This window comes from Peromyscus leucopus, chromosome 1 (assembly GCF_004664715.2).
Source record: "Peromyscus leucopus breed LL Stock chromosome 1, UCI_PerLeu_2.1, whole genome shotgun sequence".
In the NCBI taxonomy this organism is placed as follows: domain Eukaryota; kingdom Metazoa; phylum Chordata; class Mammalia; order Rodentia; family Cricetidae; genus Peromyscus; species Peromyscus leucopus.
This window is the reverse complement of record NC_051063.1, coordinates 81,356,605-81,458,110: the sequence shown is the minus strand read 5'-3', so window position 1 is coordinate 81,458,110 and position 101,506 is coordinate 81,356,605. Positions and strand designations below refer to the sequence as shown.

At 46.2% G+C, this 101,506-nt stretch overlaps 1 protein-coding gene across 9 annotated transcripts; it reads right to left on the bottom strand.

Annotated features, from left to right (window-relative positions):
* Window positions 1-3,411: 3,411 nt before the first annotated feature.
* Arhgap17 (Rho GTPase activating protein 17) lies at window positions 3,412-91,675 on the bottom strand. Of its 9 annotated transcripts, none has more exons than XM_037210855.1 (21): window positions 91,418-91,669; window positions 52,865-52,904; window positions 48,945-49,049; window positions 45,210-45,283; window positions 43,435-43,546; window positions 43,145-43,221; window positions 40,661-40,772; window positions 36,273-36,341; window positions 36,035-36,116; window positions 30,503-30,630; window positions 29,154-29,265; window positions 28,347-28,428; window positions 27,791-27,871; window positions 25,275-25,388; window positions 21,846-21,937; window positions 20,518-20,674; window positions 18,790-19,023; window positions 16,089-16,258; window positions 10,320-10,805; window positions 9,312-9,335; window positions 3,412-4,271 (listed from the first exon to the last, which is right to left on the bottom strand). In XM_037210855.1, exons 1-21 carry the CDS (start codon window positions 91,468-91,470, stop codon window positions 4,141-4,143), a joined length of 2,535 nt encoding a protein of 844 aa, XP_037066750.1. In that variant the 5' UTR covers window positions 91,471-91,669; the 3' UTR covers window positions 3,412-4,140. The 9 variants fall into 9 exon arrangements, with proteins under 9 accessions (XP_037066750.1, XP_028723714.1, XP_037066764.1 ...); XM_028867885.2 differs by lacking the exon at window positions 9,312-9,335 and adding an exon at window positions 7,680-7,728 and having other exon boundaries at window positions 4,184-4,271; window positions 91,418-91,675; XM_028867883.2 differs by having other exon boundaries at window positions 4,185-4,271; window positions 9,288-9,335; window positions 91,418-91,675.
* Between the last annotated feature and the right edge of the window lie 9,831 nt (window positions 91,676-101,506).

Below are 101,506 nucleotides of genomic sequence, written 5' to 3'. Positions count from 1 at the left end.
AAAACAAAACACACACACACACACAAACAAACAAACAAAAAACAAGTTAAGGAACTGTAGCTGCTTCCAGGAGCTGCCACCTCCAAATGAGGGCCAGAAGGAAGTCAGGGCCTCAGACCTGTGACCACAAACACAAAGAAATGAAGTCTGACAACCGGCCTGGGGTGGGTAAACTTCCTTCCCCAGTACCGCCTCCCGATGAAATCACAGCACTACCTGACGCTTCACTGCAGCCTTGTGAGACCCCGAGCAGAGGTCCCAGCTGAGCTTTGCCTAGCCCTGACCTCAGGAGCTGGGAGGTACGTGGTCATCTGTCAGAGAACCATCACTGACAGGTGTGAGGTGTGAAGGGGACGGGTGGAGCGATGGGGAGTGGAAGGAAGTGCAGGGGACTGATGGCTGTGTGGGGTGGACAGCCCACGGCCTGCAGATGGGAAGCCCTCAGTTTCTCCAGACTAATGAGTAGGAGGCATTTGGTTGGCTGGAACAAGAACCAACCCAGCAAACTTTATACAAAACACAAACAAAATAAATAAAGCTACGTACTGTGAGGACATAGCACAAAACAACCCCAAGGACGTGTGGAGACTCTTGGAATCCCCCTTCAGCTTTTCTACCTGCCTCCCAGTACAATTACAGATTCCTTCCTTCACAGGCCAGATTTCTCTGGCATGCATGGTAACTACTGAGTGTTACCTAGAGAGCCTAAGCACTGTGCCAGGAGAGATGGCCCTGCCTTCTGGATAAGGGGCTCGTGAATGTTCACAGCTGTGCACATCCACACTGGCCGGAGAGGTACACTCACTGGAGTGTGGGCAGTTGGTACTGTGTGGCTGCCCAGGGCCAGTGCCTGTGCCCTGCCAGCCCATTTCTCTTCCTTCCTAGCTCCACCACCGTTTCACAATGAAAGTGGAAGGCACTGGTCTAGACGCTAGTGAAGACTGGGAGCCTGAGAACCCATGTGGACTCTGATGTGATGGGATGAAGCAGCAGAATCTGGAACAGGGTGGAGGGAGGCTCTACAGTGTGGAGGGAAGGGCTGAAGGCAGACCACAGACAAGCAACCAGAGGAAGCCTTGTCTCAACACCTTCAAATGAGCTCACACTGCAGGGTGGAGCCCCAAGAAGAGGGATCCATTCCCACCAGGGAACCAGTTCTAGGGAGCAGATCACCTCTGACATTTGGTGGCCTTCACTGAGTGGGATCAAGAGCAGGCTCCTTCCAGAAGGCCGAGTGGGCATTGGAGAGTGGGAAGAGGAATGGATCCATGACCCTGGTGTTACGTGTGGCCATAGAGCATTCTGAGCACACAGGCCGAGCTCTTGAGAAACCGTGGAAAAGGGAGGGAAACCATCTGAAAGGCAGATTCCAGAAGCGTATTTCGGGAGACCATCGTTTTTCTGAACTGCCAGAGATGCTACCACGTATTAAGACAAGGCTTCTTCTGGACAGACAGGGGTAAGCACTCTGCTACGTGTAGTGCCATGAAAGGGCACAAGCAACTCCCTCTGCAGCTGCAGGAGGCATTGCAAGTCCTTATAGAGAAGGAAAGAGAGCCAGGTGCCATGCTTGGTTCCGCATCTGAAGAGCTTTGGGTGTGACTCAGAAGCCTGAGTGCTGAGCCGTTGGGTGCCATTGGGTGCCTGGCCCTCAGTGAGGATGGATAATAGCTTCAGGTTTTTTGTTTATTTGTTTGTTTGTTTGTTTTGACATACATGGAGTCAAACGTTCATACTTTTCTGAGGACTGGGCAGCCAAGACTTAAGACAGGGTACCATAAGCAAATGATGTGAGTGTGGTATGTTGTAGAACTGCGGACACCAGGCACGAGGCACAGGCAGGAAGAATGAGTATGACCTGTCCTTATCCTCAGCCCCCGCCTCTCCCCAGGGGGACAGCTGTGGCATCACAGTGGGGTTATCGTCAGGGCACTGCTGGCACTGCCCATGCAGAGCTCTCCACAGAAAAGGGTGCAATGCTAAGTACAAGCTGTAAAGAAAGCCTCCACAGGCTTGGCTGGTTCTGTAGTAAAGTCAAAAACAAGGGAAGAAGAGGGAGCCTTCAGCAGACAGACACTTTAAGACTTATCTTTTTACAAGATTTATCTTATGTGTGTTTTGTTTGTATTCATGTATGTACACCACATGGGTGCCTGGTATTCGTGGAGATCAGAAGAGGGCATTGGATCCCCTGGATCTGGAGTTACAGATGGTTGTGAACGCTCATGTGGGTGCTGGGAATCGAACCTGCATCCTCTGCAAGAGGAACAACTGCTCTTAACTGCTGAGCCATCTCTCCAGCCCCCAGACATAAATTTAAAAGGTGGAGAAAAACGTTTCATATCTTCAGTGTAATTAATAAATGAAGCACTTTAAAGTACTTTGGAAGTGGAGGGAACTTTGAGGGATGAGAAATATGATTGTTCTTGTTTAGATGTGTGTGTGTGTGTGTGTGTGTGTGTGTGTGTCTAGATAATGAGACTACATACACGTATGTATGTTTATTTTGTGGGGTGGTTACAGCTCAGACTGGCCTGAACTCATGATGCTCTTGCTTCATGAGTGCTAGAATTCGAAGCAGGCAGGTACTGTGCCCGGTCTGTGCCCGGTCACAGTGTCTTCTAAGCCAGAGGAGGTCACAGATTATCTCATTAATACGCAGTTCCAGGCATCTAACTCTGTCAGTGTCTGCCCTTCTCTGTTACCAAGAAAGCCACCCTATGTGGGCCACGGGGAGGGGTCACTGACAGTCTCACAGGTCCAATCCCCCATTCTGCTCTTCCCAGGAGTCTTACTCTTAGACCGGGCAGGAGAACGTTCAGGTTACTGGAAAAGAGAATTCCCGTGAAAGTCACAGTTCCTGATGCACACACATAGCCCTGAAAGTCACTGGGAGTAGCTTCTCTGAGTCCAAGTCTGTCTGGAATCAAAAAGAGACGTCGAGACTGTGGGAACCCAATGCAGTCTTAACCATGGAAGGTTGCTACGGGACAACCAGGCAGCTGGGTCTTGGCAGTCTATCCCACCAATGTGACTTTTGTCTCTATTCTTTCACCTTTTTGAGACAAGGTCTCATGTAGTGCATGTTGGCCTACAACTCATTTCTGTAGTTGAGGATGGATGACCTTGAACACCTGAGCCTTCTGTCTGTATCTCCCAAACGCTGGGATAACAGGCATGTACCACCATACCTGGTTCCCCACCCCCACCCCAGTCTTGCTGTGTAGCCCAGGCTGGCCTCAAACTTTTAACTCTCTCTTCCCTAGTGCTGAAACTATCATGGTAGTGTCTATTCTTTCAAATCCATACAGACGCACGGGAGCAACACACACACACACACACACACACACACACACACACACACGCGCGCGCGCGCGCGCGCGCCAAAGTTTGCCTCCAAGAATTAGCAAGTTTTCATATAAACCACAGAATATATTTAATTCAAATTAAACACGAAACTAGAATAACATTCAACTTTTATCAAGTAGCAATTACGTTGTTTTGTTTCGTTTTGTTTTTTTAAAAAAGAACAGTATATTTCTCTCCATAGTCTGGCAATCCACAAGGCACGACTCACATCCAGTTTGATGAGGCGACAGAGCCAGCAGTCGCCATCAATGCCCGAGGTTCTGGGGTTGGAGGAGACACAGGCTGTATGTAATACAAAAGGAGTCTGCAGCGAGTCTGAAGGAACAGAAGCTCCCTCTGGTGCGTGGTGACCAAAGTCCAAGTAGCAGGAAGTAGGTAACTTGCATAATTAATGTGTTTTATTAAATAGATAGGTAAGTCTCTTAGTCACTCCAAGTGGCTGTCTGTGTTAACAGCATGGGCAAAGGCCTCCCATATATATCTCAGCAGTAATAATACTCTTTCCGCTGTAGGTATGTCTTTGTTCTATCATTTTTGGCATGATTTTCGTCCATTTATAAAGCAAGCCAACTCCTTCACGACCCAGGTCATTCAGCTTTGAGTACTGGCCCTTCACCTTCTCCTTGGGCCGTGGGAGTCTAGTCCTGTGGAGTCAGACCTTCCTTCCCCCACTGAAAGCTTTTCACTGTTTGGTCTGCAGGGACAGAGGCTTGCCTGCCTGACCCAGTTCCGCTCACCGGGATGGAGGGCCAAAGGCTGGAGTGGCTCTTCTCACAATGCGGTACTTTCTGTGTCATTGTCTATGTCCAGCAGAATGTGGCCAGGCACTTCTTTGCTTGCCAAGTCTGAATGTATTTCAGGAAAGATGTTGCGAAGTGATTCTGAAACCCTAGAATTGGTGTCTGGACAAAAACATGAAGAAACATGGTATCAGTGAGGGTCAGGTCCAAGATGCCACCAAAGGCACGGAGAGAGGCTGGAGGGTCTGAGTCAGCCCATGAATAAAAGCAGCCCCTTTCGAGAGGCCTCGGCAGCCATGAGAAGTCAAGCCCTTGAGACCCTAGACACAGTTGCCTCCTCTAGCCGACTGGTACTCCTGACAGCCTGGGCAGCCCACATGCTTGCTCTGAGTAAAGGAAAATCCACTTTCACCTAGACCTCTAGTCACCAACTATGGGCTCCTAACAACATCTAAGTGGAGGGGAAGAGCGCCCTGGGAGAACTCACTTCTGAGGCTACAGGGGTTTCCTCCTGGAGATAAAACTGTGACCTCAGCCTCTACCTAGTCCAAGCTTGGACTGAGTCATTCTGAGATGCAGGACTATCCTGTGCACTGTAGGATGTTGAAAAGAATCCCTGGCTTTTGCCCACCAGAGGCCGGTGGCATACAGACTATTGACCCCCAGAGTGACAACCTGAAATGTCTCCAGGCACCATTAAGTGTCCCCCATGGGGCACACTCACCCCTCAATGACAACTTAAGTGGACCACCAAATCTTTAAATCTATTTCTTCTAATACTAATACACTGAAATCTCTTTTCACGTCGTCTTCTGCTGACCGAAAACTCCTTCAGTAAGATGGCAAATGTATGGTCCTTAAGCCACTGCCCTCCCAGTCCATGCTCACGAGACCCTTCATTCACCACAGCTCTCTTCCAGCTCACCACATGCCAGGTCCTGCTCTGCCTGCTGAGGATGTAACAGTGAATGAGACAGACAGAGGCCTGATGAAACCCATAGGCAAGCCAGGAGACTGGTTTCTGCCCCTTCCCTGAAAGTGCCTCCTAGCCTCTGTCTCTGTAGTTTTGAGCTATATTCCTTTTCTCTCAGTGACTCCTGGATCAAAAGACTCGTCCCTGCACCATAACTGGGGGATATTCCTAGATTATAGAGGTGCCAAGGAGTTAAAGGGTCCAGGCGCTCAGTGCCATTCTGGACAGTTCAGGTTTTATAGTAACTAGAAAACCAACTGAACGGGTCTGAATCTCATGATTCAGAGACACAGTCAAGAGCAGTCTGTGCACACAGAATTAAGGAGGTCTCAGACCTGTGGCTCACCCAGGGCAAGGGCATATGTCTTGTTCAGTGCTTTACAGCCATGACTGGCACAAAGCAGACACTATAAACCTTGTAGCTGAGCAGCAGATGGGCAGATCAATAGTGGGCTGGTGCAAACATCTTTCCAAACCTCCCTGTCACAGCCTCAGCCATGATTCAAAGGCAGCAGCAAACAAAATCATCGCAAATTCAGTCTCTTCCCCCATTCTCCTACCAAAGATGGCACCGCCAGTCCAGAGAGTTCACAAAGCCTAAGGAACAGACATGAGCTGGTGGGGTATGCAGAATGCAAAGACATCCTAACCAGATTCCTGCTTCTCAGCATCTCTACCTGTGTGCCAGCCACCAAGCCTTTCTAGAGGACAATCTGGCTCTCTTCTCATCCATCAGACAGAGGGAGGTGCACAGGGACACCACTCTATCAATGTGATAAGCCAGCATGAGTCAGGATGTCTGGGCTCTGTGGACATCAGACAGAGGAGGTGCACAGGGACACCGCTCTATCAATGTGACAAGCCAGCATGAGTCAGGATGTCTGGGCTCTGTGGACATTATGTTTCTCTATCTCCCCAAGGACTCTGTTACTCTTCCATGAGGGTCCTGAAGGAGAAGATTTTATCTGAGGAGACAATGGCTGAAGTCTTGAACACCCAGTTCATTGCAGCCAAGAAAAGGGTCACTTTAGAAGACACCCACAGTCTTCTTTCCCCCTCTTTTAATGCTTCTACACATGTCTAGGTATGAATTTATATATGCTATATAAGTTCATTGCTTGGCGTTAAGTTCATATTACAGATAATTTAAAAAATAACAAGAAATCCAGAAGAGAGCACCAGGTAACAGGCCTTGGCTCTAAGGCACAGTGAAGACAGAATGATGGACTTGGGGCCCCAACAAATGGAACCCATTCTTTGTTGAATCAGTGTCTTTATATGGGAGACAGACCCTCCAAGGGGCAGGACTGGCACTCTACAGTTTAGGGTATGGATCTAGAAGAATTTTCACTCCAATAAATTTGATTATGTGCTTTAGGCTGTAACCCTTTTCTTCAAAAATGCTATTTTGATAATGGCTTGTACAAATATCAGATCCAAACACCGTGGAAAGCAACACAATGCAAAGTGAAGCATCAAACACCGCTGCCACTGGTCAGTTTCTATCCTCAGCTCTGAGAGCCTGGATCCTATCCCTTAGCAAGCTCTGGTCTGCAAACAACAGTCAGCCTCTTACTGCTCCAGCCCAGTGGTTCTCAGCCTTCCTAGTACTGTGACCCTTTAATACCGTTTCCATGTTGTATGACCCGACCATAAAATTATTTTGTTGATACGTCATAACTGTAATTTTGCTACTGTTATGAGTCGCCATGTAAATCTCTGTGTTTTCCAATGGTTGTTTGGGGGTTGTGACTCACAGGTTGAGAAACACTGGTTCTAGTCAAAGGGGAGATACTCAATCTCCTGAATATCTGACTTCCCATGAATATGCCATCTGAGGATTAAAATGCAATTGGAAGTAGAAGCCCTGCAAATGTTCAGCTACAAGTAATAACAACACACGTAGTTGATGAAATAGTACTATGTTACTATGTGGGCAATGGCACGAGATGTAAAGGGCAATCATAATGCTGGGATGAAAGCCCTACAGGGCAAATGAGATCATGGACCACGCTGTCTTCAGAAAACAAAACGAGACATCCTTTAAAGGCAGGCTGTACGCAGACTTCCACAACTATAATAAAGACCTTAGCACCAGGTGGCACCCCTGACCTCTGGCTCTCTGAGTGTGCCTAGTCTGGCATGTGACATGGCAATAGATAACTATCATTCGCCCACCCACTGTCTATTATGGGCTATTTGAGCCTTTCTTATCCCATCTAGTTAAATTCCTTTACCACTTGTGCCCAACGCTGGCACTTAACACAACAACCAGGTTGCACCTTCCCAAGAATGACTCCGACGCTACAGCACATGCTCTGTCTACTACATCTCAAGCCTGCTGGACAGAGGAAGGAATGCAATGAAGGAGTGATGAGGCCAGCCCAGTGACCACCTGTTACAAGTCTGTGAACACATTTAGTACTTAGAACAACGGACAGCAAGCATGGATAAGGCCAGCCCTCCTTAGTGCATGCACTATTAGTAGGGATGCAGGCAGGCAGGGTTAGGGTGACTGGTTAGTGACAGCCATTAGTGCACAAATATGATCATAAAGTAGCAAAAATGCTTTGGCCAATCAGTTGCCTTTTCCTTACCATTAAACATTCCAATTTCAGTTCTTACTGAATATGGCAGGTCATACATCTAAATTATTTAATAAAATGTTTAAATTAGAATACTCTTTGCTAAAATCCTCCTGCTTTGCAGAGTTATAATGAGAGTTTGACCTTCAGAATGACTCAGAATCCTTCCCTTCCCCAGAGCTCAGATACTGAACTCTGGGGAGAGGAGTGGACTACAAGTCAGCTTGGCAGCGTGCTCTGCCCACAAGCACTCACCTTAATCCCTTAAACCTTACTCCAGCTCTTTCCAATTAAATAATCCAAATGGGTGAGATGTTTTCAGGAATCTTTCCAAAGTTCTCCAAGCTAAAGCATGTCATAGCAAAAGACTGTGCCGTTCTTTCCTTTCTCTTGAAAACCATCGGCTATATCCAGGAAGAGTCACTAACAGCGTGGTCAATGCTAAGGGATTCCTAGATTCCAAATGCTGGCCTTGTGTACACTTCCAAGGGTAGGCCAGGGGATGTTAAGATACTTTAGGTTAATGCTACAGTGATACAAAGGAAGTTACAGGGACCTTGTATTTCTTGTGCTAAGAAAATTTATAGCAAAGATTAAAAAAGATAGGTAACACTTTAGAACATTTTTAAATGTAAAATTTCACCCATCTAACTGACTGATAAATCAATTACAGCAATCTTGGCATATACCACCAAAGGTGACTATGGTATTACGAACAGGCATAATCCTGGTTTGCAATCTTCTTTCTAGTCTAGATAAAAAGGACAGGACTGAGTAGAATTTGGGTGTTGTAAGTATTAAAGTATTAAAAGGCTCAGCCTTAACTAAAGTTTAGTCACTCAACTACTGGATTAATCACCAGATCCTGAGGAAAGCAGATGGATGCTTATATCCTCCTCCATCATTTCAACTTGAACTAACCGTGAACACACACAGTATGTACCCTACAAAAGGCTGAGGGCTCTGATGAAAGCAACCCTACCACACAGGAGCCTTCTGCTGGCCCAGGACACGCCCAAAGGTATGTTCAGAGGAGCCTCATTGTTTTAAATGCCCGTACAGCTTAGGAAAGCAAATGTAAGCACGCTGGAACGCAAAGGGGCTTAAAGGGAGTTCAGGGGAGGATTATTTGGGGAGGTTTGGAGGGGGCTGAGAATTTTAGACATCAATTAAGAAGCTCCATGCAGTTACCTTGCACTTAAGATAGAAAATTAAAAATTCAAGCACAAAACACAGGGATGCACAACTGCCTGTGCTGATGGTACCCTGGTCCCTTGCTGGATGTTGATACGCCAGTGGCAGGGAAACGGTACTGAAAAGAGCACAACACCGGGAGAGGCTCACCCAGACAAAAATGGAGCAACAGAGCATCTCACTGAGGGCTTCAAACCGTGACCTCAGCCTGGTGAGAGCCACCTCTTAGATTTGGGGAAAGCCAAAGCTCAAGTGCTGTCGATGGGACCAAAGGCATGACTCTCTGCTACAGAATGGACGGCTGACTGATGGCCACGGCATGGACTCAAATGGCCACGCTGAGCACAAAGTCAAAAGCACACACACAGAACATGGCTAAGCGGGAGCGTTTGCAGCTGCAGCTGAAGCTGCTGAGGGGTTACAGACCTTAGTTCTGGAAACCTTCCCCACCTGTGAGGGCACTAGGAAGGGCATCTAGTGGGAGACAAACAGCAAACAAACCAATGTGGCTTTGTGCTAATCAAATAAACATCCTGCTGTCATAGGAACAGCTATTAACTACTGGTAACACGTGGGTTAAACTAAGCATTATGTTCCGGAGTCAGTTAACTCATTATTTTGGGTACAGTGTTGGGTCATCATCTGTTGAGAAGTCCACTTGTGAAGGCTGGAGAACCAGAGGTACAGTTCAGTGGCTTCTACTAGCATGCTTCCATACAGGACAACCCACAGCTAGGCTGCTGTAATTAAAAGCAAGCTGCGGTTAAGAAGTGATGCACAGCCCAAGTGACCATTACAAACACTAAAGAACCCATTCCTTTTCAAACTAAATAGCAAAGTCCAGTACCTGGTGTAGAAATATTCTTGATATAGTCAAATAAAATGATCATGTTTTATAGGATAGCTATAAAAACATCCCAAAGGTAGCACTACAGTCTGTATCATCAACCCAATGCCTAGGCATGATTCAAGGGGATGACAGCAAAATCTCTGTTTATCCCTGCCAAGCCATCTGAGGCTAGCACAGTGATGTGATCTGCTTGGGAGATCTGCTTTTCTGGAGCATTTGATTTAGCATATATAGTGCTTTCTATTATACCCGCTTCTGAAATTCTGCACTTAGTATGTGCCTTTTCTATTTTTAGAATAGTAAGTCTAGGATGGCCCGGGACTTGCTTTGTACATGAGGCTCCGGATCCTCTTGTCTCCAAGTATGGGCTACCGAGAAGGAATTCACTATGAACTCCATGCCAATGTTGTACGATACCTTCTACCTGGACTTAAATACATTAGACTTTCCAGTATGTGAACGAAGATAATCTTACACCCAGAAGAAAACTGCAAGCTTTATGATCTGTGCCACGGGTATTCATCTCTGCTGTCTTGGCATAAAAGCAGTGCAGGTGATGACTGCCCTCCAGAGAAGCCTGAGGGAACACTGGACCCCTTGCTACTCACCAGTGACGATTCTGGAGGCTGTAGGCGCTGTGGGCGCCGCCGCAGGCGTGAGGCTGCCATCCCCCGCGTGGGTGCCAGGCGGATGCGGGGGTGGCGGCACGCTTGGCCGGTTGCGAGGCTTGGGCACGGGTCGCGGCCTTGGGAGGGTTCCATGCAGCTGTGTAGTCTCACTGTGCGAGGAATTCTGCTTGGCCAAGGGCGGGGTGCTGGGTGGTGTGGGGGTCTGCGGTGGCGTGGGGCCCGGCTCTGGTCCCTGCTCGCCCAGCCGGGGCTGTGTGGGGGGCTGTGGTGGTGGGTGGCTGGGCGCCTGGATGGGAGGCAGACTGCTGGAGCAGCGGCGCATGCCCGGGGCCTGCTGCAGGGGCGGCGAAGGGCTGCGTGTGCTCGGCTTTGGGGATGTGCCTGTACCAGGAGAGCTCTGACCCCCGGGGTGGCCAGGAGGCGGGTTTCCTGGTTTGGGGGGTGCCGGGGCAGGCTTCTTCACAGCTGCACAGAAGAGTGAGATCAGGGTCAGTAAGGAGGGGTGCGGCTCAGCAGGACCGCATGCCCCCACCTGGAATGTGCCAAGAGGGGGCCTGCTGTGTGAGCGCCAAGCCCCAAAACCTCCCACCCCATGTACAACTAACAGCTACAGAAACACAAGTGAAAACCGAGCCCTTCCCAGCCCGGAGGACACTGGAGCCAGGAAGACCTTTGTGCCAAGGAAGTCTCTTGGGCGGGAACTGGAAAGGAAGATGGCCACTATGAACAAACAGAAAACCTGAACCTGGCGTGCAGTTAGTGACTACTGTCACTGGTCGCAGTTGTGACAAATGCAGTGTGACGTCAGACAGTAACAACGGGGATAACAGGGCCAAGTGTAAGTGGGAACAGAACGTCTCTGTAGACTTAAACTAGTCCAACACAAGGGATTCATGTAAAAAGCTAAGGGCATGATACACGTATAGACCTTTAGTGACCCGTCATTTTACAAGTTCAAAAGGAAGAAAACGGAAAACTTAGTTTTTAGGCTACACACCCATACAAAATAGCAAACTGTGGGCCCCTCGGAAGCCCTTTCTCCAGAGTCCCCTCAGACTTCAGTGTGGGAACCAACTCAGGAGGGAAGAACAGAGAGAGAGGCAGCCCACCGCACTCAGAACTCTGCCCACGGATCTTCTACAGGGGCCGGTGTGTGTGTGTGTGTGTGGGGGGGGGGGATGGCCACAGAGGACCGACCCCAGAGCCTTCGTGCTAAGCAATCATTCTAGCACTGGGCTACAGTCCTCAGTCCGTCTTTGGTTTTTACTCATGGAAATTCTGCCAATTCCAGACACTTTCTAGCCTTAATTATAAATAAAGCAGCAGCAGTTTCCCTAACACGAGCTGAATCAAATCCCTACTCTGAGGCCAGCTGAGATCTGAAGAGAATGTGGCGGTAAGAGGGGGGAGGGGCAGAGTGGAGAACCCTGAACACATTTCTACTTCTCCAGGGGTCACACTGGTAACACCAAGACAGGGAGGAGGAAGCAGAGGACAGAAGGGAGCAGGTGCCACTCCTGTACACACATACACACACACACACACACACACACACACACACACACACACCCCTCCTGTCATCTCACTAGCTCACTGTGGGGCTGGCCCACTCCTGTACACACACACACACACTCACACACACACACACACACACACACACACACACATCTCCTGTCATCTCACTAGCTCACTGTGGGGCTGGCCCACTGCTGTGCACACTAGGCCTTTCATGCACATCTCATGTGCATCCCAGTAGTTCACTGTGGGACTGGCCCAGAGTGGAAAAAGGAAGCCCAGAGCGGGCAGGTTATTTTCTAAGCAACCACGTACCTAGTAAGTGATGGAACAGAGTCAAACCTATGTCATGCGGCCTCCCTGGATTCTTTTTCCTCTTCTTTCCCACACTGCTTCTCTTCCTATTCACAGGGCCCAGAATCCAAGTGGTGTCTGCTCTGCTAAACTGGCCTAGAACTCTGAGCTTAGCCACTCAGGAAACCTTCCCCCACAGAAACCACCTGTCAGCCTACAAAGGAAAAGCTCTCTGGAGTATCAGCCATACTCTGGTTGATGTAAGCAATGAGAAAAAGAAGAAGAAAAAAAAAGGTCTGGTTTTCTGCTCTAAGCGGTACTCACTGTAAACTCACACCAAAGAACATGTCATGCCTGACATTTACAATGCAGGAGACGCAGGAGCAGAAGCCTGAGAACAGTGCACGGGGCAGTAGGGCCCAAGGCAGGGCTGGGAAAAAAGGGTCTTGTCTGGGACCATGTGGAGGTGCTGGTGCTGAGGTGTCCTGTGGGCAGGCAGGCCTGGTGCTGTGCAGCCAACTCTGAAAGCAGAGCTACAGCTGAGCTCAGGCAGGGAGGCCTATGGGCAGGACAGATGGAAAGGATGGCAGTACAGGACAGGGGGGCAGTCAGGATGAAGTGGGGGCCTGTAACCACACCCGTACTGAGCTTGCCTTCCTGCCCCAAAGATGCATTAATGTATATTAACATTTGTGGAGTGTACAGATAGATACACAATGTTACGGGGGAGGGAGGGAGGGCGGCACAAATCTGAAATCCCAGCACTCAGGAGGCCAAGGTTGGAGCACTTTGAGTGTGTGAGGCTAGCCTGGGCTACATAGCAAGACCCTGTCTCAAAAAACCAACAGTGAATTTAATACTTTTAACACTCCTCTACTTTTGATCCTCCTATATCTTGCCCCTCTCCATATTTTTATCTCCCCTATATATATGCAAGATCCATTAGGAAAGGTCGAGTTAGTATCCTGTAACCAGTGTGTACCTTTAGGCTAAAGCCAGAATACACTGGAGTCCAGGGCCTTTTCCCTCTTCTACAATGGCCTTGCATTAAAGGTGGCATCAAAGACACAGGCCAGACCTCCTGCATTCCTCTCCTGCGGCCACTGCCAGCTTCCATGGGTCACTGCAATGGTCTAGTCAGCTTTTCTGACGACACTGCCTGTGAACGGCCTGTCATCTCCTCATCTCACCCCAAGCAGCTCTACCGCTCAGCTGCCCTGCTTCAGAGTTCAACTGGCTTTGTGGTGGAAAACATTCCAACCCTTCCCAACCTGTTCCCCTTCTTACTAGTCTGGATGCCTCTCCCAAGCAGTCAGTCCTGTGCCTCTTGTGTTCTCCAGTACAGAATGGTGCCAGAGGCATGTGCTTACCCTTGCATGTGAGAATCTAATGGCAAGAGCATGGCCAGAAAGAAAGGGAGCAGAGCGAGAAGCAGAGTGGCCTGACTGCTGTTCCTGGAGCCCTTGCAACCCACATGCCGGAGTGTGAGCACCTTCCATGAGGAACACACACACTCGAGTCATCAACTGAAGAACTGAGATCTAGTAAGAGAAGAGGCTCTCACGTTGTCATGCATTGCTCTAGGGGCCTGATCCTGGACAAAGGGCTGCAACTTCTCTGGAAGTCCCATGAGCACATGTACAAGAAGTCTATGTGATATTATTCCAAGTCCAGTGCTATGACTTCAGACTCTGCTCCCAGTCTGTGTGTTGGTATCTCAACTTGCAGTAGCAATGGTGGGAGGCAAGGCCTAGTTGGGAGACCTGAGGAGGAGCCTCAAGAATGGGTTCTTGCCTTTCTGGAAGGAATAGGTGCACTAAGGTAGGAGTCTGGCTCCCTGGCTCTCTTCTGAAGTCCCCTTCTCTTCTGCTTTGCACACGGCCCTCACCATATGCTGAGCAGAGACTGGCACCACGTTATCCTTGGATTTCCAGCCTCCAGGACATAAACCCAAAGAAATATTTTCTCTTTATAAGTCAGACAGTCTTAGTCCTAACACCCAGCTATCCTGGTGGCCCTGAGGTGTGACTTCTCTGCTTTATCATGCCTATATCCTCCTCATCCTTCCTACCTGAAGGTTTTCCAATAGTAAAGGACTATCTTTCCCTAGTACTAATTTCAGAGAGATGTTAAAAAACAAACAAACAAAAACTCAGAAACATATGCTTCACACAGGTGCCCCTTGCTATGATAAATTCACTGTTTCTTGTAACCAGAATTACAGGATCCTGTGAGGTGAGGATCTTTCACACTCTAGTAAGTACTGCTAGGGAACAAAGGGCAACCTGGTCAACATGGAATTTAACTGGCTTGACCTGGAGTAAGAGGTGTGGCTTCCCTGGTACATCTTTGTTAGAACATGTCCCTCTCTAGTCTATGGTTTCTCCACTTTAATACCATAACAGATAGGTTGCAAATTAATTCAGAAGCTTGCACACTCTGGTTGCTCAGTAGCATCCCTGGCCTTTGCCCCCTAAATGGTTGTTGCCTCTCTCCTTTTGTGACAACCAAAACCAGCTCCAGACATCAACAAAGGTTCAGAGTCAGGGACTGTGGTGTTTTCAATGAGAAAGGTGCCCACAGGCTCTAAGTTCAAATGCTTAGTCACCAGTTAGTGGAACTGCTTGAAGAATTAGGGGGTGTGGCCTTGTTGGAGGAGGTTTGTCATTGGGGGTGGGTTTTGAGGTTTCAAAAGCCCACCTCAGGCCCAGTGTCTCTCCATGTGGCTGCTGCCTGTAGATCAGGATGTAAAGCTCTCAGCTACTGCTCCAGCACCAGGCCCGCCTGCTTCCTGCCATGATGATAACTTTGGACTAACCCTCTAAAACTGTAAGCAAGCCTTCAGTTAAATGCTTTCTTCTGTAAGAATTGCCTTGACCATGGTGTCTCCTCACAGCAACAGAACAATGACTAAGGTAGGGATAAAATCAGTCCCAGTTTTTCTAGACCTAGGAGGCACCCAGAGCCCAGACCACATGAGCTTACTGAGTGCCATCTCTGTGGCAGGCACACAAGGGGAAGATGCTGAGGGGCATGAGACAGCTAAGACCTGAGCTCGCTAAGCTCTTGAAGAGAGTGACAAACAAGATTTAGAAATCCAGGCTAAGACAAACGCTCAGTACCTAGGACAACACCTCAGGCAGGCAAAGCACTCACTCTGCAAGTGTGAGGACCAGAGTCCACGTAAAGCCAGGCAACAGTAGCGCACGCCTGTGATGCCGCGGCTCCAATGGAGGGACGGGAGATGGAGATGAGAGAATGCCCACACGTTCCCATGCAGCTGGCCCAGTGTACACAGCGGAAAAACAAGAGACCCTGTCTCAAACAGGAGGAGGGCAAGGACCAACACCCAAGGCTGTCTTCTGACCTCCACATGTGCCCTGTGGCACGGGGCTCAGAGAGAACTGAAGAAGAAAAATGCTCCAGCCGCCGCCGCCACCCCCCCCCCCCAAACAGTGGCATGAGAGAATGACTTGTGCCTGTGCAGAGATGGATCTGGTGGCATAGCTTCTTTGTGTTTGAAAGCAATGGCCTTGGCTGCTGGGTTGAGGCGGGCAAAGGAGACAGGTGGGAACTGGTGAGATGATGTTACTCCAGAACCAGAAAAACCTTAGCCCTGAAGCTCTGGCTCACAAGGGTTAGTAGCAGAGAGGCTGCGGTGGTTCCCAAACACAGCACAGCTTGGGACACCAAATCCCGAGAAATCCAGGAGTGACTCTGCAGAGTCTTCTTTCTGCTGCTAAGCTTTATAGTTCCTGCTTTCTTTCCTCTTTTTTTTTTTCAGTTTCTTCTGATGTTTTTTCCTTTTAATGCCTGATTTGCCTGCTTATTATTTGGTAACATGAAAAAGATTTCTCAGAGCTTTCATAACTGATTCTTTGGAGTACCTGTAGGAAGTTCTTACACCCTCCCCAAGTACAAGGAGTGCAGGCCACTTACCTCGACGCAGAGTGTGAGGGCTGGGACCAGCTGCACTGTGAGGTGTGCCCACTGAGAGCTGATGGGAGCTGCCACCTGCCTGGGCCTGGCTTGGGCCCGTGGTCACCTGGTTGTTGTTTCTTCCTGGTGCAGGGACAGCTGCAGACACAGTGTCTTTGGGTTTTGGAGGACTGAGAGGGGTAAAGGTGAAGTTAAGATTTCAGGCATTCCCTGGTATAAACGCTAAGCACTCAATAAAATACAGTTGTTCCTTGGTATGGGATTTGGGGGTGCGAAGTTCCAGGACTTATTATGGATACCAAAAGTCAAGGATGCTCAAGCCCTGTATGTAAGATGGCATTAGAACTAACTGTCAACACCCTTCAATAAGTCAACTCTCATAATAACCAATACAGTGGAGGAGCTATGGGAATGCTGGATACAGGTACAGTCTGGAGAATGGCAATCAAAAAGTGTGCAATACAGTGGTTTTTTTGTTTTGTTAAGAGGTGTGTGTGTGTGTGTGCGCAGGTACTCAGAGAAGCTAGAAGACTAGAGTTACAGGTGGTTGCAAGCCTGTGGGTGCTGGGATCTGAACTCTGTCTGGTCCTTTGGGAGAGCACCGAGTATTTTTAACCACTGAGCCATCTCTCCAGCCCTAAAGAAAGTTTTTAAAATTCTCTGGACTACAGTCAGCTGGACATGTGGATAACAGAACCCAGGGAGATGAGGGTTATTTGAAATTTTAAATAGTTTGCATTAGGTTAGTGAGCTGATATTTACTCAAACAAGACATTTTGAAGTCCCTGCAACAGACTCAGTTTCAGCTACTCTGCCACAGAAATGAAGGCCAGTCATTTCAGCGTATCCACAAGAAACCTCCAGTTCTTTTTTGCATGTACTTAAACTGGACATTATTTTAAGAAAACAAGGCTTGGAGATTTTTGCTAGCTATTATACAAAGCTAACATTGCAAAGTAACACTCTGATTAAGAAGGGCTTAACTAGCATCAGTTATCTGGATCAAGGGAAGAGAAATTCTGAGACCTGCTTGATGCCTCAGCCTAAAGCTGACGCCAGCAGGGGATGAGCCGACTCAGGCTTCCTACTTCCTACTTCCTGGCTCACAACTTTCTATACCAAATATTACAATCATTTTGTCAAGTTCACCAAAGGGCAGGTGTGAAGTGTGCACAAAAATATCTCAAGCATAAAAACAAAAGGGAGACTGATGGCTGACATTCCATTCCTCTTTCTTCAGTGAAGACTAACTACTTCCTTAAATATTTAGCTTTGGTTAAATAAACCGATTGTCATGAGGAAATGAAAATATGTGCATTTGCTTATACTCTTTCTCACATAAACAGAAAAATATTTACTGTAAAACCAAGCCATGTGTGGTAGAGTGGTCACTCACAGGCCAGCATGGCACCTAGAGCAATGCATACAGCCTGGCCAAGGGCAAAGCTTCAGATTTTTGACTGAAGATGAACTTCCCTAGTGTACGGGGATCAAGGAGGACTCATGAATGCACAAAAGCGTTGAGTCCAGCTACTAGAAGAGAAAAGAGTCCTGGCTTGTGCTTCTCTTTCTCTCTGGCATCTTCTGCCATACCATACGTCTTACTTCTGGTCAGTGCTCTGCCCTGAGTTACAGCCTCAGCCCCGAGTTTTAGTTTTTTACTTTGAGACAAGGTCTCACTGTTACCCAGACTGGCCCTGAACTTGTGAGCCTTCTGCTTCCCAAGTACCTTGGGATTATGGGCTGCACCACCAAGACCAGATAGAGTTCTATCTTATTAACAATTTCACTTCCCTCAACCAAAAAGATGCTATGAGAGTTCTCCAAGGACAATCCATCTGAGTATGGTAAACTATGCATGGGTAAATAGGTTTTGTTTTGTGCACATTAACTTGATCTCATATATGATCATATGGCACTGTGTGGCTGGCCAAAGAGGATTAAAACAATGACAATTAAAACTTAAGCACTCTCTGGCACAGCTCATCTTCTACAGCACCATGAGTTCTGAGCGAAAGAAAACTGTGGCCGCTGCCTGATCAGCACAGAGAACTGAACACTAACAAAATGAAAATCTCCAATCTGAGGGCATCTCCTCTTCAAGGTGACTCCCAGTGGCTTGTCAAAAGTTCAAGTGACGGAACAGGCCTTTTAAGAAAACACGCCACCTTATTTTCTTCCTTGAACCCATGTGTCAGCTCCCCATAAAACTGAAAGTCCTGAGTGGTGGAGGGACACTCAGTCACCCAGTGCGCTGGTGGCCTGGTGGTGCAACAGCAGCTACTGGGAAACTGCAACTGAGTGTAATTACTGAGTGAGCGAATGGATGACAAATGTCAAGAAACTGTGACTCGGCTAGCTCACTGCTTTCAAATGCTTCCTAGCTAGCACACGGATGACAAGAGGCAAGGGAGGTGGACACTGACAGTTACACACCGAAGAGGCTGAGCACACCGTTAGACACCGGTTAGTCTCTACTTCCAGCATCAAAGCACACACACACAAGTGTTGCTTCTTCTGAAAACAGAAAAGCAAACAAGCAATCTGCAGTCTTTTCTCCCACCTAACCAATGGTGTGAAAGCAAGCCTGACTCACTCTCTGCCACCACAATCTTTGGGCATGGCTACCATGCCAAAGGTTGCCACCTGGAAGAAGGTAGGGGCATCTAGCCTTGACTGCCAGCAGAAGTGGGCTCCTTACCTGCTGTCACCTGGGCTCAGCCCCTGCTCCAATATGCCCGCAGAAGAGGGGACAGGCCCACCCCCTGAGCTGCTGTCAGCCCTAGAGCTCTGAGAAGGGGGCTCTGGGCCTGCTGGAGCCAAGGCGTTGCCATCTGTGGGCGGGAGTGGCGGCTGGAAAGCAGGGGACGCGTGCTTTCTATTTAGAGTGCCACCCCGCCGGTGGGCCTGGAAGTCCATAAGCTTCACACCAAAGCTACACAGAGAGAAGAAACAGTCAACACACCACGCAAGCCAACTAAAGAGACGGAAGCCCTCTGGTCCTCAAAGGTTAAAGCCACCCACGTTGCCCAGCATGCAGTTAAGTGGCAAGGTTGTGTCAGTGGTCATCCCAGTTACCAAAGCGAGCGCTTGGATCCAGTTTTAAACCTTAGCAAAGCCAACACCTCACACTCATCAGGTTGGTGTGTGTAGCTGAAAGCAAACAGGCAGGCCTCATGTGGAGTGACACGATGTTCTGTGTCGATTTCCCTAGTACCTGATTCCCATCTCAAACCTGTGTGTGGGAAGGAGGTGGAAACCAAGCCCAGGAGCATACCAGTGCTGGCAAGATCACACCGCACTGCCTCTCAACTTGCATGGAATATAGAAACATTGGTGTGTGCATGAGGACACAGCTGAGAGTTACATACGGCTGGAAAAAAGAGTTGCTTTTGGGAGGGTGGCACCTGGAGGAAGGGGCGGAAGGCAGACACGCTTCATCAAGACCATTTCTGCATGGACTTACTTCAGAACCCTTTTTCTTTTTTAATTAAGTCTGGAACATTAAGATACTGGACTCCATTAATTTACTGGAGAATATACAGAAAAGACAGCCGAGAATTGTGTGTCATGGGCTAGTGAGACTTGTAATACCATATGTTGTAACTGAAATTCAAGGGACTACTCTTCTAACAGGCCACCAGGGAAGAATGGTAGGACCTGGATGATGCTCAGGTATCAGAACTCAATTATAAAGGGTGATGGTGTATTTCAGAGGGAGAGACTAGAGAGGTAAAGCTGAACAAGAGAAGCCCACTGTGAGACTGAGCCCGCCAACTCTGTCACGTGTATGAAGACAGCATGTTCCTTCACACGGCTCTTATGGGGAGCTACTGTAAGCTGCCTCACACAGGGATAGTTGCCCTCTAAAGGTAAGAATTATACACGACCTAAATTAGCACTGAACATCTCATAAATTGCCCATAGACAATAGGATGGAAACATGCTGCCTCTAAGTTTAAAACATACATTCCCCCCTCCAGAACCGTCAAATTCTAGGGCTTCTTCACCTAAATACTGGATTCAGCAGTTAGCAAATGTTGTAAGGCCAAGTAATGCCAAAAATATGTTTCTTCACAGCTCACTGGGAAATGTGGTTGTCCTTATATGATCCTCAGCCAAAATCCACATGTGTTAATTATGTGTCTTTTCTCTTGTTTCCTAACACTCAAATCATTTAGGTGAATTTAGTATGTGTGAGGCCATTCTACTGTGGGGCACATAAGCGTGTCAAGTAAAGCCTGATGCACAGGCATGGAGGCTAACAGACGCTTTATCTCACCCCCCCCCCCCCCACTTTGTGGTTAGAGACTGACAGGCTGGTTTCTGAATTATGTAGACTCTGTAAGGCAGGATTACACAGGGGCCATTAAGCCGGTACCAGATCCATGGTCTTCTACTTCTGTGGAAGTAACCATTCGACACATACCTCTCCTTCTTGACTAAGTCCCCCTCCATCACCGCCATGCTGGCAGGTCGCTTCCTCTCCAGAGTCCCCGAGTCAGAGTCATTTCCAGTGTGGGTTGAGTGATTAGAATTTGGGGTAGCAAGAGGAACAAATGCTTCTGATACATTGAATTCTATCTCTGTTATAAGAGAAAGAAACAGATGTGAGACTTGGCACACAAGGGGAGCTCTCCAACACTCCAGTGGAAAGACAGCCTCCACATTCCACAAGGGCAGCTCAAGCACTGTCATCTGAAGAACGGATCCTGTGACCCCAATGGGAAGCAAGCCAAAAAGGGCCAGATGAGTACACAGCTCTACTGCTCTTAAGAGAAATCCAAGACTTGAGAAAGGGTCAAGGAGCATGGAGAACTTACTGAATCATTTAAAAAGTGATGGAAATCAAAACTCTTGATATAAAACAGAGATGAAAAGCATCATCAAAGGCTCACTTCCTATAGCAATTTTTTTTCTTTTTTGCAAGAATCACTTTCTTGAAGGAAATCCCAGGCAGCACGTCAATCTTCGGTCTCCTACCCATCTTCTCTAAGCAGGACAGGAAGACAGAAGAGAACTGAGCCCAGCCTGGCAGCAGGAGCTCACGCTGCAGTGGACTGGGCAGCTGGGCTGCACTGAGAAAAGCAGGGCTGGGACATGTGGACTCAACACACATGCAGCCAGTTCCTGAAGAGGAAGCCATGAGAACCTCTGTGGATCCCAGGAGCGCAACAAGAGAAACTGGAAATTCCACCAGCTACAGAATGAAACCCTAATTCTCTGACTGCACAAAGCAGCTCCGACCAGCCCTCGCCTTGCCTGCTTTAGTTTGTGTCTTTGCACAAACCAAACAACCATGCAGATAGACAGGAAGAAACCCCCTGAGGAAAGGGCCTCTGTGCGGTCAGCGTCACGCCTGAACACAGATCCTGGCTCCCTCTTCTCAGCACCCAAGTTTGTCAAACCGTTCTCTCTCCAATATCCTAATTTGCTACGTTATAAGTTTATTTGATCCGTTTATGTGGCTGCCTTCTCAGGGAAGCCAAGTTCCTTCCGAGAACACAGTATACAATCATAGCAACTAGTGAGCATTCAATATATACTGTCTGAATATGTTTTAGTGAAACTAAGGGAAATGGAAAAGAATATAATTATCATTATATCAAAATATAAATACACATGAATGAAATCTAAAGGGAAGTATGAAAAAGTGAAACCAATTACATAATCATCAACATGTTTTCTTCTTTTTAAAAACGTGGTATACTACTGTCACACAGCTTCAGCAACCCATGAGACTGGCACCATGATTACCTCCAGGGAAGAACCAATCTGCATGCTGGATGATAGGTTCAATCACTGCGACCACGTGGACAGATGTGGCAGCTGCTATTTCAGCCAGTGTTCTGCAAGAAGTTCACACAATTAAAATGTTCCACCTTGACAGTCTCACATTTCTGCAAACTGTCAGGGATCTCAAAGATTGCTGGCCGATAAAATATTTACAAACAGATACACAATTTAAACCCATAGGCCCTATCCTATGAGTTTACCTGGAATGGCCCAAGAGGAAAATTTACCCAACTACTATCAATCCTTCCCCGGCAGACTGTGGTAACCATCATCATGTCTGACGCCTGGGCACCTGGGCACCAACACAAAGATGGGCTTCAAGTTGATTGGAATAGGGCTTGCATTTCCACACTGTATCAGCAGCACACTTGGTAGGTAGACCCAAGATCACCCCAAACTATTGCTGCCCATGATGTCACCAAGTGCATGGATTTTAAGTATCCTCAAAATCCCTGCCTTCCCACGGCAGGGCAACATACATATATGTGCTCTGGTTCCAAGGTGGCAGACAGTCCAGAAGCTGAAAGGGTTTGCTACCAGGACTTCAGAAAAAAAAAAAAAAAAAAAAAATCACTACCACTGCCATCAAACTCACCAGTGAGCCACCAAAGTAAGCAGCTTGCAATGTGCCTGATGGTTACTATGCACCCACAAAGCTTTAGGTTCTCAACAGACCTAAACTGATTTTCACATGTTAAGTTGTAGTTTAGACATGAAGTGTCCCCAAGTGTTTAAGGGCTGGTTCCCAAGTAGTGGATCCAATCTTAGAGAGGGACTGGAAAATAAGGGCTCTGATCTAATCAATGGATTCATAATTTGATGGTATCATCAAATTATACATCCCTTAGGAGTTGGGGCATGGAGGAAGTTGGTCACTGGGGTGTATGCGTCATGAGTTACTATCTTCTGAGCCAAGCAACATCTTGAGGAGTTCAGCTGCTCCCCCACCTCCACCCTGGCAAAAGATCTACCTAACTGGGTGTGTTGATGATGTCTCCCCCTGCACAGAGGGGTGGATCAAGGCATGAGACACTCACCTGAGTAACCCACTGCTCTTGACCCACCTGGGTCTACCTGAAGTGGCCTGGAGTGGGGGTGGGGGATGGAGTATATATAGGCTGAAGATTAGCATTGGCGCTCCAACTATGCGGCTGTGGCAGGAGCCCTCATTTCTGAAGGGTAAGGCTTTCCAGGTGCAGCAGAGTGGGGGGAAGTGCCCACACCCCTACAAGTAACCCCCACTGTAGCATGAATCTTAAAGAGTCTTATTAATAAACTCAAACCTGAGAGCCAGGTATTAGGGTGAATGCTGGAAGATCAGAGAAGCAGAATAGGCCATAGCCACCTCACCTCACCAATTCCTCAGCTGATCCTGTTTCCTCAGACTGGAAGCCTCTGAGTCCTCATCCAGAATGGGTCTCAGCTGAACTGATGCTCAAAAGCCTAAAAGCTTAATCAGCTAGTTCCTGGTTTTCACACCTTATATACCTTTCTGCTTTCTGCCATCACTTCTGGGATTAAAGGTGTGAGTCACCATGCCTGGTTGTTTCCAATGTGGCTTTAAACTCACAGAGATCCGGATGGATCTCTGCCTCCCAAGTGATAGGATTAAAGGCATGTGTGCCACCATTTTTTGGCCTCTATATCTAGTGGCTGTTCTGTTCTCTGATCCCAGATAAGTTTATTAGGGTGCACAATATTTTGGGGAACACAATATCACCACACCCCCACCTAGACTCTGTAAGGAAGCCAATAACTCATTGGTTCCCCAGAGTGAACTGTGGCAGAGTCACACTGCTTTACACCTCTGGAAAGGAATTTTACCAACAGTGCCTTTAAAGATTTCTGGCCCTTCCCTCTCTGGTTTGAGCTCTGCTTCCTGGCCAGCACGAAGTGGGCACACTTTCTGCCATACACTCCTGCTGCCATGAGGGGCTGCCTTATTAGATGCTCACAGCCATGGAGCCGGCTGATACCTCTGAGACCGGGAGCCTAAACAAATCCTTCCTACTGGATTCCTAGGAACCTTGATTCTCAGGTCTGACTGCCTCAAACCAACCTCTCCTGTCTTAATGTCATTTTGACCTTAGTCCCCATCAGACATTATTATGTATTTTCTAACCAAGCAAAACACACAGATCCTTATGAATCCCAGCATAATGCAAGCTCTGCTGGCAAATTACCCTTCTACCCTTCCTCATGTGAGGATTCCAATCAGACTTCATGCCCAAGTGCCACACCGGACTGGGGGAACTGTCTATGTGTGTTCTATTCCAACAATTCTTTTTAAAGAGAATTGCTGATTATTCACAAAGCTTTCTTTCAGGCCCTCTGCAGATTTTTAGAGCATCTCCTTCCTAGCTTTTGTCTGTGGTGTTTCCTGACAAGTTTCTGGGTGTTAGAGAGCTGTGTCTATTACTGTTAAATGTACTGATTTTTAACCAGCTGAGCCACACTGCTTTTTGAAGTTTGACATTCTTGTCCCCGGAGTTAAACACTTACATTACTTTCTATGTTGGTGTTTTTGGTCTTTGGTTTATTTGCTATATGATCTATGCAGTTATCCTATCTTCCTAGTTATGCATAATTTTGTTTTATTACCCTGTTTGCTTACAACTATTTTTTGAAACCAGACTGGGCACACATGAGCAAGTGAATGACTGATTTGAATTGTGTCTTTGCAAAGTTGGCTAGCAGCAATGAGGCAGTGACAGGTAAGGATACAGACCCTTGACCAGCATTTGGACCCACCACTGCCCTGCCCTACAGCCCTGGGCACATTACTGGTGCTTTTCAGACTCAGCATCCTCATCTATGGATCTGAGAACAGCATTTACTGCAAAAGATAATGTGTGAGGACAGAGACCATGCTCAGATGATGACCGATCTTCAGTTGATCTCTTGTGTCCACCTCTTCTACTTAACCCACACTGCTCAATGCCAGCCAAAGCTTCCTAAATGCAACCCTGTGAAGTCACTCTGCTTAGGACTGTATCAGTTACTTTTACACTGCTAGGACAAAATGACTTAAGGAAGCAGAGGTTTGTTTTGGCTCATGGTTTCCATCATACCAAGGTGAAAGAATTATGGCAGCAGAATTGTTTGTGGAAGATGTTCATATGGAGGTGATCCAGCAGGCTCCTAGGAACCAGGGGCCAGGCACCTTCAAAGGCATCCCTAGAGACCTACCTGCACCAGCCAGGCCCCATTTCTCAATAGTTCTACAACCCCACAAACAATGCCATGAGCTCGGAAACAAATGTTTAAAACATGAGCCCATGAGGGACTGAAGTCACCTGCAGTCCGAGTGTGTCTCCTGAATGCCATCACTCCCCATGTTAATTGCCAGGAAGGAGAAACTTAAGCACGAGGTAGAGAAGAATCACTTACCCTTCTTGTTTGGCCCACAACAGGTTAGGGCCCAGCACAATGGCAATGTTGCTAGGAGTCATTTTATTTACATCACTGGTCTGGGCAAGCTTTGCAAGGAACTTGATTAAATACCTAGGAGACAAACAGAAGGGCAGGCGCATCATCAGAAGACTGCGAGTGTCCCTGCCCTGCCGTTTGCCTGGCACGGACGACTCAGGCACTTACTACAGGCTGTTGCTGACCTGGGACCCGGCTCACGGTCGGTGCTGCTCACACTTCTTGTGCACTTTATTACAGACAGATTACTGACGGCTTGGAAGGAGAAAACAGGTCCAACACCATCACACCGATTTCACCATATCTATTTCTAATTTAATTTTCCCTTATAATCTATTTCCTTTACTCCTACATTAATTACACTGTGATTAATAGTGGGCTTAATATATATTTAATAAAAATAGTTTTTTAAAAAAATGAAACTATAGTTGAAAAACCTCATTTTAATTGTGAAAATATCCAATTTACTACACAGACATATGCTGTTATACATTTAGTATAAAAATGAAACAGTATGAACAAACCAACTATCTATTAACAAGGAACAGGTTAGGTAAAGTATAGCTGTGTTGATCTACAGTAATGTACTATACATACAACCACAAAATCGTGTAGTGACATCGAAAAATCTACAAGATGTATTAAACAAAGAGATGGAGCAAAGCAGGCAGAGGAGAGATGGCATTCACAATGTACACTATCATCCAGGCTAAAAAAAGGAGGCTTGGGGAAGATGGAGGCGGGACGTGGTGAGTATAACCACAATGCATTGTATACATATATGAAATTCTCAAGTAAGAAAATGTTATTTTTAAAAAGTGGGCAATGAGAGAAAAAATATGCATTATGAATGTACTTGCACATGGGCACACACACACATGCACACACAGAGGCTCTTATAGAGTAGACAGATAGTGAAGAAATTGTAGATTCTGTATCTCAGAAGAACTAGGTGGCTAGGACAAGAGATTTTTCAATGTATATCTTTTGAACTTGGAATCATGAGAATGTCCTTCATTATTATATAAAAAAAAATAACAAATAACAAAGAAAAAACCCCCCACAATTAGTAAAAGTTACAGAGAAAAAAAAATAATCCAAAAGGTCAAACCCCAACATGCTAAGGACTGTAACTGAGTTCCCACATCACCCCGAAGAGATTCCCATTGTCTGCTATTTCTGAGCCAGGTCTATTACACTTTATCAACGAGGGACACTACAGATACCACCAGCTCACAAGGCAAACCAACCCTTCAGATGTGGAGAGGGAGTATCAGATGCAGCTGAGACAAAGACCAAGATCAAGCTTAAGTCAGGTAACATTTCACACAAACCACCTGCAAAATGGATTTTAAACAAATCTCTTAAGAAAAAAAAAAAGTCTGATGAAATGTTTGTTTTTAAGTTTTAATAACATTTATTCCTGTGTATTAGAGGAAGAGGAGTGGAAGAGTGGGAGAGGACAGAAGGACACATCTTGTGGGAGTCAGTTCTCTCGCTCTTTCTTGTGTGTTCCAGGAATTCAGCCTGTCAGGCTCAGCAGCAAGGCCTTAACTCACGGAGCCATCTTGCTGGACCCTTTGCTTGGTTTTAACAGACAATTCCCTGGCGCTACCTTTCCTCTACACCTCTGCCGAGCTATAGAAGCCCAAGGGAAAACCGCAGTCCCACAAGTTGATCCCATGGGGAGTTTTCTCAGAGACATTATTTAATAGCATAATGAAATGTAATCTCCACTGTACAGTGACTTGAGCACTATTTTCTATGAAAGGGCACAGAAACAGTAACTACTGATTAACCGTGCATGCACACAGGGCAGCTCAGACTGCAAACACAACATACAGCTGCTGAAGCTTCTTAGAGCAATGCTTCTGCTAACAGCTGCAGTGTCCACACGATCAGACCCTCTGCTATCAACATCACCCAAATGCTAGTGCACAGCAGTGCATGCACACCCGCCCCATCCCAGCAGCTCCGTATTATTCCGCAAAGCCTTCTGAATGTGCCAAGCACGCTTGAGGTAGGGTCACCTCAGAAGAAACATATCCACTCCAGCGTCACTGAAGCTTCATTTATAGAATCATATACACTTTGATCGCTAATTTGATGTCAACCTGACACACCTGGGAAGAGGTAACACTTGAGGAAAAGTATCTATCAGACTGGCCTGTGGACATGTCTCTGGTGCTTTTTCTTGATTAATGACAGATGTAGGAGGCCCAGCCTACTGCAGATAGTGCCATCCTTGGGCAGGTTGGCCCAGGCTGTGATAGCTAAGTAGTAAGGCTGGAGTAAGAATAAAACAGTGTCTCCCACAGTCTCTCCTTCAGTTTGTGCCTCCAAGTTCCTGTCCTGAGTCCTGCCTTGGCTTCCCTCAATGATGGGTTGTAACCTTAAAGACAAACCCCTTCCCACCCCAAGTAGCTTTTGATTATGATGTTTATCACAGCAACAGAAAAGCAAACTCATACACATACCTAAAGTTAACAAAATTTTGTGGTGGCAACTTCTGACATGTTGTCCATAAATATTGAAGTTTTTTGTCTTGATCCTGCACACTAGGAAAGAAATATACACAAGAATTTATGAACGCACACATTATTAGTGCCCATATTAATGTGTTATTATAACTCAGATCTGAAATGTCTCTTAGAGGCACCTGTGTTAAAGGCTTGCTAGTCAGTCTGTGGTGCTAGCAGGAGATGCTGGTACCTTCCTGAAGTAGGGCGCAGCTGGAAGACTTGGATCCTGGAGGAGGTGTTAGGATTCAGCCCCCACCCGCTCTCTACTTCCCAGCATGAGGCGAACATGCTTCTACCACCAGAACGTAAGGTGTAGCCATAAGCCTGAAGCAACAGGAACTGAACCTTGGAACCCAAGACCCACAGTAAACCTGCCCTCTTTAAGCTGATTATGTCACATATTTCTTATAGCAGAAAGCAGTGCATGATTCCTAGAATACAAGGACTTACAAATGGGGCACAGTGGTTCATCGCTGCTTTGAACTTTCCAAACTGAACACTCTAAACTTACCTTGCAACTTGTGTCCATTCTTCATACAGACTGAAAGTCATCAAGGGCTCAGGCAATTCCCGCAAATAGGACTTCAAAGCACCTGAAACCATGAACACATTCTGAGTATGCAGTGGGGGCCAAAGTGGCATCGTTCTGCAAATGATAAGTACCTCACGTACAGTCTTCCAAGCTGCACAAAACAAATCACAATTTGGCAGCAGTGCTTAGAGAATGAAACCTTGCAAAAGAAGTTCAGTTCCTTGCAAAAATACACCAAGAGAGCAATGGAAAATAAAATTCACTTTAAGGTAATTCTATTAACATACAAAATTTCTCCAGGAAAACGTAGGTCATGAGTGTGACAGGAAGGAAGAAATACATCTTCAAAATAAATACAAGCTACATCTGAGCACACTGTCTTGACCGAAAAGAAACTTACTCTAGCCATGCAAAGCAGTGCTGGCCTCATGGGTAGAAGATAAGAAAGACTCTATCACGTAAAAGAAGGACAATCCCTGTATTGTATTCCAAAGAGGGGTGCGGTGTCTGTCATAGGGATCTTCTTCACCTTTGCTTAGTAATGGGGAGTGAGGGGGAGAAGAGAACCCAGGAAGAGAAAAGGTGTATGTGTGTCCCCATTACATTTTCCTGTGGCTTGCAGCACATGTGTGCACACACACAGTGCATGTTATGAGGTTTCATGAGGGGGTCCTTTCATCTGACCAATCACTCCTCAAACGACAACTGTTCTTTCAGCTCGTGAGCTGACTAGGATTTGCTCACCACTGAGGACAGCTAGGTTTGCAGACAGTCCTTGGAGCTCACCTGCTACAGCATGAGGATCTGAATAGAATTCATCCAGGTGAGATGTGGAGCAGTCCAGAGCAGCTTTCAACTTCTTTAATTTGGAGGCTCCAGCCCCAATGCGAAAAAGGCCCTAAAGATAATAAAAAGCCAGCAGCATCAAGTCAGAGCTGAGTCTCACCCTGGGGAACTTGCTTATGAGAGCATCCACACTCCCCATCTTACAACACCATTCCAAGGAATGAAGAGCGCTGTGTGTGCCTAGTGTATGGTGACAGGCAGAACAGACCTTCTTAATGCTAGTTCTTGATCTAGGGAAAAGCTTTCCTGTTTTCACAGTACTGACTATTGACTACTACATATCTTATAAATTTAGTTATTTTTTTTTTAAATGACATCAGTGAAAACAGACCAGACTGCATGTCACTTTCACTGACCTAAATGTGACTTTTTGCTTCCCAATACTTGATACACCCAGTGATTCTTCACTGGGAATGAGCAGGTAGTGGTGCTAGGTATTGATGACAATCAAAAGTGTCGCTGCTCTACCATTGAGAAGCATGGATTGGGGCTTTTAAAAGTTGACGTTAGGTACCAGAAGCCAACATGAGAGCTTCCAGGATGGTCTTGACTTGGGCCAGATTAGATACCAAGGTTTTCTCTGTGAAAACTCGCTGTGTTGTTCACCTACAGAGCTTCTGTTCTTCTGTATGCATGTGAGACTTCAACAAAAGAGTCGTTTTCTTTTAAAGACAGGGTTTCTCTGTGTAGCCCTGGCTATCTGGAACTCACTCTATAAGGCTGGCCTTGAACTCAGAGATCTGCCTGCCTCTGCCTCCCAAGTGCTGGTATTAAAGGTACGCACCACCACCACCTGATTAACAAAAGATTCTTTAAAGGACAAAGAATCTCCATTTTAAAATCTAGCTCTGCCCTGGCATGAACTCTTTGCATACTTCCCTCTATGTAAGAGGAAAAACAAGAGCTGCCCTGCTTGGTTCATGCCGGTATTTCTGGTATGGATCACATAAAATACAAAACATAATATATCCTTTAGAACCACTGCACAGCACACATGAATGCAAGACTGTCATCAACAAGAGGTCATGGATGTTCTCAGCCACCAGAGCATTGTCCCAAATCATAAGCAGAGATGGAAAGGAAAGAGGCAGGACGGTGAAAGGCCAGAGTGCACCTGTTCTGGGAGGCCCCACTTCATTTACTAAATAAGGGTCCCGGGACTTACTGGGAAATATGGATCGTGTGTGTGTGTGTGTGTGTGTGTGTGTGTGTGTGTGTGTGTGTCTCGGGGGTGATCTGGACAGAAGAGGGTCAAATGATTTGGCAGGTGGGACCTGGGTGCCCCTCACCTCCTCCTTCATGCCAGTCTCCAGCAACAACATGACGCAGGCCTCAATAGGGAGAGCAATCTCACGCCCACTCCTCTTCAGGTGTTCCTCCAGGGGTGTCCCGAAGGCTGGTTTCTCTGCCCACTTATCTAGAGCAGGAAATAGTTGGTAAGACCTCTGGCCACCTCATGAATCCCTGGGGATTTTCTTTCCATGGCACCAAAGGGCTCCCTTGCAGACTGGTGGCTGGGGCTCGGGGAGAGGAGAAACACCAGAAATTGAGAAGCTTTTGTCATTTACCAACTATGGGAGCACAGAACTTGTGTCAGGCTGGGACAATCACCGGGGGACAGAGGCTCCTAGCATGCCCTATGGCACGACTTGCCTAGGGGAGATACTGATGGTGGCCTTGGACCTGCACCACGTACCATCAACACATGTGGAGCCAGAGGCCTTGCATTACAATGCAGGCTACATCTGAGCACACTGTCTTTACTGAAAAGAAATTTACTCTAGCTATGTACAGCAGCGCTGCCCTCGTGGGCAGAGAACAAGAAAGAAACTCCATCATGTGAAAGGATAACCCTTAGCATTCCCAAGAGGAGTGCCATGTTTGTCAGACAAGACCAAAAAAGGTCAAGGTGAATTCAAAGTAGGTAACACGCTGTGACATGCAGTACTCTCCACCAATCTCCATCCAGTTTCAAAGCCTCCGAGAAGAAAAACTTTGGTGTATGTGGTTCCCAAGCAGCTTGGGCTGAAGGCTGTGCTGACAGCGGCAACAGTGTTTTATGACTTTTGGGTCACAGGTCTTACTTCAGACATTACAGATCCGAGGCAGCTCAGCAGAAACAATGCACAATGAAGCAGTCATAGGAGAATTTGGAACATGGACATGCTGAATTAGAATAGGAGGTGCTTGGCTGGCCTGGCCCACCGTGGGCACTGCAGAGATCTAGTGCTGCCTGGAAAGCACACAGACCCCAAAGAAAGAACCAACATACGATCCTGTGAGCTAAGGAAGAGTACACATTCCTCCCAGCCTCTGCTGCATGCCTTCCCATCACCACCCTGCTACTCGAGGGCGGATCTGGACAGGACTGCCCAGTGGCTTTTCCCTCACCTCCATGCAGGGGCCGGGGCCCCTTACACCCTCGTAGAGAGGAAGGGAGAAAAACAAAATGCCATGGATGCACAGGCCTAAAAAATGTTTAAAAGTTTAAAATGACAGCAAGAAGAAGTGAGGAAAGATGAGAGAAAGGGATGGAGACAGAAGGCAGTGGATAAAAACACAGACCAAGGTATAGATAGGCCACTCTCAGCTCCTTGCTTTTGGCCAGGTCCTAGCCCTGGCCCAGGGAACTTTCTAACAGAAAAAGTATCTAGAGGGTCTGTCCTGTCCCACAAGACAGAGGTCTGTGACAGTTCTCTAGAAGTCTAGATCTTACCTAGACTACTCTGTCCTTTTTACCTGAAGCAATGATGGCCAATCAGGCTCAAAATGGTCATGTGATCATTCTCTTAGGGGGTACATGTGAGGCACTTGGGAGTTTTGCATATGACACCTGTAATCACCCCTACAACATGTCCAACCCTGGATGCTGATGTCAACAGAAGATAGACACAGGCAGGGAGGAAGGAGCTCAACATCCTGCCCAAGCCCTGTGTCCTGCCTGTGTAGTCTATTGTAAAACTAGGGTCCCAGCCCTCACACTAAAAACTCTCCATTTTTAAAATAGCAGAATGTCTTGAGTTCCACCACGAACCTTGAACAATCTAAAAGGGAGTTAGGGACGAGGTAACCAAGAGAACTGCGGCAGCATTTGGTGGCTGTGTCTCCGGTCAGTCAGAATGCCCCGTGGTGAAATGTCCCCGAGGCTGCACATGGGTCGTTACTGCTACATATAACACCAGGAGGGGCACATTCTACATGCATGCACCGACCAAGGGTCTGCCCCTCTGCGCCTCTGTGAAGTTGTCCAGCAGATCACACAAAGAACCCTGAAAGGGAGATCCAATCCACGATGGTTTGGGATGAGAAAAGGGCCATCTTTCCCATAACTATGCCACCTACTTCATAACATTTAAAAAACTCTAAAGCCAACGACATGGGCCACCATGCTGCTTCCTGCCTCTGCCACTGCAGTCTCTCTTTGGAGAGCTTGTCCTCCCAAATAAACTTCTGCTTAATCTTTTCATGACTCACTTTCCTTTGAGAAGACAAGACTGAGACCCCCATAACACTGAGAGATGGCCACACTCCGGTCCTCTCTTGGAATGTTGGAGTAAACACTGAGCAGAGTATGGCTTACCACCTACTTTGGAGTGTCAGCAGCAGAGGGAACAAATGAGAACTTCTGACCTAGATATACAATTCCAAAGGCAAGTTCGAACTCAAGACCTGGCCTTCAACAAACAGGCCTACTATGTGTCAAGTACTGCAGCAGACACACACAACTCATGAGGACTCACTCCCCACTTTCACAGTAAGAACAACTAGACTGTGAAGGGCACACAAGACACACACATAAACATGTAACAGCCGCTACAGACAGGACATATTGCTAAGATGTGGCGATCAATGGTGTAGACAAGGGTCGCAAACGCAGTTGTTGGGGGTGAGAGGTAGAACAGGTCTGTGGGTCAGGTTGGAGAGTTTATGGCTGCAGCCACTCTGAGAGCTTGATAGAGGTTTCCACAGGGGAAAGCATGGTGTGCTGAGACTTTTGAAATGTCCAAGAGAAGCTAAGAGGTCAGGACTGCTAAAAATGATCTGCTTTTTCACCTAATGGTAGCCACTAATTTTTAAATAAATTTGAATGAGCTATGGCTGTTTGCGACTTCCAGTGTAGACCATCAATGTGACGACAGCAGCAATTCGAGACAAGGTACTCGGCGCTGGCCGCAGTGGTTAGAGAAGGCTCCTCAAAGGAAGTGAGTGAGGCAGGGACTGATGGGCATCAGGAAGCAGACAAGCACATGAGAGGGAGTTGGCTGGGAACAGCACTGAGACACAAGGAAACGAGGGTGCAGGGGGCTGGTGGGACAGAAGGAGGGTGGCGCTCAGTGCCAACCCCCCAGAACTGGTCACAGGTATGCAAGGGGACAGAGTGATGGCTCCCAGCTCTCACAGTTGCTGAGTTTGGAAAAGGGCAGTAATGGAGGACAAGGGGGGGAAGACAGCTGAAAGACAGCTGGAGTGGGAGGTCTCGGGCGCTAAGGTCTGCTGAATGCAAGGGACCCAAGGAACTAACTGATGCTTATAGTGCGGCAGGCAGGGGGTGGGGGTTGGAGGAGCTGTCAAGATGAAGGATTCTAGAGAAAAAGGATGAGGGGGGAGAACGAGAGAGGAACGGAAGAATGAGAAGGGACTCCGAAAAGGCTGACTACCGGGTGGGAACAGAATCAAAGACATGTGGAATCCTAACCATGAAGGAAGGTGAAATCAGGAAGAAGGTGTCCTCAGACAGTGCTGACCTGGGCTGTGTCAAACACCAAGATTTGGGGAAAAGGTCGCTGCTCCTTGGGCAACTGTAATTTCCTTTAATGGTGGAGTGGGCACAGAAGTCAAACTGCAAAGGGTTATGGGTAGGAAGGTGAACAACAAAGTGGATATTGGAGTCCTCCAGGTATGGGGGCAGGAAGATCCCATTGCATGATTTATTTTCCCTAAAGAAACGCTGAGTCCTTCTGAGAGAAGGCTATTGAAGAAAAGATGGGGCTAAAAGAAAGGTAGGTACAAAGACAGGTGGAGGGGAGGGGCCAGACTGCAGCCCGTGAGCGAGTGACTGAAAAAGACAGAGCACACCTCTTCAGAGCGATGCTAGTCACACTCCAGCTTTCCCTCTAGCATCCTGAGCTCTTCTCTGCTCCCCTGACTTTCTGAATATTTCTCTGAGGAAGAACACGGAATGGAGATGACGAAGAAATCCAACCTTCTTGCTTCTGTTAATATTCAACTCTTCCCAACAGAGCTTTCCCCATTCAAAGGCTAGAATGACACCTACATCTTATCCCATGTAGGGCCCAACCAGCAGTGGACATCTCACAAACACATGTTCTCAATGCTCTGAACTTGACAGCAGTCTGTCCCTTGGAAAGATGAGCCTTTGCTGCTGAGACTCAATACCTTGTCCAGGACTGGGAAACTGGGTGATTTAGGAAACAAAGGCAGCCTGTCCTGAAAAGAACAGCCAGGGGAGGAGACACACTGCACTGCACTCGGGATTGCTCGAGACCCCATGCACTCAGTCAGGCTAGAAGAGATCTTAATCCTACAGTGCAAAGCATCCAGGCACACAGAATAACTCATCAGGGCTTCCTGAAACTTAGACGAAGACATTGCATTTTCTAGGGGCCCGGCTGCCCACACATGAGTGAACACCTCCCATTTGCTCACCCTGTCCAGTCATGTTTGCCACACTCAGCACCTGGCCAGGTCCCCTTGCAGTACAAGCTCAATGGCTCCACAGGGGATGTACAAATGTCAGCTCTATGTGCCTAACAAACTAGAATCAGCTCTCCGTAACTGTGAGCGAACAGAGTCAACAACTGCAGACCAGAAGTATTTGGAAAGGTCGTGGGCACAGAGCACTTGCCTCAAATACACATGACCTTTTGTTCCATCCCAGCACTACAAGGGAAAAAGGGAGAAAAGAAAGAAAGAAAAAGACACTGGAAAAGGCTGATCTGTACTGAGTAAGTATTCATTTTCTTGTTGTCATTTTTCAAACAATACAGGATAACAACTGTTTTTATGTAGCACTGCATTATTATAATAGATGTTGCAAGTCATCTAGAGATTAAAAAAAATATAGGGGGTGTGTGTGGAGGGTGTTTGCAAACGGGACTTTTGATCTGGAGAGCCAATCCCCTCATGGACACCAAGGGACAAATGCTGTACAACTCAAAGATGACAGAGCACTTCCTGCCTCAACAACTTCCGCCTGCACCTGCTGATTCTAATGGTACATCAGTGAGAAGTAACAGAAGACCTGGGACATCCAGAGCCAACACATCCAACTCAAAACTCCACCCCAGGGAGCGTTCACCACATGGTGGACAAAAGGGCTCCGTGCTTCAGCAGAGCAGACAAAATATCAGAGCTGGTGAGAGAGAGAGAAGTGGAAGAAAGAACCTTTCCAACAGCCATGGCCTTGTGATCTGATCACAGTGACTGATGGGGCAGCAAGGGCTGGCCTGTCAAAGTCTTCCTCGGTAAGTCTGGAATACCTGTTCTAAAGTGGATTGATGCTCCCTATGGAACAAAAATAGGATTGGAAAGGGTAATGGGATGGCAGAGGTTTTCAAACCTGTACAAGAAGCAGAGAGGCCGTTTGTCTTCAATGGAAGGTGTTGGAAGTGCAATGCTCCATTAGTGTGTTAATTTGGGTTTGGAAGAAATTAGGAATGCAGCAAGAATGAAATTATGCTGGGAAATGCTAGGCAGAGAGGCTTCATCTCAAGGAAAGGCATGCAGAGGCAGGGTGAAGAAGAACAGAGGCAGAGGGGCAGAGCAAGAGGAGGTATCAGCAGACACGCAGGTTACATTACCTTGATGGGCGCGCATTTCGGGAAGGGCCTTTTCTAAGACTGCTAATGCTTTTCTATGGTAATCTGCTTGGGCTTCTAATAACTGAGAACAGACCCACATTCAAAAACAAAAGTAACGTTAGCATTGGATGGACACAGACACAATGGTTGAGCAAAACTAAAAATGAACTCTTTCCATAAAGCTTAAATGATTGAACTTTTACAACATGTTAACACCCAGTCAAGGGAAGGGACTTACCGTCACAAAGAATTTGCCGTACTCCCCTTCTTTGGCCATGAAGTTGTACATATCTGCTGCGAGTTGATCCTGGGGAGAAGATGCATCACTAACGTCAGTAAAGAAACTGGCACCTGACCACAACCTCTGGGGACTTCTTAGATCAAACAAAGGGGATGAAAACAGCCACAGGTGAGATGTCTACTGACCAAGTTACAGCTGTGCACTGCACACAGAAAGAACTTCCAGATGGTGAGATGGCTCCCAAGTCTGAGAACCTGGGTGCACTTGGGCACTGGGCATGCATCTGTAATTCCAGCACTCCCACAGTAAGATGGTGGCCCAGACAGGAGACTCTCCGGAGCTTGTGGGCCAACTAGCTTGGGTTACACAGTTGTAAACAGAGCCTGCCTCGGACACAATGAAGGCAAGAACTAACAACTAAAACTGGTCTCTATGCTCCTCCCCCCAACCTCACCCACACTCAACAAACTCACCACACACTCATGAAAAAGGAAAGAAAAAAGAATCGGAAAAATGTTCTGGATTGGCATGGAAGGAAATCCAAGTGTTAGGGTTAGTGCTGTCAATGTGACAGGATCCAGAAACCTGTAAGAGACAGGCATCCAAGCACCACCAACCCACCACCCCTGAAGGAATGCCTGTGAAGAACTATGTTAATCAGGTTGGGGTGGGAAGACCCACCCTAAAAGTGGGGGGCACCATGTTTGAGATTTGGATCCTAGACTGTATAAAATGGTTAGCTGGGCAGCAGCATGCATTCATCACCGCTTCCTAACTAACTGTGGCTGTGATGGGATCAGTGGTACCTTCCAGTGTGAGCCAGAACAAGTTCTTTCTCCCTTAAGGTGCTTTTGTCAGAGGATTTTATCACTCAAATACGAAAAGAAAATAAATAAGTTACCAAGATATCTGCTGGCACACCTTTTTTTTTTTTTTTTTTTTTTGGTTTTTTTCGAGACAGGGTTTCTCTGTGTAGCTTTGCGCCTTTCCTGGAGCTCACTTGGTAGCCCAGGCTGGCCTCGAACTCACAGAGATTCGCCTGGCTCTGCCTCCCGAGTGCTGGGATTAAAGGCGTGCACCACCACCGCCCGGCTGCTGGCACACCTTTTAAGAGAGCCAAAGTATTGAGCATAATTTGGCATTTATTACCACTTGGGGTCTGGGTAGCAGACGGGGGAAAAGGTCATACTTCTATTGTCATATAAATATGTGTATGAAAAAAACCAAGATACTAGAAACAGTAGTTTTGTGTTAGTGGCAGCAGATGCTGGGCAAAGAGAAAGAGAATGGAAGAGTGGAGAAACATAAATTAATCACTTATATAAAAAATGTTGCTATTTTTATTAACTTGCAGCACTGGATTGAAGCGCAGACCTTGCACATTCTAGGTAAGCTCTCTATCACTAAGCCTAATTTCTACTTTTTAGACAGAGTGTCACAAAAGTCCTAGCTGGTCCTGAGTACTTTCTGTAGCCCAGGCTGGCCCTGAACTTGTAATCATTTTGTCTTAGCCTCTCAAGTAGCTGGGATTACAGGCTTGTACCATCAGGACAGAAATTTAAAGGACAGATTTGGCATGTGAATATATATTTCTAATGTTTCTAAACATGTGTCTATAGATATTTTACATATATGTTGGAAGCACATATATTAGAAAACTATACATATAGGTTGAGTGAGCTTTTTTGTTTTTTTGTTTTTTGTTTTGTTTGTTTGTTTGTTTGTTTGAGACAGGGTTTCTCTGTGTAGCTTTGGTGCCTGTCCTGGATCTTGGTCTGTAGACCAGGCTGGCCTCGAACTCAGAGATTCGCCTAGCTCTGCCTCCTGAGTGCTGGGATTAAAGGCGTGCGCCGCCGCCGCCGCCGCCGCCGCCGCCGCCGCCGCCGCCGCCGCCGCCGCCGCCGCCGCCGCCGCCACCTGGCCTTGAGTGAGCTTTTTAATGTACTATCTTCTATTTTTTCCATTAAGGTACACAAAGTGATATGAGGGCTCTCTTATTTGGAAATGCACATTAGGAGCAACAAATATCCCTTTAGAATAAATTAGAAAGCAAGAAAGTAGATGTCCTGAGACCTCACCTTGTTCCCAACCAGAAAGAGGAGGAAAGAAAAATAAACAGTCAAATGCTAAACACAAACTAAAGCTAGGGACACCATGCTGGAATGTAGCAGTCATTTGGCTCAAGGGTCGGGAAACTGTTAAGCATGGGGCCTGGTGAGTTAAGGAAGAACTACACACCCATCAGGCATAATAACAGTCTATCTTTTCTTTTTTGAAACAGGGTCTCACTACATAGCTTAGCTGTCTTGGAACTCACTATGTAGGTCAGGCTGGCCTCAAACTCAGAGATCCACCTGCCTCTGCCTCTGCCTCTGCCTCCAGAGTGCTGCAATTAAAGGCTTGTGTCATGTCTAATTGCTTAAGACCAGTATTTCTAAAGAATTATATATATTCCAATAAAGGGGAGGATCACAGTAAGTTCACTCATCAGCACATGGAGAGAAGCAAGCAGCGTCTGTGGTCTGGGCTAAGTCTAGGAAAGATCAATGCCAATGAGACACTCACCCCAGTTCCCAGAACCCCAGAGACAATGCCTTTCTCTGCTGGTTAAGCTGGTGGATACAAGTCCCTCTGAACAAATCACAGTTAGCAGCGTCACTTGAATATGACTTTTTTTTCACATTCTTTTTTGTTTCTCTCTGAGTTAGAGTCTCGTGTACCCAGTGCCGCTCTCAAGCTTGTAGCCAAGGATGACCTTGAACTTCTGATCCTCTTGCTTCTACCTCTCAAGTGTTAGGATTACTACTCCACTTTGTGTGGTTCTGGGACAAAACCCAGAGTTCTATACATGCCAGGCCAGCACTCTACCTACTAAGCTAAATATGATCCTTTAACTACGGTGCAACTTTATGGGGCACATTTTCATTTTTACCTACTATATTCAGTATTTAACAGTTTAGAGATCAATAACTGCTATTTTTTTTTTTTTTTTTTTTTAAAAAAAAGACGGTTTCTCTGTGTAGCCCTGGCTGTCCTGGAACTCGCTCTGTAGACCAGGCTGGCCTTGAACTCACAGAGAACTACCTGTCTCTGTCTCCTAAGTGCTGAGATTAAAGATGTGCACCACTACCACCCAGCAATAATTGCTATCTTAAGGGAGGGATTATAACATGGCCTGAACAAACCAAAATGTAAGAGTCCCAACACAATCTACGAGGAAATGATCATTTGTGGAAAAAGACAAGCAACAGCAGGGAAAAAAAAAAAAGAAGGTCCCAAGAGTCACCAATGACTGATTTCTTTAGTGCCTCTAAAAGCATTTGAATAAGTGTTTATTTACATGATTAGACATGAGAAAAATATCACTTAATAATCTAATCAGTATGGAACTTTTGAAAGTATTTTTGGAATTAATTTTTTGTGAGAGAAAATTATTATTCTCCTAAATTACAAACCAATTGTTATAGAAACATTAAAAAAAAAAAAATCCTTCCTCCCTGGAATAGTGACCCATGCCTTTAATCCTAGCATTTGGGAATAAGAGGCAGGTGGGGATCTCTGTGAGTTGAAGCCAGTCTGATCTACATAGTGATTTCTAGAACAGTCAGGGCTACATTGTGAGACCCTACCTAAAAACAAACAAACAAACAAAGTCCTTCCCTTACTAAAGTAAATATGACCAATTTACTGTAGAATAGATGTCATGTTTATATCAGAAAACCTATACTATTATACTTCTCTGTCTTTATACCACCACCTGTCATTTCAATTATAACTTTATATTATATTTAGTTTCTTTCCCTCTTTCTCAACTGGTTATTTTAAATAAGCCCAGTCAAGTTTTCCTTAAACATCCCACTTGCATTAAGATCTATTCTATTTATTTATACTTATGTTAGCTATGTGAATGTGCTGTGTATGGGTATGAGCATTTGAGTGCAGGTGTCTGCAGAAGCCAGAAGAGGGTGCTACTCCCTGGAGAGGGAGTGGCAGGTGGTTGTGAGTCACCCAATGTGGGTGCTAGGAACAGAATTCAGGTCCTCTGCAAGAGCAATATGTAATCTTTAACCACTGCGCATCTCTCCAGACCCCACCTGGATTTTTTAAAATGTATTTTTTTTATTATAAAATAATGTATAGTATTAGAAAATAAAAACTAAAAAAAAAAGAAGAAAAGAAAAACTAAACTGTAGTCAGGATATAATGTATGAGAGAAGAACAAATAGAAATAATAAAATAAAAACTACTCTTCAGTATCATTCATAGTATTCTGATATGAACTAGGTAAATCACTGAAGGAAGAATTTATAACATGACTTTTTGCCCATTATTTACAGAAAACAACAAACAGCTAAAGGTTTACGCCAACAAGGGAATTCCCATACCTTGCACTGTTCAACTTTATTCCCAGCTTCATCCATCTCTTCCTTTAGGGTGTCTATTTTGGATGGAAGCCCCTGAAAGTTGGTTCCTGAAGACTTGTGTGCTTGGTTCCACCTGCAAAACAGGAAGAGTCAGACTGAGAAGGAGCTGTGCAAATTCTAACAGAGTCAGGCCTTGAAGAGAAGACCCTTCCCCCAGCCTGACTCCCCTGCGATGGCAGCCTTCCTCCTTCTTATGTTTAGCCTCTAGATCAGCAGCAAGCAAAAACAGGTGCTAGCTTCTCCTCAAGGCAGGACTCCTGCAGTGCTGAGGAGTGGCCTAACCAAGCATATTCTGTGTCACACAGCACCACAGCTGGAACACAATCTGTGGAACCTCTTTTGTGCAGGGCCCAATCATTGAGTCCTTGCCATGAAGCACATCTGGAATGCTCCCTATATTTTGAGAACAAGTCCCTGCTCTTGAGGATGCCTTATGATGCACCTTTCTATCATGTGAGACCTGTGATTGCTTTTAGCAGTAAAAGCTAGAACTTCAACCCTGTGGCTATGAAAGCATTTCAGACACACATAGTAATAGCAGAGGGGCAGATGTGAATAATGGATCTATACCATTATTTCTGCTTTGACCCTGTGAATATGGATAGTCTGGTCTCACTGAAAATTTAAATATCGATAGTATGCACACACAGCATGAAAACACACACTAACAACTTATTAAGCTTCTCGGTCCGCTGCCCTGCCCTGCCATATTGTACCCACTTCCTCATTCCCAGGATGATGCACAGGAAGCTTTCCATGTCCACAGAAGCAAAACGGCCAGTGCTGGCTTTGAGAGAAGCACAGAATTTGGAGTGTTGTTTGAGGAGCAGTTCCAGCTTATGGAGCTGTGTGGCCTGAAGTCTAACCTCTGCCTGGGTTGTCTCATCTGTTAGGTGAAGCTGAAGGACACTGTCTACCTTGCAGAACTAATACAGGGAGTAAAAGAAGGGACAAGCAGCCGGGCATGGTGGCACACCTTTAATCCCAGCACATCAAAAACAAAACAAAAAGGAGGAATAGGCACAATCATTTGCAGAAAACGTATCACAGAGGCTCACTGCATTAAGATCCCATTTTCTGCAGAGCCACAGGAACAAGTAAAGGCAAGTAAGGAAGACTCATCGACTGCAGTTTCTCCAATACCCGCTTGAGTTAACTAAGTGAGTATGACTATGGACATAAGAGTCAGGGTTGGATATCGTAGGGCACATGTGCTTGAGATGTTGATGCCCTGACAGATAGTCTCTCTATTTCGCTTAGTCACACACAGTGAAGGGCACACACAACCTCACTTAATTAAGTAGCAGACATTCTTTTTTTTTTTTTTTTTTGGTTTTTCGAGACAGGGTTTCTCTGCATAGTTTTGCACCTTTCCTGGAGCTCACTTGGTAGCCCAGGCTGGCCTCGAACTCACAGAGATCCGCCTGCCTCTGCCTCCCGAGTGCTGGGATTAAAGGCGTGCGCCACCACCGCCCGGCTAGCAGACATTCTTTTCTGAGCAAAAATGTATGTAGGGGGCACACCCCTGGTCTCACTATCATGCGGGGATCTAGACACAGGTGTATACACAACAAGGACACAGCAGAACTCCCCGTCAGCACTGGTCCTGTCCCCTGCTATCTCTAGGGCACGGAGCAAATCATATAGACAGCTTGTGTTGGTCCCAGCTTCTCTGTGAAACAGTCCCCTTCACAGAAACAGAGGGTGTTTGTATCGGACCCATCCTGGTCTTTCCAGCTAGTTACAAGGGGCCTCTGCACTAAGTGGGAAGCAAGCAATATTTGCTGAAAATAAAGGGGAGGAAATGGAGGACTGGTAGGGAATCAAATTAGTAACAGATGGATTGACACCTGCCACGTGGGAAGTGACACTGACTCGACAGCTACCCCTCTTATCATTTATTAAACCAGACACAGTGAACCACTGGTTTCTGACATTTTTTCTCCTTCACCCACATCCCATCAGTGGGTCCTGATTCAGAGACGTCTGAGAAACAAAGAAACGCAGCACAGCACAGCCACAGACTCCAGAGCAGGAGCTGCTCTCCGAGGCACTGCAGAGCAGGAGCTGCTCTCCGAGGCACTGCTACCAGAGACCCCTTCACCCCGCCCAGAGCCACCAGAACTCACAGCATTCGGTGAGTCCTTCCCTTCTTGCTCATGGAGGTTTAAGACCTGGGGAGGCTCTCATGAGCTGTCAGGATCACAGGTCTATTATCCCTCAACTCCAATGTCTTGAGAGCTTTGACTTTGGGAGTGTCAGTCCCCAGCCCTTTTCCTGTTAATACACTTAGTTCAGGATGTTCTAACAACGGGATCCCCACTGACACACTTGGAAGAGGCTGTGACCTGGTCAGTGACTGAGGTATCTGTCTGACAGGCCTGAATGCTGACCACAGGACAGAATTCTGCTGCACTCATCACTACCCTCACAGCATCACCTTACCTCGCTCTGACTGAATCCCAGTCCAACACCAGTTTAGCAAGCTGTTTCCTCTGCTTTTGGATGTTGGGAATCTCCACCTGGAAGGAAGAACAGACCACATAGATACACCTGGGGATTTTAGCTGAATTCTTCCAAGAGCAATAACCTCTTTACAAAGGTTTTCTTTTAGATACAAACTTCCCTTACTTTCCCAAAGTTCTACATTAAAGCTGCTGATGACTTAAAATTTTAGGCCCACACTAACCGTTTACTATCTGATCCCCGCCCGGCTAGGCGGCACAAGAACCCACCTCTGCTATGCTGTAGAAAGGGTCTACTATCTCCTTCTCCACAAAGACTTCGTGCTGTGAGAGCTCAAGAGCCAGCTGATTCTCAGCATCCCCACAGGTCTCCAGCATCTTCCTTTAGGGACAAGATACCAAACAAAAACCATGCATTCGTTAAAGAAGGTCTGTCATATGGCTGTATTCTGCTCTGTGACAGGAACACAGCAGAACACTCCCCAATAAAGCCATTACAATGTATGCCTGTACATTGTCACCTGAAATACAAGGCCAGCTTTGTGCTTTCAAAGGAAATGAACTGAGACTGAAGGTGGCTCACTGATGCAGTTCTTGTCTAGAGTGTAGGAGGCCCTAGGTTTCAACCTGAGAACAGGAGGCTGGAGGGAGGGAGGGAGGGAAGGACTAGCTCTGGCATGGACTTAATGTGGAGGGATAGGAAGTGTGAACAGCAAGGTTACAACTCAAAGAAGTAGGCTCTCGAGTCAGATGAAATGAGTGTTCTCAAAATACCCTGAAAAATTTTAACATGTGCAAAAGGTCACGCACTCTGTGTGGTTCTGTGTCTGTTACTGAGTCTAGCCTTAGCAATGCTTCCTCTAGAGTTAACACCAAAACTCGGTCTCCAGCTTACCCAGTACAGACGTGGCTTCCTCCCCAACACCACACAGAGACAAGGTTCTCAACTGCACATGAAATGGCTGGCCCCACGGGCCAAGAACACGGTACCACTCGAACATCATCACTACTTCTTTTTGTTTTCCTTAAATACACAGCGGGTGTCACTCCAGTGGCCCAGTCCTCCTCTTGCCTTTCTTCTGCACCATGCCCCTCCACCTCTCTGGGGAGCTCTTTCGGCAACAGAAAGGGTGTGGTGTGGTGAGAGGTGGCTGTGGTATCACAGCCAAGCTGAACAGTTTGAATACAGGCTTTGTACTCTGCAGCTGTGTGGTCTCAGGCAGTCTCCCTACCCTTCTCTTGCCAGCGTCCCTCATCTGTAAAATGGAAGCATTAGTACTGCCTACTCCTAGGCTGTTCTGAAGGCTAAGTGAACTAGGACTTGGGGAGAATTCAGCCCTGGGCTTGTACACAGCATCACTGCTGTGCGGAAATGCCAGTAGTACAGGAAGCCAAGATGGAAACCTGCACAGGCTTTAATTTCAAAAGACTTGGAGAAAAGACTTAAAATGGTCTAAACACACGTGCACATGCACATGTGTGTGTGTGTGTGCAACGAGCATGTGTGTGTGTGGTGATAAGCATTCCAATTATCCAGATATAATGATTATACATCATACCACCATAGACCCATAAGTATACAATTATCTATATGTCGATTAAAAATAAAAGTATATTTAAAAAGAAAATAAACTAGGTATAACATTTTGAAGTTAAAACAACCACCACATAAGCCAAATAATTCAGGAAATTCATTCTTTTGAGACTACCACCACCTTCTGTGTCTTGACGGCCATTGTGAAAGTGAGTGAGTCTGAAGGACTGCGAAGGACTTGTCCGTACTAGCTCTGAGCCTACTGGCATGGGCAAGTGCACAAGTTCATATGCAAGCACTGGGGAACAATCCTGACGCCTTGGGTGTGGCCCCCTTTTCACCCAATTCCCCCCAAGCTCCTAGTAGAGAAAGACATCCCCAGCACCCCAGCTGCTCCCCCGATGATAGAGCCCCCCTATTGTGTTTCTGATTCCTATGGTGGCTGCCAGATACAACAGCTGCCCACGTCCCCCACCTCCAGGCCAAGGGCCCCCGGAAGCACTGCTCTTACCCCAAGAGAGACTCTTCGAGCTGGGCTGAAGCCTCCTGCATGTTTTGGGCGAGTGCTGTCAGAGGAAGCTTTTTCTGTAAGGCAAAGACAAGGTGGGTTTTTATCTGATGTTTTGTTCCCACTGGGCTGCTTCAGGTCACTTTTTGTACCCCTGCCCTCCAGGCAACCTGCACAAGGAAGAGAGCTGTCCCTGGGGCTCAGCCTGTGGCTGTCCTTGAACTAAATTAACTTAGGTGCCTGGCACACAGGGTGTGTTCAGCACATGGGGAGTGCCCCCACATGGCATGTGCTCACCAGGGGCTCGGCAGCTGCTACTGTTGCTGCTGCTATTACTGTTACTAATTAATCAGGTGCATAGAGACTGAGTATCCCTTATCTGAAATCTTGAGACCAACAAGTGTTTCAGATGTTTAAACTTTGGAATATGTGCACTGCCTTTACTGGCTAAACATCCCCAACTTGAAAATCTAAAATGTGAAATGGTCCAAAGTCTATACTCATACATTTCAAGGCATTCTGGATTCAGATTTTAATTTTTTAATTAAAATTTAAAATTATTAAAAAATAATTCGCCAGGTGGCGGTAGCACATGCCTTTAATCCCAGCACTTGGGAGGCAGAGCCAGGCGGATCTCTGTGAGTTCGAGGCCAGCCTATCTACAGAGTGAAATCCAGGACAGGCACCAAAACTACACAGAGAAACCCTGTCTCAAAAACAAAACAAAACAAACAAAAAAACCCTCATTTATTGTGAGTGGGAGGGTGCAGCTGCACCAATGCCAATGTGGAAGTCAGAAGACAGCCCGTTCTCTCCTTCTGCCTTGTGGGCTCCTGGGATTGAACTCAGGCCATCAAGGATGACAAGCACCTTTACCCGCTGAGCCATCTTGCCAGGCCTTGTTTGTTTTTTTGAGACAGGGTTTCCTAGATCCTGAGCTGGCCTTGAACTCACTATGTAGCCAAGGATGACTTTGAACTTCTGATCCCAGGGTGCTATAATTACAGGCAAGTACTGCCACACCCAGTCTTCGTGGTGCTGGGGACTGAAGCCAGGGCTTCACGCATGCCAGGCCAGTACTCTACCAGCTGAGGTAGAGCCCTAAGCCCCCAGATTCCAGAGTTTCAGATTGTGTTCTATGAATAGACCTTGTTCTCTAAACACCATCACAAGTAAATGTAGTAAAATGCTCAACTGCAAAACTTAGGCTAGAACATTCTTAATCTGGGTGACAGTCCTAAAATTCAGCTTTAAATATCTAAAAATATCTCAACAACTTTTGTGGTGTTTCTAAGCACAAAGCCAATCATTTTCCTATCAGAGATCTGTTCTTAATCAGCAGCAGAATCATTTGACCAGGGAACTCAGACCCAGAGGTGAAGTGGCTAGCCTGGAGCCTCACAGAGGTCGGATACAGTAGTGATCAGCAACAGGAGCCCCAGTGTGGCTGGCATTATCTCAGAGTATATGTAGAAGAGGCCTGGAAAGTAACAGAGGCTGCTTCTAACAACATGGTGCTTGCAAAATGATGCTTTCACTCTGCAAAGCCATCTCATTCTGTCTTCCCAGGGAAAAGGACCAATGTCAGAGAGTGCCTATTGCCTGCTTTCCTGCATGCATTGGCTTGTGCCATTTGGAAGTACTTCTAGACAGCTATCCAAGAAAGTACCAATGTGGTGGTTCTGGTAGGGGGAGGGAGAGGACAAGACTGGGACAAACTTCACTCATGTTCTTTTGTGCATTCTGAATTGAAGTTTATCCATGCGCTGGCTGGAGAGATGTCTCAGCAGTTAAAGGTACTTGTTGCTCTTCCAGAGGACCTGGGTTTGATTCCCAGCAACCACAAAGAGACCACTATTGGCTGCCATGCACTCAGAACAGAAAGATATGAGCATAACTAAAGATAATTCATGGTTTAGGTGAGCTCTTTTCATAAAGAGATGAAACATAAGATAAATGTAGTAATCAGGAGGCAGACTTTGTATAATTCTAGAACTCCATGGGTCTGTGGAGGGGAAAATTACGAAGAACCTATTTTGTAAATGTCATTCATGATCCCTAACTCTACAGCCGTGATCCTGTTTCCTGGAATACATAAACAAGGAAATTCTGCTGGACGAATCATCTTATTAATAAAAGCATCTATCCACACTGAAACTCCATGGAGAAGAACCAGGCTCCCCAGGGGTGAACAGCTCTTCTGTCACCAGAGGGAACTGAAAAGCTGTCCACTGGTGACATGTGTGCCAACAGCTGGGCGCTCCTACAGGCTCACTTAGTGAGTTCTGCTGTCCACGGAGGCTCAGAGCTGAGAAAGCTGCTCTCCATCCCTCTTCCCACCCTTTGTCTTTTCCCATGGGGTGGAGCTATTTCTGTGCCCCTGGGAGTTGTATCTGTTTCCTGGAGCCCCTCTCCACGGTATCCGCTCTCCTGAGGATCCTAATTTTTTTCACCACTGTCATGGCAACTCTTCCTGACGCTTCAAAGAGCCTTTTCTTTGGCACATTTGCTTGAGGTTGTGAAAAAACACTAAGGTACGAGACATTTCAGAAATGAGGATGCAGCCCCTTGCTCCCACTGCTGGCATGTACCCACTACCACCAGTAAGTCTCCTCTTCACAGCCAGGCACCGAGCCCTCCAAGAAGCCCACCTGACTACTTCCTCTGCTCTCTCCTCTCAGCCCTCCCACAGCATCCTATGCACGTTTTATTCACTGTGTTGTTTCACAGTTACTCGATGGCAGCATCCATCGCCCAAATGGGCCATGAGCATTTATCCATTTTGTATCTCTAGCACTCGAACACAGTAGATATTTGATAAAAAAAATTTTGGTTTGTTTTTAATGAATAGGAGTGACAGTTGGGCAGACAAAAGAAAAAGATGGGACATGGCTGTGTAAAGGACATAGATTTATTTCGGGACTGCTGGGTATGATGTGGCTGGACTGCAGTGGGAATGAGAAGAAAGCAAGGAACGAAGAAGCTGTGAGGCAAAATGGGATTAGAATACAGAGTTTAAGTCATGCCAAAGAGTCTGGATTGTATTCTAGGCAATGGTAACCAGCAGACCCCCCCCACTAGTTTTCTGGGCACCTCCATGTGTCCAGGTATGCTACCAGCACCACAGAATATTCAGCATCTTCCCACCTTGGCAACTGACTCTGATAATCAGACTGAAGACTGACTGGAAAGGATGAAAACCGGAGGCAGGAAATACGGTTCAGAAGGGAACCAGGATGATGGCCCACACAGTTCAGTTCAGGTATTCATGATAACTAGGTCTCACCTTACAGAGCAGGTAGGGACGAGGAACTTAAAGATATCCACAACGAGAGTCACAGGGCTGACTAGCAAGGCAGCTACAGGAGGGCGGAGACAAGGATGGAAAGTCAGTGGTGCAGAAGCCAGGCTGGAGGAGGAGCAGTGAGGACAGAGCAATGCCTCCGTCTGTCTCTGGGAGGCAGACCAAAGCAAGCAAGCGTTCCCAGACCCACAAGTGTATGCAAATGTCCACTCAATTTACATAACTGCAGAATCCTAACTGCTGTGCAAGCCAGGGAAAACCTTGTGCCCTGTAAGTAGCCGTGGGAAACAAAAAAAGGGTGACACAGATATTTGCAGACAGCCGAGCTCTTCCTTCTGTGATGTCTGGTGACTAACGAAGCCACAAACGCTGGCTTCCCGGTGTGTCACTGAACTGTCATTTGAATGCGGCTCCCAGATGCATCTAATACTCACATGTCTCCTCTCGGCATCGGTGCCATGCTGACCCTGGAAGCATGCTATCAACCGTTTATGCGAATGGTGGCACATTGACCGCACAGTGTCCAGGCGCCGTTCGATCTGTCAAAGCAGAGACAAAGAGCCATTTAAAGGTCTTAAGGAGAAATTTAGTCTCTTCCACGTTTGGTGTGTGCATGGAGGCAGGAAAAGCAAGCTGCAGTAAAACTCCACAGCTCTCGGGTGTTGACAGACAGCTCCTATTCACTCACACCACGGTTCTCACGGTTCTAGGTGCTGACACCTAGAGTGCTGGGTTGCAGGAGGCTGTCTTGTACACTGTGGTGTGTTCAGCAGCATCTCTGGCCTCTACCTATTAGATGCAAGGAGTACTCCACTCAAGATGTCAATATCTCCAGGAAAGCACAGAGCTGATTTCCTTATACTTAAATGTTCTAGACCCCTCCAAAGCTGAATCTCCTCAGGCTAAAAAGACAATCATGACTATGTCTACGAGGCCAAGTAGTGGCAGTCAGTTTCCTGGCCAGAGCACCATCAAAGTTCTGGTCCAATCAAACAAACTCCTATTTACAGTCACATGGGAAAAGTCAATAGCAGCACCAGAAGCATGGGCAATGGGGTTTTCCCCACAGGGCAGCAGACCCAAAATCCATGTAGCACAACCAAAACAAGATCAGTATCCAAAACCTTCTTCCACATTAGGTTTCAGATAGGTTTTGGTTCCTATTTTAAAGGGGCCCCCTCAGCAGAATGGACACCCACACATACTGATGAAATACTGATCCAGAGACCCACACATCTTGAATAGCCTCTGAAAATAAGACTGCTGGAATATAGCTGTTTATGGCAAAGAGGGCTGCTTGTTACAGGAAGGAATGTCAAAAATGTGTGTTCTGATGACTCATGAAGAGTGAGAGCAAGCCTCAGGGACGCTTTCTATTCTCATGAAAAGTCAGCAAACTCAAAGCAGAATACATTTGGACCCCTAGTCTGCTTTGTGTCTGTTTCTCAAAGGTACCTGGACACTAGCAGCTTCTCTTCAGGTCCAAGCCCCATTCATCAGGACTGTGACCTGTAGACAAGTTGACATTCAGGAGCACGTGCCATAGCACCGCCCCATCTACAGTGGCCACAGGTTAGAGCATTAGAAACCTAGCAGTCTCCTCCATCTGCCACAAGAGCAAATGAATCACTGGACTGGAACTTTTTACCAACATGTCAACGCCATGAGGACAGGAACCCTGTCTGTTTTGTTCACTGGTCTCCCCCACGTGCCTGGTCCAGTGGCTGCCACAGGATCAGAAGGTTTCTACTTTTGACTATGGTGGACAAGTACCTAGAACTCTCCTGTGCCTGATATTAGAAAAGCAACAGGGAATACACTCCAGTCTCTGCCTGCTGAGATTCACAGCCTTCTGGGGCATCACCATACTACTAAAATAAAAGGCAGCTCTGGCAGACAAAGATGGGGGAAGAAGGCAGTGTTACCTCAGAGGCAGGCTAGCAACACATTGCTGGTGGCCTGGAGTATCTAACAGAGCAAAATCAAACCCCCTCTCTCGGGGTCCACTGTCAGGGCTCCCCACCATTTGGTTCATTTTCTCCTTAGTCCTCCCATTAACCCATGGGGCAGAGACTGTCAACATCCTCACTGGACAATGGTGGAAACTTAGACACTGGGGGACTAACTCAACCCTAGGCCACAGGGCCAGTTGGAGGCAGACCTGGAAGTAGAGTTAGCACTGGAAACCACTGTTTGTTTGTTTGTTTTTTTCCTCCTTCAAATTAGAAACAGCAGAAAAGAGAGAGGGAAAACATCTGTAGCACTTAACAACAGACAACGAAGAACAGTCTGTGTTACCAAACCAGTGTGTTTGAGAGGGGCAAAACTTTCACAGCCCACAGACGATGCTGGACAGCTACCCTGAGTGCCGTCAGGCCGCGGTCCTCCTCCAGCTGCAAGGGCCTAATCTCAGAACTTCAAGGATTAAATGAGATCATGTATATTACTGGGGCAGGATGGCATGAAAACCTAGCTAAAACTTGGCCAACACAAACCGTACTTCAGGAAGTCAGAAAATGAATTTAAGATACATGCCCGAAACTAAGAACTGTCAAGAATGTAATTCTTTAACAAATCTTTCTTGTTTTGTTTTCTGAGACAAGGTCTGACTATATAGCAGAAGCTGGCCTTGAACTTAGAACCTCCCTGCCTTTAAAAAAAAAAGCTTTTAAAAATGTACCAGGCTAGAGGGAAAAACATAGGCTTCTACTGCTCTAGGTCTCAATTCCCAGCACTAAAACCCAGCTCAAGTGGCCCTCCACATCCATGGATTTAACACCATGGATTAAATAACATTCAAAGCAAAAAATTTTTTTGCGAGATCATGTGTGTACTTTTGCTGCTGTTCTCCAAACAACACAGCATAAGAACTATGCACAGAGCACTAACATCTTTTAAGGCTCTGTGAATAATCAAGAGGGATTTAAAGTACAGATGAGGCTGGGATGAGGCTAAGTGGCAGAGTACTTGCCCACTGTAAGTGAATAAATAAATAAGGATGCCATCAAAAGGATATGCACAAGAGAAGTTCAAATGTTGCATTGTTTTGTATGAGGACATCCAGAATTAATCTGTCCACGGAAACCAAAATGGTGGCTGACACAATTTGAGATGTTTGACAGGCTGTGGTGAAAGGAAGCCCTTTCTGACTTCTCCCAGTTCCTTTTCTCCACGGGAAGGGATAGACAGTCTTTTGGGACCAGACTCTTGGTCTTTAGAGCCTCACTTGAGTAGACAGACTGCTGTGTAAGCTAAGGAACCACAAGGCAAGCAGACAGGATGAACAGGTTAACAGACTCCATGCAGCAGAGGCTCGCCCACCCTGAGCCTTCTGCAGTTGTGGAGATGTGAACAGAGATGAAACATAAAAGGCCCCAGTGTCTTCTCCAAGACCAAAGTCAGGGAAACTTCTTGACAGATGGAATACAGTGGCCATGGCCAAAGTCTCCTGGCAGGAAAAGGAAGGAAGGTCTGAGCTGACAACACGAAGCATCCCAGACCTCCAGGTGATTATGCTAGATCTGGCCATATCAACACAAGCCTAAACTCCCAAGACCCAAGCAACCCAGAGATGGGGAGAAACAGCATGAACAAGAGAGGATCGTCAAAGCTCTAGGTTGGAGCCACTGGGGCCTCCAGCAGTGGGCAGGACCTGTCCCATTAGGGGAAACATCACAGCAGTGGATCAGAGTGGCAGCCTGCCCAGGGCCTGTGGCCAGGCCACCATGCCAGTGGACTGACTGGGCCCCACCCCATCCCAACACCTGGCACTTGGGAGCAGGACTAGCCCCATGTGAACTCCACAACATGACAGAGGGTTTCGGATCCCCTTCCTCTCACCATCCCATCCCATGCCTCTCCGTCCCTACTCAACCCCCTGCTAATTAGTGATTCTCTTCCACCTAGAAAGAAGAAGTGAAAGGCCTCACAAGTGCCAAGTCTCACCATGTCTATGTCACCCCGGCCCCCAAGTCCCTCCTTCTAACCATCTCCTCCGTTAGGCTGGGAACCCAGGGCTTGTGCATGCTAGGAAGTGCTTTACCAGAGTCACACTGCCAGTCCTAGATCTACCATTTGTTTTCATTTCACATCTTTAAAGAGACGGTTTTAAGACTATTTTGACAGGCCTGGAGGTGAAGACCTCATCAGAGGCTAAGGCAGGAGGATTCAAGTTCAAGGCCTGGAAGGGCACAGAGTAAGTTCAAGGCCAGTCTGGGCCAAGCAGTGAGACCCTGTCTTAAAAAAGAAGACAGCTAGTGGTGTAGCTCTGTGGTAGAGCGCTTACCCAGCATGCATGCATGCATGTAGCCTGGGATGTGATCCCTAGTCCAGAGGAAAAAATGTATTTTGTTACCTGTAGCAGATCTTCACTGAGGACTTCTGTTTTCTCAGCTCTATGGGAAAAATGAAAATCAGAATTAGAAGTGCAGGAAAAGTAACCTGTGAAACTTAAATATGGGTAACCGGGGATTTCCAACTGAACAGGCAGGAGGAAATTTACATCAGAGGGCAACTTAAGCGAAACCAAACAAAAAGACTGAACGGCAATCCAACACAAGAGGCCATGGTGTGGGGCAGCAGCCCTCAGCCTGCTGTGGAGAGTCACTCACAGCCTTTCTCCAGGGCTGGTCACACAGATTCTAGACTGACTCTGTGTGTCCGGAGTGCGGCCCTGCATTATGGAAGTCCACACAGGCGGTGCTTTGAGAACCATCTTCTGACGGCTCAACTTCAGGCGCTAAAATGATCATATCTAAGTTTACACAGCCAGCCCTACGAGAAAAGTCTGTCCTAAATCTCCAAAGCTTGGGCCTCACACACCACAGTAGCAAACGTTCCTCCTTTAATTTCAAAGGGAAACAAAGCTAGTTGCCAGGGTTCTCTCTGTAGTGCTCAGAGCAACTACTAGATTCGCTGAACTTCACAGAGAATGGGATGCAGCCAGCTATCAGAAGAAGGCATGCCTAGGCTGCTGGAGTCCAAAGCTGAAGAAAACTGCCCAGAGACCCAATTGCTAAAGGCTGGCTGCAATTTTAGGAAGGTAACTCTTAGTAGATCTAGTTGGAGAAGCTAGGTCATTGGGCAGCCCTTGGGTAAGACTTGGGGATCCCAGCCCTTTCCCGTCTCTCTTGTTTATGTTTTTGTTTTGTTTTGTTTTGACACCATGCAGTGAGCAGGTCTTGCTTGTATTCCCATGATATTCTGTGCCACCACAGGCCCAAAGCAACAGAGCCAAACAACCAAGGACTTAAACCTATGAAGCCATGAGCCAAAATAAACCTTTCTTCCTTATTTGTTTGACATGGGTATATGTGCATATGTGTCCATGTTCCCAAGTGTATGGAAGCACATGTGTGCACAGGTACACATGCATGTGAAAGCCAGGGGTCGATGCCTAGTGTCTTCCTCCATTGTTCCCCACCTTATATACTGAAGCAGTGTCTCCCACTTGAACCCGGAGCTTATGGATCCAGCTAATCTAGCAAGGAGTCTTGTCCTGAGGATGCCACATCAGGCTACCACACTCACCAGTTTTTTTACCTGATGGCTGGGGGGCCTCAAGTCTGGTCCTCACAATCCCTTGGCAAGCACCTTACCCACTGAGCATCTCACCAGCCACTCTTTCCTCAAAGTCCTTGCCAGTACTTTGTCACAAGCAGAAAATGCTTTTCTCTGCAGTTCACAGGGCTGCTTATTGACATATAAAACCCGAAATTACTAGAGTCTAAAGTATTATTTGGGGATTGTGGTTCAATTAATGATTTGAGAAATTGTTTGCAATACCTACCAAATTTCCATTAAAAATGAACAAGGAGAGTTTCAAGGAAAAAGAAAATTCTGAATAGTTAGGGGAGTTTAGAAGAGGCCCAATGAACTAGAAATTGGAGGCCCTCCCTGACTTTCAAGACAGGGTTTCACTATGGAACACTGGCCCAGAACTTACTATGTAGACCTGGCTGGTCTTAAATTTAGAGATCCTGACTCCCAAATGCTGGGGCTAAAGGTGTGTACCACATACCTTGCAGAAATGACTTTTTTTTTTTTTTTTGCTTTTCCAAGACAGGGTTTCTCTGTGTAGTTTTGATACCTGTCCTGGATCTCGCTCTGTAGACCAGGCTGGCCTCAAACTCACAGAGATCCACCTGGCTCTGCCTCCCAAGTGCTGGGACTAAAAGCGTGCACCATCACCGCCAGGCAGAAATGACTTTTTAATAAACTATGGCAGAATGTAGGGCTGCATAATCTTAGTCTTGACCCAATATAAAAGAAGGAAAAACTGGCCAAAAAGTGAGGGAGACCATTAGAATGACCTGAAAACACGGCTCAGAGTAGCCCATGTGTGAGCAAAGGAGAGAAGTATCAGTGCCCCTGCAGCCTACGCTGGGGCCAGTGGCGTGTTTACTGCAATGGGCATTGCTACCGAAGATTCCAGCACCAGGTGTGACGCAGTGCCCCAGTTAACCTGGAGGCCTAGAGGAGTGGCTCACTTACCACATTCTGCAGGTCACCAGAACTCTGCCCTGATTCAAATGCCTCCCTGGACCAGAGGGGCAGAGGCTGCAGAGAGAGCCAAAGCCCCAGTGAGCAGGAGTGGATCTCTGAACTCCATGCAGGGCCAGAGCAGCAGTCAGCACTCTCAGCCTTGGCTTGAGTGGCCTGGACATTGCTGAAGTGCAGGGAAATGCAACAGCCCCCCACACCCCCCCCCACACACACTAGGAGATCAAGCATGTACTTCAAAAGAGGCCTGAGGTTAGTCTTGAGGGAGAGCACCTGGCATGAGACCCATCTCTTGCCACAGCCTCGTCCCTCCTTTAGTAAAAGGCCATCCTGAATTGTATATAACTTTTCCTTTTTCCTCTCTCACCAGGACCCAGAAATCTGTACAGGGCCCTGTAAGCTTTGGTCTGAACCTACTTCAATTCTGAAGCTGCTTAGTCCCAAGGCCTATTAAACATTCTCACAAATCTAAAAGAAGGGAATAAAAGTGAGAAGAGCAAATCTGTTGTTTTACAAAAAACGAACATCTAACACATAATAAATAAGCAGAGTGAATCTTGTTCTAATCCCACTGTGGGCGTTCGATGTAACTTAGAGGTGTGCTTTAGCTGGTCACTGTGTGCGGTTTTCTCCACTTCCTTGTTCAGTGACCTCCTACGGGAGAACTTGAAATCAAACATGAGGGCTGGGTACAGCTTAGATAAAGCCTGGCATACACAAGGCCCTAGGTTCAACCCCTAGGACTGAAAGTACAAAAACAGAAAAATAAATATAATACAATCACCACAAACAATTCAAATTACTGCTTTTTAAATTTTTGGTTGCTTGGAAATTTTTATTTTTAAATTTGTTTTGGTTTTGTTTTTTGAAGCAGAATCTTACATAGCCCAGGCTGGCCTCATTATGCAGTTAGTATGGTCTTGAACTTTTTTCTGGTCCTCCTGCTTCTACCTTCCAAGTGTTGGGACTATAGAGGTATATTATCATACTGTCCTTTTTTAAATTTTGGAGATCTAGGTTTTTAAGACTTATGTATTTATAAGCACAGTGATATAATAATGTGTGGGAGGCCAGCTTCCACCTTTTAAAAGGGTTCCTATGAGGAGGAGAGAGGGATAAGAAACTTTTAGATAGAAAGATAGTGAAGAGGAGAAAGAAACACAGGATAGCTTCGAGAGGACCTGGATCAAAACCCAATGGCCCCTTCTTCAAAAGGGCTTTTTATAACAATGCTAAGGGGCAAGGCAAAAGACCTTCCCCTTGCTAGATCAAAGCACACTGCACAACCAAGTGTAGACCCTTCCAAACACCTGGTAACCATGCCTGTGGTCAAATCATCCCCTTATGCAGCCCTGCCTGGTAAAGCAAGCTTAAATTCTCAGACCCTGAGTAAGTTCTCACTAGGAAACCTCTGTGGGTCTCTACAATAACAACAAATAAAATTAAGCAAACATAAACACAAAGGAAGTAATAACTTTTACAAAAAAACCCTAAAAATGAAAGGCTCATTAGGAAGACACTCACAATACACTAATATACTGAGGTACAAATGATTAATTCTAATAATTCAAATATCAAATAGCAATATAGCCAAAAATTATACCATGACTGTACTGGGAGAATAGCGGAGCAGAAGTAGGGAGAGGGTCTACAAGAGTCCTCTAAATCAAAGAATAGCAGTTTACACATACTGCTAGTTTATAAACACAAATAGAAGTTTATAAACACAAATAGAAGTCACTGTCATAATAAATGGCTGTAATTCCTTACTAGCTGCTTCTGGGGCTGGAGACTCTCTAGAAAAGTAGAGGGAGAACCTACTGTATTTGGTGACAAGTCTTTCTCTCTTACAATTACATGCATATCTCTCTCTCTCTCTCTCTCTCTCTCTCTCTCTCTCTCTCTCTCTCTAGTTGTGTTGAAGATCAGGCTTGGGGCTTTGCAATCAGGCAAACAATTTATCAATAAACTATAATCCTCGCCCAAATGGTGGAGAGGCAGAAGTTGAGGTCAGGTGTCTTCTTGGACCTCCACCTTATTGTTTTGGATCAGAGCTCTCCAATTCTGCCAGGCCGGTCAGCAATCTCCACCTCCTCAACACTGGTGTGAACCACCACATTTTGCTTTTTCTGTGGGTGCTCGGGGAAATCAAATGTAGATCCTCAGGCTTGCACAGCAAGAGCTTTTAAGACTGAACAACCTTAACAGCTCACCCACCCGACATTTTAAAAACAGTGTGTTGCCAGACAGTGGTGGCACACACCTTCAATCCCAGCACGTGGGAGGCAAAAGCAGGCTGATCTCTGTGAGTTCAAGGCCAGCCTGGGCTACAGAGTGAGTTCAAGGAAAGATGCAAACCCTGTCTCAAAAAACAAAAAACAAAAACAAACAAACAAACCAGTATGTTACTTATATTTTTATATGGTGAGCTTTGTATGGTTAGAATTAGCTATTACTTAAGGCAATGGGTGCAATATCAGTATCTACAATAGCTAACAGAGTAACAAAATATTCAAGCCCTCAAAGTACCCAAAATAGAAAGGAAATCTGCAATATTAGTATTCTTTTCCCAAATTAACTGGATCATTTGCTTTAAATTTAGAGATGGAACGGCAGAGATGGCTCAGAGGTTAGGAATACTGGCTGTTCTTCCAGAGGGCCTGAGTTCAATTTTTAGCGCCCACATAATTGCCTATAACTCCAGTACTAGGAGATCCAATGCTTTCTTTTGGCTTCCTCAGGCATCAGGTAAGGCACCAGGTAAGCACATGGTATACAGATATAAATACAGGCAAAACATTCACATACATAAAATAAAATAATTTAAAAATAAATGACTGAATTTATGGACAATTGATCTGTAAAGTATTGGAAGCTGAGAAATACAATGTATGTATTATGTTAAAGAGTTAACAACATACTGTTTAAAAATGAATCTGCCTGTTTTTGTCTTTGTAGATACTTCTTACTACATTTACAAAATTACTTTTAGAAAATGAATCAATGTGGATCTTAGTCAGATACTAGAGTTCACTGAAATTATTAAAAACAACCTAGAAATTAGGAAACATTGTTTTAAATTGCTTATCCTGTTTGTGGAGTGTAATTGGCAAATGAACAGCTTCCTCCACACAGGGATTCTCTGCTGGCCTGTGCTAGCTCTACTTCAGTTGAGAATCACTAATCCAGTCTGCCCTCTTAAGGTGATGATGGTCCAGGGCTCTATGCTCAATTGTTTTTCATTAGTGTATATTGGTGACACTGTCCAACACGTGTATAAAAGACTTCAATTTTACTTACACTACTCAATGTATATTCTCCAGCCCTACTTGGTGGTCCCTTCCTATTTCCTAACAGTCTCCTTTCTGTTTTTAGGAACAATTACTTAAGGCATTCATCTTTACCAGAGATGTAAATTTCTTACCTGGGGGAAAGCCAGCAATTATTCAGAATCCCGGCCGAAGTGCACACTCAGTACGGAAGCAAACCAGCTATAAAAGTTTGCAAGATTTCCTAAGGTGTATTATATTTATTGACTATAGTGCTTTCTCACAAGGTAAATGTGAATTGGGCAAACTCTGACTGATTGCCATTATTTTTAACTTGTTACAACAAAGATTGGGAACAATGAATTGAACTAAGACATCTAAAGGTGGGAATAAAAAACAACTGTACAAAACAAGCCAATTGTACAAGATGTTTGCTAAGCAAGAGTTTTGAGCCAGACATCTTGCTACAGACTTCAACTCTGTACTGTCAGAGCCTCTTTGTGTTCAATGTTCTGTGCTTGAAAATACTCCAGAGTTTCCTGTCTGTAACTGGAAACAATAACACTCAGGAAGGAACTTCCCACTCGCCATGCTACGCTGGGGCTTGTTTTTTCCTATGCAGGCCACTCTGCCGTCTCACAAGGCATTCACATACAGCTTATTCCACACAGAGGATTTTTTTTCTTTTTCTTTTTTTAAATTTGTATGTGTATTATATGCATATATGCATACATGTGTGTACAGGGAGGCCAGAAAAGGACATCAGGTGTCTTCTATCAATGAGACCTGGAGGTCACAGTTTTGGTTGGGTGGCAATTAAGCTCCAGGAATCTGTTGGTCTCTGTGTCCCCTTACAGGAGTTACAGACTTTTATGTGGCTGCTGGGGATACTCAAACTAAGGTCATGTTTATTCAGCATGTGCTCTGATCTGCTGAGCCACCGTACATCACTCTAAACTACTACCTCCCCAGGCAGGATATTTCCCGTAGTTTTTCTGAAGTCTTAAGATTTCTCCCTATAGAACTCTCAAGGCCTCAGAGGAGTGTTGTGTGTGCCTTCACATGCTTTCCTGGCCCTGGATGAGGTCTGGGAACATTCAGCCCTCCAATTATGGCCAACAGCAAGCTTTATTCAGCCCACTTAGTGGGCAAAGAGAAAAACATGAGTATTTCCAAACTGAAGCATTCAACTTACAAAAGCAGAAAATGCTCAGAGTGGTGCATAAAAACCTTCTAGTTGGTTTGACAATACTCACATGGAGTCATGGACTGATGTCTGGTGACACCCACACACCAAATGCCACTGTTGTAAACTGCCCTCTTGTCTCCTGCGATGCGCACCACTACACAAACACTTGCCTAGAACATCTGTTATGGGAACCACAGGCTTCCTAGTCATGGCTAGTGACCCGGAAGTGCACACTTGTGAGCTTCCAAGCACTGAGCACTGCTGACCTGACGGTGGCATTCCGTCTCTGAGAGCAGTCATCACTCCTCCCGTGCTGCCCTGAGTGCAGAATTTACCTGCCACACAGTGAGGGATCCTCACTGGATGATGGGTTCTGCCAAAAACAAACTTTTACTTCAAAGGAGGCAATAAAAGATTCCAATGGAACTAGGCAGAAAAGCAGACACGGAGTAGAGGACTGCCTTCCCCAGCAAAACCCACAATGACTAAAACCCAACCAGGGCATTATTTTTCAAAGTAAAGTTTAAAAAATTAGGAGCAAAGAAATGAGGATGGTACTGCAGGCCTGAATCCAGTGCTCACACTGGGGAGGCAGGAGATCAGGAGTTCAAGGTCATCCTCAGCTAACAGCAAGTTTAATGCCAGCCCCAGCTGTATTAAGATTATATCTATCCTCCCCTGCGTTGCTCTAAACTTAAACTAGTGATTCCCAACCAGAAGTGACTGTGGCCTTACCACCTAACACCCTGAGGGCATCTAGTTTGAGCTTGTGCTGGGAGGTTGCAACTGGTGTCTGGAGAGTGGAAGATGTGTTGGCCAATCGTCCCAACAAGCTGCTTTCTGCTAATCAGTGCAGAGAACCAGGGTCAGAGTCACCAGCTTGCATTAGTTCCCCACTGCTGATTGGAACAGACTGCCACAAACTGAGTAGCTTAAAAATACACATGCATTATCTTGTCATTCTGAAGGTCAAAAGTTCAAAGTAGGGCTCACTGGGCAGAAATCCAGGTGTTAGCACTGTCAGGCTCTTTTCTGGACACTCAGAGGAGAATCCACTTCCTTCCCTTTCCAGCTCCTGGAAGCCACCCACATTCCTTGGCCCTTTTCCTGTACTGTTCAGGCCAGCAACACGAAATGTGTACTCCGTGCTTTTCTTCCCAGTCACAGCCTCCTCCACAGAACTGTCAGTGACCTCCTCCTTCCATAGTTACAGATCCTCGTGATGACAAGGGGTCCACCTGTAAACCCAGTGTAATTGCCCCTCCATATGTGGACAGCCTTGGCTCCCTTCTGCTCTAACCAAGTCACACACGCACAGGTTCTGGAGATGATTGTGTGGACGCCCGTAGAGACAGCAGGCATCCTTCTGCCACCACAGATCCTACATATGGCCAGTGCCAAGGCTGAAGAACCTGATTTCCATGACACACTCACACAAATATGGAATCATGCATATATGACACCTACCCACATAGGTCCCAACAGGAAGACACACCTGAGGAACATTCTCACGGGTCAGAACCCTCAGCCTACCTCACTGCTTTCAGGGCCTAGTGTGTGCTATCACTATTTAGATGCACTGATCGTCACTGAATGAAATTAAGGCAGTGTTTCCCAAGTCCTTTCTGTGGAGTCTACCTGACTGTGACTTAAGTCAGGTCCAGAGTATCAACCTCCATGTCACAAAGAATTCTACAAAGGCTGTAGGATACCTCTAAGAGCCCCACTGGTGGCTGAGACATCACAGCTAAGCTTGCTGGGTGTATCTTAGGCCCTGATGAGCTGCCCCACCTCTGGTCTCTCACTCAGTTCTTACAACAACTCTACGAGGTGGCAGCTACTACTACCTCCATTTCAGGCTGAGCAAAGTGAGGCTCTGGAAGTAACTTGCCTACAGCCACAGCATTAGAGGCAGAGATTCAAATTAAACCCGGCGCACCTCCTCCTCGAGCCTTACATAGTGGTTTGTTTACTCCAGAGTTCAGCAAGCTACATCTGCATGCCAAAGCCAGTCAGAGAAGCTAAGAGAGTTTGTATTTTTAAATAGGAAGAAGGAAGAGGAGGAGGAGGAGGAGGTTTTATAGTACTTGAAATTCAAATGTCAGCATGCTGTGTCTGTATATGTGTGATGGTGTTATATATATATGGTGTTAAACTTCAACTTGCCACAACTTGAAATCATCTGAGAAGAACGCCTCAATTGAGGAACTGTCTAGATAGGGTGGCTTGTGGGCATGTCTGTGGGAGATTGTTTTTTTGTTTTTTTTTTTTTTGGTTTTTCGAGACAGGGTTTCTCTGCATAGCTTTGCATCTTTCCTGGAGCTCACTTGGTAGCCCAGGCTGGCCTCGAACTCACAGAGATCCACCTGGCTCTGCCTCCCGAGTGCTGGGATTAAAGGCGTGCGCCACCACCGCCCGGCCGGGAGTTTGTTTTGATTGTTGGTCAATACAGAAGAACTTAGCCCATTGTGGGTAGCACCATTCCCTAGACAGGGGATCCTGAACAATGTAAGGGGAAAAGCAAGCCTAGAGCAAAAGAAACAGCAATAAGCAGACAACATGGGGCACCCGTGTCTCTCTGCTCTTGACTGTGGATGTGATGTGATCATATGCTTAAGCTCGCAGCTTGTTTTCTCCTCAAGGATGGACTAGGACCTGGAATTACAAAACAAATAAACCCCTTCCTTCATCAAGTTGTTTTTTGGTCAGGGTGTTTTATCACAGTAACAGAAATGAGTCCAGGACAAATAAACATGGTCTATAAATAAAGTCTACTGGAGCACTGCCAGGCCTCACTGCTTTATACTACCTATGGCTGCTGGGGCAGAGCTGAGTTAGTGTGTCATCAGGGCTCCAGGTACTCACTATCAGGGCATTTGCAAAAAGCACATGCCAACCTGGTCCACACAGCAACTTTGACTTGGCTCAGCAGAGACCTTGAAAGCTAGCTTTCTTGGTATCACTCTGTGGACTGGTATATGGGGCTAGTCTCAGTTCTATTTTCTTTCTCAATATTCTGCATTATATTCAAGACGTGCCTACTAACTACGATGAGTGGCGGTGGCTGAACTTCTAACACAGCCCCAAAGCAGAGGCACAGCTCAGGGCTGGAGACAGTGGTGACAAAACGGAATGAGGAAGTAGGTCTCTCCTCATTCCACCTCCCTCCCCATCCTTCAGCACAGAGACAGTAAACTGTTTTCTCTCTGTTTATTAACAAACCAGGACAGCTCTCTATATAAAGAAGGACTCAGCTCATTTTCTTCTGGAAAGACCAAGAAAGAAATGTTCCAGGCCTGCAGACCACACTGTGCTACAGTTGCTCAGCGCTGCCAAAAGGAACCATAGATAACACATGGATTTCACTGCCAAGACTTCACCAAATTGATTCTTTTCGGAGTCGAGGCTCCTATTTCCAGCCCTGATGTGCTAACTGGGGTAAGCGAGTATACAGATGGGGTACCAATACTAACACCAAACATCAAGGCATCCCATTGTCCCGAGACCACACAGCTGCCTTCCGGTTATATGCTCCTATGTAAGATCACAGTCCTGTGCATACACCCACTTTGATATGTAATGAAAAAGAACCACCACAGAATGTTGAAATAATTTTTAATAAACTGATTTTAATTCTAGTTATCTGTGAAGAACAAGGAAGCTCTAGCCGATCAAGGCATCCCAGTGCTCTCCACAGCTGGACACTGCACACATCATGACAGACAGTGAAATCACAGGACAACTGCACATAAAGTGGATTTCAGTCCCTAGAAATTCACGTTTGTGCAACATTATCATCTCATGTTACAAACTCTTCCAAAACCCAGAGAGCTACAGGCGCGGGCTAAGTTCTTACTATTTTCTCTCACCAGCTCTGCTGTCTTCTTGAGTTGCTAAGAGGGATCTGAAATCTACTGAATTGGACTTTTGAAAATAAAAGTCCCTGTCCTACTTTAAATATCAAACAATTTGTTATACATTCCACTGAGTAGTTTCAAAGTCCTGAGTTTGCAGAACTCTAAGGGGTCATACGGGGGCAGGGAGCTCCCATGCATGGCGTGTCAAGAGGAAGGTGCTTCTCCTGGGGAAGAGCAGACAGAAAGGATGTAAGCGATGGGGGGGGGGCTAACACTTCTAAACTCTGAATCCAAGACATACTGTTTGGTCAGCTTCTCTACACTGGAGTTAAATTATTTACTTTTTACTTTAAAAGACATAAAGCCTTATCAACCCTAACAATCTTTTCAGACTATTATTTGAATCTCAGTGAATGACTAAGCCCAACAGTGACATTTTATCTTTCTCTTTCATATGTGAGCGTGTCCACAGCTTTCTGTTTGCTCGCTGGCCTTTTCCCCTCTGGCACATGAAATGGAATCTATTTGCTAGCTCTACTCTAACCACGTGGCCTAAGTCTCAAAGCTGCACCAAAACTTCTTGCCTATGGCAAGGTCCAGGGCATCTTCTCTGCCACCAGCACACTGCACTTTTCTCGGTGGTGTCCTCGAGGACTCCCCAAGTACCTCATTCCCTAGCCCATGTCAGCAGTTTGTGTCGCCCGCCTGGCCCTGGATGAGATTTTCAGATTGCAACTTTTCTTCTAGCAGTCAGAACAGGTAAGAAACATACAAGATGCTGCAAGGCAGACAGAACACGGTCACCATAGTCGGGTGAAGTTACAGGAAGGGGACCTATTTATTGCTATGTAAGGTAGCAAGAGGCCAGGAGGAACTGAAAACCACACAGAAAGTCTCCAGCAGTCTCTTAGTGGCTGAGCAATTAGCTAGTATAGAAGAGATATGAGAGGCTCTAGGGTCTACACACACACACACACACACACACACACAGAGCCAAAAGACCACAAATTTAAGTGGTCAGCTGTCCACCCCTAAGCAGCTAACTCGGTGCTGGTACATCTTGACTTTGGAAAGTGAGTTTCCACAGAAATCAAGTTATAGATGACCACTGAGCTCCCAATTCAGCTCACAAAGCTTTAGCACACAGCTGATGTAAATGGTAGCACTTGGAGGGGTCTCCTGTTTGTAGTGAGCCACTCCAGCCCCAGAGAACAGAGATGAAAAAATAAAGAGAAAAACAGTGGCTCCAACCTGAATTGTTACCACTCCTGGCACTTTGAAAATGGCCAGAAAAGGCCACTGACAGGAGCAGTAAGTGGATTAGCAGTTGGCTGGGTGGAATGGTTATCGGGTTTCACTCTCAAAGGGCATGAGGGATCTTACTCAGGGTGATGGAAAATTTACTAGAATTCAGAGTCGGGCGTGTATAACAAGTGGCTGTTATGATCCCTATACAACTGTGTGTCTCCTAATGGCACTGCAATCGCTGATGGACCAACCTCATGCAGAGGGAAGGAGTCCCAGAAGATGAGCTAAAAGCCCATCACTGAGGAACAGTGCACTGTGGGAGCATTTCTCACATATTTGTAGAGATGCTGCTGCAAACACATCCTTGCTGCCAACCACAGGAAAAGAGAGCACAGGCAATTATGTCCAGGGCACAAGACTTGATAAAGGAGGGCGCTCACCACTTGATGGATTTACTGTTGTTCTAGTTTCACTTCTGTACTGTGATAAAATACCCTGACAAAAAGCAACTCAAGGACAGGAGGTCAGAGGTTTGTATCAGCTTACAATTCCGGGTTACAGTCTATCACTGAGGGGAATTCAAGGCAGTTAACCATGTAACACACACAGTCAAGAGCAGAAGGAAATGGATGTACACATGCTCACTGGCTTGCCTGCACTCAGCTCTATTTCTCCATCCTTATACAGCCAGGAATCCCAAACCAATGGAATGGCGCCACCCTCACTGGGCTTGGTCTTCCCACACTAATTAATTTAGGACAACACTCTTCAGAAACGCCCACAAGCCAAGCAATGAGGACAATCCCTCATTGAGATTCTTCTCCTAGGTGACCCTAGCTTATGCCAAGTTGATAATAAAAGCTAATCATCACAACTACATTTTCATTGTTATTTTAGAATGTACTTCTTAAGCCAGGCATGGTGGTACACACCTTTAATCCCAGCACTCAGAGGCAGAGGCAGGTGGATCTCTGAGTTTGAGGACAGCCTGGTCTACAGAGTGAGTGCTATAATAGCCAGGGCTACATAATAGAGAGACCCTGTCCAAAAAAAAAAAAAGAAAGAAAGAAAGGGGGGAAGAAGGGAGAGAAGGAGAGAAGGAGGGAGGGAGGGAGGAAGGGAGGAAGGAAGGAGGAAGGAAGGAAGAAAAGGAAAAGAACAAAAAGAAAAGGAAACAAAAGAACAACTTCATTTACTATGGCAGCAGCCTCTTGCATCTCAAGTTTACTGACTCTCGCTCTGATAATTTTCTCTTGGGATTGACTTAATCTCATAGTATATATTGTACAACAAAAAGAACAGGCCATACCACACAGCTCAGGTACACAGCAGGTACATCATCTAGATGTGTAAGTATGCTCATAATGATTCCACAAAGATGAAATCACATTACACTTCTGAGATGTGAACCTGCCCTTAAGGGAAACATGGCTCAATATCCCCATGCCTGGACCCAACACAGAACCACTGAAAATTAGCAGCATATCCTACCTGCCTCTCCCTTTTAAATGTTCACGGTATGTATATGTGTGCATGTGCACACATGCACTTGTGTACAGCACTTTGAGCACATGTGGAGGCCAGAGGTCAATGTCAGGTGTCTTCTCTACAGCCCTCTGCCTCCCCTGTCCCTTTCCTTTAAAGAAAAAGCTCTGCAGCTGGTCCCCCAGCACAGCTGGCACCGGAAGACACTGTAGTAGAAGTCTCAAGGGAGAGCAGAGTCATGAGGACAGAGCAGCGGGACCCTGCAGAGGATAGCTACAGGTACAGCGCCAGCCTAGAGCCTCCCATACATACTCTGGGTAGAGAGCATACTCTTCCCAGCTCAGTGCTGCCCGGAGCACATCTCAAGTGTGTGACTCATGGCTGGACTACTCTTGCCTTCTTCTCTTCCAGGAAGTCAACCAGCGATAAGAATCTGGCTACGCCAGAGTCTGAGTTTCATTTCAAGGAAGGAGAGGGATTCAGCATGTGACAGGAACCAGGAACTAGGTCTGAGGGGCCAAATACCCTTGACTTTGTGTGAGTGTCCATTCCACTGTTAAAATGGTAGTCATCATTACTCCAAGATGGAAATAAAATAGTATCATACTGGTTATTTAGAAACACAATCTTTCTGGTTTTTTTTCATACTTATTTATTTTTATTTTATGTGTGTGGGTATTCTGACTGCATGTATTATATATAATACAATGTGTGTGCCTGGTACCTGCAGAGCCATTAGCGGGCACTGGATCTCCTGGAACTGGAGTTAAGGATGGTTGTGAGCCCCCATATGAGTGCTGGGAATTGAACCCAGGTCCTCTGGAAAAGCAGCCAGTGCTCTTGAACACTGAGCCTTTTCTCCAGCCCAACACCATCTCTGTGATTACGTATGTCATTTACAATGGTCCCTGGCATTGTCCTGGGACTGTCAGCTATTCAGAGGGGTACAACAAATTTGAACACCCTTCAGATTAAAAACCACATCTTACTCAAAGATGACCTTTCCCAAGTTACCGAGCCATTCAAGTTTCTCTCAGGAAGAAGGTACTGTGCAAACGGTCTCCTAGGAACAAAAGACAAGCTCTAACAGAGGGCAGGGACAGACCAGCTTTCAAGGGAAACAGAGGGGTGGGTGAGAGGGGTGGGTGTGATGACGCCTGAGGAACGGAAGTCACCACAGGGAACCACTGGCACCCAATAACCAGGACATGGAGAGTCAGGATTGGAGGTGCAGTGCAGTCCTCCATTAAAGCCTCAACATCTTAAGCTGCTGAGCAACATCAGCTGGAGGAGGCAGTTCCCAGGTGAGTGTTCACAGGGCGAGGGCCAGACTCTTCCTGGAAGCTCCAGGCCCAGAATGAACTTGCCCTAAGGCATTCAGATCTTAGATCCCCCCCCCCATTCATTTACCCAGTATTTATGGAGGACACTAAATGTCAAGAACTGGAGAGGGGGGAAAAAGACCGAAGTGAGTCAGTCCCCACCCTCGAGAAGTTCAGGAGAAAGACAGAAATGTCAACAAACAACCCCATTCACAGGACAGTAATGGTCTGTGTGGCCAGGACAGGCTTCCAAGGCAATCCCTGCAGACTTCAGATGGCCCTAGGAAAGGGCGTGGGCAAAGCCCTGTGGAAGGTAGGACTCAGCAGTGCAGAGCAGGGCTCTGGCTGCAACAGCCTTGTCTTCTAAGGAACCAGGCTTTGAGCTCTGGCTGTGGCATACACGAACGGAGGGAGGTAGGTGACTCCTAGGCCTCTGCAGCTCTCCAGGCAGACTCAAGAACACCGACCCAGAGCCAACTAAGCAGCTATTTCAACAGGCTAGTTAGGACAGCAAATCACTGGCTGCAAACTAATCACCCGAGAAACCCTTCAGAAAGACGGGGGTGGAGTGGGGGTACTAAAAACTAAAAGGCTTGGGAACTGGGATTCCTGGGCTAAGGGTGTGATTCAGCTGGCAGAGTTCTGACCTAATATACATAAAGCATTGGACTTGAGTCTCTAAGCCAGAGGTTCTCAATCTGTGGGTCACAACACCTTTGGGGGAGTCAAACAATCCTTTCACAGGGGTTGCCTAAGAATATCAGAAAACACAGCTATTTACATTAGGATTCATAATAGTAGCAAAAATATTAATGAAGTAGCAACAAAACTAATTTTATGGTTGGAGGTTACCACAACATGAGGAACTGTACTAAAGGGTTGCAGCATTAGGAAGGTTGAGAACCACTGCTCTAAGCATTACACAAACCAAATGTGATGGTGCATGCCAGTAATCACAGGATGTGGGAGGAATAGGTGGGGACATTAGAAGTTCAAGGCCAATATGAGATGTGAGACTCTCTGTTTCAACAATAAAAAGCCACACACGCCACTTAAACCTAGAATTCCTATCAAGAGAGCTCCCCATTTAATATCAGACTGCCAATATTAACATTCAGAAAGGTCTCAGGAGCCAGGTATGGCTCAGTGGTAGAACACTTGGCTAGCACATACAGGGTCCTCTTATCTACCCCAGCACCACAAAAAGAAGTTTAAAAACTTAACATATGACATTTATACATTATCATCTTTTATGAGAACTCAATACACTACTAAAGTGATAAGAACCTTTACAGCCCAATCCTCACTTTCTGAAGCAGACACCCACTAGAATCATACCATGTGACCAGCCTCTGCATCTCAGAAAGAAGGGACCTCAGCATAACACAAAGTTGGGTTCCTCTTCTATTCTCATGACAGATTCTGCTGGTGACGCCACCACAAACTAAGCATATGGTCTAAAAATATAGCCCTTCACCTTCCAGACCCTCATTTTATTTATATTTGCATGATCATTCCCACACAAACTTTAAGAGACTACAATTAAATAGTCAAAAAGAGAATATCCAAACCTGCTTTGAAAATGCAGGACCATCTCTACAAACAGTTTCAAGATGTGAGCAGTATTGAGAACCTGAATAACTGAGCTCACCTAGGTTTCTACAATAACAAGTCACAGAAGTAGCCCAGAAAGTTCCAAGATGAACATGCTCACAAAATGAAAGGAAAGTCTGTTCACTTGGAAAATGGGGTGAGGCTGCTCTGGAGGGATGATGGGGAAATTCTGGGTGTGGGATACTATAAATCTTGACTCGATTTTTCTAAAGTTCAGGGAGCATTTGGTGGATGAAGAATTCTGTAGACATTCAAAATAGAAAACTCATTTCAAGCATGTATGTTTTTTTCTCAAAAGGACCCACAGAATAACTTAATGGAAACGAGTGGGGCTGTGGATTCGACCACAGTTGCTATCATGTCACCCGCCACAACCCTCTCATGATTCAGTCACTGAATAAATATTTGTTTAGTTCCCTTCCATGAGCCATGAGTAAGAGATATGGCTCCTGTCCTACCAGAGTGCGAGGACTGTCGAGGAAAAGGAACGATTTTCTTCCAGGCAATGAACACTCCCACAGGGAAGGTCATGGCGCCCTGGGTTCTCTCCACCGTGACAGCTATCTACTGGGCCCATTCTTGTGGGCCCCATGTGACCTAGGTGCTCTGTTGGAAATAATTCTCTTAAGCCCAAAATAACTCTGTGATGTAGGTATTATTCTTCCCACTCTATAGGTAAGGAAACTGAGGCACAGAGAGGTGGCCTGCTCAGGTTTCACCAGTGGGTTCTGACTCTGGATGTCATCACTGCAGAGTGATGCTCTTAACCATCTAATATACTCACCTGTTCTGCCTCAGGATAGTCTTGAGAGTGACACTATTACTATACTCAGTTCCCAGATGAGACACCGAGGCACAGACAAGATAATTAACAGGGGCAGAGTACTTGCCTAGCATACACAGGCCCTAGGCTCAATTCTCTGTTGATAAATAAAAAATAAAAAAGTAAAAACCACTTGCAGAGAAAATCAGAAAACAGGAGGAACCTTGAACACAGATCCCAGATGTCAAAAAAGGTTTTCTGAAAGAAGTGACTTCTGAGGTGCAATCTAATGGGAGAGCTGGAAATGTGAACAATGGAGAGTGCAAGTGCCAGAGCTGGTGCCACGGCTGAGTGCATGGGGCTGCCAAAGTCAGAGAGCAGGACAGGAAACTCAGAGAGCGCTCCTATCTTGGCCGTGTCCTCGACAGAGGTGCCTGCACCAGATCACTGGGGGACTGGCAGCGTTACCATACATCAGTTCATGAGGCCAGCTGAGGCAATGGAATGCAGAGCCTGCTGAAGAACGGTGGGAAACCTGAGAGAAACACGGTGGGGCTCTGGACCTTAAAGTGAGTATCAGGCAGCAGACCTCTACTGCACAAGGGCAGCAGGGCTGAGAGCGCTCTCAGTGATGGGCACACGGCCTGCTCAACTCCAGGGTAAGGCAGCAGGGCAAGGACACACAGGACTGCCCAAAGCACAGGGAGGTTATGCAAAGCAACAACAAAGCAAGACCCAAACAACTGCAAGCTAAATGAAGACACTGACAGCCTAAAAGGGGCATGTCATTCCCACTTTCCATACACAGCTGGAATCTGGTCACAAACAAGCGCAGGGAAAAAACCCAGAAGACATTATGACAGTCGACAGAACTGGACTCAGAGACAGTACAGGTACTGGCTGCAATTATGCAGGAACTTTAAAATAATATGATAAATACATAAAAGGGGTTAGTAAAAAGACGAACAACACACACAAGCAGATGAGGGATCTGGAAATGTACAGGAATTCTCCCAACAAAACCCTAGGGAGAAAAAAGTAGAACAAAGTGCCCAGGATCTAGAAGACAAAATCAAGTCTACCATTAATCCCTGCGAGGGAAATGAGGGCACAGGGACAGAAGAAACACTCTCTAAAGCATTTTCTAAAGTAGCCAAGGAGAGGCTGGAGAGATGTACAGTGGCTAAGAGCATCTGCTGCAGTCATGAGGAGTGGAGCTCAGGTGCCAACACCCAGTAACAGGCTGGGTGTCCCATTTAGGCTTGTCACCCCAAATCTGAGAGGGAGCAAAGGAGGATCACTGGGGCTTGCTGACTTCCAGCCCAGCAAGGAAACACAGAGCCAGGTTCAGGGAGAGACCCTGCCTCAAACGGATAGGTGGAGAGTGACAGAGGACACCCGATACTCTCTCTGACACCCCCCACCCAAACACAACCACAAGACAGACAGACAGACACAAGTAGACAAATCTTTTAAAATAAGTGAAGGATATTAACCTAAAGATCCAATAAGACCAGAGAACCTAAGCTGGATAAGTATAAAGAAAAAAATGTCAGTATTATAAAAACTGTTGTTGAAATCAAAGACATGGAATAAATCTTCAAAGCAGACAGGAGGGGGAAGGACACACAGGGAACAAGAAAGAGAATGATGGCTATCTGGCAGAAACCCCAAGACCAAGGGACAACAGAACAGCATCCTGAATAACTGGAGAAAAATACCATATTTAAGGAGACAAAGGCCAGAAGGCCATCTCCAAGAGCCCCCATTAACCCCTGGAGTGGGGAGAGAAAGGCCAATGAAGAGAGGCCAGGGAGAGCGCACTGACAGGGACCTACTCTGGGTGGGAAAGGCTCTTAGGGAAGGATGGCAAAGAGCTCTTAAAGCACAAGCCAACTCCACAGAGGCTGCACGCAGACTCCAGGACAGAAAGACGAGAGTGGGAGGGGAAAGGAGGGAGTTCGAAAGCGGGTATTTCTGCCCCGGCAGTCACCCTTGCTATCACACCTCAGGGCCAACATGTAAGCAGATATGCAAGGCACAATGAAACAGTTTACGGACTTTATCTACTTTCCAGGAATTTAGCATGGTATGGCTTTTGAAAGATTACCAATTTTCAACTCTTGAGACTTGACCTTCTCTGGTCTCGGAGGTCTTGGGAGGTAGAGAAGCTCGGGCTGCTAGCCAGCTAGGCTCTTCAGAATTTTAGTGTTTCTCAAACCTGACACTGCTGACATTTTGATCTAGGTAATTCCTTCCTGTGGGGGCTGACCTGAGCACTGTGGAGTATTTCACAGCATCCTGGCCTCTACCCACAGAGAAATGAGTGACAATGTGTTCTATTCTCTCCTTCCCCCACAGTAGTCACATAAAGAATGTCTGCAGATATTCCCAAACATCTCTGGGAGGAAAGGGGGCCAAAACTACCCAATATTCAGAAAGGAGGTGTCTGTCTGTGTGTTGAGGTAACTGTAGTGGTCTGGCTGTTAGGGTTGTGCAAATCCAGGAGCCCTGGATCCTGGGAAATGAGAGGATATAAACACTTGCTTTATTTTCTGTCCACATTCCATTTCCTCTTCTGAACAGGTAACAGTGGGTTAGTTTTTAATTTGCATGCTGTTTAGTTGCCCACTTTTTGTTAAAGCCTGGGTATAAGGGTATTTCTGAAGTATGTCTAATGTCCTACTGTCCTGATCTGGACCAAGAATGAATGAACAATCTGTACTTGATTTCCTTGTCCAGTGACCCACTTCTTAATAGGCACACCTGGGACTTCTGCTAAATGGCTTCCACTCCTTTTTTTTTTTCCTATAACTTAAAAACAGTATCTTTTATAACATTTAATGGATTTTAACAGGGGAGAAAAAAAATAAATGTTTAGTCAATCATCATAAACTAACACAGTGGTTGTCATCCCCTTTGGTGGTCAAACAACTCTTTCACAGGGGTCGCCTAAGTTTACCAGAAAACACAGATATCTATATTACAATTCATAACAGTAGCAAAATTACAGTTATGAAGTAGCAACAAGAATAATTTTATGGCTGGGGGTCACCACAACATGAGGAACTGTATTAAAGGGTCGCAGCATTAGGGAGGTTGAGAACTACTGAACTAACATGTTCCCCAATGCCCTACACTCCTCTCCTCACTGGGTTTCAGAGATGCAATGATAAAGACAGCAAGTCAATGTACTGTGCAGCAGCTGCAACATGCTACTGTGGTCATTATATGCCTAAGACTTTGTCAAAAGTAAATTTATAGCTGGAAGTAGTGGTGCACACCTTTAATCTCAATGCTTGGGAGGCAGAGGTAGGTGGATTTCTGTGAGTTCAAGGCCAGCATGGTCTACAGAGTGACACAGTGAGTTTCAGGATAACCAGGGCTACATAGAGACCCTGTCTCAAAACAAACAAACAAAAAAACAACAACCAAAAATCAGTCCATGAAGTCAATTAATAAACTGGGGGTGGGGAGACAGAGTGCTTGGCCTCCAGGATTACTGGGGAAATGTAGCATTCCAGCATGAGTTACTTGGATGCTGTACAAATAAGATAACAGTTTTCTCTTGCAATCATGAGAACATCTTCAAATGTTCTGGTACAGTGCTGGTCCCTGATCATGTTAAGCAGGAACTCTCCTTCCCACCAGCCCCTGAACTCTTACATCTCCTTCAAAACTCTGAAGATGGAACCTAACACACCCTTAAGTGCATTTGCAGCTCCCCCGGGCTCCCAAGAATGTCCTGGCACTGTAGGGTTGAGATATATCTAAGAGTGAAGCCTGGAGCCAAGTCCAACCACCACCAAAGACCTGAGCAACCACGAGCATATTACTTGGTATCTCTGTGCCTGTGCTTACTAGAAAATGAAGCTAGGAAGAATGAACATCTATCGTACAGAACTGAAAGATTCAAGTAGATACATAGGCAAAGTGCCTACTTCCTAGAAAACACAACAACAACAACCAACTGTTTTTGTTTAGTTGCAACATAAAGTAATCAAGGCTCTAGACTCTGGAACAAATGGACCAGGTCTGTGACCTGTGCTTCTGTCTTACCAATAAAAAGGAGTAACAGCAATCATTTCCCAGGATTGTTGAGTCTAAAACAAGTTGGTACATGACTAATATTTGGAACAGCACTAACATCTAGTAAAAATCTATTAAGTATTAGCTATCACTACTGTAGCTGTTTTTCCAGAAAGTTCTTCCAGGCAACTGCGTGGAAGACATGAGCAGGAATCACATATTGGAGGCTGTGCCGGAGAGTTTTATGTCAACTTGACAAAAGCTAGGGTCATCTGAGGGGAGGGAACCTCAACTGAGAAAATGCCTCCAAAAGATCAGGCTACAGAGCGGGATGTAGTGGTGCACACCTTTAATCCCAGCACCTGGGAGGCAGAGGCAGGTAGATCTCTGTGGGTTCCAGCCAGCCTGGTCTATATAATGCGTTCCAACACAGCCAGAGCTACATAGCAAGACCCTGTCTCGAAAACAAAACTGTAGTGGGTAGCTGGTCCAGCCTTGACCTGGAAGTACCACCCTCACTGAGGCTTCAGTAACTGTCACACCTACAAGATGGAGCTGAGAGAGAACCCTTGAAGACCCGAGATCTGTTGGGCCAGCTCTGTTGGTTCCTGGTTCCTGGATCCTGGACGTTGGAGGTAGACCGAGCAGAGTTCTCCAGAGAACACCGCTGGACTGCACTTCACCTTTCCCAGACTCTGTTACCTATCCCTTCACTTGTAAGTTACCCCAAAAAATAAACCTCCCTTTTAACTACATGGAGTTGCCTTAATATTTAAACCAATATCTGGTGCCCAACCTGGGGCTCGAACCCACAACACTGAAATTAAGAGTCTCATGCTCTGCCGACTGAGCTAGCCAGGCTGTGGCGGTGAGAGCACTGAATCCTAACCACTAGACCACCAGGGATATTGGATCCTCTCTCAGCTCCGCCTTGTAGGCGTGACAGTTATCAAAGCCTCAATGGGGGTGGTACTTCCAGGTCAAAGCTGGACCGGCTACCCACTCCACTCCACTCCACTCCACTCCACTCCACTCCACAAACATCAATCAGGCCTTTAATCCCAGCACTCAGGAGGCAGAGGCAGGTGGATCTCTGTTGAGTTTGAGGCCAGCCTGGTCTACAGAATGAGTTCCAGGACAGAGAAACCCTATATGGAAAAATCAAAACAAACAAATTAATCAAAACAAAATTTTAATTCCAATTGGTTTGGGATTCATTCATTAAAACAGTATTTGTTCGATCCTGTGGATACAAAAATAAGCCAAATGGGTATCAGAGGTCAAGATGCAGGCCAAGATGAAGTCAGTACCAAGAAGGGCGGGAGGAACTGTCATCCACTGGGAGGACAGAGTTCTGTAGGAGGGGGGCTGCGCAGAAGAGTGAGTCAGGACCTCGGGAGGCGGGAGGATAAAGACACACCTGCCCAAACGACGGGAACAGAGTCTGCTCAGGCAGACCCTGAGACCAACGGTGGGACCTCCAGTTTTCTCTGGAAATTGGGAAGGTAACCCAAGGGGAGTGGGTGTGCCTGGGAGGGTGGAGCAGCTGTGAGAAAGTGAAAGTTTGGCAAAGGCACTGGGGAAAATGGACTGGGCACGAAGCCAGGGATGGGGAGGCAGCACTAGAGCCCAGCAGAGCTGCAGGCGGTGAGGTTTTGGCAGCCCCAACCTGCACAGCGGGACTGTCTTTCTGGCTACCCTCCACATCCCAGGTACAGGAGAGATGCCAAAGGCAGGTGCTCTGCAGAAGAGGTGAGAGAGAAAGGCTGGCTGGCTGGAGTCTCGAAAGTGATGTTCAAGAGGAAATGGCGTGACTGACTCAGGGCACACAAGAAGCTCAGAGGGAACCGCCTGGGAAGGGGACTCTGAGAAGGGACAGACTGTGGTCAGAGCAGACAGAGGATCAGAGTGAAGCTTCCCACCAGTAGTGTATGACACAGCTTCTCACCGCCCCCACCCCATGACAGCAGCATACCATTACCTTGAACTTGGCCAATTTTACAGGTGAAAACTGAAGCTTTACGTTTCTGAAAGTCACAGCAGGCACAGTGGCCATGCCTTTAATCTAGCACTTGGGAGACAGGAGGTGGACAGAGCTCTGTGAATTTGAGGCCAGCCAAGACCACACAACCACACTTAAGCCACTCAGAGCAAGACCCCACCTCAAGGAAACAAACAACAAAAAGGAGAGAGAGAGAGGAAAAAAAAAGAGTTTCATCCAGTCCTAGTCATCTGTATGCAGCTATGAACCTTCTGTTCATTTGCTCATTAGGCCAGTATTCTTTCAATTGAGAGCTTCATATACGAGGGTATTAGCCATCAACTGTGGCTACTGTTTTTCCCAACTAGCATTCAACATAGCATTAATTATGATACCACAACAGACAAAGTTACTTATTTTGTGGTGCTGAGCACCAAAACCTAAAGCCTTGAGCACCCAGAAGCGCTCTGCCCAAAATTTAATTGCTTAAATCTATTTTTTTCCACACTTTTATGCCAAACCACGAAGTACTTTACTTTCTATGATAAGCTGCACTTATTTCTATTAATTCTTTTTATGATGTATTTCCCCTTATACTGGGCATTGAACCGGGGACTCAAAGCATGCTAGGCAAGTTCTCTAACACTGAAACTGCCCCTAGCCACTGTGTAAAACTCTTGATCCATTTGGGATTTACTTTGGCATACAATGGTGAGGTGAAATCTAACCTGACTGGTCCCCAACCAATGCGAACCTGTTGTCTCGTGCATTTCCTTACTGTCTTGTGATACTTCTTTATCACATGTCAGTGTCTTAAACATACCAGGGCTCGTTCCACTGTGGTGTCAGGAGTCCTTGGAGCAAAGCACAGAGGCTGAACAGGCCAAGGTGAGAGGGAGAAAGGGGGCAGGGTAGGAAAAGAGAGGGGGAAGAAGGGGGGATGGAGGGAAAGAGAGGGAGGGAGGGACGAAAAGAGAGAAGAGGTGAAGAGGGGTGAGGGAAGAAGGGTGAGGGAGAGAGAGTATGTGCTGGCAAGCTGGGGATCAGAATCGTGGCGCCCCAGCTCCTCGGGCTCAAGTTCAGCACGCTCACTACACACCACAGCCAGATCTTTCAACACCTCAGTCAGCTAACTGAGAAAAAAGCCGGTTCTGACGGGAAATACCTGGAGGACTGGGAATTCTCATCCCCGAGAGAACACTTCTGCTTTGAAGGGAGCTCACATTTAACACAAGAGCATGTGTTCTAGAGACTAGTGGAAGAGAAGACCCCCAATGGAAGTGACCACTGCTAAGGCATCTCTCCAGAGAGCAGCTGCAGCATGGAGCTCTGGCTGAGTGTCTTTGAGAACTGCTGGGTTTGCTGAGCAGCCAGACTGGAAGAGGGAGTTTCCTCACCTTGGAGCTCTTGTCCATGGCCTTGATACCTCTGGAGCCTGTGAAATTACATACAGATCCTCTCGGAGTGTGGGAGGAGTTCTGGCCCGAGAACTGTTACAACCTCCACCTAAAATCTTCAGCAAAGCCTCTCTTCTCAAAGAATGCCCAAGGAGTCAGAGCCTACAATTAAGTCTATTGCCTTGTGACTTGCTAACCACTTCCTTAAAAGCAACACGAACACACCACCACCAATAATCCATTGCAAGTCCTTTACCATTGCTCATCTTCTTCCAGTTCCTTGTCTGAAGTGCATTTGTGTTCTCCTTAGAGCCAGACTAATACAAGCTCAGCATCCAGCCAGGCAGCCACACAGAACAAATGGGCCCATGTAAAACGGACTCGGCCCATGGGACTCAGAAGAAATGCATAGTTCACAGCTAACTACGGTGGTGTGTGGCTGCCATCCACTTGGAAGGCTGAAGCAGAAGGGCTGCCATGAGTGCTAGGCTGGGTCAGCCTGGGCTACATAGTCAATCCCAAGCCAGCCTAGGCTATATAGTAAGACTGTGCCTCCCACTCCCACCCTTACACACACACACACACACACACACACACACACACACACACACACACACAAGTGTATGGAGTACAGAGTTACCCTCTCTATCTTCCTACTAAAAATGCATATTTCAAGCCATCATCAAGGAATGCTTCCTGGAGAGCTGGATGAGGATCACCTGGGATGTGAGAGAATAAGTTTAAAAAGCAAAAGAATGTCAAAAAGTGAGACACAAATCTGTCAGCCCAGCTGTGGCCTCCTTACCAGGTCACGTTACCATTTCCACTCTCTGAAGACTGGGATCCAGTCACCTTCATGAAGGATGTTCTCTCTCCTAGTTTACAAATCCCACTTTCACCTGCCTCAGCACCAGACTGTAGTGGCCCCTCTCTTCAGTCCCTCCTCAACCCCTCCAACCGTGGGCAACATTTGAGAAGTATATCTGCTATGTTCATTCTCAGACACCTCATTCCAGTACAAACTGACGTGCAAACATGTTGGGCTCCCCCTCCCCCAGCTGGCTCTGAAAGTATCATTAAAAGACAAGTTTGCTTTCTTCTGCAAAAATACTCACCTGTCAGCCTTATAAAGACTCAAACAGGGAGACACACTACACGTTGTGTCTTTGAATAGAATGGACTGATGCTTCCAGACTTCAAAAGTAGCCCAGATTATAACGCTTGCATTTCAGTAGGATTTGTGCTGGACAGTTTCATGTCAACTGATACAAGCTAAGGTCATATGAGAGGAGGAACATCAACTAAAAAAATGCCTCCATAAGATGGCAAGCCTATAAGGCATTTTCTTTATTAGTGATTGATGGGGAAGGGCCCAACCCATTGTGAGTGGCGTTATCCCTGGGTCCTGGAGTTTATATGAAAGCAGATTGAGGAAGCCATGAGGAGCAAGCCAGTAAGCAGCAACCCTTTGTGGCCTCTGCATCAGCTTTTGTCTCCAAGATCTTGCCCTGTTTGGGTTCCTGTCCTGACTTCTGTCAATGATGGACTATGACACAGAAATGTAAGCCAAATAAACCTTTTCCTTCCCAACTTGCTTTTTGGCTATGATGTTTCATTAAAGCAACAGAAACCCTAAGTAAAACAGGATTGAAGTATTCCTTATCATGTTTCTGCAAAGCCAGGCAGGAATAGACTCACAGACCTTCCACACAACAATAATACCAATAAGGATACAGCAACACGTATCTTGGAGCCTGAACAATTAAGTAAAGGATGGAAAAGAAATCATCCAAAGAAATAACAGGAAAAAGCCAGTCCACAATGGTATGTTCTATACAACTATTCTGAAGGATAAGACATGAAGATCACACAGGAACAGGAGCAGCAACTCTGTTCCCAAAAGGAGGGGAGGAGAAAAGAGAGCAAAGGATAGAGGAAGAATGAAAGAAACCGAAGAAAAAACATAAACAACAGATGATACTAGTGAACCAAAGATATAATAAAATCATCAGTTGTAACTAGTCAAATATACATAGCACATTAATACCACTCATGTTAACCAATAAAAGTAGTTAGGTCCTCAAGAAATAAGAAAACACCTGCTGGTGGTGGTGCACACCTTTAATCCCAGCACTCAGGAGGCAGAGGCAAGCAGATCTCTGTGAGTTCGAGGCCTACAGAGCAAGTTCCATGACAGCCAGGGTGGTTACACAGAGAAACCCTGTCTCAAAAAACCAAAAACAAAAGCAAAAAAAAGAAAACACATGGAAAGCACATAAAAGTCTGTGTATATAAAAGCACCACCATGCCCAATCACCCTATGGCCCCAGGTAGACTTTCTGCCTTTACCAAGTCTCCTTCAGGCTCAGCCCACAGATTATTAAACCATATATTTCTGGAAAATAAATCAATTTACTTTTGTACCAATAGGGCCTTAAACAGAGTAGGTACCCAATAAATATTACTATTGGTTTATTTATTTTATTATTCAGACAAGTTGTCACTAGCTCAGGCTGCCTGGAATTCACCATCCTCCTGTTTCTGTCTCCCATGTCCTGGGATTCTGGCATGAATCACTACCACACCTGGCCTAATTAATATTTTAATGAATGAATCTCCAAACAATCAGAATTTTAAATTCCCTAGAGGCTAGAAAAGAAGCATTATCGGCATACTTTTTAAACAAAAATTAGGGGAGAGGGTCTGGAAAATGATCGTATGAACAGGACTGGCTAAACCCAAACTTAAAATCAATACACCAGACTATGCCCACCAGTTACTGAGACAGTGCAGAACTGGCCCTCACACATCAGCAGATCCGGAAGCAGTGGGAGCAAGGAGGGCCAGCAGAGACCCAAAGAACATGTAAGAAAGAGGAGGGGGTATCAGACACACAACACAGAGGTGAGGAGTCACCCCGAGGCCTATTTCAGCAAGGAGCAGGCAACTGTGCCTCGATGTCCTCGGCTCGCCCTGTCCCTCTCCCGCAGCTTGCACACTGTAGTACTGTTTTCCCGTCAGTCTGAGGTGCCTTCACCTTAGGCCTGCTTGGCCTCACCTCTCAGCCTGGCGCCAGAGCCTCCTAGCCACTGTCCTGCACATTGTAGCCACATCTGCTCCCAGACTTCAAGCCCCAAAGCATCTTCACTTTCTGAGCTACACACAGAAGGGCCCCTCAATCTGACTGTGGTCATCGTCAGCAAACCATGGCCTTTCAAATTGGAAAAGGAAATTAATGACAGGTTACCAAGAGGCACAAGCCACCAACACCGCTTGTCTCCAGGGGTTGGTGGTGGTGGTGGTCCAAGACTGTATTTTCATCTTGACATCTGGGAGTTCAGGGGGGACATTATTAATTTAACATCCCCAAATGCAAATACAATGAGGGTATTACAATGATCTGAAGAGAGGTATAAACCTGCTGCAAACTGGGCCAATCACCATCATGCATGGGGAGGAGTTTGTGAGGTCCCACTCACCACTGAAGTACTGTGGGCAGTTACTGGCTACTACCAGAGGGATATCATTCTTTTTAACCTATTCCTGCTCATGCAAACAATCATAATTAAACTCAGTGGGTCACACACAAAAGTTATGAAAGTAGGGGGTGGGGCTTATTGAAAAGAGGGGGTTCACTGGGAGGGGAGGAGGAGCGAGAGAGGGTAATGGGAGTAATAATGACCCAAAATCCAGTATATATATGTATGAAATTATTGAAGATATTTTTTTAAAAAAAAAACAAGTACAAAAAATTTTAAAGTGCACTATGATAAATACAATAATAACACGAGAGAATTTCAATGAGCAACCACATTTCTCTTTGGAGGAAAGATGTAATCGGTCAACACCAGGTTAAAAAAAGGCGGGGGAAGGTCACAGCAATGCTAATGTTTCTGAAACCTTTCAAGAGGCAAGCTACCCTATACCGATGGACTGTCAGTGTGTGCCAACAGCCATCCTCTACCCGAGGGACGTGAAAACAAGATGCTAAGAAGCAGACACAGCTGTCTTTCTGATGTATAAGCAGAAGATATTAAAGGACAGAACAGACAGTGTCAGGTCCCCTATGCTTATCTCTGACCTGCTGCTGCAATTCTGTTGTCACTTACTATCGCCATCAGCCTGTCATCAGGATGCCCAGGTGTTCTGTATCCAGAGGTGCCCTAACTGAACACGTGCCCTCCCCCCAGGCACATGTCAGAGACCTCTGTGCTACACCCACCATCCTCAATCCCAGCACCCCCATACGCAGTGAGCAAAATACTCTGGTGTATTCCCCCAGGTACGGTTGGGTTTGGTTTTAATCAGCCACTCCAGCCCATACATCTGCAAGTATCCGATGACCATGTGAAATCCAAGCTGGTGGATTTCTAAATGTTTACCCTGACAGGTGACAGCTAGCTGGAAGAATCTCCATGCATCTCTCAACATTTGTTGATATAAATATTTGTGTTCACCTGAGTCCCTCTTGACTTGCTCTATGATTTATGACTTAAGGCATTTATGAGCATACATCTGACTGACTCGTGTGAAATAATATGAGAAAGTACAGAAGAAATGCTAATAAATCATTAAAGGAGAGATCAAATGGACGGCGAGACCAAAGGGCATCTCTGATAAGGCAGACACTGAAAAAGGAAAACCGAGGGAAGGGTCGTGGAAGAGAGAACAACTTCGACAGTCAGCACCCACGAACAATTCCAAACCCTGCAATCAACGAATCACCAGCCCTCACAACTAACTGGAAGAGACGGACACTGTTTTCAAACAGTCTCTCGTTCCATTGGCAGCAGCTGGGATCTACCTACTCAACAGTTTCTCATCTGGCACACAAGTTTTCCCCAGATCTGTTCTATCTTCTCGAATTTGTCTTAGACTCAAACTAGTCCAGAACACACTGCTCCACACAATTCACTGCTGCGTCCCGTGAGCCAGCAACACTAATTGAAAGACAATCTTCAGTCCAGGTGAAAACTGAGAGGCTGACCAAGGTGACAGGAAGGATGCCCATCAAGAGCAGAAACCATGTGAGAGGATAAGAACAGGAAGCTGGCCGGGTGGTGGTGGCAGTGGCACACGCCTTTGGTCCCAGCACTCGGGAGGCAGAGGGATCTCTGAGTTCAAGGCCAGCCTGGTCTACAGAGCAAGTTCCAGGACAGCCACGGCTACACAGGGAAAACAAAACCAAACAAAAGACTAGGAAGCCCACGACAGTGACAGCAGGGTATAAAATGTAGGGGAAAAACAGGACTTGCAAAATGGCGAGGGGTTATGGTGGCATTCATGTCCTTGGGGAAGGAAGAAAAAATTTTGTTGTTTTATGGTCACTGGGGACAGAACTCTGGGCCTCCCAAATGCCACACCAGCATTCCACTAGTGAGCTGCATCCCCAGCCCAGCAAACTCACCGTAAACTCTCTGGGTTCTGAGGGCCACCCAGGGCATCTTTCTAATTATTCAACCCTCCTACTGCAGTGTGTGACTGGGCTAGTTGCAAAAGGCCTTCTTTGACAAAGCAGGATGGATTAGACTCAGCCTGTAGGCAAGTCTGGTGACCCATGGTGCAGGGAAGTTACGAAAAGGAGGAGAATTTAAGGATGAAGGTCAGAGTGAGCTCAGTTTTTGCAGCGCACTTAGCCAGAATGTTCAAGACTAAGATGGAGCGACAGCAGTGGGGGGTGGTGCTAGGCCCGGAGCATAAAACTGCAACCCATCAACCAAGAGGGGAGGGTGATGGGCTGAGGTCACCCAGGGGATGGGGGAGAAGAGAAGAGATCAACAGCGCTTCCCGGGGCCTGCACAGTTGGCCTCCTCTGCATTCCCATCGGCGGGTTCAACCAACCTGGGTAAGAGATATTTGGGGGGAAATTGCTTTCGTCCTAAACTGATTTTTCCTTTACCATTATTCCCTAAAATATACAGTGTAACATTTAGTTATATAGTATTTACAATGTACTAGTTATACTAAGTAATCCAGAGATGATTTAAAGTATGTAGACAATAGCAATGGCTAGATACAAACAGTATGACATTTTTAATGAGACCTGAGCATCTGAGAATGTTAGCATCCTAGACCATCCTAAAGGTACCCAGTGACAAGTATACAAGGAGTGGGCAGTGCTACTTAGACCATTATGGCCCTGGAAAGGTAGGAATAGCATAACACAGCCATCTTTCTTTTTCTTTCTTTTTTTTTTTTTTTTTTTGGTTTTTTTTTTTTTTCGAGACAGGGTTTCTCTGCATAGTTTTGCGCCTTTCCTGGAGCTCACTTGGTAGCCCAGGCTGGCCTCGAACTCACAGCAATCCGCCTGGCTCTGCCTCCCGAGTGCTGGGATTAAAGGCGTGCGCCACCACCGCCCGGCTCTTTTTCTTTTTTCTTTTTGTTTTTTCCGAGACAGGGTTTCTCTGTGTAGCTTTGAGCCTTTCCTGGAACTCGCTTTTAGAGACCAGGCTGGCCTCAAACTCACAGAGATCCGCCTGCCTCTGCCTCCCGAGTGCTGGGATTAAAGGTGTGCACCACCACTGCCCGGCTCACAACCACCTTTCTTAACTCATCCTTTTGCTTTTAAAGGGCTTCTCATTTTTAAAGATTTTTTTTTTTTATTTTATGTCTATGAATGCTTTGCCTACATGTATGCATGCATGTATGTATGTACGTATGTATGTATGTATGTACATCATGTGTGTGCAGTGCCTCAAGGCCAGAAGAGGGTACTGGATCCCCTGGAACTAGAGTTACAGACAGCTGTGAGCAGACATTTCAGTGCTAGGAACCCAGTCCTCTGGAAGAGCAGCAAGTACTCTTAAGGTCTGAGCCATCTCTCCAGCTCCAAGGGCTCCTCTTTTTAAAGTAAGCTTTTCATTTCATAAATAACGTTACGTCCAACTGGTGAATTAAAAGGAAAATATCCGACTGGCTAGGAAGTAAGGCAGCTCTAAAATAAAATACTTACCAACGCTTTTGTTTTCTTCTTAGTACAAGATATTTTATATAAGAATAACATACGTAAAAAATAATAACGACTAACAAATCAGCCACTACACCACCACCGACAACTTTTCATGCCCCAAGCAGCAGTCTCTAGGCTAGAAGTCAAAGCAGACCGCCTAAGGCCAGATAAAGTTGCAGATATGTTTTCTTTGGCTTACATGGATAGATTTTTTTTTCTTTTTAGTTGTTAACCCTTAAGTATCATAAAACTTTATAAGAAAATCAGCATTCTGGCGCATCACTAAAAATGGGAGGCGTTAAAAGCGTGCGGGAGGCAGAGACAGGCAAATCTCTGTGAGTCTGAGGCCAGCCTGGTCCACAAAGTGAGTTCTGGAGGTGTGAGGGGGCTGGAGAGACAACTTGGGAGGTAAGACCACTTGCTGCTCTTGCTGAAGACCTGGGTTTAGTTCTTGGCACCCACATGGTGGCTCACGGCCATCTGTAACTCCAGTTCCAGGGGATCTGATGCCTTTTCTGACCTCTGAAGGCGCCTGCACACATGTGGTACACACTTATATGCACAGGAGCACACACTTACAAAATATGTGTTTGTCCCTCTTTTTTAAAAAGGGAGATGCGGCTAAACTAGATGTACACTCACCAAGGCAACAAGTGGCTGGAGCTAGAAAGTAACCGCCTCATTTAACGGGTAGGTGTTCAACAGTCCCACCATCCCCCGTTCTCATACCCACCTCCCACTTCATTTCTGTATCTGCCCTGCCACTTGAATCTGCAATCCCTGCTCATATACTATTAATTGTAGTTTCCGATCTCTTGGAGTATGGAAGACATTATTTAAAAGACTTACAGACGCCGGGCGTTGGTGGCGCACGCCTTTAATCCCAGCACTCGGGAGGCAGAGCCAGGCGGATCTCTGTGAGTTCGAGGCCAGCCTGGGCTACCAAGTGAGCTCCAGGAAAGGCGCAAAGCTACACAGAGAAACCCTGTCTCCAAAAAAAAAAAAAAAAAAAAAAAAAAAAAAAAAAAAAAAAAAAAAAAAAGACTTACAGACATTCACATAGGTACATTACTACAACTAAAATAGAGCCACAATCCTTTTCATGGGGCGGGGGGGGGGGGGCAAACATTAAAATAAATTTGAAACTCACCAGGTATACTTGAAACTCACTGACGATAAACTTGACCTGTGATGACAAGAAGTAGGCTACCATGGCAGCTACATTTTTATATATCCTTTGGGGTAATTATATGCACACGTTTTGCTACAGATGCACGCTGGGTTTGAAGCTGTTACCCCAGATTCAGCTGGAGGTTACCTGTAACACCAGCACATATGCACACTACTTCTCCAGAGACTGGAAAGTTCTGAATTCTGAAACTCGTCTGAAGCAGACATAAAGGCATGCCTGTCATCACAGCACTTAGGAGGCTGAGGTAGAAAGATCAAGAGTTCAAGGCTGCACTGGTCCTATACAGCAAGACCCCTTTGTCAAAACAAAAACAAAGGCCTCAAGGGTTTCACATCTGTAAATGTGGGTCCTTCGGCCTTCAGGAAATTACACGCGGAGTAGACGGAATGTAATAACTTGATTCAATGGATTTTTACTTGGTTACCATGGTATCCACCTACGTTTGAGAAACAGAATGATACATACAAAGTATTCCATAGTCTGGCATGGTGCACCCTGCATCGCAACTGCAAACCATGGAGGGTTCTGCCTAGCACCAGGAACTTCTGTCATGGGGGTGATTCATAAGAGTCCCATGTTGCTGTCATAAATAAAGTTAATGCTAGGTGACCATCCTTCTGTGGCTATTTTTTTACACCCCTCTCCTCCGGAAGGGGGTGGATTTTCATACACCTGTCAATAAACAGTCTAGCATTCTAGAATTCTGCAACCTGCAACCCACCCAAGGTAGCCTCAGATGATCCAATTAAGAAGATACCCAGATGTGGATCTTTTCCCCACTCCTGCTATATCAGAGGCTGGATGGAAGCCACTGGGCTCAGTACCTAGCTCGGGTACCCTGTTCAGAGATCTCTGGGGGAGAGGTAGAGTGAAACCCAAGGAGAGGGAAGAGGCTGTTAAGTCAGTGAAGGGTAGAATGTTATGGCAGGCAAAGCAAGGAACTAGTATATGATAGGCATGCATAGGAAGCGTTGCCTCACAGAGAAGTTCTACACAACATGGTACCAGGGGACCACTGTGAGATCAGCAGGTAGCCATGCACTTGGGCTAAAGTGAATTCCGGCTCCTGTAATGGATGGCTGCTTCTGCTCCTAGAGAGGGTCCTTAAATCTCAATGATCAGGACGAGGTCAGCAAGGAATATAAAGAGGTAAAGCCCACGAGCCATGGGCTACGCACACAGGAAGCTGATGCCTACCCCAATATGAAAGCTGTGGCTTGCTCCAGGACCTGTACAAACAGGGATATTCGATACTGACAGAATTTCCAAGATTCTTCTAGAAGAAGCATGAGATCCATATTTCTCAGATGAAAAGTACCAATTTTTTTTTAACGTTGACAATAAATGAATAAGCACTGACTAAAGCAAACAGAATACATCTATGGCCTGCAAGCTGACAGTCTGCCATCTTTGGCTGCGACCATTCATGTAGCCAGAACACTCAAGAGGACTAAGTCAGGTTTCTAAGCATCAGCACTAATGCAGCTGGTACTGCAGAGTTCCTTGTTGTTGGCACTGTTCAGGAGGACTCAATCTCAACCCACCAGATGCCCGCAGAAGATGCTAGCAGCAACACTGGCCCCACCTACCCAAGTCATGACCACCAAGAAGGCTGGAATATGGCTCAGGGTAAAGCACTTGCCCTCAGCAAAGCCTCTAAAAAAGCCTCCAGATATGGACCAGTGTCCCCTGAGGAAACACAGCCTCAGGTTGAGAGCCACTGAATTACAGCAACATCACAGCTTCCAAGATTTGATGGAGGCAGCTCTGAAGATGAATGAAGCACCATATATATCTGCTTCAACATCAGACACCTAGTTTGGATCCACAACTCCGTCATGTACCAGCTCCATGACCTCTTTGATCTCTGTCTTCCTTATTGTTAAATCAGGAATAAACAACATCACTCCAGAGCTAGCTGCTGGGAGAATGCAGTGGAGTTCCTCATGAGAAGTGCACTGGCTTAATGATCATGGAAGATGTTTGTTCTTATGACACCTTTCCTGGTGAAAAGGCAGCCTGAGTTCTGTGGTCAGAAGTACAGGGGCTGCAGGGGCAGAAGGCCCACACCGTGTCCTGTGTGGGTCACTTAGCTGTGCCAACCTGGCGAGTCATTTGTCCTCCTTCATAAAATATAAATGGCAGCGCCATGGGGGAGAACCAGGCCAAACATCGAGGCACAGCCCTTGGTAAGTCACACTGCAGGAAGGCCCTATTAAAGACCTCAGCAAATGAAAATGAGCTCTCCAACAAAGCCAGAGAATCAACGATGCCATGCTATCGGGTAAAGAAGAAACCACGTCCTCTGAGGCATCTCCTAACACAGAGCCACAGATCACATCTAGCCTAAAAAAATTTTGTGTAGTGTCATGTAATACTACAGTGCTTGCTTAACCTGAGTTAAATGCCATCTAATGTTCACCAAAATTTACATTTTAGGCATCGTCCTGAGAACTCCAGAGGTTGGGACCCACATGCCCGTAGATGCCCCTTAGTGGAACATGCCTTCAGGTTCTCTGCAATTCTTCCCTGGCCCTTGAGACACCTAGGTTTGTAACCTTGACTTACCAAATGAAAACACTCAGACCAACTCCCACCAGGGCAGACTCTCTGCCAGGGATGTACTCCTAGTTACAGCCCTCCAGGTCTGCTCTTGACACATGCATCTCCTAACTTCATACTTCTTATCCACCTGTACAGCCTCCTCTACTCCAGACAACACTTCCCACCACCACCACCATCCTGAGCCCCTCATGCACCATCTGCCTCCGCTAGATTAGCTGAAGCAGAGAGTTTCCCACGGAGAATGCCTCTCCGTTACCATAGCAAAACTGAAAAAGCCCTATGGGGTTTTTCTTGCTTACCTAATCAGTGTCTGCCTGTTCTGCTGCTGGTAACAGCACCCCAGTTTACTTTGGGGAACTGGCACTCCTACACTCTCTGTTTGGGTGGGGTTGAGTCCATTCCATTTCCCAGGAAAGGCATGTGACCCAGAAACAGAGCCAATCCTGGGACTTTGGCCACAGTCACAAAGTATTCTTTTCCTCGGAGACCTGCACTGAGGATAATGGAAGTCTGTGAACCCAGCCTGTCTAAAGAGTAAACCCTCCTGGATGCCCCCAAATCCAGCACTGGTATGGCTGGGGCAGGAGGACTGGGAATTCTGGGCTATCCAGTGAGACTGTCTCAACAAAAGCTGTGCTATGTCTGGACTCCCGCTCACAAGTTGATGAATTCCTTTCCCCTCAGGCACCTTGAATTGTGTTTTCTCATCACCAGAAGAGACCTAATCCTTGCAAGAAAATCTGAAAGCAGTACTTGAAGGTGGAAGGAAAACAGAAGACTCTGCTCCCATCTCCAGTGTGCAGCTTCTGTGGCCTCCTCCTCCCTCCAGGGGCAGACAGGTTCTCCTCTGTGTACTTGCCATCCTTTTGAAAGTGCTTATCTTATGTTTACAGTTATTTGGGGCTTGCCTATCTCCTCCATATATCTACTGAGCAGCTCCAGGGCAGAAATCTTTTATTTATCTGATTCTTTAATATCACACAGTGGTGTGCAGTGTGGCCTCCGAGTTCACTGGATATCTGACTCACCACAGAGCAGGTGGGCAAAAACAACTTTCCCCACCACTCTTCTTTACAGCACCCTCATCATGAGACCACCTCATAAACCTTGCTCACATAGCCAACAGACTCACCCATCCTCTGTACACAAATTACATCATGATAGCTCATTCTTTCTAGGCATTACTAATCATCTCCTTGCTGCCCCATGAAACTTCATGGTGGAGTTACGAGCATTCCACCCTACAGGAATACCTCACTGCAAGGTACCATCTAGAATTCTACAAACTGACAAACTATCGGTGGGCATTCACGTGTATAAATTCCTTCTCTATACAGATCACAGCTGGGAGAAATCTGTGCTAGAAAAGGCATTGATCTTTACCTAAATACACCCATATCTGCTTCTGGTGCCTACCCATCATCTGGCTCCCCATGCAATGATAATTCTCAACTCTGTCCTCCATTTTTCTTTCTACCCCTTAGGGTTACTTAAATAGGAACACACACACACACACACACACACACACACACACACACACATGAGCACGCACATGCACACGCACACAGAAAGACCTAGGAAATCAACAGCAAGAGAGCAACAGGTTTTCTCCCCAGTAAAAACAGATGTTCTGACTTGAGTCTCATAGCTGCCACACCCACTGGCATCTAGCAATAAAGATTTTCAAACAGTCAAAGGTCAGGGCCAGAATTACTGTCCCCAGTATGAATCACCACCACTCTATCCTGTTCACATTTTCCCATACTTAATCCCACAGCACCAGGCAATGTAGTCAGAGCTAGACTCCTGGAATTAACAATTTCAACAGGCCATCTGTCATGCATGAGACAGGAGTCACAGATCTTGGGAATCAAAGACCCACAGGGAAGACCCTCAGGGTGCTCAAAGAACCGACACAAGCATGTAAAGAGGCAGTTGGATTACAGGAAAGCAGGCAGTGCATGGTATTATGACAGTGCCCATCGGGGACATCAAGGATCTTCCTGGGGCACAGAGACTATCACTGAGAGGCCTGAGGAATGAGCAAGAAGTGTCTGTCAGCGAGGTGTGGTGAGAGAGACGTCCCGGATGTCCAGGAAGAGGATACTGCACAAGAAACAGAGGCCTCCCGAGGAAACTGAAAGCGGGTAGGGATGCCTGGAATGTGAAAGTAGGATGGGAGTCTAGGGGGAAGCAGGAGCCCACAGAACCCTAAACGGCTTTCAAGATAGAAAGCTCCCAGAACTTGACATAAAACAGCAATTGTCCCTTGTCCCACACAATAAAAAACCTAATAAATAAATAAGAATCTAACAAATAATATATCTTGGTATTCACTAAGTTTTGATTCCACCATGCATAGTGCTGAGAACTCTGAAAGGGGTATGAAATTCACACACACACACACACAAATGATCACTTTTCATAATGTTTCCTGTTTGAGCCATTAGAATTATTTGTCTTGATTTTCCTTTCTTTAATTCTACACTCAACAGAAAAGTAGGCATGTCTGGATTTAAGGGGCAGGGATTCTGGATAAAGGGTAATGCATACCAAGACTACATGATGGGGATTTTTTTTTTTTTTTGAAACTCCGTAAAAAAAACTTAGCAGAAAGTTGAGGGAAATGAAACATTCTAAAAAGCAAATTTAGAAAACTCAAGAGGAAGTAAAAGTATTTTCCTACACATAAAAAAAGAAGTGTTTCACGTGCTTCAACCAAACCAAACTCCCCTTAACTGTCAGAGGAGGAGGGAAAGAGCGAGAGCTATGAAAAATTCATCTATCTCCGTGCAGAATAAAGAGCAAATTGGTTCAGCACAGCTATCCGCCCTGCAAGACCTTGAAATATTTGTTCCAGATAGCACAGCACATGACAACAGCCTCCTAAAGCTCTAAAAACCGCAAATTGTTCCTGTTCTACAGCCTACTAATCTACAGTCCCTCCTGTATTCTTTCATTAAAAAAAAAAAAAAAAAAAATCAATGTTTCCTGTCAAGCACTCATGCAGAATCAAAGAAATACAAAATATGTTTCCACATCCAAGGTGAGAAAAGACATCCTTTTCCCTTTCCAAACTTCTAAACGTCAAGAACTCGCAACAAGTTCCCAATCGTCTAGATTTTGAGATTGCACGTCTCGATTCTTCACAGGGAGACTGAACTTCACTGGCCTAACAATCCTCCAGCAAGCTCTCTGGAAGGAAAGCTGCAACAGCAGGTCGGCGGGGAGAGCCTGGGAACGCCGCCCCTAAAGCTGCGCGCCTTGGCATTGCGTTAGGAACACAAGTTTGCGGAGTTTTCGCAGCAGGCGGCGAGCTCGGGCTGGCGGGGACAGGGAGGAGTAGAGGCTCGTGTGGGTCCCCCGAGGGCGATGTTCCTTTGGACCGGACAATGGGCAGCGCCCAAGCCACAGCTTGGCGCAGACCCCCGCCCCGCTGGCCCAGGCCGGGCCGCGCCCGGCTCCTCTCCCCGTTCCCCGGCTCCTCGCGCGCAGGACCGGCCCGCCCCCCCGCGCGCCCCCCGCCGGCGCGCCCCGCGCACTCGCCTGCCGACGGTCTGGTTGGCCAGCTGCTTCATGCGGTTGAATTGCTTCTTCATGGCGGCGGCGGCGGCGGCAGGCCGCGGGGCTCGGGCCGGGGAGAGCTGAGGACCGTCTGGCGGTTCCTACATCGCTTCCCGGCCCGGGAGGCGGCGACGGTGGCTACAATTCGGCCCCGCCCTCGCCGCGTCACTTCCAGCGCCGCCGCCCGCCCCTCCTGCTTGACCGAGTGGGGCCGAGCCGAGCCGAACAAGGCCGAACCCAGAGAGGTGGAGTCGAGCAGGTGAACCTGGACCCGAGACGGGGCGGGGACCAGTGCTGCCCGAGGAGGTGGGTGGAGCCGAACCGAATAGGGCGGAAACCAGATAGGTGGAGCCGAGCTGTGCGGGGCCGGGCAGAAATCGGAGAAGTACAAGCTAAACTAGGCGAACTTAATGGGTCGAGCCGAAAATCGTCCAGCGGAAGCGTTGAGCCAATCGGGATTGGACGAGCATGGCTCAGCCAAGAAGAGCAGGGCCAAGCCCTGCCGGGCCCCTGGACCTTGGCCGTTCTTAGCTAAAGCCTGGCGGGAAGGGACGAACAGAGCCCAACCTGGGTGGCTACTCTAGTAGGGCCAGCTAGAACGTGGGTGAGCCTAGTAGATCCCGGCCCGGTTGCTCAAGGCGGAACACAGAGGGATGGTGCCTCACCCAGCCGGACCCGGGAGCCGAGCCAGCCTAGAGAGAGAGAGGAGCTGACCCAAGCCGAATAGAAGGGGAGTTCTTAGTCGAGTGAGGCCGAGTCAAGCAGGGCGAGCAGAACCGAACTAAGTGAGGTTAAGCTGAGCTGAGTGGACCGAACTTAGAGCGGTGGGTCAGACCAGGGTATATCCCAGCAGAGCAGGAGCGAGCTGAGCCAGATGAAGCGGGGTGAACCAGCCCTGCTAGGAGCTCCAGGCCCTCAACACCCATACCCCTTGCCCTCTGTCCTGCTCAAAGGGCGAAGTATAAGGAGAGAGAGTCATGGAGGCCTGCGACTCGTTTCAGGAGCTGCTCACTGGTCCATGAGGAAGGCTAAAAGAGTAGTATCAATCAGATGAGGGCCACCCGTAGAGTAAACACCTAGGCCCACAGCCAAAGGAGATTGACCCTCACTAGGCCCCTGCACTGATGAGTCTCTGAGTCCCTGCTGACTTAAATTACCATAGGGGTTCTGATTCCCAGCCCCGCAGGCACAGTGGGGCCAGGAAACTTGGTGGAAGATCATTTCACATTGCTCTAACTGAACCAGGTGAGTTTTATGACCTGCAGCCATGTCAACCTTACTTGGCAGCCCTGGCTCTGTGTAGACAATATTCCCTGCGTTCTGTGGGCTATGGCTTCCTTCACAAGCTATGTGATAGTTTAAAGTGTCAACTTGGCCGGGCAGTGGTGGCGCACGCCTTTAATCCCAGCACTCGGGAGGCAGAGGCAGGCGGATCTCTGTGAGTTCGAAGCCAGCCTGGACTAGAGTGAGTTCCAGGACAGGCTCCAAAGCTACACAGAGAAACCCTGTCTCGAAAAACCAAGAAGAAAAAAAGCAAAAACAAAAAAACCTTAGCGACAAATCTCCGCGAAGAATTATCTACACTAGGTTAATTGAGATGGGAAGACCCACTGGAAATGTGGGCCACAGCATTCCATGATCTGTGGCCCCAGGCTGCATGAAAAGAGGTAAGTTAGCTGAACCAAGAACCTTCATGGACCTTCTGCTTTCTGACTGTGGAGGCGAGTGGCCTACAAGCAGGATCATACCCCTGCTGCAGTGCCGTCCTCATCAATGTGGACATCCCTCCAACTGGAAGTCAGACTGAGCCCTTCCTTCCTCACACTGCATCTTGTCCAGCATTTGCTCACAACAGAGAACAAAGTAACTAATATGGGGGACATCTGGAGATCAAAGAAGAGGAAACTTAAAAATCTGTAGCAATCACCACTCTCAAGTGTGGAGCCTTGGGTCAGGCAAACAGCAACTCATCAACCTTAGTTACAACAGAAAGACGAACTAAGGCTTTGTTTTTGAGAAGGAGTCTCGTGCATCGGAGGATGGCCTGAAATTCTTGATCCTCCTACCTCCACCTGCCAGATGCTAGCTTTACAGGCTTGTGCCACCCCACCCAACAAGACTTATTAAAGCAAGACAGATGGGGATTTTTGCCAAATGTGTGTCAGCCACTGAGTCACTTCATTCAGATGCTACCATGAAACTCAGCTGTGGTGACACAGGCCTGAAATCTCAGCTATTCAGGAGGCTGAAACAGGAGGATCACAAATTCCAGGTCAGCAGTAAAACAACAATGAGAAACAGATGTGCCACTGTCTCAGAGACCACTGTACAGCTTTCATTCAGTTGTGGTGAAGCATTATCTAATTATTCTTTATAAAAACTCGGGAATCAGATACGGGATAAGAACCTGATTGGTCAGAGAAACAGGTGGCGAAGCGACCAGTAAGTGACCTCCTCTCCCCTTTCTCAATCCAGAAGGGCCCCTCCTTACTCCCTGCTGTGACTCCGTATGTCTTCGGTCCTCCAAAACCCCCATGGCTAATTTTGGTCAGCAGCTCTGCCTTCTGATTCAAAGTAAACTTTATTATCAGTCCCTGGAGTGTCAGAGTGCAATCAAAATATCCCACAACCCTGGTACCAATCATGCAGTAGCTTTACAAGTGATGACATGGATTGCAACGTCAGTTTGGTCACAACATTGACAGATGAAGTTGGGGTTTTTGTTGTTGTTGTTGTTGTTTGTGTGTTTGGCTGGTTGGTTGGTTTTGGTTTTTCAAGACAACTTTTCTATGTAGCCCAGGCTGTCCTGAAACTCACTATTTAGACCAGGCTGGCCTTGAACCCGGAGGTCCTGCCTGCTTTTGCCTCCCAGGTGCTGGGATTAAAGGCATGCACCACCAACCGCCTGGTGGGACAGATGAAGTTTTAAGACGTGAGTCTGAAGCTGACCTTTGAGGTGTGTTGCTTAGCCTTCCGGTGTTGAAGAAAGAGCTAGTAGGTAGAAAATGAAATCTACCACCACCAACAACAAAAAAATCAAATGAATGTAAACAGAACAGAAGCCAGGGTTAAATTTGCTAATGATCAAATTTAACCATCAACCACAGGCATCCAGAAAACCTCAGTGACTGTGAACCAAAGATGGAAGAGTTAGAAATCATCTTTCAGCCAAGTGGCTCAGGAATTGAAGTCACTGATCTCTAAACCTTGGACTGGTCTACATTAGGAGAGCTAGCTAGCTCACCACGTAAAGATGCTTGCTGTCAAACCTCACAAACTGAATTCTATCCCTGGAACCCACATGTTAGAAACAGAGAACTGACTGCAGCAAGCTATCCTCTGACCTTCAAGTGCACATGTGGCACATGTGTACCCACACAACATCACACACACACACACACACACACACACACACACACACATAAACATTTTAACTGGCCTACGTACAAACAAAAAGAAGAGTCAAGCCCCAAAATTGAAGAACTTGAAGACACATTTGAAAACTTAAATAAACTATGATGCCCTATAGAAAATAACAGATGGGGTTTGACACAGGAAGAACTCTTCTCTGTGCAAAAGAAACAGTCTTAAATATAGACCTTTGAAAGTACAGACTTACAAGATAGAGCAAAGTGATACACTTGAAGAAGAGGGGAAATTTGAAAAGCCTAAGGGAAGTTCAGAGCTTCCAAAGGAATTGAATAAATACTTCTAAGAAAACAAAAGAAAATTTATAGCCAAGCATAGGAGGGAAAAAATGCCTTGCGTTCACAAAAGAAACAGCTACCTGAAAAAAGTGGAACACCTCAGGGAACAACAGAGTGGAGTGACCCTGTGGCTAATCCTAAAATACTATGTGCTGTCACAGACCTACAAGCCAAGGTGTGTCAATCAAATGTCAGAAAGATGCACTCAAGGAGGGAGCAAACATCGGTAAAAATTACTGAATATGAAAAGCAGTGTAAGATGCACCTGCTCCAATCTTTGAAGAGAAGGGGGGCAGGGTTAGCTTAAAAACTGGCATGTGAATAACTGTCTCTCCTATACCCAGTTCTTTCAGAGAAAGTTCAAGAAGCACAGCTGGGAATGTAGTTCTGTTGGTAGAGTGCTTGCCCAGCAGACACGGGGCTCCGAGTTTGATCCTCGGCACTATATCCATTGGCTATGGTGATACAGGCCTGCAGTTCAGCAGTTGAAAGGTAGAAAGAGAAGCGCTGGGAATCCAAAGTTATTCTTGGCTATATACAGAGTTGGAGACCAGCCTGGGGTACATGAGATCCCATCTCAAAAAAAAAAAAAAAAAAAAAAAAAAACAACTTTTAAAACACAGTAGAAAGATAAAAATTCTACTGCAGGAAAAAGACAAGAGATTCAAACAGATTCTGATGTTTTTCAAATAGAAAAAGTCCAGTATCTGAATATAGAAACTAACGTAAAAGGAAGAAAAGAACAATCATTCCATTGTTCAAGTTGGAAACTCTACTTGCAAATGAAAAGAATATGTCTCTCTTGAGCAGCAACCACAGACAAGCTAAGGCGCCTAAGTCAGCTTGAGTTAGATGACCTGATTTATTGCCTGCTGGGAGATTTCAAGGTGAAGGGTCTTCATTAGCTCATGTGCTCACTCTAGGCCAGGGCTCAGCTCTGGGTAGGCTGTGTGCTTAGAGACACAAGGAGCCTTTAGAGAGGGGCACCTAGAACTTTTTCTGCTTGCAAACCTCACCTGAGGAATTTTTAGGCCACCCTGGGTGTATAAAGGAGGTATGCAAATTAAGCATTTACTTATCATATCATATGTGTATCATAAAAGAATACATTTTAAAATACTTCACCACTTGTTAAAGATGAAAGCAAATCATTAAAACTAGCTCCATTTCAAACAATTTTAAGCAAAGTTACTGTGTATAAAAGAACTTAGAGGTTAGCAGGACCTTATTCTTAACCTAAGGATTGTTAACCACCAGATGTCTAGACCACGACCCTAAGGTCAAACCTGTCAGCAGTTGAGTCTTGACAGCAATCTAAAGAGGAGATTGATCTCAGAGCTACCTGGCTCATTTCACAAAAGTATTCCCTGTTCTCTTTTTTGTATAATTATTATCCTAAAATACTAATCAGATGCTCATTCTGCTTCTGTAATCTTGCTTAACCATTGCTTGCTCAGAAACAAACAAAAATGCAACCACAAAACAAAAAAATATAATGCCTCATAGAGCAGAAAATTCCCAGAGTTAAGACAGTTATGGTCTGTTAAAAACTCAGCTCCTGTCTTCCCCTTTTGCAGCAGCTATCAGATTATCAAAGGAGGCCGTTGTTGCAAAGTTGCCATAAAAATAAACTTTTGTTTTTTAAATTGAAAGAAGTTTTGTCTGGTGGGGTCTTTCCCTGGTGGTCTCAAACTCCACATTTTTGGAGGCCCCAGCAAGATTCCTGAGAGACCCAGCCTCGGGGCTCGGCATCATGGAGAAGCCCCAAGACTTAAGAGTCTGAGGAACCTGAGATCATGGCTGCCACAAATCAATGGTCACTAACCTGGGATAGGCCCCCCAAAGTGGGAGCAAATCCAAAGTAGACTTGATAGACCCTAGGCAGGAGCCCAGTCTGTGACCATCACAAATTTCCAAATTGAAAACAAAACGAAAGTAAGGATTGCTAGCTAATGTGCATCTTAGACTGAGACCAGTCGTTGTACTGTTTGGTTCTGTTTTGTGGAATCCAACAATTTGGGGAAGTCTTAGGGTGAATCGGATGTTGTTGTTAGTTCAGCCTCTGGGCAGACGAGAATATTATTCCCTTGGTTGGGAACTGCTGGGTGTATGAATGAAGGAGGCCACCACATGTCTGTTTTCCTTAGACTGCATAACTGTTCTGTCGTTTTAGGTTATTGTTTGATGGACCTGTGTTTTCTTGTGTGCCCATAGGTTTTGTTGCAGACACAGGAGCCATACCAAGCAAGCAAGGGAGAGATTGAGGGGACGAACACAGCTGCCTCAAGTGTGCTCCTCACTAGTGATCTCTCAGCTCCCTCCTGCAGTGTCCTCTGTCCTACCATGCCTAACTTGTCTCTCCTCCTCTCCCCCTAGGAACACCTTGCTCTGTCTTGCGGCAGCTCTGGTTGCTGCCTCCCACTGCACTGACAATTCTTCAGGTGAGGCTCCCTACTTAGGTGATTCTAATATGTGATAAGTTAACATTAAAAAAAAAAAACAACAACAACACACTTACCTGCTGACAAATGATGGTAGGAAAATATTAAAGTCAGTAGTGGATTTTAACCTCAAAAATAGTATCACAATGGGTGCTTTCACAACTCTAACCTTTGATGATGTTGGAGCCGTCTAGGGAGCAGGAGAATTAACCAGCAGGTACTCACCCAGGTAAGGGAGGACCATAGGGGGAGATGGACTAACTAATCTGATCTGGGCTTTCAAGATGTCTCCCTGTTGGTCTATGCAGATAATCAGGGGAGCTGTGTGGCATTGTTGTAGAGACTGTGTGTGCCCAGCAGGCATAACTGGTAGCTGTGAGGTGAAGGTTGGGAAGGTTTGGAAATGAGAGTAGTGTTCAACACCGGGGAGTTTTGGAGCAACCTATAAACACCTCTTGGCCACAACTGGAAGTTTCAGTGAATGCTTATTTTGTATTATAGAGTGTTAGTTAGTTAGTTAGTTAGTTAGTTAGTTAGTTAGTTAGTTTGTTCGATGTTCATTTGTTATGAGACAAGGTCTTTCTCCATAGCTCAGGATGACCTTTTATACCTCAGGTTAACTTTAAACTTGTGATCCTCTCTCCTCAGCCTCCCAAGTGGCACCATGCAAAACAAGCTCACTAATCATGATCAGTGATATGTGGATTCTGAAGAGAATGGGAAGCCTCTGGCAATGCCTTATGTCATGGCCTTAGAGAATGCAGAGGCATCTGTTACCTTAGCTTACATTTTAGGTATCTGTAAGGCAAGAGATAATCTGAGGTCTTCACTCACAAGGAGATAACTCTAAGATGAACTCATGGCACATGAGTTTCTGAAGAATACTCAAATGTAGCCACTTGTTGGCTGGGGCATTGCTCTGGTTTTGATATTTGTCTTTCCCTCAAACCCAAATTCAAATATTGACATCCTAAGCCATAAGGCAGTAGTGTTTGGAGATGGAGATTTGAGGACATGATTAGGTAATCTGTACAAAAAAAAAGTTCCCATGATGGGGTTAGAGCTCTTGTGTAATTGGATGTTTCTTGTCGCAACCTCCTGTTCCCAAATATCTGATAGCCACTTCCCAAATAATTGACTTAGAGGTTTAAGTTACTTATAAATGCTCTGTCAATAGCTCAGGCTTGTTACTAGCTAATGCTTACATTTTAAGTTAACCCATATTCCTTATTTATACTCTGCCACATGGTGGTACATTTATTAGCATGGCACATCCATCTTCTGCTCCCTCTGCATCTGGCTGGTGACTCCTGACTCTGTCCTTCTTCCCATCATCTTTAGTTTGGTCACCCTGCCTATACTTCCTGCCTGGCTACTGGCCAATCAGCATTTTATTAAACCAATTAGAGTGACAAATGTTTACAGTGTACAAGATTATTCATAGCATCTTATTAAAAAAAAAAAGTCAGGAGACCCCTGATCCAAGTGAGAACAAAAGTTGCTCAATGAACACCAAATGTGGTCATGAACTTCCCAATCTCTAAAACTATGAGAAACAAACTTGCCATTTATGAACCACCAAATTTATCGTCTTTTGTTATAGCAGAGTAATGGACTAAAACAAACACTCGGCACTCAGATGACTGCCTGAAGTTTGACTGATGGTGCCCACTTTTGTGTTTTGTTTTTAATTTTTATAAACCTTATTATTTAAAATTGAAAAAAAATCACGTACCAAGATTAACCAGACCCAAAGTTCACAACTTAATGAACTTTTATACAGTTAGAATTGGCATTCCAAACAAGATCTGTAAAACCTCACATTAAATTTTATACTTTCAGTGTCTCATTTTTATTGAGGGTATGCTAGTGTGGTAGTTTGGAAGAAAATGGCCCCCAAAGGGAGTGGCACTATTAGGAGGTGTGTATTATGATCAATCCATAAGTTGTCCTCTGATCTGACTGGAATCGAATCTACCTCGCAGACAGGAGCAGGGAGAAGGGGACATGTGACCCTTCTCCAACTCCTTATAAGAGGTCATGTACAATGGCAGGAAGCACCGCCTCCTTTGGGCCGTATAGCCCAAGGTCATGGGCAGAGCAAATACTGCTACAGGTGTGGTTTTGTTGGAGTGGCTATGGCCTTGTTGGAGGAAGTGTGTCACTGCGGGGTGAGTTTTGGGGCTTCCTACACTCAGGACTGCCCAGTGTGACTGTCATATGACTTCCTCTGCCTTCTGGTCAAGATGTAGCACTCTCAGCTCCTGCTCCACTCCTGCCTTCAAGCCTCCATGCTCCTGGTTGTTGTGGTATATTACTGTAACTATGTAAAGATTTGTTTATGCTGCATTTGTTTAACTATATAAATATGTGTTACATTTTTCTTTGCTGCATTTGTTTAATGATGTAAAGATATGTTGCTATTTTACCTTGCTTGCCTAAGGCACGTGACTGGTCTAATAAAAAGCTGAATGGCCAATGGGTATAGGCAGTAGAGGGATTGGCGGAGTTGGTGGGCAGAGGGAAGAGGAGAAATGTAGGCTGAAGAGAAAAGAGAATGAGGGAGAAAGGGAGATGCCTGGGGCCAGTCAGTCAGCCAGATATGGAGTAGGACATACAGAATGAAAGAAAGGTAAAAGCCCTGAGCTAGCCAGAAACAAGCCTAAACCAAGGCCAAGCATTCATAACTAGTAAGAAGTTCTCTGTGCCAAGATTTGGGAGCTGTGTTTGTGGTCCAAGAGAAAACCTGCTACACCCCGTCATGATGATAAACGAACTGAACCTCTGAAACTGTAAGCAAGCCACCCCAATTAAATGGTTTTTGTTTGTTTGTTTGTTTTAATAAGAGTTGCTGTGGTCATGGTGTCTCTTCACAGTGATAGTAAACCCTAAGACAGCTAGCTATGGGAAAAATAATACTGTGATGAGTTTCATCAGCTATGATGGTGGCAGCAACATCCATAAATTTTAAAATTTTTCAAGACAGGGTTTATTCTGTGTAGCCCTGGCTGTCCTGGAACTCACTCTGTAGGCCAAGTTGGTGTTGAACTCAGATATCTACCTGCCTCTGCCTCCCGAGTGCTGGGATCAAAGGGGTGAGCCACCACTGCCCGGCTGCACAGATACTCTTTATAAAATTTATGTATTTTTATTTTATGTACATTGATGTTTTGCCTGCATGTATATCTGTGTGAGAGTGTCAGTTTTGGAGTTATAGACAGTTATTAGCTGCCATGTGGGTGCTGGGAATTGAACCCAGGTCCTCCAGAAAAGAGTCAGTGCTCTTAACTGCTGAGCCATCTCTCCAACCCCACACAAACACTTATGGAAGTTCACTCAATTGATCCCCAGGTTAGTAAGGGATCTAAGGGAAGAGTGATTCTCCTGTACCACATCATCTAGCAAGGGACTGAAAACAGGAAGGTTACCCTAGCATCAGGTCAAATATGCTAGAGAGCACTATTTTGGCTCCAATTTGTAGGATAGATGTCTTCATGCTTAGCTGTTGCTGCTGCCTCCATGGCCCAAGGGCTAATGTGTATCTTGTATAGGTTCACAAGCTCAGGGTCTTTGAGAGCCTCCACTGCCAGAAAAGCCCAGAATGTGGCCAGGATGTATGCCATTCTAATGGCAGTAGTACACGGCCAAGAAAGTGATTCGCATTAGAAGCCCATAGACAATTTATAATTACGTTGGTTTACCCAAAGACTCCAGGAAACATGAGTGGATAGCACTAAGGTCACTGAAGGAGTCTCTAACGATAACAGCAGGAGTGCCTGCTGATTTTATTTCAGAGAAATTCTAGTGCTTTTTGTTGTTGCCACACCTATGCAAGGCAGGCTGAGTTGTTAGTAACAGCATAGGTATGCTTAAGTTAAACTTCTAAACAAAGACTATATTCCCATGGTAATCCAAAAAGGACT

Coding starts and splice junctions, on each gene's coding strand:
- Arhgap17 (XM_037210855.1), bottom strand. CDS start 91,470: ATGAAGAAGCAATTCAACCGCATGAAGCAGCTGGCCAACCAGACCGTC. Junction 20,675..21,845: donor AGATTGGTTCTTCCCTGGAG/GTAATCATGGTG, acceptor CTCTTATAACAG/AGATAGAATTCAATGTATCA. Junction 16,259..18,789: donor CTGAGCCCAGGTGACAGCAG/GTAAGGAGCCCA, acceptor TACCCCTCTCAG/TCCTCCAAAACCCAAAGACA.